The 128,546-nt window shown below is 37.4% G+C and overlaps 2 protein-coding genes across 2 annotated transcripts in view; both read right to left on the minus strand.

Annotated features, from left to right (window-relative positions):
- Positions 1-155, minus strand: part of ARID2 (AT-rich interaction domain 2) — a 99,420-nt gene extending 99,265 nt beyond the window's left edge. Inside the window, exon 1 of the mRNA XM_063309383.1 lies at positions 1-155. This exon is cut by the window's left edge and continues 445 nt beyond it. The gene's annotated coding sequence lies outside the window, so the exon portion shown is untranslated.
- A 66,583-nt stretch (positions 156-66,738) lies between these two features.
- On the minus strand, positions 66,739-121,276 carry ANO6 (anoctamin 6). Its single transcript, XM_063309384.1, has 20 exons — positions 120,976-121,276; positions 104,840-104,919; positions 101,444-101,569; positions 97,556-97,621; positions 94,082-94,360; positions 91,982-92,095; positions 90,077-90,192; positions 87,961-88,095; positions 86,493-86,598; positions 84,899-84,959; positions 84,089-84,234; positions 82,528-82,605; positions 80,308-80,533; positions 79,585-79,754; positions 76,502-76,599; positions 75,764-75,894; positions 74,267-74,472; positions 69,053-69,255; positions 68,592-68,697; positions 66,739-67,317 (listed from the first exon to the last, which is right to left on the minus strand). Exons 1-20 carry the CDS (start codon positions 121,070-121,072, stop codon positions 67,111-67,113), a joined length of 2,751 nt encoding a protein of 916 aa, XP_063165454.1. The 5' UTR covers positions 121,073-121,276; the 3' UTR covers positions 66,739-67,110.
- Positions 121,277-128,546: the final 7,270 nt, after the last annotated feature.

Genomic DNA, 128,546 nt, shown 5'->3' on the forward strand with positions numbered 1-128,546 from the left:
TCAACATGGTGCTGCTGGATCACACAATGAATTGGGTTAGTGTTGTGGTGTGGTGGGGGTGGGGGTTGGGGAGGCTGGAGTGAGGTACTGACAGTGTATGTGTATTACAGACGCGAATCCATGAAATCTCCCCTCTCCCTCGCTCTCTCACATACACTCGCGCGCGCGCACACATATATACACACTGTACAGCGGCGGCGGCAGCAAGATTCACTTCTCTCTTCAGACAAAAAGATCTGAGGCAGCCGTGCTGCTGCCTGGGCGAGAGCGCAACACAGCGAACCCCAGCGGTCAGACGCGGCACTGCAAAAGGCAGCTCTGAAATGGCAAAAGCCAGGCCTGCCAACAAGCAGTTCCTGGCGGGGAACAATAGGCTTCTCTCGCGGCTAAGGGCTCATCTGCAATGTGCCGCAAAACTTCACACAAAGCCGGGCGGAAAGAGAAAAGGCAGGAGAGGGAGGAAGGGCTACTACCGGTTGTTCCAGGGTTAGGGGCAGAGGAAATGTTCCATTCTTCCCAAACTTTAAACGGAGTACTTTTCAGGTTTACTGAGAGAGAGAAAAGAATAGGAGGAGATGAGGAGGGCTGGGTGTTTTTGTACAAATATATCTGCCGTATTTGCTTAAATAAAAAAGGCCACCTCTAATAGATTTTTAAGGTGAATTTTTAGTGAAGTTATTTATAATGCATATGCTTATCTATTTTCACACACCATCTGAAGTAATTGTAGGAGTGTTCTGACTCCTAAAATTTAGGATGATTCAAAAGGGGATATTAAAAAGTTTAATAAAATATGTGATTTCTTGAGACTCACTAAAATACATTATTAAAAAGAATTACAAATTATTATGTATTTAGAGATTGCCTATATATTAACTCAAGCACATGTGGCAAATAGAGCATAGGGATGAAGCCTACCAATTTAAATCTCATCCCGGTAGTGAATATAAATTCATCTTAAGAAAATCTCTGTTCTGCAGCTCTGCCTATCTGCAGTGAGAGGTGGGAGAGATAATCATGCTACTTTACCAAACAGAGATGTTACAAGGCTCAAATAAAAAGATGAAACACTGAATGTTTGAAATACTGTAGAACACTATAGAATGCAACCTTGATACTATCCCCTAGACAGTGATAAAGTATTTGTTGAGGTAATTCATGCTATAAATGGTACTTAATTATATTGTATATATATGTATATGTGTGGGGAGTGTCCAGTACTTATGCAGATATTGGTAAAAATTATAGTCAAAGCTCAAGGCTTCTTAATCCAAAACATGTTGTGCATCTTGAATGTTGCATACCTAAGCACGTTCTGTATAAGCAGAAGAGAGATTTAGGGGCCATAAAAGATAAGTGCCAGAGGAATTATGGCAGGGAGGGAGTTCAATGCATGTGCTGTATTCTCTTTAGATGTTGCTAAACCACATCTCCTAGCATCCCTTGCTATTGGCCATGTTGGCTTGGTCTCAGCAACTTTTAAAGGGCTTTAGGTTCCCACCTTTGACTTACAGCATCTATACTATACTGTGTGATTATGTGGGAGGGGATTTGTTTTTCAGAATGAATGATAAGTGACTGGTTTACATGACCTTCCTGTTCTTCTTTCCTTTCCAAAATTTTAATCTTATACATAATTGCCTAGGATTAAGTTTCAATAACTTCACTGACTTCAGTGTGACAATACATAGGATTGGTATAATTGATGATTTGAAGAATATGGATAAGAAGAAAGGGGGAAAATGTAATTGCAATAGTGGCTCAAATTAGAATTCTTAACCTGTATGTATGGAATTGAAGGACGTTGTTTGTTCTCTTAGAGCAGTAGACATACATTAAGAGACCTTAGTCATAGAATAAATGTGATTTTCAGATAAACAGTTTGCTAGCTTGAGAATTCAAATTACAGTAATGCATACTTTAAAATTATGACTCTTCCTATTTAAAGTAGGATATAGGCCCATAAAATGATCACATTCTACAAGGCTGCTTGCAAAAATTTTGTTATTTACATTTTAATTTATTTATGGTAATATGGATGAGGATGTATTCAGATTAAACAAAACTAGATGGATATTTGAAACTGGGAACACTTTTTTCTCTCGGGTAGACTGAAAACTCAGCCCTCCATCAGCATGCTATTAATTTGACACCTTGTTAACTGCAATTTGGTTTAAAAACTTACTATAGTTTGTGGCCTCCAGAGAGCTTTGGCAAACCAATATTCCCTCTAAACTTTAGATTACATTACTTCAGGAAATTAAAGTTAGAAATTATGATTTTCAGTTGGACTGCAGTTTCATATTGAAAACGAGAACTAGAGATGTAATAAGATGCTTGGTAAGACCCGCCTTCGACGTGATGTTCATTATTGTAGCGAAATCCCCGTTTGGGATCACATACCAGTTTTTTTTAAAAATGCTTTAAACTCTTGTATAATTTCTACGTGAAACGTTGCAGAAATTTCGCCCACAGAACCTCTGCTTCCAGCGACAGTATCCAGGCGGAGGGATCTCCGCTTTTTAACTTAATACCTGTAGAAATACTCAACATCACCCTCGTACTGTAGGTGCCCGGTGCCCGATAAAAACGCAAGCTTGATCGTTCCGGGAGAGTCGTCAACAGTCCTCGAATGACTCAAAAACTAGGGGTCTCCCTCCCACCAGTACTTGGCAGAGGTGAGTGAGTCAGTTTCAGCTTATGTGTACTCTAGCGGCGGGAGCAACCAAGGCAAGGATAGGCAAATTGCGTAGCACGAGTAGAAGGGTTTCCATGGCTGAGCGCGGCAATTGCGCAAGTCCCTTACGTAAGTGTCAGCTGGGGATTCCCTGGAGGGGGTCATTTTATTCAACCATTCCAAGGACCCCAGCAGCCGTTCCAGCGCACCTGCCTCACCGCTGCCCGCGTCCTCGGGCCGAGGAAGCTGCAGCGGCGGACCCCATGCCAAGGACCGCTTGAGGCGGCTCTTCACAAAATGGCGGCGCCCACGGGAAGAGAGCCCCATTTTGTGCCCGTAGTGCTGTCAGCGGAGACGGGCTCTGCTTAAGGGGGCAGGGGAGCAGAAGGCGGTGGCCAGTTCATGGAGGGAGGGATGAGAGACGCTTCGCAGCGCTCTCGCCCGGCCCTCCAACGAGGCTTTACGTAAAAGCCCGAGAGCCGAGGCAGGCGGAGCTAGCAAGCAAGAGCCACCCGGAGGATTGCGAGCAATCAGTTGTGCTCCCGCCAGTCTTCGATAGGACTTATTCTCGCTTGGGAGTCGTCTGGGTTGGCGGCTCCTTTGCGCTTTTGTTTTCTTTTCTCCCTTTGGATGCGTGCCTGTTTTCTTTGCCGTGCGGATTTTTCTTAACCCGGCAGAAACTCGCCAGCCTCGCGATCGGTGGCTTCCTCCCCTTCCGCCGCGACGTAGGTCTTTACCCGGTTGGGGGAATTGGATGCCGGTCACAACAGTGGGATGAAATAAGCGCCTATCTTGTGCTATTTTCTGGCTTGTTTTCTTCCACGCCTCGGGTTATTTCAGCTTCTTTTTAACTAGCTCAGCCTGTGTAACTTTTTCTCCTAGTTCTCTTCCTTTCCGAAGCTGCGTCTTTCTTTTCGGAAGGATGGATGAGTGGCTTTAGATTGTATCGTTAATCATGATGTCACGCTTGGGAACGAATCTCTGTTTTTTTGGGGTTTACTGCTCCTTTCTGAATATGTCGCTTTGTTAGACTGATGCTCTCCAAGTTGCACTGCTGGCAGGCTTGTAAGATGTAACTGCGCCTGTGTAAGATTCTCATTTCTCTTTGTCAGTAGCATTTTTAAAGGTTTGTTTTTTTAAAAAAAAAAAGCAGCGTAATACCCAGGAGAGCTTTGCTTATTGTAATGTTAATCATAAGTATCTCCCCAGCTTAAGGAAATAATTTTGTTAAGGGTAAAAAAAATGGGAAGCTGCTATATTGTTGTGCAGCAGATGCTGTCAGAATGGTATGAAATCCATTTAATATCTTTATTCCATAAAGGTATTAAAATGAAAGGTTATGAGGTGCATTGGATTGTATGAAGGGATGTAAATTTTACTTGATTTGGTATAAGTATGAAAAATAAAAGCTGATTTGGAATATTGCCTAAGTGGTATATTGTTAATTTCCTACCAGTGTTATCATTATTATTTACAGTAGTGTATGGATCATAGGTACTCTGATTTTTGCCCCAGTCTTGTTTGTTATGTTTATTACTGTATAAAGGGTAATGTAAAACAAACCCATTGAGGCTGCTTTCCTAGCACAAAACAATACCCACTTTTCATTGTTTTACAAATACATCTGTTACTTTCTGCTCGCTATCTATTTATTTATCTCTTTTAGGTGGCTCTTGGTTTTGTTCTGAGGAATGGGCTGTTCAGAGCCTGCTTTCTGGTGTTTGGTTACTGCTTTTAAATATGTTTGCTTTATTAATAAAGAACATATGAAGTTTGCTCCTGTGTGGCTCAAACCTATGCATGTTAATCCTGCTGGCTTCAGTAGGGTTTACTCCTAGGTAAATATGCAGAAGAGCTATTTGTTTTTAACAATATCCATTTTATCCTAGAGTTGCTATATGATATATGCATATTAAATACATCTGGTAGTTCTTATTTATTTTATTATTTATTTTATTTATTTTCTATCCTGCCTTTATTATTTTAATAAATAACTCAAGGCAGCAAACATACTTAATACTCCTTCCTCCTCATATTTTTGTTCTTGTAGGTGTTTTACTCAATTAGATAGTAAAATGCCATTGATAAGGTATGCTTTGCTGGTATAAAGATATTTTATTTCATGTAACCCTGTTAAAAACTTGAAAATTCTATTTTTGGAGAATTTGGCTGCGAGTCAGTTTTCTGTACGCTTAATTAAGGAATAAATTGGATTGAGCTCAATAAGTATATGTGAAGCTCATTCCTGTGTATAAAATTTAAGTCTGATTAAATAAGTTGGATAGTACTCCTTGCTAGGTAAGCATAGGATTGATCCACCTAGAAGTAATCTACTTCTTGAATCTGATTGATTTTTTTTAAGGATTATGGTGAAAGCTTCTGGTCCTCATGGCTACATATAAGTTTAAATAGATAAAACCTGTGAATTGGGCTACCTTAACCCCCCCCCCCAAAGAATAATCCTTTGATTCATTATTGTAACATGTAGACCGTAAATATGGCTAATTTGTGGAAAAGTTTATTTTGATTGCTAAAGGCCAGGATATGTTTTTTATTTACCAAATTCCCTCGGTGGGCTTTATTTACTCTTATAATCTTGTTTAAACTGCAGACAAGATTATTGTTGATATAAGAGTAAATAAAGGAATCTTAAGCTGTTGGTTGGGAACTCCTGGGAACTGTGATAGATTTGTTCACAGGGTATCAGGATGAGATACCTTCTGAAAGAATTAAGGTATATGATAGTTTCTTCAAGGCCTTGTCTTCCAACAGACAAGAACTTGGAATAATCACTAAAGATTAAAGGTTGTGATGACATTTTTTCATATATGCCTCTTTGGCGTTATTGACCATTAACAAGGTAGTTTGTTAATAAAAGTTAGGATGTCTCCAAATTAAAAAAAAATTGACTCTTGAAAAATCAGGTAGCTTTAAATTCTTGGGTCCAAAGTCTAACAAAAGAATTAACTTGCTTTGTGAAACAACCTTAAACTAAATATGATGTTAGTTTCATTGAGGCCATTAATGAGAAGTTCTGTTAGTTTATTTGTTACAAAGCAGTAACAGAAGTCTAGGTCGACTACTACTATTACTTTTGTTAATGATGGGAGATTGTATAACAGAAATAAGCTTGGTTTTGAAAAGAAACATATACATTTTTATTAATTGAGACATTCATTTAACTTGATATGACTGCTATATTTTCTTGGCAAAAACACCCTGTTTAGGCTAATGGAAAAATGGGCAGGATAGGCAGAATTATAAGTACAATTGCCTTTTACTCATCACACCCTAGACCTGTCTAGTCATTGCATCTCAATACTGAGAACAACTGACCTGATCATTTTCAATTTCTTATTGTGTAATTATTAAAGGAAAAGACAGGAGGAAAAGATGACAACTTTCCATTTGCTTTCTTGCGTCCTGCAACATGATGGAAAATGTTTTGGCATCTCCTTTACACAGGCTAGCTTTCATCAACATGTCACAGAAATCCATATTGTGGATAAGAACGTCTATATCTACAGTCTATGTTAATTTTCCTATTGGTTAAAGTTCGCTACCAATAAATATGGTTATTGTCTGTTGAGTTTAATGTGAATATCAGTGGCTTGTTCTGTATTGGTTAAACTAATGTCAAGAAGTTAAGAATCTGTTTGTTATGTCATTTTCTCTGAACAAAAAATTATCTTATTTTCTCCAGTGCTTTTGCTTGTATAAATCCATATATTCCTATGTCCTACCTAAATTACTTAATGCCGTTACCTATAAAGCATTTACTAGATTCAGTCTTAAATGTGTTTAGGAAAAAGATCTATTGAACTTGGCAGGACTTTCAAGATCATATAGCATTTATAACACTTTTGGAGCTTTGTGCATGTGCACACATATGCTTTCAAGCCAGTGTTGACTCCTGGCAACTGCCTGAACCTACATTTTTCTTGGCAAGATTTTGGAAGTATTTCACCATTGCCTTTTTCCTAGGGCTGAGGGAGAGTGACTGGCCCAAGATCACCCAGCTGGCTTTGTGCTTAAGGCAGGACTAGAACTCATGGTCTCCCAGTTTCTAGCCTGGTGCTTTAACCACTACACCAAACTGGCAGTTTTGGAGCTTTTGAATGTTGTTATTACATATTTGAATCAATACAAATAAATTATTATGAAGAAAAATGGTAGATGGAAGTTTTTCTTAAATCTAGATATAATCATAGCTGTAAAAGTTAATTGTAAAAGTTAAAATTTGTATTGGTTACAAGTTGGGCATATTATTTAATTTATTGTAAACCGCTCAGAGTCCCTCTTCGGGGGGAAATGGGCAGTATAAATGTTTGAACTGGGATTATTATGTACAGTGAGTTTAAAAAAATGTTTAAAAACTGGCTAGTGTAGAGATCCCTATATTTTTGTACTTAAGCTTACACACTGTTGGAGATGCTTGTTGCTAAATGTTCTCTCTTGGTAAATAGAGAAAGCCTTCCAAAATGTTTAAAATTAAAATGGTACAAACAATACTTAAATTACCGTAGTTTATTCATTAGATATACTATTTTAGTGTGTGTGTGTATGTACACACATACATATTTTTAAATGGAAAATTTGTATTGGTTACAGGTTGGGCATATTTCTTATTTAATTCATTCATTACAATTACCTTGATTTAAATCAATCCACCCTGATTAAGTGCAGAAAATTGAATACATGACTCCCTTACCAGGATGTTGAAGAGAAAAAAAGAACAAAAGTTTTAACTATTATATAATTGCCATTACAGGGGGCAAAGTGGCAGTTTGTCCAGGATAGATACTCAAGTCATGATCCTCCTTCTGATTCATTCTGGTGGAATAGATAGAAAAGCCAGTAAGCTGGTGTGGTACATCTTACAGTGTTTTGAGTAATTACCTCATATGCTGTAGTTACCAAGTCCAAGGCACTCTCAGAATTTTCCTCCAATCCCACAGTTCCAAAGCAACTATCTTCCTTCTCTCAGCCTTCCTTATGGTCCAGCTCTAGCGGTCATATGCTACTGCTGGGAATACCATTGCTTTAACTATGCGGACCTTTGTTGCCAGTGTGATGTCTCTGCTCTTGACTATTTTACTGAGATTTGTCATTGCTCTTCTCCCAAGGATTAAACGTCTTCTGATTTCCTGACTGCAGTCAGCATCTGCAGTAATCTTTGCACCTAGAAATACAAAGTCTTTCACTGCCTCTACGTTTTCTCCCTCTATTTGCCATTTATTAATCAAGCTGGTTGCCATAATCTTTGTTTTTTTGAGGTTTAGCTGCAGGCCAGCTTTTGCACTTTCTTCTTTCACCATCATAAGGCTCCTCAGTTCCTCTTCGCTTTCAGCCATCAAAGTGGTATCATCTGCATATCTGAGATCGTTAATGTTTCTTCCAGCGATTTTAACTCCAGCCTTGGATTCCTCAAGCCCAGCACATTGCATGATGTGTTCTGCGTACAAGTTGAATAGGTAGGTTGAGAGTATACAGCCCTGCCGTACTCCTTTCCCAATCTTAAACCAGTCCGTTCCGTGGTCTGTTCCTACTGTTGCTACTTGGTTGTTATACAGATTCCTCAGGAGGCATACAAGATGGCTTGGTATCCCCATATCACTAAGAACTTGCCACAATTTGTTATGGTCCACACAGTCAAAGGCTTTAGAATAGTCAATAAAACAGAAATAGATGTTTTTCTGAAACTCCCTGGCTTTTTCCATTATCCAGCGGATATTGGCAATTTGGTCCCCAGTTCCTCTGCCTTTTCTAAAGCCAGCTTGTACATCTGGCAATTCTCGCTCCATGAATTGCTGAAGTCTACCTTGCAGGATCTTGAGCATTACCTTACTGGCATGTGAAATGAGTGCCACTGTTCGATAGTTTGAACATTAGTGTTTCCCTTTTTTGGTATGGGGATATAAGTTGATTTCCAATCTGATGGCCATTCCTGTGTTTTCCAAATTTGCTGGCATATAGCATGCATTACCTTGACAGCATCATCTTGCAAGATTTTGAACAGTTCAGCTGGGATACTGTCGTCTCCTGCTGCCTTGTTATTAGCAATACTTCTTAAGGCTCATTCAACTTCACTCTTCAGGATGTCTGGCTCTAGCTCACTGACCACACAATCAAAGCTATCCCTGATATTGTTATCCTTCCTATACAGGTCTTCCGTATATTCTTGCCACCTTTTCTTGATATCTTCTTCTTCTGTTAGACCCTTACCATCTTTGTTTTCGATCATATCCATTTTTGCCTGGAATTTACCTCCAATGTTTCTAATTTTCTGGAAGAGGTCTCCTGTCCTTCCTATTCTATTGTCTTCTTCCACTTCTGTGCATTGCTTGTTTAAAAATCCTTATCTCTTCTGGCTAACCTCTGGAATTTTGCATTTAATTGGGCATATCTCCCCCTATCACTGCTGCCTTTTGCTTTCCTTCCTTCCTTGGGCTACTTCTAGTGTCTCAGCAGACAGCCATTTTGCCTTCTTGGTTTTCTCTTTCTTTGGGATGTATTTTGTTGCCGCCTCCTGAACAATGCTGCCAACTTCTGTCCATAGTTCTTCCGGGACCCTATCTACTAAGTCCAGTCCCTTAAATCTATTCTTCACCTCCACTGCATATTCCTTAGGAATATTAGTGAGCTCATATCTAGCTGATCTGTGGGTCTTCCCTAATCTCTTTAGTCTGATCCTAAATTGTGCAATAAGAAGTTCGTGATCTGAACTACAGTCAGTTCCGGATCTTGTTTTTACCGACTGTATAGATGTTCGCCACCTTTGGCTGCAAAGGATGTAGTCAATCTGATTTCGGTGTTGTCCATCTGGTGAAGTCCATGTATAAAGGTGTCTCTTAGGTTGTTGGAAGAGAGTGTGTGTTATGCAGAGTGAGTTGTCTTGGCAAAATTCTATCAGCCTATGTCCTGCTTTGTTTTGTTCTCCCAGGCCATGCTTACCTGTAATTCCAGGTGTCATCTGACTGACCACCTTAGCATTCCAGTCTCCTGTGATGAAAATAACGTCTCTTTTAGGTGTGTTGTCCAGTAGGTGCTGGATATCCTCATAGAACTGATCTACTTCAGCTTCTTCAGCAACTGTGATTGGGGCATATATTTGGGTCACTCGATGTTAGATGGCTTGCCCTGAATTCGAATTGAGATCATTCTATCGTTTTTTGGATTGTATCCAAGCATTGCTTCAGCCACTTCATTATTAATTATGAAGGCTACTCCATTTCGTCTGTGGTCCTCTTGTCCACAGTAGTAGATCTGGTGGTCATCTGATGTGAAGTGGCCCATTCCAGTCCGTTTCAGTTCACTGATGCCCAAAATGTCTATCTTGACATCTCACCAATAACCACATCCAATTTGCCCTGGCTCATAGATCTTACATTCCAGGTTCGAATGGTGTGTTGATCCTTAGAACATCGGATTCACCGTTCACCACCAGCACCGTCGGCCGCTAGCCATCCTTTTGTTCCTCCCCAGTAGTATTTTGACCATCTTCCGACCTGGGAGTCTCATCTTCCAATGGTATACTGACATATGTCTGGTTATACTGATCCATTTAGTTTTCATGGCAAGAATACTGGGGTGGGTTGCCATTACCTTCCCCAGGGACCATATTTAGTCTGACCTCTCTGTCATGACCTTCCCGTCTTGGGTGGCCCTTCAAGGTTTAGCTCATGACATCACTGAGGTGCTCAAGCTCCAGCACCACGACAAGGTAACGATCCTTTGCTGAAGAAAAAGCAGGATACTTTCTGTGTTTTTCAATAAGTAGGAGGAGGCTGAAGTAATGTATACAGTACTAACAGTTGCTTCTTCAGAAGTGGTATGACACAAAAACAAGAGTTTCAGCTTGCCCAATGGTCTGGTGTGTTATGTGTCCTGGGAGTATTTCTGGAATAGTAAAATCTACTCATTGGTACTGTGAAGTTATTTAGTGAATATTAAAGGTAAATTGTACCCATAATCTTGCTATAGTTTGTGAGTCGTCTTTTGAAGTCTCCAATTGAAGGGGAAAAAAGCATATAATTTGAGAAATATCAGAACTTTAATTCCCAGAATACATTTTAAATGTGCTATGGCATATACAATGGGAACAGTGAATGTTAACTTCCTTCAGAAGAATTGTAAAGAGTTAAAAGACAGGAATTCAATAGCTGTGATCGCAGTAGGAGGAACAGTTCTAATCAACTTGACTATTTTTAAAAAGCTAAAACTATTTTTTTTTTACATTTGTGAGGTTTGAGTATTTTTGAATGCTAATAGATTAAAACTTACCAAATTGAAAAAACTTCCTTCAGTGAGACCTGTACTTTATAGTACAATAACAGTAGAGGAGCAAAGCCTTTCAAAAATAAATGGATAACAAAGCAGTCTACAGCTTTTGTAAAGGAGTAAGGTAATTAAATGTTTGTTTTTGATACAGTGAGGAAGGTAATACTCACACTGTTCTAGGTTTACTCGTTGACTTCCCCTTCAATAATTTACTGAGTCTGGCTTTTTGTTTTGTTTTTTTCACCACTGAAGAGATTCTTCCTTCTTACCATCCTACCCATTCATTTTATGCTACTGCTGGCAGTATTTCCCTTCTTAACAGTCCCAACTGTCGTGGAACAGTTTTATTCCACAATTCCATTCTCCCTCCCAACACGGCACCTTCAGACAAGCTTCTTGTTATTTTCATAGTAATTAAGCTTAATTCTTTTTCATACACAGTTTTGTAGAAATCGACCAGAGCAACAACTGCTGCCTGCTGCCTTTTTATCTTTCCAGCTGGTAAAAATAGTTGATTTATTACTATAGTGGAGAGATTTTATTTTAATTACAACAAAGCAGGGCAGTATATCATGCCTGAGGAAGTACTGTGGTAAACTAGGTATGTAACTGCTCTTGTGTGTTTTCCATTATGTACGGTATTGGGTTACGTGAAAAATGAATTGGTGTACCTTGTCCTTCTGGAGCAAGCATTATTTGAAAGGTTGTCTTTTTAGAATGTAAAGAGACATCCTTTCAGCTCATAGTTGGCCCTGAAAAATCTGTTGACTAAATTTCATTTAATGGAAAATTGGGGTTACGTACCCTGTTTCTATGACATGTTGCAACGTTATTGTAATATCAGTTGCTCTTCAAGAAGCAGAAATAACAAAACTTTCCTTTACCTGTCAGAAATTTTTCAGTTTTGTCATAAAGGCTTGTGATTCCCTGTTGATACATTGTTTTGGCTTCTATCTGTGAGATACTTGAATGGAAAGTACCGAAGAGACTTGTGTCTTCTAACACTGTAAATGTTCAGTGGATTCTAACGTCTATATATCAAACTAGACAACCCATGACCCATTGGGTCATCGATTCAGTGATATTTCCTTACCAGATTCCTCAATGACTTCAACAATGGCACAGCTTCTAATGTACTGGAAAAGTTCATAAAAATTCAGGGAGACATTCAGAGATGTATCGCCTTGAAAGTAGCCCATGTTGAACTGTATAGCACAAACATCAGGAGTTGACTACAGGAAATGTTTTATGACATTTTGTATTATGTCATAAAATGTTTTATGATAATTTTTATGTCATAAAATGTTTTATAAAATTTGCCAAATTTCTATTCTATGTGAGTCATGGGTCCTGGATTTTGGACTCATTCTGTAAGCCTGCCTATCTCTCTCTCTCTCTCTATTTAATTTATATCACCGCCCATCTCCCCCAAGGAACCTATTTGAGGTACCTTGGTTGAAAAAGGTTGCCCTAATGACGCACCATTTTCCCCTATGACGCACCGTTTCACCCAGTTAAAGGTTACAGACATGAGAGTTTTAGTATATAGATTCATAGTTTAAAGGTAATTGTGGATTGCTATGTTTTTAGTGTACACATCTTTAGCATTGAGACATTATGTTGAATAACAGAAATGAGCATTGTGTAACAGTGAGCAGCAAAAAGAATTTGAAAATGTAATTTATCATTGTGTTTTACTCTTAAAAGAAACAGCTATTACTAAATTCTAGTAAGTGATACTGAAAGGGCAGCTATAGCTGCCATGGCTACATTTTGTAAGAAACAAGGGAATAAAATTCTTGCTTCTATCCAGCTGGTTACTTTGAAAGAAATTAAAGCACACTAAATACCAAGAGAGAAAACATTTTTGTAGTGTTATTGTTGTTTCAGATAATTGAGTTGCAGCCTGTGAGGCAGTTTAGAATAGATCTCTAGTCAGACTGAAAGCAGTTCTAAATAATAGGACATGAGCTGGCCGAAATATATAGGTTCTTTATTAGCAATCAAGCTTCAGATTATGTGGCTTTATGATATACTTTCTACTTAAACTATAACAGAAATCTAGTACTTCATCTTCCTAGCCCTAATTAGGTTTAGCAGTTTAGTCAACAAATTATTCATAGCCTCTTCTCTCCCTGCTAGTAATATTTTTTCCCCATTTTGTACATTTGAGCAGAATAGTGTAGACTTTTTCAGCACAGTGGTATTTCAGGTGAAAGCAGCTCAAAGATTGCATGAAAACTATACACTTGAAGTAAAATATGAATGTACACAATATAGTCTGGAATCATTAGTCTTGAAGTACAAGAATTTGTACTTTCATCACTGAGTTAAGTAGTAGATTAAATTTAGTTAATAAAATAGAATGGCCAGACTTTGGTAAGATTAAAAGTAGCCCTTCCATTATTTTTAGAGTGAGCTACATCTAATGATAGTATTAGAGTTACATTTAATAGTGATACTTATTTTTTACTAATGGCTTATACCTATTAAATATTCACAGCATATTTAATATACAGTACATTGCTTTTAAGTGGTAAGCCTTATTCAGCTGAACTGAAATTCCCTGGAAAGTGTTTATAGGGTTGTAGCTTTAAGAAAATGAAATAAAAATGACCAGGAATATAATTTCAGCATTCTTTATGGGCATTTGTTTGTCTTGGCCTAAATGTGCTATAAGCATTTTATTCGACTTGTATCTATATGATAGCCAAGACATATATGGCCATGTGATGGCATAGTGATAATCTGTGGCTTAACTAAACTGAACACATTTTCATTTTGAAAGCAATAACAGTTTATATGGATTCTTCTTTTAGGAGAGGCTAGAGAAGTTCTGTGTACAAAGATTGTATGTGTACATGTAGTGATAAGGACAAAAGATTAGTTCTCACTATTTAAGCAATGAATTGATGAAACTGGAGATGAAGTGAACTTGTTCATTCCATATAAACAGTTTTCTGATAAAAATTATACTTTAAATACTTATTTGTGATGTAGCCTTAGATTAGGGTATTCAGTAACCCATCTTCAGCTGTTAAGGAGTTTGTGGATTCATTACCTTGAAAGCAGCAATGTACCTAATGTGAGCAAGCATTTGATTTAAATGTTGGCGAAGAACAAGTTTATATCTGCCTTGTATCAATCCTGTAAATGAAACTAGTCATATTAAATGTAGAAACTGAAGATGTGTCTACAATAAACATGTCAGTACCATGGATGCAACATCAGTTTTTAACACTGAGGTTCTAAGTGTTTAGAATTCTGTCCATAACAAACAGCCAGGGCAATGGAAATTAGGATTGTTGTAATCTTGCTGTCTTGTAATTATTTTGGTTTTGCTTACTTGATGAACTCAAGTAAGTTGGAGAGCAAATTAAGAGACCGCTGTTGGTGAGAGCAAAGAATGAAATCTTTACAATTCCGTAGAATGACTCTGGAATAAATTATAGGGGGATTTTTTTTCGAAGATGTTTTTCCCCAGCATAATACTAATGAAGATACTGCATATAAGGCTATTTCTTCAAGGAGAAAAGAAAGGCCTCTGGTTACAAAAGTAATGTTTGATTTTGGGAGGAGAACTGTTACTTGGAGAGTTATCTTCTCTTGAGTCCTTCTTACTCACATTCTTTTTCTTGTTACTGCTAGCATTTAACGTAGCAGTTTCTCGTTTTAAAGGAAAAGCAGTTAGAAATTACACTTGGTGTTCACCATCCTGCAAAAAGGGCGAAATATTCTGCTTGCGGATCAATTGCTTAGCAGTCCCAGCTTTCCTTAAGAAAAAGGGATGGAGGTGGAAGAGGACATACAGTTGGTCTAATGCAAGAGGACAAGGTCAGCAGTATCTATACTTGACTGTGAGAATAGGCAAGGGCATTGGGTGATTTAATGTGAGACAAATGAATTAAAAGCCCTAGTCAGTTTTTCAGTGTTGTAAATTTTTATACTGTATAACTACATTCAAAGGTAAACTTTTTGAGGGTGAAAAAAAGATTTTTTTCATTGCCTTACTGAATGTATAATGCTATGCTGTGTTAAGTGTATGTCACTGTATTACATTTTTAGTAAATTTTGGAATAATTGTGTGAAAAAGGAGATGTGTTCAAGGCCAAAGCAACTTTCTATGCCTTTGCTGAAGATAATGATGACTCTTGTTGTTAATTAAATGTATATGCCACCTGACTCCCAACAACTCTGAACAGTTACAGATTAAAAAAAGTTAAAAAAAAATACAACAATAGACAAAAGGGAAGAGTGAAGGTGGGAAGAGTGACCAAAAAAAACAAAACAGGTAGAGACAAAATAAATAAACCCGCAGACTCCAAAGAGGGGCTTGACTCACCCTCGCCAAAGGCCTGGGTAAAGAGCCAGGTCTTCAAGGCTCTGCAAAACATCAGCAGGGTGGGGGCCATCTGGATCTTGTGGGAACCTCATTTCATAGGATATATTCATAGGCATTATAACAGGGAAGGTGCATTTCCAGGGTCCCGATAGATGGCATTGTTTAATCAAAGGAACCTGGAGTGCACCAATCCTGCCAGATTGAAACAGTCGGGCAGATACTAAGGGAGGCAGACAGTCCCTCAAGTAGGCAGACCCTATGCTATGTAGAGAAAGAGAAAATAAAGCATAAATTTAGAGTTAATGACTGCATTTTACCATAGCAATCTAAATGCACATATTGGAATGTCTTAGTTTTGTTTCCTAGAAAACTCTTTGAGACAAGAAATTACCCTAATAAGTTTTTTATTGAACTTATATGGGTGCTGTCTCACATAATGGTCCTAGATGGCTCATAACAACCAATAAAAATAATAAAAGCAAAACTACCTTTCCTACCAGGTATCAAACAAATCAGCCTCTTGACTTAGGTTCCACCCTAGTCCAATGCTTGCAGGAGAAGACTGGTCTTCATGGCCTTCTGGAAGGCTAAAAGGATAGGGAGCCCTCGAATCTCAGCTGGAAGGCTACTCCAAAGGGCTGGGGTGGCTACAGAGAAAGTGAGCCTCCAAGGTCCCGTCAGATTACAGCATTTAAGGGAGGGGACCTGGAGTGGACCCTTCCTATCTGACCTAGCGGGACGGACAGAAATCCTCAGGGAGAGGAGATTCCACAACTAACCTGCCTCTGTGCGTGCAGAGCTTTAAAGGTGATAACCAGCACCTTGAATTGCACCAGGAAAGCAATTGGGAGCCAGTGCAACTTACTCAGTAATGATGGAACTTAGGTTAACTGTGTACTGCTTCATTCTGGACCAGTCGCAGCTTCCAGATGGTCTTCCAGGGGCAGGCCCATGTAGAGCGCATTGTAGTAATCCCGTTTACAGTATAATGTCATTGTGGTAGCTGATAGCTTCATACTTAGTATCAAATGTATACTGAAAAGGCTAATATCCACATCTCAGTCTAACTGGAAGTTCATGAGGATACTATGTATACCAGTCTGACTCTTAATGAGCTAAAAATGTAATAAAATTGTAATCACAAAAGATAATTTGAAAAATCTATAAAATATGTTGAAATTTACCAGGAGTATATATTTAGTATTCCTCTTAATATTATTACATTTTATTTGAAAGAAGCAAAGCAGAATTCACATTCACTAGCCATTGAATTATTTAATTATCAAATGTTTAAATACATATTTCAGTATTTATAATATAAACATATCCATGATACAGTTTGGAAGATAAATGTGATATCCTTACAATCTTGTAATGACACTCTTAAAGCAATTTTGTTTCTGTAACATGTTTAGCTAAACAATTGATTTTGGATGTGTGTGTATGTATCATGGCTACTTTTACATCATATTTGTGTGGAAGGTTTTTTTTTTAATTTCTAAATTTCTACAATCATTAATAAAGTCTTCTGCTGCAGAATAATAGAAGTGGAATAAACTGGGTTCATAAAGGAATCTGTAACAAGTAGAACTAAACTTACCTATATTTTAGTAACACTAATACTGTGCAGTACATATTATTTGGAATCATCGTAGAGGAATAACCTGATTGCATTTTTAAAAATAGCACTACGCATTTCTGCTTTCATTTGTAATACCAAGCAATGGTCTAACTTTTCTGGTAATTGGTTGAACGTGAACTGCAAGTATCATTGTAACATACAAGGCACGTTCAGACGTAACCTTATTTGTAGTCTTCAATACATAAAGAAGTTCTCAAAAAGTTTTCTAGACCTATAGAAAATGTGCCCTAAATGAAATAGGTAACATTTTAAAAATATGCACTGAATGTTGAATACATAAAAAATTCTCAAAGGCATAACTAGCACAACATCCTATATTCATGATTGCTGTTAATCTAAATAAGCATTTTGCTTTTTGCTGTATTTATAGTGGCGTAGTCATAACTTGACTTTCAAGACTGTTAACTGTATACATAACTGGTTTGTAAAATACAAACTAGTTTCATTTATAATCCAAATGGATTTTTTAAAATCTGTACTGCAGTAAAGCATAAACAATTATTTGCAGCTATGGTTTCGAGGTACTTCTTGGCTTAGAGGTTTTAAAATGTATTTAGATATGGTGGTTCATAACATTTACATCTAAATCTAAGGTACATTCTGCCCACAGCCACAAAGCTTTGGGTTCAGTCCCAACGACAGTCCTAGTTACAATCAAATAATATTTTAATGTGATGGATATTTAATGTATTTAATTATTAAAGCCATTTAGGAAGAATGGTATAGAAATGAAATAATTTTGATTATGTTAAAATACTATTAAATTTATCATCTGTCCTGCTATGCCATTGCTGTGTGCTGCCTACTTGTTGTTCTTTTTTTGTGCAGCCCCAATATTCCACTAAAAAGTCAATTATAAACCACAGTATACCTCCTTGGTCTGTATGCACCATGGTAGGCTGATTTGCATTTTTCTGTCTCATTTTTAAACATGGAAACACAGGCCTGCATCTAGTATGTGCTGGCTGTTTTGTGCATGCCTATATTGTATGCTACATTAAGTGTATGCTTGAGAATTGGAGCATATATCTTCATTACAGAAGCAGCAGTACTGACCTAAACCTCTGTCATATATCTCTATTTGGTTAGAACACAGTTTTATATTATAACCATTGCAATTATTGATCACTAAATGTCTCTTCTCCACAATCTGTATGTATCTTAAATTATCCTGTAAATTTACCAAATCAGGATCATATATCTTTTCATTCTGTAAAAAAATTAACTCTTTCAACCTTAGTCCTTTTAACATGACATATATTTCTAATGCAAATGTTTAGACTAAAAAGAAATGAGCTTGGAGTGTAGCTAAAAATATAACTTTGGTTGGAAAGAAATTACTACACTGTACTTAGAATCTGGACTGATGAAATGTATTTACTTTCAGCATTTGAATTAGTCCTTATTAATGAAATAGACTGATTGGTATGATTCTGTGTTGGCAAGGTTTAATTTGGTTTCTAAATTCAGTTGCTAATACACTTTTTGGGAGGTCTTGCAGTGTTGGGGCTTAGCCCATTGGTTGAAAGGCTGGAGGTCTTTACCTCTCTCTTAGCAGCCATCTGGCTCTATACATCCCATTCTGTCTCCTACTTTTGTCTAATGACTTGGTAGTTCTCATTGCCTACCTTCCAGGGGGTGCCTTACCTGGCATCTTCCCCACTAACCTACCTAAGTGAGCAAAACAGATAGGGTTCCCATGACCTGTGTCTTACTGGTGGTGGTGGGGGGATATTTCAATACTGCAGCCTCCCAGACTTGTACCACTAAGGCATGTGGCTAGGAAAAAGCCGCCTCCTTTGTAGGGAGATAAATCAATCTCACAAGAGATCAATGTAATCAAACTTTATTTTAAAAAAGGAAAGAATGTGAAAATTCCTTTTTGGCTTCAAGTAGCCACATTCAGTGGAAAAGAGCATAAAGAGTTCTAATCTCAGAAAGCAACTTAAAAGGATCTTCCATAGAAAAATATACAGGAAAATATGTGACTCAAGAAACCATAAGATATGCTGCTTTCCTCCTATTTTAATGCAAAGAGCTTCCAAATTATGAAAAAAACACACAGTGACTGAACTTGTAGATGTAGATACCAGAGCAATAAAGCTTAAATAGCAACACAGATTTAAATAAAAAGTAATATCACACAATATTTCTAGCTAAACTTGTTATTTTTTTCTTAGAGATAAATAGATAATTGCAGCAAGTATTTCCTGTTTGTTTCCCAGGATTCTCCAGATTTTTGTAGATCACAGTAGTAAATCAGGGGTTTAGGAGAGCTGAGTTACTTTTCTTTTTTATCTAGATCTGATACCTAACTCCTGCCTCTTAAATCTCCTCTAGAGAGGGACATCTATCTATGTCTGTCTATAGACTATCTACGTGGTCACTAGGAGTCAAAAATGACTTGATGGCCCATGGCCAATCAGAGAGGGAAGGGGGAAGCAGTATTTTTTGCTACATGCTCAAGATTGCTCTTAAGAGAAGTCTGTGGCCTTCCTAGCATACAACTGACAGTTTGGAGTACAATGAAAGCAGATCAGCTTCACAACAGGCTGATTAGGGATTTCTTGTGGCTTGGGTTTTGGGTTTTTTGGGGGGAGGGGTTTATATGTTTTTCTTTTTTTTGTATGTTATGGCACTAAAAACAATACAAATAAACAGACAGGAAAATTGTGCATGGAAGCAGGAAGAATTAGGTTCAGTCCCTTATAGTATATAAATAGCAAGGTACAGGGCTTCTGTTTCCGAGAATTTAAAAAAAAACTTTTAAATAAATTCAAACCCAAATTTGAAGTATATTAGAATGGCACCATACAACATTTATTTTTGAGAGTGGTTAGTCCATTTTTGAAGGCTTTAAATTACTCAAAATTGCAGTAGATGACACTCTTGTAGCCAAATTACACATTACATTAATGACTGAACAGCGTTGTTCCAGAAGCTGTGGAGGGGCTAATCTTGTTTGCAGTGCTATGTCCTCTATGGAATTAGTTAATCCTGAAGCTCCTGTTTGCTGTAGCAGCTTCTGGAGAAAATTTCTGTTGCAATGGTAGTGGTGGTTCCAACCTTTGCCAGAGTCCCAATACCGCTAAACTCTGCACAGCTGTTAACTAAATATAAATATGTAAGATAATTGTATTTAACGTGATTTATTTATTTATTTGTTTGTTTTTTACTTGGGTGCTGCCCAGCTCCCATCACCTCTGGGCAGTTCACAGCATAAAAACAGAACAACAAATATGCAATCAGGTTAAACCATCAATAAACAGATGGTAGATCCAGTCAACACAACATATCACATACCTGACAAGTGGCTGCAACCTCCCCAGCCCAAAGCCTGGGAAAAGATAAGACATTTCAATACGACATTTGGCCTTGCGCATTGCTAGAAAGTAAAACAAGAAAAAGAACCATCAAAGATCATCTAAAATTTGTGGTTATTCACTTTAATCAATACAAGGTCATAACATTTTAATATGCATTTTAGTATATTAAAGTTCCCAAAGAGTTAGAAGTACTCTGAAAGTAGAAAGGAAAATGTTCTTTCCCCTACAGACTGTAGGGTAATAATCAGAAGTAATCCCACTAAGCTCAAGGGACTTGTTTACTAGTAAAAAGATAAAGGACTGCAGGCTCAGTTAACTTCATTTTGCAATCCAGTACCCATTAATTGATGCAGCCTTTTGAATGCACTGGAACTTTTGAGTAGATATGTATAAAATTGCAATGTAACTAATTTTAAACAATATCCTGTACAATTGCTCTTCCCCCTTCCTGTAACTTTTTACTGAAAAGGAAGACAAGAATCTAAACCAGACAACTTGTACCAAAATGAAGGTAAGAATCAAGAGTTACATTCTTCTTACTACTGCATATCAAATGGTGAGGTGTTTTGTAAGTCCCAATGTTCCTGTAGTATAGGAAGGTATCTTATGTGCAGAGCCTGGAAAGACAATATCCTTATTCCCTCTTAAAAATGAGGAAAATTAATGCCTTTTAAAAAAAAAAAATCTTAAGAGAGAAAGAATATACTAAATACTGTTTTTATAACTCCAAACTAAAATGTGTTTTAAACAAATTATTGATAATATACTACAGTTCTACTTTTAGGAGCCCTTCTTCTCTCAGAAAATATAATTCTTGAATTGGTCTTTTAGTTAAACAGAGAATTATGAAGCTTCCAAGTCTTTGAGTCTTAATATATTTAATGTAGATTCAAGTTTCAGTGACATAACAGAGGCTTCCTTCTATCAATAGCAGTTTTTAGAAATCCCGTGGCTTTTCTCAGATTTACATATTTTTCCATCAAAATGTAATTGTGCTGACCTAAGTAGAACTTAGAACATTCAGAAAAATGTGCTTTCTGTAAGTACAACTTTTTTTCTGAGCTTCTAATCCTTCTTTGGAGAAAATAAAACAACCAATCAAACATATCAGAATATTACATATCATGACCAGATAGAATCTTCAGTATATTTAACTTGGAAATAAACCTCATGGAATAAAATGAAACTATCATCCAGATAAGAAACTTATTTTTCTATGAGTCTTTTTTTATCATTTTGCTGATAGACTTTGTGAGCAGTTAATGTACTCCTGTCTACTGGCAATGCATAAAGTTCATTCCTTATTTAGATCTGTTTGAAGCATAGTTATCTTTTCCTTGAATTTAGGTAGTGAATAGAAGTAGAACTGAATCTTATGATTGTGTTAACATAAAATGTATATTCATAAATCGAGGACTGAAAACACTTAGTTCACAGTTAAACTAATATTCTGGAAAGTTTGTAATTGTGGCAAATATAAAACTATATGGGATTGCATTAGAGGTCCATTTCAAAACATACTTAGATGGCAGAAACGAAATAGATTATATATATCATAAATTCATTTGGCAGCAGTCCCAGACAATGCAGGTGTTTTCCTCTCACATCAAGCTTAAGCCTTAAGCTGAAGCTGTCTGATGCAGCTGTCTTTGTCTTCCAGTTTTAACTTTGTTTTACTGTAAGAGTGCACCTGTATGTGCGACTAAATTATTCTGTAATGCAAATGTAAAAGCTATACTGGCAAGCATGTACCTTTAATTCCTCTTCTGCATTTGGTTCTTCATTAGGAACACCACCAAATGACAAAAAGAATATGAAAGGAAACATTTATGCACCATATACACATGCAGAATATTACATATCTGTGATTGAATGCAAAGATTTTCTCTTTTTTCAAAATAATGTTGTAAAAATGTTTTTAAATAGCTAGAAAAAGCAAGAGTAAGTGCATGTATATATGAGTATTATCATGAGGTAGCATAACAAGAGAAAAGCAATGATTGCTTGGTACAGTCACCTGATGAGTAGTGTATAAAGCAGCTGTTTATGATTTTACTCTCTGAAGATTTACAGTATCTATACATAAAGTATAGTAAAAAAGCTGCATGTAAAACTGTTTTCCACATGAGTGGAAAGAATTCTTGCATTCCTTAGACTTAACTGCTTTCCTATTTTACAGAATTCAGTATTTCCAAGATCAGGTGAAGAAGGAGGCTACAAGCTAGAATCTGCAAAATGTGTAAAATTCTATGTTGGGATTTGCAATCACCTGCTCATGGCTCCATCATATGACCCCCCCACCCCACAGTTGCCACACCTAATGTAACCTGAGTTCTTTTGTTTGATGTGAAGCTAAAGCAATCATAAAATGTATGGAGGTCCTGCACGTCAGACTTCTCTATCCAAAGAATGAGAATGTAGGAACTTTGAAAAGACTAATAGGGGATAGAGAATTAGAAGATTAAGTAAGGCTGTCATGCAAACCACCCACTGACTAGATTAACATTGAATGAGCAGTAGTGGTGAATGAAACCATTAATAAAACTGATGATGACTTCATGCTATATGCAGCATTACATTTGTACATTAAATATTCCTTTGACAATATGTTGCCTGACTGTGTAAATGTATCTTCTCTTCTTCTATTGCAGAGACCACCAATTTCATGGACATAGTCAAAGGCATGGGACAAAGCATATTAGGAGAAATCATTTTCTAGCTTGCATATGTTAGATAACTAGAAAGAAAACTTATTGGGCACTACTGTTAATTGTCAGGGCTGTATTGTCATTCTGCACACCAACAGCATTACTGTATATTATTTTTTTTCCTTTTATTGTAATGTTGTAAATCATGTTACATTGTATTATTTTAATGCAGATTTCAATGCAATAATGTTTATATAATATTAAAATTATTAACATTCTATTATTTAAAAAGCTTAAAGTATAGGAATATTAAAAATGTCTTAATATGTTTTTTTGCTGTTTAATCGTGTCCGATCCTCTGTGACTGCCTGGACTAGTCCCTGTAGTTTTCTTGGCAAGATTTCAGAAGTGGTTTGCCATTGCCTTGTTCCTAGGGCTGAGAGAAAGTGACTTGCCCAAAGACACCCAGCCGGCTTTCATGCCTAAGGCAGGACTAGAACGCACAGTCTCCTGGTTTCTAGCCCGTTGCCTTAACTGCTAGACCAAACTGGCTCTCAATCAATATGTAGTTCTGATTAAAATACACTTGGTGATATTCTTTGGCTCACACTATTCTTTAAATTCTCTTGTTTTAGGACACCAATATATGTGAATTCAGTTGGGATTAAGTTTATCAATGTTAAAAGGACTATTCTTATGTATCCTATTGTTGATCATTATACTTACTCTGTAATAATCCTCAAATTTAGACCAACTTGATCCCTTCCCCAGACAAGGGATTTGAAACTATGTAGCAGTATATAATTGAAGATATCAAATAACCTTATATTGAACTCTGCTTTTAGAAAGTGATCTGCAGATGAGAAGGATATACTTGCTGCTGAGGTATCTTGTACAAGATTAAGAAGAAAATGAAAATAAAATGACATACCTATGGGCTTGTTTTTACAATACAGTATCAATATAACTTTAAAAACCCTCAGGACTGATGCAGAGACCCAATGGTAGGCAGACTGTGTTTGATTTAGTAGTATCAGAAACAAAATGCCACTTTCCTTGGAGTACATGGCTTTTAAACCATCCTGGAAGTTTGCTGCGAGAAGAAAGTAATAGACAGTATATAAACTATTCTGGTAAAATAGTCTTGGGCTCAACTCTCTCCTCATGGGATGCTCTTCCCCAGCTCTAATGGCATAAAAACCTGGGGTGAAAATAGTATATTAACAGCCAGAAGAGATCTATTTCTTGCTGGTAATATTCCATGCTGCAGAACACAAACAGAAATAATTTACTACTAATATATACCACTATATAGCAAGAGAATTAACCTTAAATTGTAGGCTTTCATGACGATAGTAATAAAATCAGTACTGATACCTGAAAAGTATTAAGAATAGATAATGCTACTGAATAACAGTGAGACTGCAACTGCCATAATCCCCCTCAAAATCCTGGTCAACATGCATTTTTAATGTATACGTTCATAAAATGAGGAAATATCGATGTGTCAGATCAAAATCATGTACTTCAATTGATATGGAAGAAATGGTGAGGAAGTACAAATATAGCCATAGAGTTGTGTAGAAGAAGTCATTCTATACTAAGCATTGATATTGCCTATTTAAACCCACGTTGAGATGCTTTGCTTTAGTATCATTTATGTTGTTGGCCAGACCATCCTCCAGTACAACTTGGTAATACAAGCGAAAGAGAAATCTATTAAAATCATCTGTTATCTAGGAAAGTTTTTGCTGAATGAAAGAAAAGAGGTAAGTCTATAGGAAGTTTAAGAAATGTAATGCAGTGTTCTTCCTTTTTGCAGCATTACATTTGTACATTAAATATTCCTTTGACAATAGTGTCTCTGTACTTCCTATGCATTACCACTGAACCTTACTGCTGACTAATGCTTAATAAAAAAAACCCCAAGAGTATAATATTTATTTTAAATAACTGCTTATGGGAAAAATATGAACTAGGAAAAAAAACCTCTGGAAAATAATGTTTGAAATATTCTGATGGATTTCAAATACAACTATTTCTTCCCATATAATTGTTTCAGAAATTCTTATATAAAATACTAGCAACAACTCGTACATAAGGGAATTAGTTTATTTAGAACTAGCCACTAACAGTGGATCTCTTATTAATGATAGATGTGGAATACAGAAAAATATGTATCATAATGTTTTACTGACTTGATCTCATTATTCTATCATGCTACTTAGACATAATAAATTGTAATTTTAGGATTATATGAAAGGATAATTTAATTGGAGATGTACAAGAGATATTCAGTATGAAGTACAATCAATATATTCCTCTGAGAATAATTTTATATTTTTAGTGTGGAATGAAATTTTGGTTTACAGTGGTGTTACTTTGCCTTTAAACTAGTATGAGCTGTTGATGTCTTAATATCAGAGGAATTTAGAATGAGGTTGGCAATTCTTAGGGCAGGCATAATCTTTCATACAATATAATTCTCCAAAATACAAATATAATGCAGGTTACTATCATAATATTGTCTGATGTAAATCTTTAGTAAGTTAGCAAGGACCTTAATCTAAAGGGGATGAAGTTAATTCCTTCAGTGGGTTCAGTTTTTCACCTTCAAAACCTGTACTAGTCACCTCCTTGTTCATCGTTTTTTTCTTTTGATAATATGGAAATGATCAGTCTAAAAAACTTAGACATGTCCCCTTTTTTTTTGTAAGCCCCCTGAACAGACCTACATAAGATTGTTCTGGTAGGGCAAATATCTGTGAGCAGTGGAATTTTTCTTCAGCAAACTTCCTTAGGTCTGTTACCTAAAATCACTAATTCATGGAAGTCACCAGTATTTTATCAATACAGACATTGTTTGAATGTTTATTTTGCTTTTTTAATGATCTCATTAATGTGAAATCTCAAAAATATTTATGGTATGGGGAGGAAGGTAAGCAATCAGAAAAATACTGCTATTCTGAGGAAGGAATATGCATTATTAAATGGCACATAACTTTCTAGGGACAATTTTTTTTTCTTTCCACGGGGTAGTTTCTGACCATACTCAATTAAAGGGTGATAATCTCAAGAGAGAACAAGATAATTGAATTGATAAATTAGACCAACTCTTTATTTCAGCCTATAGCTACCTACAATTGTTTCATGCCCAAATTGTCTTGTATACAAAGTATTTGCAAAGTGGTTTTGTTGTTCTGTTATATGGATAGGGGGCGTTATTGATGTTTTTATATGGAGCTCTGCATTTATTTGGGAGTACTTTGTAGAAGACTGCAAAGATGAATAGTGGCTGATGCCAGCACTGAAGGTGGGTGAGGCTGCTTCTGCCTTTTTTTAAAATCTCCTTTCCCATGGAGCAGGACAAGACAGATTGCTTTTGCCACGCATCTGAAACTACTGTTTTCAGAAGAATTTAAAAGTTAGGCCAAGGACTGCAAGGGGCTTTTAAAAACAGGCCACAGGTTGCCTCCCCTGCTCCACAGGGAGGAATATCCTTGGGGGATCTTGATTCTCAGAAACTGGATCAGTAGTTCTCTTGTCCTTCTGATTTGACCTTAGTATTCATCCTAGCTGCTATTTACAGAGGAGGAAAAAAAAACTGTAACAGATATATAGTTAGATGCTCAATGGGTTCCTTTTCTGTTTTGCTTTAAGTGTAATAATCTCTTACAAAGCACACCTTAGCTTTTTTAAAATTAAAAACCAGGTTAAAATGTCTTATTTCAAGTTACTACTGTAGGCTAGTCACTTTGCCAGCAACTTTCTGACTTCATTTTATGGTGGCAAGATAGTGCTGGTACCAAGTATCAGTGCCCACCCTGTCAACTGAAAAGATTACTCAGGGCAAACTTGAGAGTGCAATCAGTAAGAGTTTGCAGCCAAACCCTCCTAACATATGTTTGAGATGTGTGTACAGACATACTTGTCATTCATATTTTACAGCAACCGAAAGGATAGAGATGTTACATTACATTAATGAAAGCATGGTGGAATCTAAACTTATTTAACTAAACTAAAAAACATCTTGCTCTTTGTTTTCATATAAGCCTGAAAACAGTTTTGGCTTGGAAGTACCTGGTTGGGTTACTTTAATATACTGCATATTAGAGACAGGTTTGGAAGATTCAGTACATGCAGAATATATCCTAGGGCAATTTCAAGCGCTACAATTCCTTACAATAACATTTTGTGATTCTGGCTGTCCATTTGCTCCTGTGCCCACTACAAAGTCCTATGTTCTACTTTCCAAGTCCTATGTAAAAAAAAATACCTTCTGCTACAGAAATATGCAGTGCTTGTCGATAAAGATTTTCTGCCAAAGCTTTTCTCTGAATGCCCTTTTCAGGGTTGATATTTCTCTCTTGCACAGGGGCTGTTTCTTTGGCAGATATGGAGTGTTGCACTTGGTGCCAATTTTATATTTACTATGGTTATTTTATATGCATTTTAAAAAATAGTCTAGGCTACTTAAGTATGATTTATCTATACTATTTTTATCTGCTATTTCTAGCTCTGTTCCATGTTGGTATTACAATTGCACTGTGAACTGTCCTGGAATTAATTTTTAATGAGGATATTCTTTGAATATTTTAAATAATTCAACACTGTACTTTTACTATACAAATAACCAAGCTGAATGTCTTGAAGCAAAAATAGCCCCAATTGTCATACTGATAAGATAATGATACTGAACAATGTTCAAAATCCAGATTAGGAGAACTGTTAGTCTCAAAGCGAGAAATTTGCATAGTTGACATAGTTAATGCCAAGCACTGGAAAGGGGTGCTAGGTCTTTCACTTACAAAGGCTTCATGAGGAGAGAAAATATGCTTAAAACAAATAGATCTCTCATGGTTGTAAAGCAGCACAAGAAAGAATGATGCCAAGGACCTAAATGGTAGGAAGCAGTTACAAATATTTGTACTATATCCCATTAGTGTGGTACCAAGGTAATTTGGATTCCCCCCGCCCCACCTTGGGAGGTTAAGAGGCCAGTGCTTTAGCTACCCACCACAACAATTAAAATATTTAACTACTCAAAGTAGGGCAATTTTCCCCTTTTCAGAAGCTGGTTAAGGAGCAAAATGGGTGCCTCTGCAAAGGCTTTTCCACTTAATGTTTTTTTTAAAAAATGGGAAAAAGAAATGGCTGTTCCCATTCTGGTAATACGCCCCTAGACAGAGCACAAAAGCAAAGTGCAGCTCCAGATCCTAAAAAGACTGTTGATTCTTGGTGAATTTCTTATACTAAAACAATGCGTAAGTATTCTAGTGAGTAATGGATAGGCAACAAGGAACACCCAAGTCATCACACATTTAACATCTGGACTAGAAAACAGTCACAGAGTTCCAGATATTGGCTACCAATAGCTTAAACTAGAATTGTCCTTTAGATTTGGTTAGAAGAAAACTATATGTAGTGGTGACTGTTCTAACAAAAGATAGTTGGAAGAGGCAAAGTGTGTTATGAGTTTTTCACTCCCTAAAGCTGTGTTTCTCAACCTTGGCAACTATAAAAAGTGTGGGCTTCAACTCCCAGAATTCCCAAGCCAGCGTAGCATGTGGGATTTCCCTTAATTAATTTTCATAAGAGGGAGAACATGCTTTTTAAATTCAAGCAGTAGTCAAGGCATATGAAAAATAATAAATACAATTCTTGTTTTGGAAATTCCATGAGTTCCCAGGTCCCTAGCTGGGCTGCCTTCCCATAATGAAATGGGAAATGTGTGTGGGAGTTTCTGTAAAGTGTGAGCAAAAGCAATGAGCACTGAGTAAAAGCAAGAAGCACAACAGCCGGATTGTCTGCGTTCCTCTGTAAGACAGGGTGGATGTTTAATTCTAGTTATAAAATTAGCCCTGTCACAATGTACATTTGACATCTCCTGGCCTTTGGTTTTAAGTGTACTGTGCTTTGTTTTCTTTCAAAGTTAATTTATTGTCTGTGGCCAACTGTCTGTAGTTACGAAATTCTTTGTCTCTGCCCTTAGCAGAGAGAAAGGAGAAGGAAGGCAACTCTATCCATCAGCTCTATAGAACAGTGTTTCTCAACCTTGGTAATTTTATGCTGGCTGGGAATTCTGGGAGTTGAAGTCCACACATCTTAAAGTTGCCAAGGTTGAGAAACACTGCTATAGAATGACCAGCCTTACCAGGCTGTCCCTCTCTCTGGATTGAACACAACTGGTCATTACTGAATGACAAGTATTTAACTTTAGTAACTGGTACCTGAATTGGTTTTCGTTTTGTTTTACCTTGCCTCCCATCTTTTTTCATCTCATATCTTTTAGATGGTAAGCCACTTCAATTACTTCTTTTCTGAAGAAGATAAAAATGCTATAGATAGATACATAAATCTCATGTTTGTATAGTATTCCATCCCAGATACAAACTAATTAAGTGACTCACAGGTTGGATGATGCCTGTTGGCACAGACATCTCAAGAAGGGAGGTAGGTGTTGAGCTCTGCTGTTCAGCTGTCTGTCTGCTGTAGGCAGCTCCCTCTGCTGTTGTGAAAATGTCATCACTGAGAAGGAATGTGCAACATGAATACCTGGAAGTATATAGCAAGCAGTGTGCCAGTCAGCAGTTTCCCTCCCTCCCTCCCTCTCTCTCTTTTTTAACCTGGCCAGAAGACACAGAAAGAAACAGGTTTTGTCTTGACTACATATGCTATAATTGCTACTGCCAAAATTGTTGCTTGGTAAATTACTGGTGTGTGTTCATAGAGCTTCTGTTATACAGCACACTAAAGACATTACCTATATTATACACTTCCACTATTACATTCTGGAGCAATCCTTTGGGGAGTGGAGGGGCAAGTATGCATAGTAAATGGAAGTAAGTGTACTTAACCAAAATAGGAGCTAGAACATTTATGAATAGTCATAATAAACAGGTATTGGAAAATAATGGTTATGAAGCTGCTCCCAGCATACAATCTTGTTTATCTAAAGTAGGCATTACACAGAAGGCAAGGAAATCAAAGGCAGAGATGAGCCTGCTAGATGGAGGGGGGGAGAAAAACACTGAAGCAAATACTGAATTGTAAAATGTATACTGAGGCTGCCCTGAAATCCAGAACATGATAAACGCTCAGTCGTCTGAAAGCAGTTGTTGATGCTTGCCAGATAAACTTACTGAGTGTGTGTTTCCTTGCCTTCTCCCCCTACTTCTACAAGACCAAACCTAGGAGATCCCATAATGGTGAGGAAACAACTATATAAAGCCAATTATGTTTGGTTTTGGCTGAAGTTTAGTATTTTCCGGCAGCATGAACATTTTAACATTTTAAAGTAGCATCATCTTCACCGCAAAAGTCTCTTGTCTGTACAGTATTCTCCATTTTCTTCTGAGACAGGAACCAAATTAGTCACTTGAGTGGAAAGGCTTTCCTATCTTTGGCTGCACTCTCCCTGCATTCTGGTGCTATCTATAAACTTCATTTTATTTTGTTTCTACTGGTGTTTGAAATACTTGCCTGGTACTTGGTGGTGTTTTAGGATCTTGGTTAAAAAAAATGCTTACTCTTTTAGTAACAATGTTCAATGATTTTCTTACACATCACACATAAGAATAATAAAAAATACAAGACTAGTAAATACAATTGAAATAATTCAGAACGGATTCTGAACTAAAAACTGGGAGACCATTTTAGGCATGAAAAGCTGGTTGGGTGACTTTGGACCATTTTTTCAGCCCAACCCACATTACAGGGTTATTGTTATGGGGAAAATAGGTGGGAGCATTATGTACACCACCTTGAGTTGCACAGTAAAGACAAGATGTAAATCTCATAAAGAATAATACAAAATAACCTAATGTTATGAGGAAAGTTAAAATAAGAGTAAAAATGGGAGGGGCCCCTACTTTCCTACAACAAAAAAATGGTAATTACATTTTTATACAAAATATGACAACCCTTTTTTTTTTTAACAAATTAAACCTCAACCAATTGGAATCACATTATCCCATTTTTTTCTTTCCACTGATAGAAAGTTAGTTCAAAAGCTGAGATTCGGTAAATTTCATTAAGCCAATATTTAGAATCCAGTATATTCTCATCCCTCCAAGCTAAAAAGATCAACTTTTTTTCAAAAGTTGAACCATGACATATCCAAAGCTCTTCATAACTGGACAAATTCCATTTTGGGGGATCTAACAAGAGCATCCTTAACCCTTATCTTTCAAGAGTCAGGTCTACCTTATTTACAAAAAGGGAATAGTGGGCATAACTGAAGAATAATGGGCTAATGTACCTTCAAATGTATTACATCTCCAACACAAAAAGGATGATAGACATCTGTTGGAGAGCCAAATGAAAAGATGTGGACTTGTCCTATCACAATTCTATTGATGCCCTAAAATACACAAACCTAACATACTACTACAACTGTATCACTATCAGGAATCCCAATATACAATTTAGCCAAAGGACTCACCCCAAAACTTGGACACCTCATAAATAAGAGTGAATATCCATCAGTGCACCTCTGTCAGGTTTTTGATACAAGGCACTTCAATCGAAGAAGATTAAATCATAGCTTCATCTGATGTTACAGCACTCTTCACATCCATAAATCCAGAAGTAGCAGAATACATTGCAGCATAAGTACACAACATGCCAAGCCTAACACAACATACAAAATTGAAATACCTTTGCCTCACCACTTTCAGTTCAATAGACAAATATATAGACAAATCAGAGGATCACCCATCTCGGGATTCATAGCTGATACTGTGATACAATGCTTAGAAGAAATAGATTCCTGCACAAACAACTCAAATATGGATCTATTGTGTAGACAACACTTCCATCATAATAAAAAAGGAACCGTTTATTTATTTATTTAAATGTATTGGCCGCCCAACTCCAGTGGACTCTAGGTGGAGCACAAAACTTAAAAGACATAAAAACAGCTAAAGATATTATACGTGAGACAACAACACCTTTAAAGCAATAAAATTTACAAGAGAAGAAGGAAATAACAAATTAGTCTTTCTGGGCATCCTTATCAACAGAAGAAAAAATGGCAGACTGAGAAACTACTCATGCTGATCAAGTGCTTCACTACCAAAGCAACAACCCTACTGCCTCCAAAGGACCTGTGTAAGAATATTATTCAGATGAGCAAAACCACACTGTAGTAAACCAGAATCCAAAAAGAGAAAATAAGCATCTTCTCATATAACAGATAAGGGGGCATGGTGGCTCAGCAGTTAAGACACCAGGCTTGTCAACTGGAAGGTCGCAAGTTCGGCAGTTCAAGACCTGAGCACCACGTGATGGAGTGAGCTCCTGCACCCGCCCCAGCTCTTGCCAACCTAGCAATTCGAAAGCATGCAAATGCGAGTAGGTAAATAGGTACCACTTTGGCGGGAAGGTAACAGTGATCTGTGACTGTCATGCTGGCCACATGACTGCGGAAGCGTTTTTGGACAACCCTGGCTCTTTGGCCATGAAACAGAGATGAGTGCTGTTCCCTAGTATTGGACAGGATTAAACGGGAACCTTACCTTACCTCACCATGTAACAGTACAATCTCATTAAAACGTGCATGGCTGCATGAGCTATCACAATGTAACTATCACAACAAATGAAATGGATAACACTCCCACACATCAAAAACATCTCTCAGACAACTGGCAAACAACTATAACCTCTTCCCTGTGGTATCTTTGTAGCATACAAACCGACAAAGTCCCTCCAAAACATCTTCAGTGAATTCAAAGGCCCAGGAACCAAAGAAGCAAAAACAAGTCATCTTCAACATAAAATGTAACAGCTACTATATAGGACAGACAGGTAGAAGACTAATAGGATGTATCCATAAACATCAGAAGTCAGAAGACATGATGAAAATTCCCCAGTTTCTCAACACATAGACAACGGGGAAACTGTTGACATTTTAGATCAAGTCAAATCCAAAAATGCTAGGGAATTCCTGGAAGCTTGGCATTCTGACATCAACAGACACATAGAGGTAAACTCCATCTACAGTATACATCATTTAAAAAACATAAGCAAAAGTCTGGGAAGCAAACAAACAGCCCAGAGTACATCCTCTGTAGTAACCAAAACCCAGATAATCAGGAAACAGCACCAGACAAGCAAATAAGGAAGAATGCCCTAATCAAGGAACCATCAAAGATATAACCACACCCCAACCAAGACTGGAAGGGCAAGCTGCTGTATATAAACAGCCAACAAACTCCACTCTCCCATGCATTAATGATGTTACCTAGCCTGGTAATGAAATATGTGTAGGAAAATAACCAAGCTCAGAGAACACCAAGAACCCAACAGTTCAACCCTGAGCTACATACATTCTCTCCTATTGCATTCAGTTTTGCTACCCTGAGTCTCTTTTTATTGGATAAAAAAACAAAACAAAACCAAAGTCTTTACATGGAAAACCAGTAAAAACCCTATAGTTAATGCCTCAGATGTCATTTGGAGGACATGCTTTGTTTCAGGGTCTTTTTTTTTTGAACAACAAGAAAGCTAAATTGGGTGTATACCCTGTGGCTCCCTGACTGTTCGAGAAGTTGCTGCTCAATTATGATTTTTAATGTAACAAAATAGGGTTATTATTAAAATACATAGTAATTAATTGTATTTAATTTAAATTAATATATTGCATTTAGATGTAGGAGTAATAGTTCCTGACATATTTTTCAAAGGCCAAGTTTAGTCTGCAGTTGAAAAACCTTTATACAATCCTGTAGGTAAAAAGGTTAGGTAGGTGAAATTTGGAGGCACTGTGTGTTGCTGTGCAAGTGACTTTTTTTTTTAATGTGATGCAGCTACTTCAGTCTAAATTCTGCATTTAAAGATGCATTTGCATTATAATTGACCACACAATAACATAAACATTAATGAGACTTAAGGCAAGTTTGTCTTGACTCAAAGGATCTCTTGAGAAATAACTATGATTTATTACTGTAACTTTGACTAGAAAAGGTTTCAAGGAATGCCTGAAATCCACTCATCTAACTTCTCCAGGTACCTCTCTAGCTAGGCTGCCTGTTGCCTTTCCATTATGTCTTCAACTTGAAAACAAGTTGGTTACCGATGATTTGATGACTACAATAAATCCAAAGTCTTGGGGGTATCTTTTAATTTTGAGCTGAAAAGAATATCTAATATACCAGAAGCATCAATCCACATTCATGAAGGCTTTTCATGTCAAGATGAAGGGCAGTTATTAAAGATAAAGCATTGAGGACATGCCATTTCTATCAGCCAGCACATTTTTCACACTGAATCTTGCAAGAGAACAGCAACAGAGGGAAACCAGCATCAGCTAAGAGAAACAGGCTTCTCTGAGCAGTCTCCAAGGCAAATGGGCCATTTGGTCTCCTGGGATGTTGTGGTTTATTAATGCTATTTTTATAATGTTATTTAAGTGATGCATACAGCAGGAAAATGATTCCAAAAGGTAAGGAAAGATGAACTGTCACTGACATAGAATTATGGTGAGCATATATCCCATCTACTTATGCAGGAGTTTCCCCCTGTGTATATCTCCTTTTTTCTCTTCTAATTGTTCTACAGTATTTAGTTAATCTAAACTAGGTTTGTTCAAATAAAAAAGATAACTTTCCAAAATGAATCTGTATTAAGTATTTTCTTAATAAAAGGAAAGTATTTTTGTATTAGGTTCTTGTACTAGTTTTACCTGTTTAAATAATTCTTAATAAAATTATTAAGAAAAATAAAATTATTGGAAAAATAAAAGGAAAGTTCTTTTTACTTACACGTGATTTCCTACAAGTGATATTCAAAGGGACTTCTTTTCTAGAATCCTTGTTTATCACAGAATATGCGTGAAGCACTACCTCCTCCTTTTCTTTTTAATATAATAAGTGATAATTGTCCCCCTTGGGCTCACCTTGCCTGCTGTTGCCTAAAACATACAAGTTGTTATCTAAATGAATTGGTTAGAAATGAGGACACATGTTACTTTGAAACCAGAGAGACAGAATAAACATAGCTTGATTTAGAAGTCCCAAACATCTGCAAGATAAAGAACAGATAAAATACACCAGTTTTCTGTGGTTCTCCTTTACACTCTTTTTTTTTTTTAATTTGCTCCCTGGTAAGTGCATGGACTTGTTTTCTTGGCAAGATGTTCAGAAATGGTTTGTGCTTGCCTTCTTCCAAGGGCCAAGAGGGAGTGACTGACCCAAAGTCACGAGCTGGCTTCATGCCTAAGGCAGGACTAGAACTCACAGTCTTCTAGCCTGGTGCCTTAACCACTACACCATAGTGCTCCTTCTTTCATATTTAGATCTTTTCTGCAAGATCTAAATATGACATATGTAGCACTTTTTCCTCCAATTTTTATCCTGACAAGAGCAATCCTGTCAGGGCGGGCTGGGATGAAAGAGAGTGGCAGGCTCAGAGTTACCCAGGCATCTTCTAATGCTGGGGATGTACTTAAACATGAGTCTAACAGTACCATTTTATACTTATTTAACACAAAAGTAAGCCCATTGGGTTAAATTTACCTGGGTTTATTCCAAAGAATCTTTCCAGCTCTTTTCTTCACCTTTTTTACATTCAACTTTCTTTTAAAGTGTGGCATAGAAAACTGTTCAGGTGCAAAACAAGCTTGTTTGAATCCTTTCTACCTAAATCTGAAACTTCATTTTTTCTCCCTGATTATGTCCAAGGTTTTGTACTTTCCAGGAAAGTATCCATAATTGGGTTGCTTAGTTTTGGCTTAGCATGTTGTGTGAACTCAGCCATTATGGCTGTTCAACCAGGATTTATTGGTTGTAAACTGCCCAGAGTCCCTCCTTGGGAGGGAGATGGGCAGTGGTAAAGTTTGATTGATAGATAGATAGATAGATAGATAGATAGATAGATAGATAGATAGATAGATAGATAGATAGATAAATAAATAAATAAAAATTTATGGCTTAAGATAGGCAGGCATAGTTGGTTGTGTCTTATTCAGTGTGTCCACATAAGCAAACCATGAATTGCATGATGTATGAACCCAGCAATTGTGTTTGGGGCAGAAGATATAATCCAAACCCACCCAAAGTATGGAATTAAAAAGTATAAAAAGAATTTTCATGTACATGTGTAATTGCTTTACATTTATATGGACTCTGAAAAAAGGCTCTCTGCAAGGCCTCATTTATTTTAGCACATAGTAACTTCTGCCCCAACAATGAGCAATATTCACAGTGAACTCTGTTTTGGACTTTTTTGGGCTAGGTATATGAATTAACGTATATACAAGCTCTGGAAGATCCCAATTCTGTTAATTACAAAGAATTTCCAAATGCTTCTTTATAAATAGGCCAGACAAGTTTAGGTAATTAACAATCTTCAGGCATTGCAAGAAGTATCTTACTACGGATTCACATTTGTTCATTGCTGCCTGAGTTCACAGAACATACTAGGCTAAAAATAACTGGCTTGCCTGCCAATTTAGTGTGTTGTGCAAACCCAGCTGTTGTGATTAGTTTATGATTCAATGGGTTGTATAGACATGAATAGTGGTTATTTCAGTGGATCATGGTTCAGTTGACCATGAATTATTGTGCTGCAGTACCCAGATGACCACTAGATGGGAGCTAAGAGTTAGAGTATTCTAAATCTCTAAGCTGTGGCTTGGATTTTTGTAGGCCATATCTGGTGGAACTTTTAAGTATGTAGACCCAATCATTTTGATTTGAGTTATAGTCAATGCAGAACAAACAGGACTTTCATAACTGTGATTAGATAATGAAATGTGCATAGGGTAGTGATTTACCTTCATTGGTTTAAAGGGAATTTCTCATTAAAGTCTTCCAGATGTGCAAGACTGCATGACTGAGCAGCTACCCTTGTGTTCACAAGATTTGTTAAGTTCTGTATTTGGAGTTTTCAATAGGAAACTTCAATACAATTTCCTTTATTTTTTACCAAGAACTGGACTGAAGAGAGAAATCCTTGGTGGAAGTGCTAAAACCTCTCCAATTTGATAAGACTAGAGTCAGGAGGTTCAGGTGACTTTCAGCCACCTATGATAATTATCTTATATAGTACTGCATCCTTGAAAGATGACTTCTTCTTATGGTTCACTCATAACACCATCTAAAAACATTTTGAATTTCTTTTCTAACTCTTTCTTTTTAGATGCTGCAAAGGCCTGATCTACCTAAAGACTTCCCCCACCCAGTGGTTTCCCACTGAAGCTGCAATTTTTCATTTTAAAAGTTCTTCCTCTTCTTCATGAGGATGTTGGCTGATACTGTAATGGTTTGATGGGTATTATTACAGCATTTTAAATAATGGTTGCAATTTAAGAATAATGTAGTTGTTTTCAAACACATAATAATTTGACATTGCTCTGCTCTGCTTTAAGGCTCTCTGAGCTTTGATGGGCTGGAGATAAATTAGTAAAGAAAAAAAAGCATAGCGCATATACTCAACAAAATCCCATATAGATTGAAGAGCATTAAATAAATAATAGTGTCCACAAGTGCTATCCAAGATTGAGTTGGTTTTAGAATAAAGAAATGAAGCCAGACATAGATGGTTGTAATTATTTTTCACAACCCTTTTGATGTTTCCTGTTTTTTCTAATACTGTTTGCAAATTTGTGGTCACTATGAGTTCCCCCCAAATGAGAGGCAGCTAAGTAGGTAATTGAGGAAGATGCAGTCCTCCTTTTAATTACACTACACCCATGAGTGTCCATCCTGTCTTTTAATTGAAGGAGCTGGCAGCTTCTTAAGGCAATGACTGTATCAAACTTCCTGCAAGTCTGACTGGGCACACCTTCAATAGAACATTATATAATATTTGAGCTGTAGGGCGTGACATTGCTAAATAACAGCACATTGTGCAAAAGATTATTGAACTTTTCCAGTGATGTTGTTCTCATATTCTTCTTAACCCTGGTGTCATGTTCACTGTTTCAATGTGCACTGTACATCGTAACATTTCACATGCCATGGCACTGATGCGCATTTCTGTTTGGGAGGGAGCTGCTGTGAAACCTTGTACCAAGCTCTGTATCTATGTTCATTACAATGGAATGTGTTTGGGTTATGTGCTCTGTTCAAGGACTTTTCCCGCAGACCATCAGAAGCTGTTAGGAGCACCTGGGATTGTGAACTTGGGAACATTCTATGGGGGGAGGGATCTCATTTGCGAGGGTTTTTAGTTTGCGTTTGGCGCGCTTTTATCATTCTCAGCTTTCTTTGTGATCCTGCATGCTATTCTTTAATAAACCAGATATCTTTGAATTCCTGCTCATGAGTCTGAGAGTGTTTTAGAATAGGCAATCATTACATAAAGCTGAGAATCACCAAAGTTGTACCGTTAGCTCCTACCAAGATTAGTTTCTTGTGAGGGAAAATAGTTAATGATGGCCAAGTCCAAGCTCACAACCAGGGGACTTGAGTTGGCTAGCTTGATGCCCAAGTCGACGGTCAAGAGCGGAGAACTGAGCCTCACCCCAGAACCTTCAGATTTCTGGCAGGATTCGAGTTCCAGCCCTGAGGTGGAGGAATCTGACGATGGAGGAGAACCAGAGCACCCAGTGAATCGCCCGCAGAGTTGATCACCTGGGATGAAATGGGAGAGCCCCAGCCAGGGACGTCCCAGGCGTCCTGGAAGTATCGGTTCCCACTGACCCCAGACGTAGAATCTACCATGGTATCAACAGAGAGACAGCCTAACACGCGAGGGAGGGAGGAATCTCAAACCCCTGAAAGGCTAAGAGTGGTGGAGGCCAAAATAGAATCGATGGAGTACATGTTAAGAAACCTGTCTCTATCATTGGGGGGGCAGGGGAGGCGCGAAGGAGATCCCAGCTTCACACAACCATCCCCCATCCTCCCACCTGGGCCGCTGATGGAGCGGGGCTGGAGACGGCTCCGGGATGAATCTCCACCCCGCAGAGCTCGACCACCAGTGTCCCCACCCCAAAGAGGGAGAACTACTGTAACCTGGGGCTCAACCACTCAAGCAGCCGCCGATTCCGCTCCAACAGGAGTGGGGGTGAGAGACTTTTCTGTCAAGTTTGATGGGGATCCAACCAAGCTATCTTTCTTTCTAACCAATGCTAAAAGTTACATGAGGCAGTTTGGAGCATACTTCCCTTCCAAAGAGGCTAAGATAACTGCCATTGCCACCAAGTTGAAGGGCCGAGTGGCTGACTGGTATGTTCAATTAAGTGAGGCTGACTCCCCTGAACTTGAGTATTTCGAGGATTTCATGTGGGCGTTAAAGCTGCATTTTGAGGATCCTCTGGCCAAGGCAAGAGCTAAGAAGGTGCTGAAGGATCTTACCCAGGGCCAGCTGTCTGTAGCTGATTACGCCCTGGAGTTTAAGGCTTTAGCTGGGAAAATCCCCGACTGGTCTCAGTCAACCTTAATAGAACAGTTTAAAGAGGGATTCAACCGGGACGTCCTACGGTGGGCGTTGTGTAGAGATGACCCAGAGTCATTGTATGAATGGATCTGTCTGGCCGGCAAGGCTTAGCACGCCCAGCATACCTTCATGCAAACCAGATGACCTGAAAAACCACCAGCCACCAGCGACTCTGTACGGACTATCGAGTTAAATTCCATCTCAATTTGCAACAAGTACCCTCTTCCGCTCACGAAGGACATGTTAGCTCACTTGTCTAAGGGCAAGATTTTCTCCAAGCTCGATCTTCGTGAAGCCTATTTCTGCATCCGCATACGAGCTGGAGATGAGTGGAAAACCACTTTTAATTGCCCACTGGGTTCATTTCAGTACAAAGTCCTCCCTTTCGGGTTGGCAGGGGTGCCCGGAGTCTTCATGCAATTGATTAATGAAGTATTACATGATCATTTGTTTAAAGGGGTCCTGGTTTATTTAGATGATGTTCTCATTTACACTGAAACCGAGGAGGAACATGAACGCCTCCTCAAACAGGTGTTAAGCAAGCTTAGAGATGCCAAACTCTATGCCAAACTTTCCAAATGTGAGTTTCACAAAACCCAACTTGACTATCTGGGCTATCAGGTGTCTGACAAGGGCATTGAAATGGACCCTGCAAAAATTCAGGTGATTTTAAGTTGGGAATGTCCTTGCACCTGGAGGCAATTGCAAAGTTTCCTCGGGTTCAGTAATTACTATCGCCAATTTATCCAGGGATTCTCTGAGATTGCTTTGCCTCTCACTGATTTACTCCATACCAAGGGCTTGGGGGAGACACGCAAAGTAAAAAACCCTGGGGCAGTGCTGAATTGGATGCCTGAATGCCAGGCAGCATTTGAGAAGTTGAAAACCCTCTTCACTGCTGAGCCTATTCTACAGCACCCTGATCCTGAACGCCCCTTTGTGGTCCAAGTTGATGCTTCTGACTCCTCAGTTGGGGCTATATTGTTACAGAGATATTCTGAAAATCACTTAAAACCCTGCGCTTATCTGTCCAGAAAATTTTCTGAAACCGAATGCCAGTGGCATGTTTGGGAAAAGGAGGCTTTTGCTGTAAAAGCCGCTTTGGAGGCCTGGCGTCACCTCCTGGAAGGCACTAAATGCCCTTTTGAGGTTTGGACCAATCACAGGAATTTGGAAGCCCTTCGCACCCCCCGGCGTCTCAGTCCTAAACAAATTCGCTGGGCTCAATTTTTCAGTCGCTTTAACTTCCAGTTAAAATTTATTCCGGGAAAGAAAATCTTTCTGGCTGATGCGTTGTCACGTTTACCTCAGGACCTTGACCACGTGGCAGATATGGTTGGGACTGTTCTCACTGAACCAAAACTGGGCTTAGTTGCTGTCACTCAGAGCCAGACCCGTGCGCAGGCAACCCTGCCCCCAGCCCAGTCTGGGAAGCGGAAAGTGCAAGTTCCTTGTCAGTTACAGAAAGACTTTCTCCAGGCGCTGAAATCTGACACTTGGTTGCTAGCTAATAAAGACACTGTTTCTTTTGAAAACGGTCTGGCATGGGTGCAACACCGCCTTTATGTACCCGAAGCTTTAAGACCTGACATTTTACAGCGTTCCCATGATGATAAACTTGCTGGGCATTTTGGTTTTGTTAAAACATTGCATTTGGTTTGTCATCAATTCTGGTGGCCTACCTTGAGTCATGCTGGCCACATGACCCGGAAGTGTCCTATGGACAACGCCGGCTCCAAGGCTTTGAAACGGAGATGAGCACCGCCCCCTAGAGTCGGACACGACTGGACTTTACGTCAAGGGAAACCTTTACCTTTACCTTTACCTACCTTGAGACACGATGTAAAAGACTATGTGGCTTCCTGTCCTGTTTGTGCAATGTCAAAATGTAAGGGGGGGAAACCACAGGGGCTTCTGCAGCCTGTGGCCAGCCCGTCCCATCCCTGGGACGAGATTTCTATGGATTTTATTGTGGATCTTCCTCCCAGTCAGAAGAAAACTGTCATTTGGGTTGTAAAAGACTTTTTTTTCCAAACAGGCCCATTTCATTCCATGTGCATCCATCCCGTCTGCCCCGCAATTGGTGCGCCTATTTCTCATCCACATCTACCATCTCCATGGTAGCCCCTCCCATTTGGTCAGCGACCGCAGGACACAGTTTACTTCCCAGTTTTGGAAATCATTTTTAAAATTGATTGGCACCAAACAGGCGCTGTCCACCTCGTCCCATCCTGAGACTGACGGATCTACTGAGATTTTAAACTCCACCCTTGAACAATTTCTTAGAGTATACATTAACTACCATCAGGACAATTGGGTGGAGTTACTGCCTTTTGCTGAAGTGACTTACAACAATGCTGTCTATCAAAGTACCGGGCAAACCCCTTTTCGTGTGGTTTCTGGTCACGACTTTGTTCCCATCCCTGAACTGCCACAACCCCCTTCCCAAACATGTTCTGCCTCTGACTGGGCTGTTAAGCTGGCTGATTCCTGGCCAGTGATTCAACGGGCTTTGGCTGATGCCCAGGTTGCTTACAAGTTTCAAGCCAATAAGCATCGTTCCTTGCAACACGACTTCAAGATTGGGGATCAGGTGTATCTATCTACCAAATTTATCAAGTCACCACAACCCTCTAAAAAGCTTGCTCCCAAGTTCATTGGTCCTTTCCCTATTGTTGGTCTTATCAATCCAGTTACTGTTAAATTGGACCTGCCTCACAATTTGAAATGCTTGCACCCTGTTTTCCATTGCAGCTTGCTCAAGCCTGTCCACCACTCTTCCCACTGGCATCCCCAACCTCCTCCTCCTGCTCTGATCATGATTGATGGCCAACAGCACTTTGAGGTCAAGGAGGTAATTGATTCTCGCAAGCTTCGTGGCACCCTCCAGTATCTGGTCCGATGGAAACATTTTCCTCATCCTGAATGGGTGTCTGCTCGCCACGTTAATGCTCCTGATTTAATTCGCTGTTTCCACTTGGCTTATCCTTTGAAGCCTGCTGCTTAGTATTTTCTTTCTTTTGGGGGGCAGTATGTCATGTTCACTGTTTCAATGTGCACTGTACATTGTAACATTTCACATGCCATGGCGCTGATGCGCATTTCTGTTTGGGAGGGAGCTGCTGTGAAACCTTGTACCAAGCTCTGTATCTATGTTCATTACAATGGAATGTGTTTGGGTTATGTGCTCTGTTCAAGGACTTTTCCCACAGACCATCAGAAGCCATTAGGAGCACCTGGGATTGTGAACTTGGGAAGATTCTACGGGGGGAGGGATCTCATTTGCACCAAGGGTTTTTAGTTTGAGTTTGGCATGCTTTTATCATTCTCAGTTTTCTTTGTGATCCTGCATGCTATTCTTTAATAAACTAGATATCTTAGAATTCCTGCTCATGAGTCTGAAAGTGTTTTAGAATAGGCAATCATTACACCTGGCAGTTAGCAGAACGGCCACTGGAAGCCTTCATCCCACTTTCAAGGAAGAAGTATAATGTCAAAGGAAACATTAGCTTGGTTGGCCAGACAAGAAGCAACTGCATAGGTTATTTGGAGCAGGGCTTGACTTTTTTTTTTCTTCCCTTTCCTCCTCATTTTTATTGCAAAAAAAGAAAATATGTGTTAGGATCATGGTGGACCAATATTTCTTTAACTAAGAGCTATTTTTTTCAGAGTCATTTTTATTCAGCTTTTGAATTCTAAAATGAACATCTTACATCACTTCCAAACATTGTTCATTTTTTCCACAGAGACCTTATGGCTGCATGTAATCCCACAAGAAATGAGAATTATAGTTGGCTGTAAGGAAAAAAAAAACCTTACAGCTTGATTGATTCTTTTGTCTTTTATCAACAATTCTTTAAATGTAATTCTTGGTGATAGTGTTCCACATTACCCTACACACACACACACACACACACACACACACCTTAACTCCCTGAAAGTTAACAAATGTTATATGTATAACAAACCACCTTAACTCCCTGGAACTCCCTGAAAACCAGTTTCCTGAGGAGACTGACTGTTGTTTGTCCGGTCAGTTAAAATACTCCAAAGCCCTGGTCTCACCACTTACAGATGACTGGGTGGTAGAACTGCCCCTCTTCCCAGGTTTTAAGAAAAGAAATGGAGGAAAGGGATTTGAGAGTTGTAGATGGAAAGTTGGGTCCAAAGGGAACTCAGAGTTCAAGACTGGGAATACCTTCCCTCTGTCAGAGTGACAGGGTTAAGAATATTTTTGATGCTGTGGTAGGCTGGTATTGTTAGGATACAGATACTGTCATGAGTACTGATGGTGAGCAGGAGGGGGCCCCTATCCAGGGGGGAAAACGCATGCGTAGTACTGAGGAGTTAAGCAGCCATTCTAAGAGACACAGATCAGACCCGCCTTGACTTTTGGGGTTTATCTGTCTGGGTTTTTCCCACGCTTCTTCAGTTTGTTAGGATTTTCTGTCTAATGTAGCAGTAATAAACACTAGAGACCTATTCCTTGTCTCAGCGTGGTTCCTGTTAGGACAGATACTTTGCAGAAGTAAGTGAATCTTTTAAAAATTGTAGAGTTTTTAAAAATAAAATATTATTAAGATAATCTTGGGGAAACTATTCAGAAGCCTTTACAAAAACAAAATGTTCAGAAGCATGCTTTGAGCCTGGGCTGAAAGGAAAGTATTAAACTGGCTCCTCCCTGGTGACTCCCTGGCTATAAGAGGAAGGAAAAACACAGGGTGGTAAGATTCTGTTACTACAGTGTTTCTCAGAAAGTATAATTCCAGTCTTCTTGTGGAATCTGTTTCCTCATCCCGGCAACCTCAAAAGGCTGACATTGCTACCGTGTTAACCAGGTATCTGGGCTATCCTGATCTTCCTCAGGTTCCACCAGTTATGTTACCTTGCAGATGTAAAGAATTTCTAAACCAGATAATGGGTTCAGTTGTTGCAGCAGAACAAAATGATAATAAAGGGAAAAGGTCCCCACAACAAGGAGGATAGGTAGTAAGTGGCAGCACAGCTGGTATCTGAACATTTCCACTAGAAGTTAGTGATCAGGAAGAATGGAATTGCTCAATGGAAAGACAGAAGAATATCAATGATTTGTGAGGTAAACATCAGAAAGTATGTACAGGTAGTCCTCGCTTAACGTCCATTCATTCAGTGTCTGTTTGAAGTTATGATGGCACTGAACGAATGGTACTTACTCCCGGGCCTCAAAGTTATGGCCACTGCAGCACCCCCATGATCAAAATTTGGGTGCTTGGCTGCCTGCCTGCATTTATGACTGCAGAGTGTGCTTCAACTCTCCCTACCTGCCTATCTCCCCGCATCTCTGCTCTTTTGGCCACCCTGTACTCTGCTGCTCCCTGCTACCCCCCACTGACCTTCACCATCTTCTTCCTCCCACAAGATGAGGTGTGCCCAGCCTGGCCCTTCGTGAGGCAGCTGCTGGCTGTGTGAGGCCTTCCCAAGGCCATGTGCGGCCAGCAGCTGCCTTGCAAAGGGCCAGGCCGGGTGCACCTCGTCAGCAGCAGGAGGAAGATGTGAAAGTCAGCTGAGGGCAGCGGGGAGGGGGCAGCAGAGGTGGCAGAGTGCAGGTCAGCAGAGGTGGTAGGGGTGGTAGAGTGTAGGGTGGCCAAAAGGGCGGAAATGAGTCCTGGCCTAACAACAGTATGATCCTGGCCTAACAACTGCAATCAGGACTACTGAAACTACCATTGCTAAGCGGTATGGTCACATGATGTTTTGCCTTGCAACTAGTCCCAGTTAGGGTTGTTAAGTGAGAACTACCTGTAACTAGCAATTAAAAGTGGAAAAGAGATGGACACAGAGCAGGTTCTTGACATAAAAGCTAATAAATAAGCAGTGTTGCCAATGTATATTGCAGCTTTAGTAAAGGAATGTGAAGAGAGAGGTTTCTTTCATGAAGGTGTGTGTATTGTGGAGGAAAACTTATCTTACTATGGAACCCACCTTCCTAGTGACCCTTGGTAGAATGATAAACACACTGACTCACTTTTATAACTAATGCATTATATAAAAAGATTTATATGGGAGAAACATTTTCTGCCATACATCTGTTCAGACCTCGCAGCACTGGGTTAATTACCAGATGCTTTGTGGGGTCCTGGGTTTTGTCACAGATAACTGCATCCACACATGCGCCACACATAAAAAATAAGCATAGGTTTGATCACACCATCATGGCAGTCACCATGACATTTAGCCATACCCTGTGGACACCCTTGAGTGCATATGAAGATTTTACCATGTGGTCCTTTGTCTTTTAAAGTGATGATCCATAGCTCAGCTGGCAAGGCCCACATTTATGGACTTTTCATTAACTGTAGTGGGAATTATTCAGCAAACCTGTTAAGTTATTTAACGCCTTACATTTCACGGACTATCAAAATATCTTTTGTTTTCCTTTAGGTGAACATTTTCTAAGATGATTTTACTTTTGCTGTCATCAGCAAATTATCCATGCCCTCTCTCAGCCACCCACCGCGTTTTAATATATTCTGGGTTTATTTTAATATTTCTACATCTCACTTATATCGAACTGTGCAATTCAACCCCGTATATGTCTTCCCATAAGTAAGTCCATTGAATTAGCTTCTCAAGCATAAGTAAGTGTGCTAGCATAGATTGCAGCCATAATCAGTGGACTGTTTTTTCCGCACACGTTAAATTATGTTATGTTACCTGCCACCATATAATCTTTACTTACTTGGCTTTAGCAGTATAATTTATCTAGGTGATAAGTGGTAATAAATTTTCCAGTTCCTCACACAACCTGAGTTCACATAATGTTCTTAATTTAGATGCTGAATTAATCCATTTTCTGGATTTTCGCAATACATTGAACCGTAACCTAACCAAACATACTAAGCCTGAAAAACTAATAAAGACTAAAGATAATCAAAAACTAATAAAGACTAAAGATAATCAAGCTTGGAATGATGTGCTGCAAATGGAATCCCAGGTTTGTCACTAACCAGTTTGTGTGTGTTGTGGGGCCATCTTAAAAGACAGTAGACTTTCTTTCAACAGAACAGCATGCCAAATGGTTCAGTGTCAAGTACATTATATGTAATTCAAAGAACAAGTAGCTGTTTACTGACTGCCTGTTTGCCCCTAAACTCATAGCCTTGCAACTGTGCTGCCAAAATTCAGTGGCAGATTGCTGAATATTAGAGGTAAAAATTCCCACTGATTTCTTATGGGAACATAAGCAAACAAAGTACACTAAGATTCTGAATAACTTAGCACATATTAAATGGCTCAGAACTCCCCCACCTTCTTTGAAAATAGTTTAAACAATTTGTCAAGATGCTTTCCCCTTTCTCTGGCCATCAAAAGTAATAGAAAACACACACAGAGAGAAAGGTTGCTTGCTTCAGATGTAACAGTAACTGGTTAGCTTACAGGAGATGGCACATAGAAGCCAGGATTTAGGAAACTGAGAATGCAATTAATTAGGTTCCAGTTAGATTCATCAGACAGCAGGCTTAATGTAGTACAACAGAAAACGTGTTTTCTGTGATCTCACCTTCACATCTCTGCTCAGCTTTGTAAGGGCTTCTTTGCATTCTTCTCTATTAAGGATTCTATCTATTTAGGATTATCAGGTCCCACTTCCCACCAGTCTTTGAACAGTGAGACCAAGTTATCATCTGGTTGTCTGAATGCAGAATGGCTATGACTCTTGGTTATTAAATTGTCTTGTCTCAATACTTGTTCAACAGCAGCCTTTGCTGCATATATAAAATTGAATTGTGACTTACAACTGGTGACTTATGACTGGTCCTCGCACTTATGACCATCACAGCATCCCCGTGGTCACATGATCATGATTCGAGCACTTGGCAACTGTTGCACATTTATGATGGTTGCAGCATCCTGTGATCACGTGATCGTCATTTGTGATCTTCCTAGACAGCTTCTGACAAGCAAAGTCAATGGGGAAGCCATCAGGGAAGGTCACAAGTTGCGGTCACATGATCTCTTGTTTAATGACCATGGTGATTCACTTATTGAGATCACTTAAATTACCACTTACTGAAATTGTAACAAACATGGTTGACTTCCTTGTACCAATATATATATATATATATATAACCTTAGCACACAGTCAGTCTGCTTGACAAACTTATATCCACATCCATATCATTTTTATCTATATCTTCTGAATATCATCTATCTATAATCTCTGTTCTTCTATGAAGGTGTTGAGAAACATTTCACATGTTAATGCTGCCTTGCCCAGATACAATCATAAAAATACTGTAAAATCAGATTTAAGCTGATCCTTTCAGATTGGGGCAACTGTTCTGAATCAGCATGGGAAGCATTTGCACCTAATCATTTCATTGCAATGTTCTTAAAGTCAGTGTCTCCTGAAAAATAAAAAAGGTAAAGACTCCTTCCAACTGAGTTTCTTGAAAAAGTCTGTGAATACCACTTCTTTCAATCTTTTATTCTGCAAGCTAATCTTGCCCAGCTTCTATAACTATTCTTCATACCCCTTGCCTTCCAGATGCCTTATCTATGTGTTCTACATATCTATTCCAGTTTCCCCATGTTCCTTTTACAGTGTGGTGTCCAGGAGTGGAACAACTACAATCTAACCAGTGCAGAGTACAGTGGGATTATTACAGTGTTAATGAAGCCTAAAATTATAGGCTGCTGCATTACACAGTTTGCTCACATTCAACTAGTGCTCCATTAGGACCCTTATATCCTTTTTACATGAGCTGCCCCCAAATCAGTTGTCTCCACTCCTGTATCTATGCATTTGATGCAGGAGTTTTACCTGTCATCATGGGACATTATCTTGTTGGACATGATCCAATGTTTAAACCTGTTAATTCTGAATCATGATTTTAAACTATCAGCCAATACCCCTAGTTTTTATTATTTGCAAATTCAATAAGCACCCTTTTCATCCCATCTTCAAGGTCATTTATGGGAATGCTGAATAGCACAGGATTAAAGATAAAGCCCAACGTTCAGTGATATCACTCAGTTCTAGCCTTTGGGTTGATGCTGAACCATTTATGAGCACATTTTGGTTGTGGTTGTGGCAAAGCAACTATATTGCAGCACTCCCAACCCATATTTAACATCTTCTCAAGGGTATAATGAGAGACTTTGTCAAATACTTAATATAAACGTAAGGGATAAAGGAGAAGAATAGAAGGCGAAACATACAATAAGCAGGATAGGTTCCTGCAGTCCTGAGAATATGAGCAAGTGGCTGTTTCTAAAATGTATCTTTATTGGCTGAAACTTAAACAAGATAAACCTAACAAGGTAAGTCAGAGAAGCAAGCTAAATGTGAATGATATGGCAAAGACATCCAAGGCCTGGTTTCCAGAATGTAGCATGATTAAAAGAACTGCTTTTACTACGAAGAGAGTATGCATGAACAGAACGTTTAGGTGACTATTCTTATGTCATTGTATCCTCAAGAATAGTCTGTCTTCTCTTTTGGATGGGCTTCTCAAGTTACAACTTTGAACAAAAATATCATTATTTCATTACAGTGGTTTAATGTGGTTAAACATACAGACAGGTATTCTTACTGTTCTAGATTTAAGGTGTGTGCATGTAATGCTAAATAAATCAAAGTTATGCTAGTGGCATTGCCTTTCTTTTTTTGCTTAGGTTGATAGATTCAAAATGCAAATTTCTCTTGGCAGTACAGCTGTACTACTTACACCATCATCATCAGCGTCATCATCAACTACCATCTGAGAGTTTTTTGAACTCTGTGTGCTGTACAGTGCTGGCATTCACAATGGTGGGAATTTCTACGCACTGGTAAAAATTGGAAGGTGTCTCAGCTGCTGGTCTATCACTTTGCTGTTGTTGTAAACGTAAAATATGGACTGTGTAGCATAGAAGTGAATTGTATTGTGAAGTTTTCATATTTTTTGAATGTTTATTCAGGGTTCTTTGGGACCTGAAAATTATTTTAAGAGTTCCTTCAGAGTAAAAAGGTCGAGAAAGGCTGAAAAATCTTTCCCCTAACATTTTCTCACTTCCGTTTCATTCAAAATCATTTGATATCTTTTATTTTTAATTCCATCCACTCTTTTGAAGGCACTTTGTTTAGCCCTCTTTACCCACTGTCAACATTTTTACTTCCATCGATTGCTCTTGCCTTTTAAAATGTTAACTGTTTTTTGCTCACCTTGGCTATATTTTTTGCAGCTCGCTTTTCTGGACTATTTATTTATTTAGCAAATTATCTGGCCACCGATCTGACATAATGTGACTCTGGGTGGTGTACGAACTTGGCAACAATTAAAACAACATAACCAATCTTAAAACACTGAACATGAATCAAAATAAAAATATGAAATAACCAAGATTGTGGAATCACACTGTATTATTCTCTCATTCACATTTTTTGGAGAAGTCATTCTCTTCTATGCATTTTTTCTAATCTACAGCTTCTTTCTCTGCGTTTCACCAACCTTCCTTTTTATACTTCCCATTCAATAGACTTCTATAGCACTTTACAGTTTTTTTCACCCTGTTCCAAGTGGCTTCCACACCATCTTCCCTTACACTCACTTTCCATTCATTCTGTTGGGAGACAAATCTGTCTTCAAATACTTCTTTATACTTGGGGTGTACTTTTTCCTCCTGCAGTTGTTGTACTTATACTCTCATTTATTTAACTTCTTTCCTTTTCTTCCATGTCCATTTCGCCCCATGACACTACCAAAAAGCAGTTTGTTCCACATTCAGAAATTATAATCATCCGGGTGTCCTTCATTAATTCTCTAAGTCTTTTTTCATACATATTTTTGTAAGCTGCCGAGAGTCACCATGAGTGAGTTGGGTAGCCATATAAATCTTTTTAATAAAATAAAATATTTTAATAAATATTCAAATCCATCACACTTTTAAAGTTCCCTTGCCATGTGAATACATTAAAAAGCTTATGGTGAAATGACGTATATGAAATAAACAGAACTTTTTTTTCAAGAAGATATAGACCAATCACTACTGACAATTGTTGGATTTCAGAAAGGTCCAATCCTTTTTTTGGAATCTGTTTGCTTCACTGTCACTTTCTAACTTGTAAAAAAAAGGAACTTTCTAACTTATAAAAAAAAGTAGCATCCATTCATGTCACCTAGCAAAATTACTTTCCATTCAGGTTGTTGCTGAATTTCCCCCCCTCAAAACTGAACCTTGTTCTTTCATTCTCAACATACAGTGAGCATAGCATGCCACTGTCATCCACTTATGAATTCTTACTTTCATATGGACCTTCAGCAAGCTAATTGACACAAATGTATGCTTTCAGAGAAATTTTAGTTCTTTCATTCATAATTAAACCTACATTTTCCCTCCCATGCATATATTCATCAGTTCCACACCACAAGAACAAGTCATTTCATTCAGATCTTTCTCTTAGATTCACAGATATACAACATACCTATTATTCTTTTCATTTCTTTGTTAATGCATGTCTTTACTGTTCACTTTTCTTACATTTCAGATCACAGTTTTCTATATGCTATGACTGTCATACTCCTGAAGCACCTATTTTGTTTTCAACTCTCTTTCTTTTCACTTTCATTCATTTCTGAGGCATCCTTGGGATTCTGGAAAATATTATCTTCTTAATAGCTAATGGAATTTTATGTTGAAATATCCTGTGCTCTGAAATGTGAACATATGTTTCCTCTTTGAAACCACCTCTAGCTATGAGCAGTTACAGAAAGCCCAGCTTTAAAAACAAACAGCATTCTGCCTTGATATATTTTGATACCGTTTTTGATTAGCTGAAGTATTCATTTTTCGTCTCCCACACTCTCAGAGAAGTGATAAAATATCATTAGCTTACTAAGAAAGATTGGAAATAAACTGTGTTACATGGAGACACCTCCCAAGACTTCTGTTCAAGCACTGGCATTTGTTAAAACATAGAAGGCACTCCATTCTTAGCACGCTTGCTACATTTTCAGTATAACCCACTTTCTTGCCCTCAGCAAATCAAACAAGACTGGCTGAACAATAATATAAATGTATCTTCTTTTGCTTTTGCATCTTTTGTTGTCATACAAAACATGAAACTGTAATCTAAAGCAGCCCCTGTATTCTACTCGTGCAGCAGAATGAAATGAAAGGAACCTAAGGCAGAACGAAGTGAAGCATTCAGACTGGGGCAGAAACCATATTTTTGAATGTACCCCTTTGGGGGAACTTTCTAACTTATAAAAAAAAAGTAGCACAGAAGGGAGAAGACAGAAACAGAATCTCTGTTCCTGATCTGCCAGTCTGGTCTTTTCCCCCTCAAGAATAATCTCTCTCCCTGCATCTAAAATGGTAGGCTGTGTTAGCATGACATGCTTATCCATGCTTAACCCAATTTTCTGGATGAATCATAAAATAAGCATTTGGATTGGCTTTGTGTAACATGCTGGGTTAAAATGTGGTTGGGTAATTTGTAGTTCAGTGTGTCATGCAGAGTCAGCAGTGTGAGATGCAGAATTGACACCTAACCAGCATCAGTGCTGGGTACCTGGAATGTGCTGTTCATGTATTCCACAGGGTTCCAAGTAACAGCATATCAGAGGTATTGTGGGAAATTAAAATGGCACCTGTTCTCCACTAACCCCATACTGGATACTAGACTGTTCTATCAATTCATTGAACTGCATACGCAAAGCAGGCCCTATCATCAAATTTTCCTCTACAGAAATATTTGCACCTCACTTTTTTCTCCTAATTTCCTTTTTTTCTGCTTGTATTTGTACTTTGCTAAATGAAAGAGGTCCTCCCTCTACAGGACACTTTGTGAAACAGCAAGTGAAGCTGCAGCTTTTTTGTTTGTTCGTTTATTTTTACAAAAAGGGAATTATTTTTCCTCTAATGTAAGTTTTGCATTCTTTAATTAGCTTAATTTATTTCATTATTTCAATAATATTCCTCAACTGGTATATAATTAATGCAATATTAACAGTTAGGATTGCAATATTTCACCATTAATGACTAACAATACCCATTTCAACACAACACAACATCTTTTTTGGACTCTCCATGCATTATTTTGTATTTTGATTAATGTAATATAAACCACACTTAGTTTATTAACTATGCTAATTTTTTCAATGAAAATTTGTTCTCCTGTGATTTTCATTTTTTTAAGTTGTAATATTACTTATAACATCTTGAAAGCGTGTGTAGTTAGAGTATTGGACAGGGAATAGGGAAGGCAGATTCAAGTCTCCACTCATCCATAGGGCGCTCTGGATGATTTTGGGTCAGTTTAGTTTCTTTAATGCAACCTAGATCACAGGCCTGTTATTTTGAGGATAACATTAGGAAGAACCTTTATATACCTTGTAGGGAAAAGAGACATATTTGGCCTTTCATAGCCAAAAATCAGGAGTCTGGAAGCACCATGTTACCTAACAAATTTTATTAAAAGGCATAAGCCTTCAGGAGCTACAGCTGATCCTTGTATACCATGTTAAGAAAGAGTGGGTTAGAAATATATATTTACATTACATTATATTACATTTCTGTCCTTTTTTAATAAGAATTTTATTAAGTTTGAAAACAAAGATAAAAACTACAAAAAAGAAAAATACTACAAAAAGAAAAAAAAGGTGTGAAACACAAGAAAGAAGAATTTTAAAAATTACATAAAGAAGTGACTTCCAACTTTCAACCATAAGAATATACAGCAATTTCCATAATCCCTTACTCTATATCAAACCAAGATCACATTATTTCTATAAATCCTTCCATTAGCACATATACAAATCACTAATGCAGTTGCTCCTTCCCCTTAGGAAAAAAAAAAGAAATATATAAATCTCTAAATCAACTTCCTTCCCCCCAAAAACAACATTCGTTTAATTGTTTCCTTCTTACCACTATTCTATATACTTCTGTCCACTATAATAAAAATCAAATTATAAAAACATATAAATTGTCTACGTTAGTAATTAATAATACTACAACAGTCTTAACCCTATTAAACCTAAAAACCAAACAATTATTATTATTATACCCTTATCAATTTTACAAATCAAACAAACCTTAAAAACATATAAATTGTCTACTTTTATAATCAATGATACTACAACAATTTTAAACCTATTAAGCCTAAAACTAAACATTTTCACCACCTTGAGTTATTTATAAAAATAATAAAGGCGGGATAAAAATAAAATAAAATAAATAAATAAGTAAATTATGCCTTATAGATACTTTGTAAATCTTAAAAATAAATCTTAAAAATAAATCTTAAAAATCAAGTAGACCTTAAAAAGAATCCAAAAAAATCTTAATCCAAATCATTAAAGAGAAATAAAATGATAAAAACCTCAGTATCAATCCAATTAAACATTCTTAAATTTCCTTTTTTTACCCCACTTTGAAATATACCAAGGCATTTACAATAAAATAAAATAAATAAATAATAAACAAATATCTCCATTTTACCCAGAAGGCATTTTTCATTTTCATACAAAAATCATGCAGCCCAACTGCCCCCCTTAAAAACTCAGAGTTCTCAGCAGAAACCCCCCCACAGAACACAACCTCTTCTTTCCACAGAACACAGAACACATTCCCTAAAAAAAACAACTTCATTTACAATCTGAAACCCAGACTGTCCCTTTAACCCCTTCACCACCAGAATGTAATCTTCATCTGGCCTTTCAATAAACACTTCAGTCTCACTGTCAGTAGAAACATCTCTATCTACAGTATGTTGGAATCTTGAACTTCTTCCATAACATCTTCAGCCAGTTGACACATTTTAAAGCAAATATTTTCTGCAATGTCCCGAATATCTTGCAGAATGGCTTGACAGGAATCTGACAGTCTGTTTGTAGGTCTGCTTAAGCTCACAACGGAACTTTGAAAATCTCCTTGAAATCCTCCATGTTTCAGGCAGTAGATTATGGTACCCCTTAGATACTTTACTAACATCAATAGGAGTTAATGAGTTAATAAGAAGTTTCTGAATGAAACTGAAATAAGGGAAAGTGTGCTAACAAGCAGCTCTCAGAGAAAGTGAACAGAAGACTGGAGATTCAAAACAGCAGATTCAACATGTAGGGAAATATTAACTCATTTAAATTCAGTACAAAGATAATAGCAGGGAGGCAATTATTTATTCTCAGTCCTCCTTATTCTTTAAATGGGAAAACAAGCCAAAGCTCAAAAAGATTTTAAAAAATTTAATCCAGAAATAATGATAAGCACCAAGAGAGTCTGCTTCTTCTTGCTGTAGAAAGCTTCTCTTGGGGTACATAAACTTAAAAAATATATAAATTGGGTGGTTTAGAAATGGGGTGGCTCAACCTAATGTCCCTTTAAGGCTACAGCGTGGCATGGAAATGGTGACACCCCCATCTCCCATTGCCTCTTACCAGATCATTGCAAACACTGTTTGCGATTCTCTGGCTGCAAGGCGGTGTTCTGGAGAGAAGATTGGGTGATTCTGAGCTTCTTCTTCATTCATGAAAAAGCTCTGAGCTTCAGGAAAAAGCCTGCCCAAGACAGAAAAAAAGCCTCCGCTGTCAGTTCTGTCCGTGGAGCTCACTGACAGCTGTTCAGTCGGCCATGTTCCCACTGGAAGTCTCATGTTACATTTCTGTCCTAGCTTGTTTCCTTCTGTGTTAGTTTTAAAAAATGTGGTTCCCTGCTGTCTCAGTTTGAAATCATACAATCAGTTCTCTGACCTGAGGGTTCTGCTGTCTCATTTTGATGCTTGTGTAGACCAAGGGTAATGTGTGAAAAGGATGGAAATTCACTCTTTCAGTGAGATTAGGGAAAAGTTATAAAAAATACCATTATCCACTCATGCCATAAGTACTTGGCACAAGTACAGTTTTGCCATACAATTTACCAACTTAGAAGCTGCTCAGGAAGAGGTGAAATAAAGGTAACTAGGATTAATCCACACTACCTGACTGGCCTGTCATCTGAGAGGCCAGCAGCCATTTTTGGAGGGCCAGAACAAACATCATTCTGTACTCACCCTCCTCCCATTGGAAATGCAAGTTTGGAGCTCATTTTCCTGCTGCAGTTTTAAAGTCCTTTCCCCCTCTTGTGTTGCATTGGGTTGCTCTGTTGATTAAGTGGCTTATAAAGCAAATCAACAAATCAGCAAGCAAATCCATACATGAGTCTGCCAAAACTGGAAGGCACAAAGTTGGAAAAGCTTGCTGTAATGACTTGTTCATTCTCTGAAGCCAGTGAGGCAGTCAGATTGCTTGTATCCTAACATAGTTCTCAGCTCAGGCTGCCTTTTCTGTGTTTTGTCATGTTATCAAAGGCGTGTTAACAGTGAAATATATGATTCGAGTTGAATGTGCAGTCTACTGGAGATTAAGCTTCCCTTTCCCCTCAGCTGTGGTACCAAACACAAGTAAAATTTCAACCATTTTTATACCAAACAAATTTTTCTATTTAAAAAATTAATATGGCTCAGTGGAGAATGCTGCTCTTACTGACTTCTATCCTTCCGTTTTGGCAGACATAGGCATCTGTGGAGTAGGAATGACAAAACATGCACTGTGCAGTTGCAGCACAAATTCTGCCCCTTATGTCCTAGTGTATGACAGTCCAATACATGTTTTGCCATTTTGTCATTGGGGTATTTAGGGATAGATACCTACGCTTAAAATCCAGCATTCTGGTACTTACGTGCTCCAAGCAGAGCTTACAATTGCTCTGAATGCTAGTTCTGGGTTGGGTTTGGGGAGTTCTGTAATTTGCAGTTTGGTAGATTGCTGTTTTAGCTTTGAGAAGGCTTTTATCTTGAAAACCGGTGGGGTGGGGGGAAGCTTTCAAACATTTACACTGGAAATAAGATTAATTTAACATGATGAGTGGCCTTAATTTTGTGTACCATGAGTCCCCTGAATAAGATTGAACTGGCTAGATGTGCCATATTGAGAATATGGAATAGATACAAATCCAGGTTGTGCCTGACAACACCTTTATGTCTCTCAACACAAGAAGCATTTTATAGATGAGAAATAATAAGCAAACACAAATGGTTAACATACCATGAGATACTAGAATTCTGTCAAGGGAAATACAGAATAAAGTCAAGAGAACAACTGATGGTAGAGGGACATAGTTGCCTATGGCTTTCCTATTTACAGTGATCAGAAAGATTCAAAGTAGACAAAAGTATTTATGGTATTGAATATTCTAAGACTGGCTTTGAAACATAATTGTGTACAAATGATGATCATGTGATTGCTAAAATGTATAAACTTTTACTGAAATTTGAAACTTTCTTAATTTTAGTTTGTATTAATTCTTACTCTTGTTTTTAAAACTTTTAATAACGTGATATTCAAAAAAAGATGGAACTGGGTTGGGCCAAGTACAGAGGATGTGCGTTGGATCTACTTGGATCCTATATGATAGGGTTGCACATGGTTCAACTATTATTTAGGGGAGGTGTCTCAGACCTTGCAGGTGTCCAGCACAGACTCCTTATTGTTAATGCAACACTTGAAAGTCAAGATGCTTTAATGAATAGCAAGAAGGTGCTGTCCTTACGCTGACACAACGTCCAAGCTACTTCTACCAAATACTTTCCAACATTTTTCTTCTATATCTGCTGTTCTTTGGTGGTCAGGCCAGTGCATTTGCTTTAGATACTCCTATTGCCTTAAGTCACTATCTTTAGAACTATTTCCATTTCTCTGTAAATATATCTGCAATTTATTAAGCCAGTTTGTTATATGAGACTGATTCTCTCTATCAGAGAGAGAGAGAGAGAAATGCTATCTGACGTGTCCTTTGTCTTCTTGGAATGGCTCCTTGTGCTTTCTACTGATCTTTGACTACGCAATCCATATGCACGTACATCTGCTTCAACAGAGAGACAGTTCTCTTTGTGGCTCTTTTGGTATGGATGCAAGGATTCTAAACCAGCCTGCAATCAAAGACCCTGCCTATCCTGAAAAACAAGGCTTGTTGAACAAGGCTCATGGCATTTACTGTAGGACTGCACTTTTGATTACTAAATAAGATTATTGGTGAATTGCATTCTTATGCACACACATCTGAGTATAATTCATATTGAATAAAAAGGACTCGTGTATCAATGAGGTAAAAACAAATCACTTATAATTAGCATTATTAATCAGTTGGAACCACGCATATAGTTGTTTTATAGCAAAACCAGTTAAATGTTTTCCTTCAAAAATGTGAGGGTGAAATTTGCATAAAGGAAGTAATTTCCATTTTAACAATCTTGCAGGGTGTATTTACTGAGGAATAATGACTTGCTCTTGCGTCAGCTTTAAGGATGGTGTGAAGCCATGTCTTCTACTCCATGGTGATTGTGCAAAATCCTTACCCAGATGATTGAATTAACCCATTTTCTAGTTTTGCACAATGCAATTAAAAACTAACCAAATTAAAAACTAACCAAACACACAATACGTTAAGCCATACAAGACAAATGAAAATTAAAACTAGTATGTGAATTCAGCTATTACGTTTGTAACTGAACTGATTAAGGGTGTTGTGGAAATTTGGCCAGGTCTGTGATTTTACACAGCTGACTTTAGCTTGATGCTAAGGCTACAATGAGATCTATATGAGTGATCCATTTTCTTACAGTGAGTGACACACAGCACATATATTCTTCTTACATATTTCAGAAATACAGATGCATTTCCTCTAACCCTGCAACTTCTTCTCATGCTTATGTTTTAAAGATGAACTTATATTACCGCCCCTCTCCCCATTGGAGGAGAAGGGCGGTAACATGAATCTAATACATAAATAATAATAATAAAATAACTTGTTCTTACCACAGAATACCTAATCTTCCAAGTTCAGAAGAGCAGAATTACTACATTCCAGACTGCCAAAGGTTACAATAAACTCTGGTGGTTGCTGTTTGGAAAATAGAATACATGCCACTTATATACTAGTGTTGTCATTTATTGGAGATTTGTCCATTCCCTTTCCCATGGGAATTGTTCAAGATCACTTGTACAATAGATCTTGTAGAAAAGTTAATTCCCAATGGAGGAAGCAATGTAAGTTATATCCTTAATCAGAAAGTTGTGCCCAGATCAAGAATCCTAGGTAATCATAAAATATGTAAGAAATGCTAGTCCCCTAAGTAAAATCTTAATTATGGCAAGTGTTTCTGCATTAGTAGGATGTGAAGTGTGGAACATCAAAATGTCAGCTAAACTTGGAATATATACTGGATATAAACTGGAACCATTTTATATAATGGTTCTTTAACATTCAAAAGTTGCATCTGTCATTAAAAGCAGTGAAAATGCATTTTAGGAACATGCACATTTAGCAAATATCAGTGAAAATAGCAGATAACAGTACACACTGTAAGGAAAGCCCAAGGGTGTTTTAGAACTTACTCTCCTCCACCATTACATAAACATGCTTATTTTGAGAACAGACATCCAGTGCAGAAATGATGCTTAAATAGCTTAGGTCCATGGCATCTCTGAGACTATTTGCTTCCATATGATTATGCCTGTCTGTTAAGAATTTTGGAATTCTTCTTTTATTTGAGATCAGATTGCTGAGACAATGGACTGAGGTATTTCTACGGTTCACTTCTCTGGAAGGTGTACTCAGCCTTTTTCCTGTCTTCCTTCTAGAAATTAATAAAACTAATCCTTTTACATGGATCCAGCTGAAAATGGTTCTAATCTCCCCTCTTTTATAGACATGTGTGTATATACAAATACATATAAATTATAGGAAAATTTAAATTCTTTCATTTTGCAGGTTATTGTAACACATTGTTTATTGCTCTGAGGCCCCAGAATTGAAGAGTACTACAAAAATAAATAACAGCAATACACAATAACCTTTACCTGAACAGAGACTTAAAGATTTATTAATGCAGTAGTGATGTTCAGGAAATCCTGAGATCTTCTGTGGCTATCAGTGGACCAAATTGTTAAGGCAACCAGTTATTAGTCCACAAAAAAGGAGGAAAATGGTTCTAATAAACTCTGTAGGGCAGCTGCATTTGAGATGGTTTCTGAAGACCTGCATAAAACAAACCTTTCAGCAGACACAAAGCTAACCAAGTCCTCAGTCTGGCATATCAGTAGTTCTGAAAAGGCAGCCTGTTAATCCTCTGTGCAGTGTCCCCTTTCAAGCCCTTAGGTTATGAAGGGATGTGCCAAGTAAAAGGCAATAAATGATGGCAAATAACTCCTGTGTGACTCTTATTTTCAGATCCATTAAGGATCCAGGGGAGACTAACCTCTGTTAAGGACATTGTGATACTAATACATCTGATTATGATCATGCTGACTTGGCTAGAAGATCCATAATCCCCCTTATTCCTCTCTGTTCAGTTTGAGGGAATGCCCAGGGCTTTCTGTTAATATCCTTCACATCTGGAGAGCAATTCACTACAGAATTATCTTTTTCTGCCATGAACAGTGTGCACACATTGGATTTCAAAAAATTATTCCTTACCCAGAAAAACTAAAGTTTCTTTATTGACAATGGTGAAATAGACATAAAGATAACTACGTTAGTTATAAGAAAAAGCCCCAAATTCTGAACAGGGCAATATGTTTCTTAGGTATCATTATTACTTGGATATGGATCCTGGAATGTATCTATATGACCAGCACTTTTAAATTTTGTGTGATTCTTCTTTTTCACACAGGATAGGATTTTATGCACCTGAGCCGGGACTTTATCCCCCACGATTCTGTCCATCTTTTAAAATATAAAATGGTCTTATTTCTCTTATCTGCTTTCTGTATCCAAAGAACATACATGGAATACTTAAAGATAAAAATAAATTTAAGTTCAGTAGGTGTAAAGTGGTGTGGAGAAAATAAATGCTAAAATCCCACTTTTATAATATTACAATCTGAGATCAGTCAATGAAACTTAATGCTGAGAAATGTAGTTGCAGAAAAGGAAGCACTTCTTCATAGAGCCTGGAATCATTTCAGTTTCATAGAACTTAGATGTCTTTGACAGTATACTGGACAAATTCATGAAAGATTAAGCTGTCAGTGGCTTCCAGAAGCATGGCTATAGCAATGATGGAGTTGGGTGACCTATAAATTAAATGAATGTGCCTCTTGTTGGCGGATATAAATGTAAGTTGCTAGTGAATTCTTCTCCTGCTTATAGGTTTCCTACTGGTATCTGATATGTTACTGTGGAAATGTTGGATTAGATGGTTTTTGATGTGATCCACCATAGCTACTATTCAGCACTATTATTCAGCTGGGTGACCTTGGGCCAGTCACTCTCTCTTAGCCCAACTCACCTCACAGGGGTGTTGTTGTGGGGAAAAGAGGAGGAGGAAGGAATATTAGGTATGTTCACCACCTTGAGTTATTTATAAAAACAATAAATAAATAAATATTAAATAAATAAATAAATATCATTACAAGTGTATTTTTGCAGGGGCTGGAGAAACTGCCACAAGAAACCCATTTCTCAGAGACCACCTGGACAAGTCCTTGCAGTTTTCCTGGCAGGATGTCGGAAGTGGTTTGCCATTGCCTCCTTCCTAGAGCTGAGAGAAAGTGACTGGCCCAAGAGCATTCAGCTGGCTTTGTGCCTAAGGCATGACTAGAATTCACGGTCTCCCAGTTTCTAGCCTTATGCCTTAACCACTGCACTAAACTGGCTCTCTAGTGAAATCTAACACATGAAAAAACTCTAAAGATAGGGCATTTTAAAAAACTAACATTCCGAATTATTGTTTTTCAAAAGAAGGTGTACATTGCTTTATGTGCTATTTTTCTAATAAAATAACCAGTTACCAATCTATAACTCTTCCATGTACCATCATAGTAAAAGCTTCTATTCTTATCTTTCAGCTTTTCCAGTATTAAAAATTAAAATAATAAAAAAATGCTTATGTAATGAATCAATACCCATACAGGATTACTGTAATTGTGGTGATGGGGCCAGCTTCTAAAGCAAGCCCTTCACCAAATTCTCTAACAACAGACCAAAGGAAGACAGAGGGAGGAAAAATGCACCCATCGGAGAAAAGGATGCATGATGAAAATGACTATGACTGAAGTATTTCCAAACAAGCACTGCTCTTAAAAAAATGATACTAATTTATATGAAATCATTCTAGCAAAACAATGTGTTAATTCTGAATTCTGCCAGATATTTTATAGCATATCTGGGTAATGGGATAGGACCATTACTCAGGTACACTCATGACTGCATAAAAACTAACAGAACTGCATTGGGAGAGGCATGGCTGTTTATTTTCTGGTTCTGCTGTTTCAAAAGAGAAGCACAACTTAAAAAAAAAAACAAGTAAAGAACAGGGTATTAACTTTTTTTTTTAAAGTCCTTAAATAGAATATCTGGTAATATGCCACAAAACTACATTGTACCCCAATATTTCCTTCCTATTATTCAATTCTAATCATCTAGTTGACTTTTATCCTTACAGGATTTCCTGCACAGAAGAAATGCAGAACCTTTTTTCCCAGTAAGTTTCCAGAACTCTTTTCGCTGATTCTTTTTCTCATCACTGATTCTGTTTGATAAGAATCATGTTTCAAAGTTCTTATAATGAAATTAACACCTCCCTCCAAAATTGGTCTAAGTCACAAAATAGTATTTGTTTCTAATCTTAACATTGGCTTTGATCCAATGTTTGAAGATCTTATATAAGGTTTTCTACACCTGTGAGTTTCCCTTGGCTAAGTTTCCCTTTTTATTCCAAAACAGGCAATGCTGTTATTAGGCCAGCTAAAAATAATGTGAGTTTCCAAGCACTGTCCAATAGTTGAAGATTGGAAACTTGTACAAGTAGTCCTTGCTTAACAATCACAACTAGGACCAGCAACTCTGTCGCTAAGCAATGCAGTCATTAAGTGAGATATCACATGACTGCGATCAACTTATGACCTCACTTCTGCTGTGGTCATTAAGTGAGTCACGGTGGGTTGTTAAGTGAGACATCACGTGACCATGATTTGCAATTTTATTGCCAGCTTGTCCATTGATTCTGTTTGTCAGAAGCTGGCTGTGAAGGTTGCAAATGTGTCTGCAGGATGCTGCAATGGTTGTAAGTGCAAAAACCAGTTGTAAAGTTACTTTTTCAGCCCCTTCGTAACTTTGAACATTCACTAAACAGGACAGTTGTTAAGCGAGGACTACTTATATGTGATTCTGAGATCTTTCATTGATGTTTAAGATTCTTCTTTCTTAGTCAACAATATTTTAACCCCTAATAGGACTGAAAACAGAATATTAGGCTTGACAGTCCTAGATGATCATTATCGAACAGCAGTTGACAAAGCAAGGCACCACACTAGCTCAGTGCAGGAACCCAAATTAATGGATCCCTGACAGTTGTCCATCCTCTTCTTGTATTTCTCCAGTGAAGCATGGGAGCTCCCTACCTCACCCTCCCTTGATAGTTAGCTCCAGTGAAGGGGAAGCATGCCATCTCCAGAGTTCAGTGGATTTGGGTGGCCAATAAATTTAAAATCATCATCATCATCATCATCATCATCATCACCACCATCTCCCTCGGGAATGGGTTGTACTATCAAAATACTGTTACAGTTAGGAATGTTTCCCAACACTGGAACAGATTCTCTTTCCTGTACTTAAGACTATTAGTCTATGTGCTGCACATTGTGATGACAGAAAAAAAGACTTGACTGTCTTCTGTGGGTCACCTTTTCAGGTCTTTGAAAACTCCAGCAGCTCCCTTCAGTCTTGTATTCCCAAGATTAAATATATCCGGTTCCCTCAGTCTCTCCTCGTAAGTGTTGGTTATCTGTCTCTGAACATTGGTGTTGCCATTTTTTGCATTTCTTCCAGTTTCTCTGAATCTTTCTAATGTTTGGTACTCAGAACTGAGTGAAGTACTTGAAATGTATCTAATTTAGAGGTATTAACTTCTATGATTTTGAAACCATTTATATTAATGCAGTCTAAATTGTAGTTGATTGCAAGCTGAATAAAAGCAATGGGCTGCTAGACTTTATAGCAGCCATATTACACTATTGCTTCATATTCAGCTTGTGATCAATTATAATTCAAAAATCCTTTTTGAATAAACTTTTATTGTCATTCCACTATACACCAAGGTGCACATTAAAATGAAATTTCATTGCAATTGGCTCACAAAAAATAATTACTATAATATATAATACATATTCTTTACCATTCCACTCCCCTAATCATTATCTCTAATAAATATCACGGTCCTACGTACAACATATACTACCATGAAGTAAAAGGGGATTATTAAGAGTTGAGAAGTCTAATAGCTCAGGGGACAAAACAATTACCTAATCTAGCTGTTCTGCATTGAATACATATAGCAGTACCAAGCCAAGTATTCCCTTCCTTAAAGCTGTGCATTTATTTTTCAATATTGAAGAACTTTGCCTTTATCTCTAATTTCATTGTGTTGTTTTCAGCCCATTTCTAACCCTATCAAGATCATTTTGAATTTCATTTCTACTTTATGGAATCTAATTACTTCCACTTAGTTTTCAGCCATCAGCAAATCTGATAAGTTTTTAGTCCATGCCTTCATCCAAGTCATTATTGAATATGCTGAATATTGATGAGCACTCACTGTGTATAGTTTTTGAGGCAATTGTGAAACCATCTAAAAGGCATGTCAACCAGCACCTCAGAATTTAACCACTATTGAATTATAAGGACTTAAACATTTTCAGTTCTAACTTTGAGATAATTTGTGGAAATTATTAGAATGGATGCAATCTAGCTGAAATTGAGCATGTTCCCACAAACAAACCAACAAACCAGATTGACTGGGGTATATGCAAGTCTTATGTATTTGTTGTTTGAAACTAGACAGAGTTTTGAGTCTTTTAAAATGTATCTCTGACAAAAGCCATATACAAATACCATGGATACAAAATATATTAACATTTGATTAAAAAGGCCCCAAACTCAATAAATTACATTACAAAATCAGCTTTATTATTCTGATAATAAATAAAAAATACATTTCACACCAGATCATAGTAAAAAACACTTTTTAAAGTATAAAACTTAAGATTTTATTGAGCAAATACTACTTAAGTCATAGAAATACTCTAAAATATTGATTCACAGCTTGATTCTCTAATTGCTGGCCGGCACAAGTTACAGTGAAATGCTTTGGACTTGTGCTAGTAAACCTCATAAACATGTGTAGTTGGGTATTACAGTTACATTCAAGTTTAATATATTGTATATCTAATGACAAATTAATACTCAGGACAGTCCAATTTTTTCCCCTAAAATTCATTTTCAAGGGTCTATTTGATTCTTTTTTTATTAACAGTATTTTTATTTGGATATGGAAACTGGCAATGTACAATGCTGTTATTAGTGGCTCTGTTTATCTTATTTTTAAATTATATAACTGTGATCAAATTAAGATAACTTACTAATCTGCAAAAGTATACCTACCTAAGGTATTTTTAAGACTTACACAAGCAGACAAAAATTAGGCTTCTTTGCTCTAGACTTGACAGTATTATTAATACGTAGGTAGTACTTCATTTCTATATATTGCATTATGTTCCAGTAGTGAAGGAAAAAAGATCAAGATATACAGATTTATCCTCTCATCATATAATTAGACTTACAGAATACACATAGTAATCATCAATATATTTATTCATTCCATTTTTTAAAATGACACCATAAGAAAGTGATTGTCAAAACTCAAGAACAATTATATTTTTTGTAATTGTCATTAAACCAATATTATAAAAAAGCAGAATGAAGGCACAAGTTCTTTCTGTACTGTGATGAGAAGTGGTTATTGTTTTTTTTAAACAATGAAATACATCCACAGTAATCAAAGAAACCCCCCTAACAATAATATTAAATGTATACCAACAGACGGATACAGACTAATTCCCTTTTTGGATGTTGTCTAGCAGCTTACTGTGTTTTAGCAAAATTTTCATGCTGCTAATGTCCATGCCACAGTGACATAGCATATGGAATACACAATGGCCATTGTTTATATTCTTCATTATCAATGTGTATTCTTTTAACCATTCTAAATTAAATAAAGTCTTCCCTTTTGGCTTTTGGGATAAGCTAGCTAATGTTTGTCTTTTCTACCAAAAGTTGCTTTGATTTCTGGACAAAATATTCAGTTGCATCACTTTATATTCAGTATAACCTAAATAAGCACACTTTTCTCTGGCACAGACTTTTTTCTTTGTTTTTTCTCTCTCACACATATACACCTCTCCCACTGCCCTAACATTCACATCTGTGCCTGTCCGTGCATTTAGGATTTTTGACTTTTTTTTAATTAGGGACTCCCAGACCAAGACTACAAAACAGTTAGGGGTTTCTCTATTTCTTCAGCTCCTTCCAGTATTCATATAGATTTTTGCATCCCAGATGTAGTAGACCTAAAATTGCATTCTGTGAGATGGCAGGAGAAATGTCAGAACCAGAGCAGACAAAACAGGTGACAAAAGGTGAGTTTGCCAGAGAGTGGCTGTGGATAAAGGCCACATTTTAAAATCTGGACAATCTGGCACAATTCCAAATGGCTGGTCACCCTTACTTCCTGTCTTCTATGTTCCTAACTAGCGATAAAACTCACTGCATAGTAGAATGTCAAGGATATTCTGACCTGTTAATCATGGGGATCTGAGCATTTGCTCATACCATGTCATAATGTTCCAATGTTGTCGCTTTCGATCTTTTCAAAATTTTACTGCACTCACACCTATTTGTGTTCTTACAATTTTACCTAACCAAGCTTCATTTACTTTAATCACAAAAAGACACTATCACATGAAAATAAAAAAAAATCAACATCTGAAAATGGCATATATAACCAATTAAGCATATCCATGATCTTATGAAGTTGTTACATGTCAAAGATAAGCTTGGGAAGTGTGCAGCTACACCCTAATTTAGAGCTGCAGGTGTTTCCTTCCACACAATGTTTTGGAACCCATTGCTTTGGTATCTAGCGCAGGAATACAGTAAACATAATCAAATACTGTTAGGTTGAATATAAATTCATAGCACTTATATGAAGTTTTCTACACTCTAGAATAGTAATTGAGCCAAAACGTACTTTAGCTCATCTTTACAAGATTCTATTGTAAGCATCTGGAAGATATACATCTCTTTCTAGTAAGTCACTTGCCAGTTTATATTAATGCATCTTTATCCATTGTGCTCTATTTCACACTGCTCCATGAGATTTTTGCATGATTTCATCTGACAGCATATATCCCACTATAGTAGAACATTGACTTGAAATTCAATTTGACTTGAAATTTTCCCTACTTTCCAACAGTCACAGTGAAACACAAAATAACATTTTATATGAAGATGGAAACTATCACATATAATTGATTTTTCCAACTAGAGAAGATATTCATGAACTAAGAAGATGCTTGGTTCAGTGGATTTATTTATTTATTTATCAAACTTTATCGCCGCCCATCTCCCTCCCAAGGAGGGAGATTAATAATATATATCAAGGCAATCAAGAGGAATTCCATGGAGTCTAAAGGGTCAACTGGGATGTATGCATCTATGGAAGTGACTAAAGTCTTATTAAGCTGCTGATTTTGGATGCCCATTTGCTGAATGCTGGTTCATGTAACTTTCCAAGCCAGAAAACAACTCAGGAGAATGTGTGAGTGAGAAAATACATATGAAAATTATCTTTTCTGTTAAACTTGTTTATGAATATTTACTTCTCTTACACTGTTGACCTGTTAAGTCTTTAATCCAATTTTTGTTGGTTTCTTGAAATATTCACTCATTGTTAGATGTTGTCAACTAACCAGCGTTTATTCATATTTAGGTCGAAAACTGCTATCTGCTCCTTTTAATAATTTGTCAGCAATGTTCCCCATATTTTTCTTTACAATTTTTAGAGGATTTTCATGAAGAAGCATTTGCGTTAGGTATTTCTCCCGTTTAATTCTGCTCTTAGTTTTCTCTGACACATCCGGAATGGTGTATGAAATGACAAACTTCACAAAGTATATGATATGCTGGCAATAAAATCAATATAAAGACAATCAGTTTCTTTCAATGAACAAATATTATTAGAGATAAAAACATAGCAACATTGTTATGTGCCCCCATTTGTAATTCTCTGATTATTCTGAAAGATGCATAATGCTCTGTTTCTTATTATTCATTGTGATAGAAAGATCTGATCTCCAGACAAAAGAGAAATGTGTCCCACAGAGCAATTTTGTCAGCTCAACTGAAAAGGGAAATGTAAAATGGCAAAAAGAAGATGGTAAAAGAAGAGTGTATCTAGTTGGCACTTTCTTTTTCATTAATTTTGTGCTTGATTGCTAGTAAACTGCTGGCATTGTGGCCATTATTATGTATACATTGTGTGGAAGCATAGCATTCTATTTCCACCTCCTTAATATTTATATTTGCTTTCTCCTATCTCAATCATCACAAAAGCAATGAAAATTCAGCATCTATAACTGCATTCTATTTGGAAATTGAGTTTATCCTCCTAAAGAAGAATACGGAAGAACTGTTGCCATTTTGTTAGATTAATATGATGCAGGAAAAGATTTTTTTAAAAATACAAATTCCATCTTCACTGAACATTTCTTCACAAAGTGCATATATCTTTAAGAAGACTTATGATAAAAGTAAATTGTTTTAGAGTCTTTTCATTTAAATAAAAAAATCTGTTTGCAAATTTTAGTATCCATTTCTAACTAAAGAATGAGCATAAAATTGATTGATAGAATCAGAAATGAATTATGGAGTGAGATGGTTAAAAAAACAACAGTAGGATTGGACGAAGAGAGTTAGTGATATCAGAGATAATATCTTAGAGTATAGAATTGAATTTAGTACTGGTCAAATGACTAGTGGATATTTCCATATATATATTCATGTTTATTGTTTTATCTATTTTTACTCTGTTAGGAGTTGTTCTGAAAGTTGACATGTTTAACTCTACTTGCGAGCTTTGATAGTTATATTCTGTATATAAAACATAATCTGTACATCAATAAGTATGGGCAACAAACTATTTGGAGAGACCCTAATAGCAAGATCTTGTAGGATCCCCTTAAGTAAATCACACACTTTTATCAACAATTTTCACTGATTGCATCTGATAATCTCTGATGGCTGGCTGGAGGAATAGGCTGTGATAGGTTCATGCAAGGATATAGGAAATGAAACTGGACAGCTGTGGAGTAAAAAATATATATAGCATATACTCACAGGGCTTTTAATACCAAATGTTGAAGAAACCTCTTACAGGCTTAGAAATAAACGTACTGACCTCCATCACAATGATGAATGATAACTTGGCTGCAATAACATGCCAGTAATAGATATTATGTTCATATTGATGTTTATGTCCAGGAGGATATCGGAAATCTCGGTATCTAACACGGTTAAAGAAAGTAATTCAAACAATTATTTCAAGAGTTTGTGCAATAATGTACATAGGCCAGAAGGGGGAGCAAAAGGAATCTGTTTCTCTGATTTAACCTAACATGCTATATAAGTAAATGAAATTGGAATAAAATATAACTATGACCTATACAACCAAATTAGAGTTGCTGAACTATAGCATGGAGCTTTAAATTATTATGCAAGATAATAAAGAAATTGTGTAGAATTAAAAGACTTTGATTTTCATTTTAGCGATTTTATTTTCCATTACTTTACACAATTTAATATTCAAAGGCATACAGATTTTCTTCCTATCTAGTTACTTTAAACAGGATATAGACTTACCTGCATATTGTTAGGTTGGCAAATATGGGAAGAACACGTGGCTTGCTTTCATTTCGGAAATCTGATACAGCAAAAATAGAAAGTGTGTTGTTTATGTATCCCTTCATGGTATAACTATTGTGATCTCCATAGGGTGGGACTGAAAATGACCAGAAGTAAACCAGGCGTGGAATCATATCTGATGTAAAAGCAATTATCATTGCCTACATGGAAAACAGGAACAGAACACAATGATTGTCTGAATCTTCGGTAAACATACAGTATATACACAGAGAAACATTATAAAGAACTATCTGTGTTATTGGAGGGTACAATACAAATACAGAGAGTCCGATTTATCATTTCTGTCCTCACAGTAGTACACATTGCTTTCAGGAAAAGCTGTTATAAAATATCCCTTCCTTCTCTTCAATTGCACCTCCTTCTTTGTTTTATCACTTTAAATTATTAAATGTATTCTGTGAACCAACAGCATTTTTTAAGTATTATTTCTGAATTCTTTCAGTAAAGCCTGCACTAACTGAAGAACTTTAGCTATAGGTTTATTTAATCATTTATCTCCATTTTACCCTAATCTTCCCCACAGATGTCAGAATATGTGAGGTCCAAGCATTATCTTAGCCTGGTACAATTTGTTTCGAAGATGGTTCCTTCAGAAGTTAACCATTTTAAATTAAATGTCAGCTTATAACAGGTATTAGGGTTCCTATCATTTATGTTAGTTTATATAATTTATATAGAGTGATACAGCATACTAAATTTGAGCTAAATAATATTGCAGAAATCTGAATTTGCTCTAATGTGTTTATGCCAAACATTTTGAAAGATGGTGGTTGGAACTTTGGCAAATCATTTGAAGAAGAAAAAGTTTAAAAAACTATTACCTGTCTTAAAAATGTAGAACTTAGTTATGTAGTTCCTCTGATGACATAAACTTTCAATGTCTTAATGTCTATTCAAATCTATATAGGCAACCTGAGAATGTATCTCAGATAGAAGCTTTTGTGTCAAACTGATCTACCACAATTTGATTCTTTGTAACAAGAATTAGTAGCCCCTCTGACTACTGATAAAATTTAAAAAATATGATCTTAACTTTATTATTTAGTTAATTAATTTTAAGATTTATATGGCTGCCCAACTCAGACAGTGTGACTCTGGGCAGCATACAACATAAACACACAATAAACCAAGAAGAAACAAACGAACATAACAACAGACAGACAATATATAAATACAAAACCTAAAATCTAAAATGGTGACCAAGCACACAACAAAACAACCACAGGGGGGACTTCTACTCATCTGGCCTCCAATGGCTGGGGGAACAGCCAGGTCTTAACCACTTTGCTAAAGGTAAGAAGACTTAGGGCCTGTTGTATATCTGGGGGAGATCTTTCCAGAGAGCAAGGACATCCTCAGAAAAGGCACATTTCCTAGGGCCCATAAGATGACAAGATCTAAAAGAAGGAAACTGGAGCATGCCCTCTCTGTGGGAGTGTGCAGGGTGGGCAGATGTTCTTGGGAGAAGGCAGTCCCTAAGTAACTTTGAGTAATAGTAAAGCACTAGGACCTGATGGATTTCCTGTATACAGGTTTAAATCACTTTCTGATACACTTGTTCTTAACATTTATGATCTATATAAAATATTTTGGAAGAGGGTATTTTATCATTCTCATTTAAAGAAACCTATGTTACAGTTATACCAAAACAAGGCACAGATCATATTTTATGTTCCTATTATTGCCCTATCTCTCTGATTAACATTTTTAGGAAAACAGCAGGATGTTTATTTAACTGATCCAAGTCGGGAATGATGGCCATAGATAAAAAGTCCTTCATTGATTTATTAAGCAATTATCAATTTTATATCTGTAATGGATACACTAACTATCTTGGTGTTCTTATCTTGTGTGAGATTTCAGATAATCATTTTAAATATGAATAAATTATATAAAGAGATATCCCTGGATTTCAGTAGACGTAGTTCTAAAATCTTGGTATATTATACATTTTGTGTGGAATACCTATAGGTATAGGGACGCGGTGGCGCTGCGGGTTAAACCGCTGAGCTGTCGATCGGAAGGTCGGCGGTTCGAAACCGCGCGGCGGGGTGAGCTCCCGTTGCTAGTCCCAGCTCCTGCCCACCTAGCAGTTCGAAAACATGCAAATGTGAGTAGATCAATAGGTACCGCTTCGGCGGGAAGGTAACGGCGTTCCGAGTCGTCATGCTGGCCACATGACCCGGAAGTGTCTATGACAACGCCGGCTCCAAGGCTTAGAAACGGAGATGAGCACCGCCCCCTAGAGTCGGATACGACTGGACTTTACGTCAAGGGAAACCTTTACCTTTACCTACCTATAGGTATATCTGCAAAATGTTTTAAAAATATAATACAGTGTTTATTAATTTTCTGAGAGGATCTTCAGTTCACTATTAAAGTGGTGAGATTTGGTTTTTCAACTCTTGAATTACATCATTTTGCATATCTAATAGCTAGTGCCAAATTGATAGATGATTTTGCTTAGTGGAAATAATTTTTCTAGATATTCATACACTAAACCTTCAGTGAGTTGGACTGTTGGGTTCAAAATATAATAGATTGTTTATTTTTGTATTCAATTCACAAACCAAAAATTAAATTAAAAAAATAAAGGAATTCAGGTATCATACTGTGAGATTTGAGTAGGTAAAATCAATCAATCAATCAATCATCAGCATTTACCTTTAAAAGAATCAAACCCTCAAACCAAAATGAATCTACACCAAGTTGCACTCCTGAAGAACTGGATATTCATAACCTGGTCTAAACCTGGTCCCCAAATTAACTTATCATCAGTATGAATGGAACTTCCAGAGGAAGGCATTGCATAACTGGGAGATCATGGAACAACTTGGAATGTTCAGCCACATGACCCACATAATACATAATTCCAAAAGATGGGAAACCAAGAATTGTTCTCAACAGACATGGGAAATCAACAGACCATTATGGGGAATCATGACAGTGGTGTGAAAGCTGAAGCTGACCAAAATCATTCTGGCCCACTGGAAGTCACTTCATACGCTAATTACAGATGATTTGAGAATCACCAATCCACAGAGTCTTTTTCCTACTTACAGCTCACCGGTCCTTACTAAGTTAATTAGTAGCCATTATAGTCCACTGAGGTATACAGACAATGCCCAGTCTCTGCAAAGCCACATCTGATTCCAATGACAGTGACAGGAAGAAATAATTCTGGGAATCTCCAGCCATGTACCCAAATCCAATTCCTTCATGTTCATTATATAAATGTAAAACAACACCAAAGACAGCATGGATCTCTAAGGTACGCTATATCTTAAAATAGATGGAGCCAGACAGAGGACACCATTATCTACAATACTGAGCACTTAGCTCCCAGTCTCTAAGTGAATTCAATATGACAATGTAATCATTAATTTAATAGTATCTGTCTGGCTGATTCAATCTGGCAGGGTCGGCGTGCTCCAGGTTCCTTCAATCAAGCAATGCCATCTGTTGGTTCCCCGGAAGTGTACACAATGCCTGCCCTATGAAATGAGGTCTGAAAAGCTCATACCCTGCTGGTGTTTCAAAGGGACCTGAAGAACTGGCTCTTCATCTAGGCTTTTGGTGAGGATGACTGAAGCCTCCTTTTAACCTAGGTTTTATTTTATTTCCACCAGGTTTGTTATTCTGCCATATCTACTGTACCCTTCTCTTGTTTCTTGTTTTTATTGTCTTGTTTTTCATGTTTTAAATCATTTGTAAACCACCCAGAGTTGCTGGGAGTTGGGTGGTATCATCATCATCATCATCATCATCATCATCATCATCATCAACATAATCTGCCAATCCATACAGGAAGATCTGCTTGGAGCAGTTATTTAGCAGGACAAGTAAGCCTCCAAATTCCTGGCCTGAAACCAGAGTGGAATTAATCCTGATAATTTGTTTCCTCCCAGCCAATACCCTTCCAAGCACCTTGCACTCAAGTGGCATATCTCATATATCTCTGTGCCCAAGAAATTATTTAGGAGAGGTACTAGTATGCCTCTTTCAAGGCAGCCAGATGGTCTCCTAACATAATAGGCATCAAGTCACTTCTCTCTGTTAGCAACAATCTTCCCTGTGATTCTCTATACACAGTATTTCATGCTCTGGTAACTTCCTATCTAGATAAATTGAATATGCTGCATATGGAGCTGCATTTGAGCATGACAAAGGCTACAGACAACTGTCAGGAATAGTTATTAAACCACCATTTCCAAAAATTCATGCAGTGAAGAGAACTGAACAAGAGTTTAACAGAGGAGATTGATGGCCCTTAATAACGGGATTATTTTTCATTCTGTTGCACCAATAATAATAGAATAGTTTGAAGGTATTTTGAAGTTTTGATTTTAAATGTTTGGCTAAATAAGTACCCTTAGATTCTAGTGCGGAGTTAGTGATTATGCTGCCTATTGAAGTCTGTTTGTAGCATGGTCAGCTTTTAGATTTGTGGTGAATCAGATACTACAAAGGCACCCTAAGTCTCTCATGCTTCCTAATCAAAAGGAAAACACTCTGTAGTATGTCCTTAAACTACTCATTGCTCAGGAAGTGGGAAGATCTTGTTCTTATTGTTCCTCAGTATACTCGACCATCTAGGGAGAAGGGGGTCTGATAAATCTGAAAAGTATGTCATTTACAGTAAGTAACATCATTTGTGTAACAGTGTCATTACATGAACAATGTAAATTGATGCAAATAATGTTACGTAATTTAACATCCAGTAGTGATCCAGACTACCTGTCCAGTATTTTGGGGAGGATGACTGAAAATTTTGTTCATTGCATCTGATGTCTTTTGAATGAGGATCCATTAACTGAGGTTTTCCTGTATTATTTATTTGTTAGATTTAAATCCCACCTTTTCTCTAGAATTTCAGAGTTGCTTACATGGGTCTCCTTCATTTTATTCCCACAAAAAACAACTCTGTGAAGTAGATTGGGAGGGAAGGAGAGAGAGTTTGGCCCAAGCTATCCCATGAGTTTCAATGGCTGAGAGTGGACCTGAATCTGGGTCTGTCCAGTCCAACTAACTCTTTAACCATTGCAATGCTGGTTTTCACAACTATAACATCTAGCAATTGCATTATCAAAAAGTACAAATTCTTGTAATGTTTATATTAGCAGGTAATCATTGTTGAAAGAGTGTACTTACATTGGTTACTACAGCCAGAATGGCTATTCCTTGCATGATAGGTTGCCACGCCCCTATATGTTGGGCTTTCTGAGAAACTGTGCGTCTAAACTGTGTGGTAATTTTCCAAGCATCCACATGAATTTCCAATAAATTGTTAATAAGGGCCAGAAGGGGTGCCAATGGGAATGATGCCACAAATAATGTTACAAATCCAAACTGTATAACTGGAAATAATACATATATTATTATATTGTTGGTGAAACAGTAGCATTTTATATATTTTCAAATATTGTATCAGGCAAAACTGCACCTACTCAAGTTTACCCAAAGCCATGAGTTCCTAATAAAAGTGAACCAATACAATACAAAAATCTGGTATGTTTATTTAGATACATTTATTAACATTTTGTAACTATTAAGAATCAAAAGAACAATTAAAATATTCTTATTGCTAATTTTAAATTTTTTTAAAAGCCTTTGAATTAAGCTCAACTTTTAATGACTGTGTACATGAGGTTTTATGGGTAGCATTAGTGATAGATTTGCCATGGCTTCCTTCTGGAATGTTCTGACATCTTTCCAGTCTAGCCCACAGCCCTGAAAGTCCTAGATAATCTTTACTGACCAGGACTGACCTTGGTTAGCCTCTGATATCCGCCAAAGTCATCTAGATGCTGCCAGCCACTGAGTTATATTATTAATCAGGATTTTTTTAAAAAAAATAACAACTAAAGTAGTTTATTGCTATCTCTCTCTCTCTTGCTATAAGAGACCAAAACGTACTGGAGATGTTCACAACATGGTGTATAACTTTCCAAGCTTATTCAATAATTTTCCAATATCTTATTCAGTATTTCAGTGAAAGAATATGTACAATATTCATGTGGTGATTCTCTGTACTGTTTAGCAAGAGGAGGGCTGACTAAAGATAATGGGAGAACTTAAACATTGTACATTGGTATCTCCTTACAGAAGTGAGTATGCTATTAAGCCAATATGGACTTCTGCCCCCACCAAAATTAGGTCAGGCTTTTAAACAGAAAATTTATTTATTCCACACTTTTTTAAAAAAATCCTTTTTTTAAAGAAAAAAGTAGTGATACCCAGGGTGGATATTATCTTCATTTTTACAGTAGGTTAAAGCACTTTGCACAGCTGAAAATAAGAAGAATTGGTGTACTAAAGCTGAATGAGAAAGTTTGGGCATCTGTGAAGCATGAATGGGTTTCGTATTCAAGATACATACAGAAGCCTGTTAAGACTGAAGTCTGTGACCCAACCAAAGTTTCAGCATGAATTTACACATTCATTTTACATACAATTTAAGCATAGTTCTTTGCATAGGACTGTGTGTGTGTTTGTGTGAGTGTGCGCATGTGTATATGCAGTGTGAGAAACACAAATATTTTCTTTCTCTTTTCATCTCTCTCTCTCACTGTTAACTGTTTAACAGAGTCTGGAAGAAAACTGATCCAATGTATAACATGATAACAGGAAATAAAATGGCTGGCTTACCCATTTCAAGATATTCATAAAACAATCCAAGTTTGCCAACGGGCTGCAAATGGTAATCCTGCTCCCAGCGAGGAACAATAGTTTCTGATCGTCTAGCTGAGCAACATCTTCCAATCAGATTCTTAAGCCACCTATAAATTTGGAGAATCAGCAAGATATATTCTATCTGCTAGAGTAGAGATGTAAAAATTGAACTCTATCAGCATCTCTTTGTAGCTCCCAGAGCTCCTCAAAAGGGTAGAGCTAAACATCTTAATTTTTTGAAAATAACAAAAATAACAGACAATCCACTCATGATTTCTATTGTTCAAAATTATCCCAAATTATCTAGGGCTATCAACTCTGGGCTGCAAAAAACCAGATGACCACAAAATGGTAACAATGTCTTATGGCTTTCTGTATCTCTTAGTTGCAATCTAGTGTTACCTAGATGTTTTGTAGGCCAATGTGGTAGCCCTAATTTACTTCATATTGGGTTATAGTTTACTTTACTTCAGGATAAGTACAAGATATAGAACAACTACTACTAATTAAAAAAAACCCTTTAATTCTCTTTATCTCTTTCTTTGCTGAGTATTTCTTAGGAAATTGTTACTGTTTTTCTGAGCATCTGACAATTAAATCTATGTTACTGATAAAGCTCTATGTTTCTTAATTAGAGACTGCTTTTTGGTCAGACACATGCAAACCAGTTCTTCAGGTTTTTTTCAACTCCTGCCATCAACACTATTTACTTACGGAAAAAGCACTTCTTGAATGTTATTCCAGATGGCTTTGCCTCCCATTATTATTGCCAGCTGTGTTGTCAGCTCAAGAAGACATCCACCTGGATCACACTAAGTTTGAAAGAATGGGGGGGAAAATAAAGCATGCGGTTACAACTTGCTCCCTGCAAAAAATGAAGTTCATAATGGTTTCTTAAACTAAATTATACTAGACCTTATGAAAATGTTTGTATGCAGAAATATACTTTACTGGAATTACACAGTATTTTTATTTAGTGTTATCCAACTGTTTAGGCAGTAACTTTCCGTTCAACCTATCATGTTAAACCGAGCCCTAAAGAATCCTGGAAATCTACTTTTTCATGAAATGTAATTCTCAGTAATGAGATTAGCTAGCCTGAAACTACATATCCCAAGTCAGAATACAAAAATAATCATTTTAGATCAGATTAAAAGATCTCTAATACACTGTCTTGCTTCTCACAAGCCCCAGAAAGCCTTAAAACAGGTATAGTTGTGTTGTTACTTCCCAAAATGGACAATTCAGTAATATATTGCCAGTTTGTTCTATCTAGATCTATCTGTGTAATGGCTGATATTTTTATTTAATCCTTTTAAAAAAGATATCATAACAAAGTTCATCACTTTGCTTCCAAAATTAATTCATTTTCACGGAACACGAATGGATTAATTTTGCAAGCAATGTGATGAGGTCAAGTTCTTTGTCCTCAGTGTCCTGCCCAATAAAGACCTGGATTTTTATTCAGGCATTGGAGCAGAGCAATGTGCCTGTGGCTGGTTGTTGGGGCATCCCAGGAGGATGACTGAGGGATAAGGTTTTTTAGTTTTAGTTTTATGGTTTATGATTTTATTGATGTGAATTGCCCAGAGTTGTACTCTAAGATGGTACTTAAAGTTGTACTTTAAGCCATACGGATGTTTAAATAAATATAATAAACAAATGTGATATTCAACAATTTTGAGTCCTCATATTATGAGAAAAACATTCTTTCATACTTCCATTTTAACATACCCCATGCATAACTCTATAAACCTCTACCACAGTGTTTCTCAACCTTGGCAACTGTAAGATGTGTGGATTTCAACTCCCAGAACTCGCCAGCCAGATTAGCATTCTGGGAGTTGAAGTACACGAGTCTTAAAGTTGCCAAGATTGAGAAACACTGCTCTACCATATATACTGTACATTAAGTACCTTTAAAACAAAGAAACAAAGAAACAAACAAACTTAATATGTATAGCATTTTCTTGTAGAGATTTTTCAGTCCCCAATTTCTCTTCAATGGTTCCAGCTTTGGGAAAACCAGAACAATCCATAATACCCAGCTCATATGGTGAGCCAAGCTGAGCAATGGCAGAAAGACACAAGCACATTGTGCAAACTTTCTAATGCACACAAATGGCCTTCTTAAATAACCTAGAGGAGATTTGATTTAACCTAAGCAGAACTCCTCCTACTCCACTTATTCCTCCAGTGTTGCATGGAGAGGTTATCGGGGAGTTAGTTAACACCCTTCAGCCCCAAGACTGAGACAATGCCCTCAGGATCAGAAGGAACCGGTAGCACTTTTTCTCACTAACAAATTTTATTAAATGGCATAAGCTTTTTGAGTTGTAGCTGTGGCTTCAGCTTCCCATGCCATGCTGGGGTGTGCATGTGGAAAAGGGTAAAAGAGAAGGGGTAGAAAGATCCCACCCTATCTTTGGATAAGAAAAAATAAATAAAAGCAAAAAAGCCAGGAGGAAAATGTCAACTCCAACCGGCTGTTTTGCTGCTGTTGTTGCATGAACCCAGTCAGAAATTAACTGCTACACAGATTGTATAAGGATATTATCATACTAACAGTTTTATTTTCAATATTAAATATAGTCGTATGACTTTTTGCACTGAAGGTGCTCTTAATACAGAATTTTTTCAATGTCACAAGTGATTGTGGGGATCTTTTTGGGAGAAAGGAAACAGCAACAGCCATGTGACAGAAGCTATGGCGTGGGAAGAGATTTTAGCATGTAATTATATCCAGCACACTAAGTGGCTGGATTGAGGGTGAAACTGGATGTTGCATATGAATGTTGCAAACATTTAAAATAACATAGTAACAGCAGCAGCAGAGGAATAATTAATTCTTTTCTTCTGGTGGTTTTTCTGCTCCAAATTGGTCCCTGACATAGTTTTCACTTTTGGGATTATAAATTCACACTTTTGGAAGAAATGTAGCCAAAAGGAAAATGATAATTCCTCAACACACACATCCCAAAAAAGGAAGAACATATGGAAACAAAAGTATGAATTCAGACAAAACCCTTTCATGCAATGCCCAACTCTCCACCTTATCCACTTACAGTTGCCAAGTCCACCTGAACCTGAGCCCAGAGATTTCTCCCTCCCCAATCAATGTATGCATAGGATGCCATAATCCAAAAAGGTGAAAAGGAAAAAAACCCAATTAAGTTAATTAATAATTACCAACTGAAATTAATTACCTATAAAACAAGATACCTATCTGCATATACCAATTATTTTCTCTCACATGCACATACACATCACTTTCACGTACTGAAAACACACTACTTCCAAGATAAATATTTCTCTTCCTCTTTCCAGCTAAGCAGAAAAGAGAAGAGAATATCAGGATAAAAATAAGGTGAGAGCAAGGAGTAGTGGATAGGAAAGGAAAGAGGGATAAACTGTTACAAAACAGTTAAATCCACCAGGCAATCAGCTGCTTCCAAGTGATGGTTAATCATAGGGTTAATTTTTAATGGCTTTTCAGTAGAATATCTGTGGTCATTTGCACTTCCTGTCCATTAGTTTGTTTTCAGTAAGTTCTTCTATTTTTATGAGGGAATGTAAGATCATCCCCTCAATTCATAGATACTTATTTGGGGTGGGGAAAACCCTAGCGTTCATATCTATAAGCAATTCTAAAACTGTTAAATTTCTCATTTTGCCTGTGCACAAACTCTTTTTAGCTTAATAATGCTATTGGGACATTTCATCTGCAAATAATATCATACCCTGCCTGTTTTCTAGTTATGCAAAAACCAAAAACACATGGAATCATTCATTCATACCTCTTCATTTCTGTATTTTCCCAGCCAATAAACTGGGTCACCAGGGAAACGTACAAATTTACCCTTAAAGAATGCAATGTAGAAACATGAAGAATAATAGTTGACAAATTGGAATAAAAACATCTTCATAGTTAGGCTATTTTCATAATCAGTCTGTGTCCTTGGTAATTCTGCAGTTTATAAGCAAAGGAGAGAGAAATTGTTAATCCAAGAACAATTTTGTCGCAAATATATGTGTGTTATAGTCCTAAATACTATTTAAGTTCAGATTATTTGAGCTATTCCAATATGTAACTGTTACTGTGTTCACTTCTTTGATCATGTGTTACAACTAATGTTGTATATGTGTATTCTTGCTAGCTACTCAAGTCTTTCTTAGGGGAAAAAGTGAATGTCCTTTTTTTGTTTTTGTTTCTTGAGAAACTGGGTGTTTCAAAACATATTGTGCCAAGGGTGGAAATAGGCATTCTATTTAAAGCTGTGCACCCTTCAAAAATGATTCCAAATAAGAGTTTTAGACCTGGCACAAGGGTGAACACAGCACCACTCTGCTATTCACTAAAACAACCCAACTTTTTTCAGGTTTCTTCGTGTGCCTGAAAAAAACATGCTGCTGCTTAAGGAATTCACTTTTTAAAGTTAAAGCTATTTTTGACAGGTTATGGGTATTACTCTTAATACATTTTACTCTGGATGTTGTGTAGAATTATGTGATAACCTTACCAAAATCAGTAATCATGATTGCTACTTTCTCATAGATAATGTTCAGAATCATGATGATGATGAAGCTGATGACTGAAGCAGACACTGATGTTGCTGCTTGTGGAGTCAGGTACTTTTGTATTGTTTCTGTTCCATTGATGTGCCTTGGCAGCGTTGCAGAAAACACCAGGAAAACAGAAAGTCTGTAAACAATTATGCCAACAACAGATGCAATAATGAGCAGAATCTAAAAGGAAAAAGCAACAGGTAATTTCTTAACTCAGACATGTTTTCCTAAGCAAAACAACTCCCTTCATAAGCATATCCAGTTTTATTACAATAAAAGTCTTCCAATTAAATTGAATTCTAGGACAAATTATATTTCTGTCTAGAATTCACCTCCTAAACTGCAAGAGAAACCCATTTTAGCACCTTGAACTGATTGTCTTTAACACAGTGGGAACTACATTATAGAAGCACAAAATTCTTGGCAACCCATTGGAAACCATGAGTCACTGGGTGTAGATGGCACCATGTCATTCACCACAGATACAATAGTTATCCAAATCTATTCAGTGACAGCCAAAAGTTACTTTGGGAAATGACAACCTTAAACATAATCATATTTACATTGTACATACTCTATTCTCTGCATTCCAATATTTGTCTTCTTGTTATCCTGTTACCCTTTTAACTCATTTTTTTTCTTCAAACTCATTTTCAACTGATTTTTTTCTTTTTCATACATTTGAAGCTGTTTCCTTGGGCGTTCCACAATATTTTCCATGCTTGGCTTATATTCTCTTAATTGACTCCTAGTGACTGCCTGGACAAGTCCTTACAGTTTTGTTGGCAAAATGTCAGAAGTGGTTTGCCATTGCCTCCTTCCTAGAGCTGAGAGAAAATGACTGGCCCAAGGTCACCTGGCTGGCCTCATGCCTAAGTCAGAACTAGAACTCAGGGTCTCCCAGTTTCTAGCCTGATGCCTTAACCACTACACCAAACTGGCTCTCAACATGATATTGAACCACACAAATAGAGCAAGAAATATATGAGAGAGGGAAATAGCAAATGGAAAGTGATTTATCTTTAAAATATCTCACTTTGCTTTCACGGCATGCAACAAGGAGCTTAATAAAAATTAAGAAAAGTGTTTAAGAAAAACTAAACTAAAATTTAAAACAGACTTGTAAGTACAAAAAGAATTTTCCAGAGAACAAATTGGGAGAGCAAATAGCAATTTTGTGAAAGCGAATGTTCATTTAATAACATCTGTTCATTCACACACACACAAATCAGCAAATGCAAAGATTGCTGTACTGTGTTTCTAAAGAATCACCTACAAGACACAGTTGGATTTAGCATTCCTTTTTGTGATATGTGGTGAAAACTGAGTATTTTCCACCAAAGGCAGAGAATTATATCTAATTCCAGATCCCTGGAACATGACTTGTACTATAGAAATAGCAAAAGATGTGCTTTGTTGTGCATATATTTTATGTTTTAACTGCATAAAACTTTTAAAGCGTACTTTTATAATACAACATGTATAATGGCCCATGTAATGCAAGAAATTAACTGAAAAGTCTGATGTACAATCTTTATCAAGAGGTGGAAAGGGGGGTCTGAAGTTGAGGAATCAAACTGAAGAAAGAAGGCAAAAATCCAGAAACGTAGTCATTACGGGTGAGCTAGCAGTGAAAAAAAATAGGGCTGGACTGCAGAAAGAAACAAGAATAAGATTTTTAAAAAGAAAAAGAAAACAAGTAGAGTTTAAAGAAGAAAGGCACCAGACTGCTCTAAGGAAGAAAAAAAAAAGACAAACTGCAGATGTTTTATATAAGCCCCTCTCTTTTTACAGTTCTTGCTTATAATACATTTGGAAGGCTCTTGATTCTGAATTGATTCATAGACTCATGGCAAGAATACATGTATTAGTATTTGATTATCTGATCTTAGGGGGCGATCTAAATCTTCTGATGGGTGTAAAAATGGATAGGAAACCCACCCTGTTCATGAAAAGTTTGAAAATATTAGAGCAAAAGCATCCTCTCTTATGTTGGCCTTGTACAGGAGGGCTATATTCCAAAGAACAACATCCTATGCAAACCTACCAGAAGAACGAATTATAATACTGCAGTAATTTTCATTTAAATAGGGACCACATCATTTTGCTCTTTCAAGGAGCTGTCATAGCAGAAGCTAATACTTTCTTAATAGTAATGGACCAAATAATTTTACCCAGAATAAGACAGCACTTGTACAGAAGGTCATCCTTACACACTTTCCACAGGCTGTGTATGGAACATGCTCTTCTTGCTGTGAAGGAAGTTAATTAAGAAAGGATTATTAGGACATATATATGTATCCGTGTAATTGACCTTAGTTTCTAATTTATTTCTAAACTAGAAACTTAAACTCTCTAGTTGATTCGTCTTGCAGATGCCAAGTTTGGGGTTGGTGCATGAGAGAACTTTATCTAAATGAGACAGCAGCAACCAGAGATCTCCGCAGTCTCTCTGTCATGTGGTTTGCTTAGCAAGGGTATTGCTTAGCAACCATTTTGCTGGAAGCTATTGAGGTTGCTAAATGAGGACTACCTGTGCATGCAGTGTATGCAAAAGACTCCAAGTTTGAAACTTTCCTGGTATAGCCAGAAAAGCCCATTGCCAACCTGAAATATCACCACCCCTACAGTGTATTCTGTGGTCAAAGCAGGATACCATATCCATAGTACCAGTGGCATCACTAGGCTCTGCCACCAAGGGCAGAACTAGATCCTATGATCCAGAAGAACCCCAAACTTGGCATCTGCAAGGAGTCCAATGTTATGCAAAGTTGCAGTTGTCATGTGCCACTTTAACTCATAAAAATAAATAAATGAAAATGCAAGTGGCACAGAGTTTACTTGAGAAGCAAGAGGCCTACACTCCCTGCTCCACTGCCTATTGCCCATGCAATTTTAAAGGCAAAATCTGATTTTTTTAGCTGCATGCTCATTTAGGGTAAGTTAATCTAAAGGTCACATGCCTTTGACATGTTTACAACACAGGTCAACTGGCAAGGAGAAGCTGCTGCTCTCACCACCACCATTACTTCCACTAGGTAAAAAGGGAAAAAATTCCAAAGTGTACTAGGTTAGGCTGTGGTAGAAGAAGTCAAGAGAAGGGGTTTTCTGAGAAGCTGCCTTTTGCTCAGCATTCCTGAAACTTGATGATCCCTTTGTGCAGCATGTTTGCATGTAACACTACTGTCATGACCTCGTTGCAAGGCACAAAAGAGCCTCACAACGTAGATCATGATCATTAAGGAATAGAGGAAGAAGATAATTAAACCAGGGATTAAAACAAGCACCCAAAGCACCCACACCCATGGACCCATAGACAGCTGAAAAGAAGGACATCGGACGAGCAGAGATAAGCCACACCTGGTACCCTGGAGGACACTCCCGATTCGAGGGGACAAAGGAAGACACCGGGAAAACACCCATGCAGCCATCAAGGATCCCATCAAGAGGGATTGGGACAATGAAGGGTGGAGGAGCCCGGGGCCCTACGAGAGGGTATAAAAGGGGCACCTCCACACCACAACCCCCGTTCCCGTTTTTCGTTCTGTCAGCCATCATTCCAATAAACCAGAAATCCTTAATACCCATTGAGTCTGTGTCTTATTGCGAAGCGAGACTGACCCTGACAACTACATACACAGCCCCAGTAATTGACAAAAAAATGAGTGAATTCATCCAAACAGTAATACTTTGAGTGATTTAAATTAAAATGTTTAAAACTGTAAATACAATTACCTGCGTAATTTCATTCACTACTACATGATGGCATTTTGCCTCATACTCTGGACGTATTAGTTCTTCTTGCTCTAAAAACTCAACCGTGTCCCATTCATATTCTAATTCAGCCTGCCGTCGTTTCCAAAACTCCAGAAACAAGGTAACTAATTGAAGAATAAGTCAAGAAAGAATTCAGTACATATGGGTCAAATTGTTGGCACCTGCCACAGTTCCTTGCCATTTTATGTACCCCCCCCTTTTTTTGAAAGAACTTTTTTTTAAAAAAGATGTTCACTTACATCCTCTCTAGCATGTGAACCCAATTTCCTGTTACTTATTTTTTGAAGAGAGAAAGAGATGAACTAGCAATTTGATTGCAACAAAGCTTTTTCTATCAAGGATCTATTGCATCTGGACTAAGCCTATTCCGGAAGAGCACCAAGGGACAGTTCTAGGGCATGACCCCTCTTTTTCATAAGAACAGTTGCAAATACGGGAGAAGGACTGTTACAGGATTCAGATCTGTTTTCTTCCCTCTCTCTTCCAGGATGCCACTCAGGGCTAACTAGGGACAGAAGCTTTTATGCTGATTAATTCTTGTGTACACAGCTGTGCAGTAGAAAGAGATGGAACATGTCCCCACTTTTCCTTTTTATCTGCCTCAGTCTTGTTTGGTGACATTTGTCTATTGTTATACAAATTCATATACTATGCCAATTCTGCAATAATGGTTGGTGTGTCTTATAAACATATATGACACCATGTCCCCAGTTTGACTGAATTAGTTACCTCACTATGCAAAACAAACAAATAAAGAAGTTAGCTTACCCCAGATTCCCATAAACATTGCAAACACTAATGTTCCAAAGCTATCAAATATACAGAGTTTCTGGAAAACATGAAGGGAAGCTGGCTTAACATATAATGCAGTGTTATCTTTACTTTCAGAAAAATATCACTAGCTCTTCTGTTGCCCTTGTAGATTTTGTCACTGTACAAAAACAGGTTGTCATATGCATATATTTTTATTATATTATGCACCTAAGCATCTGCATTCAGTATTTCTGCACTATATACACAGTGATAAACAGATAGTATTCATTCTTCATTATGGAAATGGCTGAATCTCCTCCTGGTGCCCCAGCTGATAGCTGAAGGCCCTGTCCATCTGCTCGCCTGGGGAAAATATGTATGTCAAGCAGCCAAAACGGGTGTGCTGCTTGCTGCTCTATGTAAAATTCTATCAAAAGATAATGTGACTTTGTAAAAAAAATGCCACAGATCAACTTTTCTAACTGTTGCAGTCTTATCATATAAACAGAAGAGCTTCTAGCAGAAAACAAGCTCTATGATAAGCTTATCAAATGGAAACATAGCCTTTGTGGACCTCACTATTTTAATCATGCCAATTTCTGGTGTATTTTCTTTCATATGCATCAAAGTATTCTAATATGAATCTTTAAAGGAAGAAAAGGTTAATATATGTTTCCTGATGTATGTAGTGCAAAACAGACCTTTGTGCCAAGGTCAGCTGTACTGTGAGGAAGAATGTACACTTTTCAAATTCACCCAACCCGCCTTAGATACCAGTAGGCATTCAACCCTGGAACCACTGGTTGATTTGAGACCAATCACTCTCTCACTTCAAGTAACTTTGCAGGATTGTCGTGAGGATAAAATGGGGAGATCCTCATCTCGGTTTCTTGGAGGTAAGGTGAAATATAAATATAAATAAACAAAATAACCCTTTTGCAACTCAAATCTTAAAAACAAGATTTATATATTTGGGCAAATAAGTATATAAACAAAAAGAAATGTGCTAGAGAAAAATGATTTGCAAAAATGCATATGTTACGAAGATGCACTAAAATGCTTATATTCACAGAAAATGCATATAAAATATTAAAATTTTATACAATTTTGTACACTTTTTAAGAATTGAAATTTATGTTCAAGGCAGTGAAAACAAATTTAGGATTGGAAAAATGGGAAATGGAATAAAATTAACTTGACCTATCCCTTAATCCTTAGTCATGCTCATCATACTACTGCTTTCTCTTTGCACACAGTTGTGTAGAGTAAGGATGTAGAGTGTTTGCTTTATTAAGGCAATTTCACTAAGCCCAATCTGTTCAGCTGTACACTGTATACAGTAGCTTACTTCCCCTGTACTTTTACAGAACTGCAGAATCTCTCAGCAGCTTATGATTCTTTCCTTGGACTGTTAACTGTTTTAAGAACATACCCGTACGTACTAAGGATTGTATTCATCACTTATACTTTCCTTTTTATGTTTATTACTGATCTTAATTATGTGATATGTTTCTTTCTTGTCCATGTATTTTCAGCTTATTTCAAAGTAACATTTCATGTCACACTAACAAATATGGGTTTTTTTCTGCTGAAGGAAAAATCTTGTTACCTTGGAAGATTCACAAGTGATGTTGAGATTCCAGTATGTGCATTCTTGATCACACTGTGGACACATAATAATCTTACCTCCTATGTTTGGGTCACATACTTCTTGACTGAAAGAATGAATAAATCCATCTTATATAACTCAATGAATGGGCTGCTAAATTCATAGTTTTCATTAATCACTACTGCCCTGATCCTCTTCCATTTAATAGGTAGTGTAGTACTACCAAAGTGGTTTCACTGGCCCTGTTTAGATATGCAAAGCAGGAGCAAAAATTTCTGACTAGTGGGTAGCATAGATGATGGAGTCTTTCCCCATCAAATAATTCTCTTTTCTGTGATTCATATCTTCAAGGAGTCTCCTCCAGTTCAGTTCAAATGCATGTTTGGGCTCTGATTTGTGGACTGGAGAAACATATTGTATATAGCTGTTAGGCAGCTGTCCCAGGACCTCTTGCCAAAAATAATTCCATTTATTTAAAAGTCCCCATTACTTTATTTTGTTTTATTTGTAATCACATGGTTTATTCATTCACAACAGCATGCTGTGATGATTTTAATTAGGAGTTGGTATTTTTATTTATGCTTGTGGCAAACCCAAGAAAGAATGCTTAAAATCTCAAAATAACTTTGCTCAATATGGCACAAAAGATTCAGAGTGCAGACATTGCAGAAGTTTAGTAAATTTGTCACGGATGGTATAATTTTTTTCCAGCACATATATTATCATTCACTGAAAATTCATCATTCTCAGCATATTTTAATATTTTTTCACTGAACAGAATTGGTAGTAAAAAGATATCTTTAAGCTTTTAAGAGAACACACCAAAGCTGGAATAATAAATTGGCTCAGATTAAGCTAGCATAAATAATGAGAGATGTAATCTTATGCATGCCTGCTCAGGTAAGAGCACAGTCTAGTTGTCCAGTTCAACTGGCTAAAAGTGGTTAGAATAGGATTAACAAACTTCAACTCCCAGAATTCCCTAGCCAGCCATTCTGGGAGTTGGTCCATGCATCTTAAAGTTGCAAAGGTTGAGAAACACTGGTCTATAGTGATGTTCTCTGGTATGTTGGCCAAAATTCTACAAGTCTCTTCCCAGTCTCTACTGAAGGTAACTTCGCAAATGGGGAATTCCAGTGGCAGAGGAAAGGCAGTATCTGTATTCTCTTGAAATCCTCCTGATTAAGCCCTAACTTAAAATATCTCATTTCCATTCCTATTGAAATCAATTCAAAGCAAAGATCTGCCAGAGAAGGAGAGAGATCATGCTCCTGCTGCTTCCCTATTGCTTTGCCCATAATATTCAGCATTACTCTACTATTCTCTGAGAAGTAAGTACAGAATTTGCAGCCTATGTTAATTAACAAACAGAAATCATTATATGAGAAGGGTCAACTCTAATGAATTACCTAGGATCTTTATGCTTGATTATAAATAACATGAGACGCATGAGTCATTATAAGGTTACCTCCAAGTGCAGTTGTCCTTTGCAAAATATCCATACAAAAAACATCCAAGACCAACTATTGCTGCCAGGAGTAACATCTGGGTATAGAATCCCAGCCAGGCAAAATAGATCCCAATTTTCTCACCATAATATTTCCTGTGGACACAACAACATCCCTTGAAAATATAGATGTGCATTTCCTTTATTAAGAAAAAAGTTTCTCATATCTTCAAGAGGGAAAGCATGAGTTATCACATACTGCCAGAATTATAGTGCACGTCCATGCTATCTGATTTCTGTGTTTAAGAATGACTCCAGTATCTTTCAAAGGTAATTACGGTATTTTTTTTAAATAGCAAATCCTTACTTGTTCTAAGACACTAGATAGGATATTTTTAAAAAGAGTAGATGACTCTGTGTGGAAAGCAAGGATGATTTCCAGAATGTTATGGAGAGGTATAATGAATGGTGCTGGTGAAAACTAAATTTATATTTCCTTTACTTTTCACTTACCTTGTGCCTTAACTTTTTTTTGCTTACTGCTTCTTATTTTTTTTCTGTGCTGTGCATAACATAGCTCACTCCAAAAGGGAATAGCATAATGGATTGTATGCATGTATGCATTCTCATTACACAGATATTAAAGTAATGGAAACTTGCTCAAAAGGAACAGTATCCTAGATGACCAGCTGTTTTCTGTCTTGCAACTCTTCTGAATCTATTTATGCTCACTCAAAATTGATCCTGGGGGTGTTGACTATTGTCTTATTTATGGCAGGAGACAAATTTGTCTTTCTTCCTCTCTGCCATGGGGGAAAGAAAAAAATCCTGATACAGAAGCTAAGGGGAAAGGAAGGCAAATCAATGTCTTTGCCAGATGCCTTGCTCGAAGTTGAATTCATAAACAACATGAATCAGATGTGTCCCTTTGTCATCTGTTCACCTCCAACAAACTTCCAGAGGTCTTCTTAAGTACAAAGTGTTTGGCTTCAGACACTACTTTAACTTAGCTGGAAGTCTGTGTGTCTTTCATCTCTCTCCATTCAGTCTCTTGGAAAAGCACTTCCCCATTCAGTAAGCCATGATATAGTAAGTCCCACATTTATTTTATCACTAGGAGGATCCTTTCACATAAAATTGTGAACGCATTTCAGTCTGGAAGTGCTGTAAGAGTCTCATAATAGCAGTTCCAATTGAGAATAATCAGGTATCTACTACTGTGAACTTTATTTCTCCAAGAACTCTTCAATAATCCAACATTCTTCATTTCAAATTATATTCTGTAGTTTATATTCTGTAGTTACAGGTAGTCCTTGCTTAACAACTACCCTGTTTAGTGACCATTCAAAGTTACGACAGTGCTGAAAAAGTAACTTTACGACCAGTCCTCGGACTTAAAACCATTGCAGCATCCCTGCAGTCATGTGATCAAGATTCAGGCGCTTTGCAAACTGTGGGTATTTATGACCATCACAGCATCCCGTGGTCACTCCATCTGCATGCTTCACAGCCAGCTTCCGACAAGCAGAGTCAATGGAGAAGCCAGCAGTAAAATTGCAAGTTGCGGTCACATGATGTCTTGCTTAACAACTGCGGGTGAGTCACTTAACAACCTCAATGGAAATGAGGTCATAAGTCTGCAGCAGTCATGTGGTGTCTCACTTAATGACCATGTCACTTAGTGAGGGAGTTGCTGGTACCAATTGTGATAGTTATGCGAAGACTACCTGTATTTTATCACCATTGAACTTTTTAAAAAGGTATTATTTTAAGAATAGTTCTATCCATAGTGTATTCTTAAAAGTAAAAAATACAAATATAAATTAATGCAAAATATACTTAGACCCTTAGAGATCTAGATGGCTTGCATCCTGATGACATTCAGGAAACTATTAAAAAGCTGGGAATTCTCCAAGGTTTTGGGGCAAGGTGAAGCTTAAGCTGGGTTTTTTGGTTTATATGTTTTAATTGTAAGCTGCCCAGACTCATCAGGAGTTGGGTGGTCTATATATTGAATAAATAAATTGTATAAATAAATACATCTTTATTTCTCACATTTGTTTTCCTGATAAATGACTATTATTCATAGAAAAAGAAAATACTCATATGGAGTGACATAACAGTCCTTAATACCTACCTGACAAGATCTAAGGGTTGCAGTTTGAAAATATTTCGAGGATGGGCCCATTCTCTGTATAGCAGGTACCGTTCATTTGGGCACTTAGGATCCTGTGATTGGTAATTGAATCTTGACTGTAAATGGAATATTTTCTCATTAAATGATGATTTAAGGCCACAACATCCTGTTTATTTCAATCAGCTCATATTCAGTCCTAGGTCCAAACATGAATAATTACTCTTGAGGTTTCTGAAGTTACTGCCACCTAAATGCCAGGATCAATCTATGTTATCATTACTATAGAGGAAACTAGAATCTCCTGTATTTGATTTATTTTTAAAACGCTGCTCAAGAGGCAACAGTTGTCATAATTGGTTTATTTGTACTGGTAGCAGTTTGACTGGACATTGGAACTGTCCACACGAAACAGTTTAAGGATCAGTAGTGGCACTTTTTTGGATATCGAAGTGGAGAAATTTTTGTCTGACAGTTGTTTGTACCTTCTTTGAATGACAAAAATGTTGTCTTTTTCTGAATAATGTGCAATGTTTCTCATGCTAAGGATCACTCTTAGTGGAATAGCAGAAGCTGAACTCCAAAACATTTCTGGAGTCAAGATAAATAAGTGCATGGAACCAGTAAACTCAATTTAATTAAATTTTAAAGCTTGAAATCTGGTACAGGAGAGCAAGTAATCTGATTTCAAGATCATTTACATATTAACCTAAAATCAAGATACTGTATGTTCATGAAAAACCTCTCTTATATATCTGTCACCATGACTGTATAACTTTCTCTTAGGCTATCTATAGGTAATAATAGTATGACATTCTTCCAGCAGCTGCATAAAATGTCGATGTATTCACAACAGAGTCCTAGAGTCACTTACTGGAAATACAATTAAACTAGCAATGCAAAGTAGTTGTCAAAATCTATTCCCTAATGAATCCTTCATGTCCCAAACAACTCTGGAGTCTTTATATGACGACCTCAGTCATTGTTCATATCATTGTAAGTTCTTTTTAAAGTATCTTCTTCTCCTGGGAACAATTTTTGTCACATTCTTCTTTGTCCACCGTTAATAAGGACCAAATTTTATTTGTAGTTTGTATTTTATTACAGATTTAAAAAAACTATTATCAGGATTACCAATGATTATACCAATGAAGATGTGCTTCTGTAAATCTATGGGCAATTGTTACTTGCCACATGTAAGTGACAAATTACGGTTAAGAATTAAATGAAAGATCAGTGCATAAAACTGAGAAATAAATGTAAAATATAGTTCAAGAATTCAATTTCCAAACCAGATGAATTTTATAAAATGTAGAAAATAAAGACTGGATTTCTATATTCAACAATAGGTATATTATATTATTCTAGAAGATGAAAAGTACAGTACTGTTATTTCTGAATAATGTTTAGAAGTTTCCTGATTAATTGTCAAATGAATAATAATGCTGTTGGCACAATCACAACTTTTCCCTTCTATACATGCTTCCACATCATTGATTTATGCCTCGGTAGGGTACAGCAATTCATAGAAGGGATGTGGGATTCCTCACACAAGCTTCCTTCACAGAATTCCTAGCCCTGTCCATTTAAGGCACACTGTAATAAGTGGGAAAAAACCGCTATTATTTAATATTATCTTTATATTTCAGCATTGTCCGACAAGCCACATTTTTAATTTTAAAACTATTAGTCAAAACATCCCATATTATGAAATCCTAATTAAACATAGCTTTTGTAAATTAAAGTATATAGAAAATATATACATTCCTTTGTTGCTGTCCATTGTGAAGGTTTTCAGTTTGTAGCTTGCAAAACAGAGCACAATTTAGTACATCTTAAAAAAAAATCACAAGATTAACATTTTATATCACGATAGGAAAAAGGCAATTCTTTATCAATGAGACTCACATCATGGAGTGGAAAAGCTGCCTTGTAGATTCCAGAGTCCAGAAGCTTATTGATACCAAACTTTTTCACATTATCTTTTATAGCATATTGTCCTCGACAAAGAATAAAGTGAACCTGAAAAACCCCCAAATGTGTTCATTAGCAGGGAGTGAACTCAACAAGTGTAGAAATATTTGCTGAAAGCATAGGACCAGACAATACTTATGAGTACATGTAGCTACTAGGCAAAATGTCTTCCTGTTGAAACTTTGTCTTTGTATTTGCCAGTGTTCCTTTTAAATACTTTTCCCCAGTTGCAACTAATTATGGCATAAACAAGCTCTGGCTTTTTTTTTTTTTTACTTTTGTCTGCTGTGTCTCCATAATGTTGCCTTCATCTTCTCTCCAGCCCATGAATGAGACAGGCTTAACTCATCCTTAGGTGTTAAATTAGTATTTTTCCATTTATTCTGACACTGTCCAAAGACAGCCTCGAATGGTGTAGAAACTATTAGGTTTTGTCACCCATTAAGGTAAAGGTAAAGGTTTCCCTTGACGTTAAGTCCAGTCGTGTCCGACTCTAGAGGGCGGTGCTCATCTCCGTTTCAAAGCCGAAGAGCCGGCATTTGTCTGTAGACACTTCTGTGGTCATGTGGCCAGCATGACTACACGGAACGCCATTACCTGCCCGCCGAAGCAATACCTATTAATCTACTCACATTTGCATGTTTTCGAACTGCTAGGTTGGCAGGAGCTGGGACTAGCAACGGGAGCTCACCCCATCAAGCAGATTCGAACCACTGACCTTCCGATCGGCAAGCCCAGCAGCTCAGCGGTTTAACCCGCAGCGCCACCACGTCCCAGATTTTGTCACCTGGGTGAAAATCAGGTGACAGCAGTGGCTTGTAACAGTGGCAAAATAGCAATCACTACTCTGCTAACTCTGTGATGGTAAATAGCACTTCACCTCAATAGTAAGGAAAAGCCTTTAGTCAGGGGTTAGTAGCTCAATACATTTTTTTCTTTATTTGTACCTTGACCATCCACAGTCCATGTCAACAAATGTTTAACCTCAAAAAATACATTTTTATAGCAGAGGGTCCTGAGTATTTTGATTTCATGTGGGCTGCAACTTCTATAATGACTCTGTGATCTCTGGCATGTCTTGCAGACCAAAAGAGTTTGTGAATGTAGGGTTTTCTGGTTTTTAAGAGTACTTTCATGCAAACAGCTTGGAGAATAAACTCTTCTGCATAATAAAATCTGTGGAAAAGTCATGGTCAACATATTATAATTTGCTTGTGTTCATATGTGGCAAAAATCAAAACAAATTACAGCTGGTCCTAAACATATGATCACAATTGGGACCAGAACTTCCATTGCTAAACCAGGCAGTTGTTAAGTGAGTCATGCCTGATTTCATGTCTTTTGCCACATTTGTTAAGCAAGTCACCACAATCGTTAAGTGAATCATGTGGTCATTAAGCAAATCCGGCTTCCTCCATTAACTTTGCTTGTCGGAAGCTGTCTGGAAAGATCACAAACGACGATCGCGTGACCCTAGGATGCTTCAACCATCATAAATACACGCTGGTTGACAAGCGCCTGAATTCTGATCACATTATCGCAGGGACGCTGTGACAGTTGTAAGTGTGAGGACTGGTTGTAAGTCACTTTTTTCAGCGCTGTCATAACTTCGAACAGCCTCTAAATGCATGGTCGTAAGTTGAGGACTACCTGTATGGAAATCAAAACTAGTAGTTTTGACAGCATCATATAGAAAGCAGCCTTGTGTGAATGCTCTTGGTACATCTAGCTCAGTATTATCTATATTTGCTGACATCAGTTTGTCCATGAGTTTCAGACATCAGTCTTGCTAAGCTCCATCTGGAAATGTTATGGACTGAGAACCTCTTTGATTCAAGTCACACTTTCTACTAGTGATTTGTGGTCCTTCTCCAATAATTTTCCCAATATTTGATATTTCCTTAACATTTTATTGTATGCTGCAATGCATTTTTTACATATTGTCTCACTCTTTTGATGTTCAGAACAACAAAGTAAACGTTAGTCTAACTTTGCACTTAAAAATACATCCTTTAATAAATGTCTACAACTTACTATTCGGCTCCTAGTTGCTGAATTGAAGAACGAGTCCTTGTCCTGAATATAGAAGTCCGAAATACGTTCATTTTCAAATGGAGCAGTAAAAAACTCCTGTTCTGGTTTGATGATATTTTCATCCACATTAAAGAATCTACTAATCCATGTAAATGCTGAGTCATGACTTTTCAGATCATTGGGTTGCAGAGGCAATTTGATGTGCATAATTTCAGCATATCTACACAGCACTTCCCAAGGTGCATGCACCTTTACAAAGGTCAACTTTTCATCCATGACCTGCCGTAAAAGGATATCAATCAATGATAACATATTGATTTAAAAAACACCACATCTCAAGAATAATCTTAACATCTCTTTGGAACCTGGTCAAATGATCTGGTCAAATGATACTTAAGACATTTAGCTGAGTACTGCTATTTCATAAGCCACACTGATAGAAATTGGAGCACTACTAAAGAAGTGACACTTAATTGTTGAGAAAAGAAGTGTCAGAGACTAATCCTGACTTGAAATCACCTCTTCTATTTCACTCCCCATGACTAAAACATAAAAGCCTTTTTCTCAGACCTTAATTGAAATTCTATCACTTATTGATGGATATGAAGTTCAAGTTGTGGAAATTCAGTTTAAAAACATGTCACCTGCAAAATAAGAGCAGTGGTCTATCTGGTTCAACATAGCCTTCTCATAATAGCCAACCAGATGCCTGTGGGAAGTCTTTAAGCAGGACATGAATTCAATGGTAATTTTCTAATCTGGCTTCCCAATAACTCATGGTCAGAAGTTTTCAATCCTCCTCTCTCATAACCTTAGAGTCACCCAATGATATTAAACTGTACTCTATTTTACTATTTCCTTTCTACTTTTGAAGTCAAATATAGTATTTGACTTAAATTTGACTTAAATTTGGTAACATTACGATCATTGTTCCCAATCAGCTGACTACACACACACACACATACACACACACACACTAGATACTGCATATGTGTACGATTTCATATGTTAAAGGGATAACACCTTTAATCAAAACATGTACAAAACACATTACATGCCAAGTTGTATAAATAGCACCATATTACTAGTTGTGACTGTAAATTTATTCTGTGAGCAGGATTGCTAGTCTGAAAATGTTTCAATTGATGAACATTTCCAGTTGATGAAACCAGCATAAAACTGATTCATAATCATAAATATTACCAACTTGAGTATAAGCCTTGGCTTGCTCTTAATTTTACCACTTGCATGTGATAATCTGAGCTTCAAATAATATATGAATCTGGTCTTAATAGTCTACAATATATTTGGAAAGAAGAAGAAATGCTGTAAATTGTGAATCTGAAAAGGGGCATTTTATTTAACTTACTTCATTTGAGCCATACGTATGGGCGGGTGTCTAAAAGTACAATGCCTGCCATTTATGTACAGTTTTAATCAGAGTTTATAGAAACTGAATCTGTTCCTTTCTTGTACTTATACAGTCACTAGGGCTGTATATGCTTTAAAAAATGTTACAGAAGATGATCTTTGGACCTTGTACAAGCATGGCATCTCTCTGCATTAAAGCAGACCCTTCTCAGAAGCCTGAAAAACCAAAGGCTGTTTGAATGAATAGCAGAGAACTATTGTGTTTGCTTGAGGTTCAAAGTTCTTTGGAATCATATCTGAAGAGTACACAACCCCTTAGTAGTCTAGCTAGTTCAGAAAGGGAATAAACTTTTAACACAAAAACAATGTAAAGGACAGATGAATTGTCATAGGTTTGACAGCACAAGCAAATGGGGTGACAGGTCCTGTGAACTGGGTAGTTTGTTGGCAGTGTAGTTACAGGAGGTAGCATAATTCCCTCTCCAACCTACCTCTAATGCATCTAGGACAGTGTTTCTCAACCTTGGCCACTTGAAGATGTGTGGACTTCAACTCCCAGAATTGAGACTGAAGTCCACACATCTTCAAGTGGCCAAGGTTGAGAAACACTGGCCAAGGTTGAGAAACACTGGCCTAGGGTGATCTGTGTCTTGGGATGTCCTGCCTCATACTGCCTTCGTCCAGGAAGCCTCCCCTGCCAATCTCAGCCCAGTCACTCTCTATCACTCTTCATTCAAACTTTATTCAAATCCCGGAGCCCCCAATCAAGAGGCCAAGTTCTAGTGAAAGAAAATTGATTGCATTCTGGTGAACCTTTCTTTTCCCCTTAATCTCTCTCAGAACTCCATCAAGTTCTCCCAGAACCTGCGGGTTCCACTGAACACACTTTGAAAACCCTGCCCTTCAGTCAGTCTTTCTTGCTAGGCTTCTTTGATGGGCCTTATCTGCCACACAGTCATTTCCGTAGCCTCATCCCCTCCACTACTTACAGCCTCAGGGACCTTTTGCTAGGTCTACTCACTGGACTGCTTCTCGTTTCCCAGGTCAAATCTGTCAATGAGGCCTGCTACTGCTGGACTGTCCCTGTTTGTGGTTCATTCAACTCCGCTTATGGCTGACACTGCTTCACCTGTACCTATCCAAGCTGTTGTAGCTTCAGGGAAGCTTAACTGACTGGGGTTTCCCTCTAAATTTTTGCTTTTTAACTTCTAGCTCTTTAGCTTAAAGTAAGCAGCATTTCTTTCACTTTCTTGCTTCAGCCATCTTTAAAAAAAGCTCCTACATCTCTCTCTCAGAGAGAGTGGGGGGGCAAGTGCTAGGCTATAAATTCCTGCTTTTATCTGCACACACTCCATTAGCAAAAGCAGGAATGGTCATTTAAAAGCAACAGGAAAAAGAGAGGCTATAGGGCAGTGTTTCCAACCTTGGCAGCTTGAAGATGTGTGGACTTCAACTCCCAGAATTCCCCAGCCAGCCTTCTATTCTGGGAGTTGAAGTCCACACATCTCCAAGTTGCCAAGGTTGGGAAACACAGCTATAAGGTGTTTCTTTCTCTGCCAAGCTGGTCCCTCTCCTTCCACATGACCACATAAAGATCCAAGAAATCGTTAGGGTACAATACTTCCAATAAATAACTTCCAATAGGGAAATGAACCCAGATATATAGTATGTTAAGCATTCACAAAGAGCTCTTGTAGAAGCTGGAGTTTTCCTTTTATTTCAGTGAGAGGTGTGACAATATTCAAATATTAGACAAAAGTTTTTATTACACTGTATAAATCCAAGTGTTCTGACTTTACTAATCATATACACCAAACCCTGGGGGGGAAAGGCATTTCAAAGTAGTAGTTTTTTTCCCTATCACTTACTTACTTATTTACTTATTTATTTAATCAATCACATTTTCTTATCCCCCCAAATTATAAAAAAGAAATTCATAGATCATATGAATATACAAAATATATAAATACGAAATAAATATTTATATATATAAATCTATATAAATACATAGATCATAACCACTTCCATACAAATGTTATTTATTTCTTTTTTGATGCAAAAATAAAAAATATATTTTTTAAAAGGACAATGGAGTACACTCACCGACTTTGTTGCTTCAAGCTGCAAACCGCGGCTTATCAGGTTTGACTCATAGACTTGTCTCTTCCTCTGTTAAAGTTGGTTAAAAATTGTGAAACTTCTTTATGATTCATGCTTTTCAAAATAAATGTACTAAAGCTGAAAACATTTTTTTACAAAAATAATACAACATTGTTTCAACTAATTTTATTTATCACTGAAACACAATTTAGAATTTAGCTTTCAGCAATTTACACAGATATAGGCAGTCATGCCCTGTCCCCCATCTTACCTCCCAGCATTCATATTAAGCATAATTAATTTGACTGTTTTTAGAATTTTATTCCTTCTATTTAAAGAAAACCTGTTCAAACTATTTTTCTGTTTGTCCAGTAAATTAAATAAAATTTGAATTACTAGATTTATTTAGTAAAATTAGCCAATAAAAATTGATTTAATTACAAAATTAGATTTTTCTATTAAACTAGAACTTTTGCTACAGCCATTGTACATGATTTGGAATTAGATCATAATCATGATTTGGCACTATAAAAGCACTTCCTTTTTTTTCTTCATGTACATCGTTCTTTCATTAGCTATTATGGAGTTTGTAGCAAATCACAGTTTGCAGTTGTGTTAAAGACAGTCATCATTTGTTTTAATTACCTTCCAAACCAGGATTCCAATAAAGTTGGTTTGAAATTTTGACTTGTAGGACAAGAAGGAACCATCTTTCTCATTTCAAGGGTATAGTAGCAAAAGAAGGAAGAGCACCAGCAGAAGTGGAGGAGGAAGAAGCAGAAGCTCAATTAAGCTGAGCGTGTAAAGAGAGAAGAATGGAATGAAGAAGAACCACAAGGCCTTAGTATGATATATCAATCCAACCTTTTGTTTTTCTCCCCATGCTGATGGTGAGGGCTGCAATACATCTTAAAACCACTTAAAACCACTCTTACTTCCCTATTTGTATTTCCATTTGGTCACACATTAGAATTGGCTTTGATAATCTTAAAAGGGATTTGATATTAAGGAAAAAATAAGCATAGTTCAGGGATTTAAACTGCAGTTTCTGTCCCCAGGGTAAAAATGGTTGAAAATGTTTTTAATCCATTCACCTTACAAAGAGGTTTTGATTGGCCATCGCTATTTCCATACTATTAACAATATTCCATACTGCTCAGGAACAGAATGTCAAAGGAAGCATAAAGGGCTAACACAGGAATGAACCACCCACTGCCACTTATATTCATCTCAAAAAATGTAGGTGCCACTCTTGATGCCCCACCTGATTCTAGAGGCTGATGGTTTCTGCAGCTGCTGCACTAAACTTTTGGCGGTGTGTATGATCTAATCTTTGCTATGGTTGGGTACACTTATGAAGACAGTTACGAAAAGCACAACTGTTGGTTTCTGTCCAGCACCTACTTTTCTTAAATATTTCAACAGCTTTTCTGTTCTTCATATTCCATGTCAATTTAGAGACTGAATAACCACAGCAATCTCCTCCCAGGCATATTATATCATAGTGTGGCAACCACGGCTATTCTCTTAAACTTGCATCAAGATTTAAAGGATAGAAGAGCCATCACAGGTGCAAATGTCAGTCTCTCTATAGTAGAATTCAGTGGTGGGATTAGACTGATGCTGATTCTTCAGTAGTTGCTTCACTTCCTTCAGACGTTCTTCCTGCACCTGCCATCACTGAAAATATGCACACTCCCTTCTCCTCCTCCTTCCAGCAATCACATTTTGCTGGTTTGGATATAAAAGTATAGTCTGGATTGTACTAAAGAGGTCTGAAGCCAAATTACTTATTTGTTGATTCAAAAATCCAGTTAATACACCAACATGATTCTGTGTAGATAGTTCCTATGCTAAAAGAATTGTAATTTTGCAAAATAATATTAGTAGTGAAAAAAATACTACCATGTTTATTTTCATTGTGCTTTTTGTTTGCCAGTAATAGATGTGGCCTGATTTAAGAGGTTACTGTGAATTTGCTTAGTGGAAGGATTACTCCACCCAAATTCATGCTCACATCCATGTGACAATGACTATGTTTCTTTTTGATTGTACTTATTTTAAAATATGAAATTAGAGAATGCAACTCATTAGGAATAAAACAGATGCAACATTTTTAATTTAAGATGCCTTGATACGGCTTAAAACTGCTCAATTTAAAGCATAAAACTTGACTATTTGTAATTTAGATTGGTCCACCTTTTGCAGGCTTTCCAAAACGCTGCTAAGACTATACTATTTCAGACAGCCTTTGATGGATGACTGTCACTTATTTATGATTATTTGGAGGACTGCTATTTGAGGTAATTAAGATATATTTTGATGTGATCTATTAACATGAATTATTGTATCATGGATGTTATATTGTTTATTGATCCTAGGAATGTTCATTATTACTCTACCATAGATGTTTTAGTTGTATCTTTACTGTGGACATTTTAGTTGTTAATACTGTGGATGTTTTAACTGTTATTGATTGGGACTTTTACATGATTACTTGGCTTATTGTAATTTTGGATCTTATGTAATCTGCCCTGACTCTGTATGATTCAGTAGTATATAAAGCCAATAAATGAATAAATACATATATAAATATAGCATTTTAGCCACAAACAAGTCAGATTACTAAAATAAAAAGTCTGCATGTATAAAATTACCTAAATTTCACAATGAGGTAATGCAATGTTTAGATGGTTCCTTTCTTTGAAAAAATAAAAAATCAAGGGACTATACAATAGTTTTGTATAGCTATTAAAAGTGGTGGAACTTCCCAAAAGTTGAAAAAGAACTGCCTTTCCAATCATCAAAAAACAACCATTGATTAGAGTCTAATCAGATTCCAAGATACATAAAACATATAATGATTTTAGACACCATGAAACTACTACTGTAGATCAGCTCCTTCCGTAATTATTCCTCCTGTGCTTTAACAGCATTGTGGCAGAGAAAAATAGATTAGAGAAAGTTAATTGTAGACCTGGTCTGAACCTTGCTCTAGTGAATACTTGCCTCACAAGTGTTTTGCAGCCTCTCTTAGGCTACAACCGTCTAGTCCCAAATAAAAATTAACACCAAATGTTAGTTTTTAGTACTTATAATCCATACTGACTACAAGATACTAAATATAAAATAAAATGCTGATCAGTATAAATGCTGATGCAGCTGACTCCTATAGGACAGTGATATTTAAGCCTTTTATTTCCTTATTTTAGCTGTAATAATGACTAACTCATGTTCAGAAAGAATCACATAGAATTTTCATTATTCTGAAACTGAATGGAAAGACACATGGTTGAATTGTCCTTGTCATGCCAAGGGCTTGCTTCCCATGGAAAGGTAGAAATATGATTCCCTTGGGGCAAAGTTTAAGTTGTTGTTTGAGTAACTTTTACATATTACTGTAATTGTATGTGTCTATTTTGCTTCACTGGATTGTTTCTGTTTCTATTCTTTATTGCCCATTGTTGTTGTTTTTTGTTTTAAATATACATATTTATTGTTTGTAAAAAAAAAAGTTGAAATTAAGAGAAATACCATTGCCCTGCCTATTTGTATTCAGGGTTGTTTGATTTTGTTCTCTTTTTTTAATCTGATAGACATTTGAACATGCATTCTGACATGGTATAGTCCCAAGAAAGCTATATCAAGTGATGCATGGAAAATAATACAGGGAAAACTGAACTGTTGTAGATCAAATCTTCCCCTTGTCTGAAGTTATATAATTGTTATTAAATCTTATTTATCTTGGTGAGTTGGGACAGATAAAAAAGGAACCCTTTTAGAAATTATCAGAATCTAAGGGGAACCTATCTAAATTAATGGGTTAAAGGAAAGTGTTGTAAATATTAAAGACTTTATCAACAGTAGGATAAAATAGAAAGCAATTCATACCTTTCGTTTTTTATGAAAAGACTTATGACTGTCCTTTTTACTTTCATCTTCATATACTAAGACAAAGTCAACTTTTCTTTGGCCATCATTAAAGTACAGAGAGTCAGGATTCAGGTTAAACTCTGCCTGGAAAGAACATATACACTGAATATTACACAGATTACTCCATCCATCTTTATCTTCTCTATATAAATACTAATACACCAGATGGAAATTTGAGAAATAAAACATATGTGGTTGATTAACTGAGGAGAGCAAAAAGGAGGTTAGCAGAGTCCTACAGAGAGATGTCTGAAAAACATACAACCCCAAATAGTCCATACCAAGGGTGTAAATATTTGAGCCGAATATATGTATGTGGAATCAGTTGCCACTGTGGAATAAATAGTACAAAACAAAATACCTGAATTTTTCCATCTATGATAGTTCACTCACTCAAATACATGTATCATACGGATTTGTAAAAATTTCCAAGCATGAAAAAAAGTTATCAATAACTTTTTTGAGTATTCTGAACTGAGGACAGATCCATGTTCTGAGACTTCTACTTTAACATAGAACAAAATTCTGGTTTCATCCTAGATTCAGACAAAACACAGTTGTTTGTGTGGCACTATTTCATATGCCTACAACAGTCTCAAATCCTATGACTGACTTACACTTCAGCAAGTTGAGGTTGATTTGTTGTTTTTAAAAAATGTCCTAGTAAATTAGACCTGTTCCATTCCTACTCTTATTGTCTAAGACTAGGTGAGAAAGGAATGGGGTGGTGATGGAGGGGCAGAAATTATTTCAGCACTTCTTCAGAGCTGTACTTGCTGCTAGGCCTTAGTTACTTGCCTAGATCAAACAAGTTATTGTATTTGCATTCAAAGTCCATTTGGGATGGCTGAATTCCAATACAAGAATAGGCAAAGACAGCTTTCAGTTGTAGTTTACTGTTACTGTATTAAAGTTAAACTTTATATATTGCATGTTCTGGGTTTAAGATGGGGATGTGCTGTGCACAATGAGCATTGCTGGTGGTTAAGTTTTTCAGTTCTTAGATGCAAATTGTAAATACTACGTTGGTGTTGCTGAAGTTTTATGTGCATGTGCATATTCTTGCTGATACTGAATTTTCAAGATGCATGCATTGTATTACTTTAATTTGTTAAGTGTTGTTCTGCTACATTTCTGCATTAGAATGACAGGGGAACTTCAAGCCAACACAGTGTGTTTCTCATTGTCATTGCTCATGGGCTGTGTTGAAATGAATCATGCTATATTTTGCTGTTTGCTAGGCTCATTGGAAGGCTGGTACAAAAAACATGTTTAAGTGTTTTTCTATTATTTCCTATGAGGATTTTTTAAATGTGTTAAAACTTTTTTTAAAAAACACCCTTGGCTAATTTTTCTATAGGCTGATTGGTAAGGAACTGGCAGTATGAGACCAGCCCACCTATTTTTTACCATTAGGGTAAAAAACAAGAGGAGCCTTGTTTAAAAGTCCCATTGTTCCCCCTGTAACAATTCAATGTTATTGATTTGAGTTTTCTTCCATATGAAACACAGAAATTCAAGGCGTTCTGCATTTTGTTCTACCAAAACAGCTAACCAAGGACATTCTGACAGAATATTTCAAGTAAGCTGTTTTGTTCTGAAATGAAAAAATACTATTTCTATTTCATGCAAAATCCTGGCCTGTCTGCATATGAGTCATGATGATTGAGAGTATTGTTGCAAGGTGGCTGAGAGAGCTGATTATCTATGGTCATTTTACTGCCATCTTTTGTACATCCAGATCTGTTAAAGAACCCATTAACTGGATCATATTCTGGCTTGTATGAGCAGCCAGACAGAGAACATGAAACTGAATTATTCCAGTTTAATACAACATTCTACCAATAGGATCACTTTTCCCAACCACACAGTATAAGGGTAAGATTTTAAAGTTTATAAAAACTTTGCATAAAACCATGCATATGAGCAATACAAAAAATATAAAACTAGTCCTAGAACCATTTGTATAATGGTTTCTGGCTGAAATAAAACCTTCAGTGTTCCTGCATGCATTGAGAATACATGAACACGTATTGTTTTAATACAGTTTAAACTGAATTGTAGACTCCAGTGCTTCAAAATATGGTGATAGCCACCTATCTAAATGTCTTTATTTCAATTTATATAGCTGCCCATCTCAAATACAGTATATGACTCTGGGTGGCTCATTGCAATTAAAAACCATATAAAAAATGAAAACAATACAAAAAAGGTCTAAAAACAGTCTTAAAAAATCATACAAACAACCATACAACACAGACCATACCCAAGGTATACCAAAACCCATCAACAATAATCAACACAGCCACTGTACAGTCTCTACCACACACCCTGGTCCCAATGCCCAACAGCAAAACCAAGTCTATAAGGCCTTGCAGAAAACCATTAGGGTTGGGGCCGATCCAATCTCTGGAGAGATGATGTTCCAAAGGGCAGGGGCTATGACAGGAAACACTCTCTTCCTAGGGCAAGGGGCAATCTTTTTTGGGCAAAAAACTTTTTGGGTCGTATTATGGAGCTGTTACTATTTTCTAATAGGCTAGCATGTTGACAAGATCAGTCAATCGTGGCAATAAGGTTTTATGTATGATCTAAAATTTTATACAAAAAAGTTTAATCAATGTTATGATCTAAATAATGTGTTTTTCTTTAAACAGCTCTTGTTAATTGTTTTAAAGACAGTAAGAACCACATTGCCTATATCTTCTCTCCATAAACTGGTGCTGTCCAGAAGATTAGACTACAACTTAATCCCTGAGCCAAAATGGAATTGTAGTCCAGTATCTTTGGAGAACAACAAGAGGAATGCCTTCATAAGTCATGATGCAAAAATAACAAGGTTTTGTCATGAGTAAGGATGGCGAGCAGGGGGCTCCCATCCAGACTGTCAAGCGCATGCGTAGCACTGATGAATTTTTCAGCCATTCAAAGAGACACAGATCGGGACCGCCTTAACCCTTGGGGGTTATATGTCTGGGTTTTCCCCACGCTTCTTCAGTTTGTTAGGATTCCTGTTAAGTACTAGCAATAAATATTAGAGACCAGTTCCTTGTCTCAGTGTGTTTCCTGGTTGTTAGGACAGGTTTTCTGTGTACAGATACAAATCTGAAATATAAAGTTACTGCTATCTCATATTGCCCCAATAGTACATTATTCAGAAATGTTAATGCTAAAGGCCACATTAAAAAAAAACTTTTTAGTTTTTAATTCTACCACCCAAATCTAAAATATCGTATGAGAACTGCTATTCAAATTTCTCCCCTTATCATATGTCATCAATTAGTTTGCATCTCTTTATATGAATAATATAAAAAACATTTTTATGAGAATAATGTTGGGTGAAATAGTACCTACCCATTCAGGCATATGAAGGGCTTGCTGGCCAGGTACTGCTCCATAGTTGGGAATAATAGTTTGTTCCAGTTCTTCTAAGACTAAAAGAAAGGAATCCAATGAAAATATGTTTGATTATAGCATTCAGCTAAACGAAGTCTCTATTTGGGAGAGAATCAAATTTCATGTGTTGCCCATTTATATCTAACATGGAGAATTAAGACTATCACATAGGCAATTATTAGCAAATCATTTTATAATCCCACTTTTATAATCTCCTAAAGTTGGGGTTGCTAAATCTTTTGTTACAAATCTTTTAGTCAGAATAAGTACAATGGGTACTCCCTAAATTTTTCACTGCACCTTCTGTTAGGACAGAAGAAAGAGGTGACTATTTTTGCTAACAATCTTCTGTAGCAACATAAGAAACCTATCTGTCTCATTTAGTTATTTTATGTGTTCTCTTTTTTAATTCCACCATTCCTCCAAGAGAATTCTTCTTTTTCTCCATTTCAACTTTGTAAAGGATTATATGAAAAGCCATTGACTAGTTCAAGGCCACTCCATGCATTTTATGGCTTAATGGGAATTGCAGCTTGATCTAAAGTACTTATGCTTAGGTAATCTTTCTGCAAGAGTAGTGTAAATTCTTACAATGTGATATGCCCTACAAACTTCTCAATAGATCTCACATTGACACTGCTGACACTGCAGATTTTAATGATTGGGCAATAAATCAAACAGGAAGAAAGGAAAGCATACGGTTCTTAAAGTTCTGTAATTGTTCAGTACAACTTTTTTTGGTATTCTATAAATTAAAAGATTCAAAAATTATCTGTACAATTTAAGACTGAGAACTGTTCCACACATAAACTGTAAAATTTCTACATTTATAGTGGGAGATCTGTGTATCCAATTCCTCTTCCTAAGGGACCATCTATAGTATATTGTTGAGTTACTAAATTGTTACACAACTGAGTATCTATTTTCTCAGCCCTGGATGCCACAATAATCTATAGAGGGAAATAGAGTGGATCAACAGGGCTGACTCAAACAACCTCCAAATTGTCAGCATACTATTTCATATTGCCTAAAGCCATATATCTTACTAAATATGTACAGAGGAGAAATGAAGTAGGAATAACTATGAACATGGAAGAATGGAAAGTGTTATTTAAAATCCAAAGAGCATTGCATTTATAACAGTAATAAAAGGGATGAAATGTTAATAAAGTAGAGCAAAATATATAGCAAATGACAATACTTCAAGGAGCTCCACCTGTACATTCTTACACAAAGAGTTTCCCAAACCATTTTAAAGGCTCGATTCCTAGTTGGTCAGCATAACTTTCGTTGAATAAGACTAATTGTGGGTAACTTATGTATGTGCAAACATTTACATTAAGTGAAAGGCAGGTCAGTTTAAATGTTACAAATAAACCCCTTTAAAATAAGGATTTTTTAAATAACATTAGTTGAAAAGATAAATTTGTCACAACCTCTAGCTATAATCGTAAGTCCATCAAAATATTATAGTTGTCAAAAAGAAGACAGCAGCAAGAGTATAAACCCATTTTGTGAAGCAATTCTTATGTTTATATTGTTAAGATTTCTAACTCAAGCCCTGAAGCTTATAAACTTTGGTGAAAAGTTCCTGCTCCCTCCCCCCGAAGTAGAAAACTCTCTTCCAGAAACGCAGTGATAGTAAAATATTTACTCTAGGGAAACAATCTTGCCCACAATTTTCCATCAGTGTTAAACTCCAGTAATAGATAAATCATAACCTAACAATTGGCCTAATTCAATTATCATACTTGGTAGATACTCAAAGTGACAGTGTGGCTTGGCACCCATGCAGGGTTTGTTTATTTATTTATTTAACATATTTCTATGGCTGCCATCTGCCAAAGGCACTCTGCATGGTGAATAAATAAAAACAAAACAAAATCACAATCACAATCACAATCCATAGCATAAAAAGCAGCAAATTGAGACCCTAAAAATCTCATTAACAACAGATATACCCACTGCACCTATATCAGAGCTCCATTAGTACCCTGGGCCCAGTGTCTGGGGAAATATCAGATCTTCATGGCCTTCTTGAAGGCCAGCAGGGTCGGGGTCATCTCTATCTCAGGGGAGAGGCTCATATAGGAAATTATTATGAGGACGGTATAAATTGTTGTGTAGTCCTTTGTGCGTATCAGATTGTAGTGAGCATTTTAGTTATTTCAAATTGCCTTATGTATTGCCACTCCCATACCTGAAAATAATGTGTATGCTATTATGCTCCACCCTTGAAATTCAACAAAGGCTTTTAAAACAAGGTCAGAAAGCTTGAAGACTTTTAATTAGGGTTCTCTGACATTAGTACTGAGACAATTGTTAATAGAACTTCTTTCTTTCTGGTTAACACTGAGCTTTTTATTTCATGAGCCAGTCTTGTGTAAAGGTTAAGGCATCAGACTAGAAACCGGGAGACTGTGAGTTCCAGTCGTCCCTTAAGCTTGAAGCCAGCTGGGTGACCTTGGGCCAGTCACTCTCTCTCAACCCTAGGAAGGAAGCAATGGCAAACGAGTTCTGAAAAACCTGGCCAATAAAAATGCAGGGACTAATCCAGGCAGTGCCCAGGAGTCAAAACTGACTTAGGCACACATACACTATTTGCATAAATTGAGAAGTATCTGGATAATGTGTAGGTCATTTTCTTAGCTGCAGAAAAAACAAACACAATTACCAACGGGCATCTGTTTCATTTTTTTCCAGTTGCTTTTAATTCAGAAACAGTGTAATACAAACTGAGAAGAGAACTTGGCAGGGAGAAGCCAGATAACCCCAGCTTTCTCCAAGATGTCTTCCTCTGTTCTGTCCCATAATAAATATGGATCATTAAGCATATTAAAATGCATAAGTAAGTAACTGACAATCTCTCCTTTTATTTCTGTCTCTAAACTTTCCACTAAAAATGTAACTGTTCTGCATCAGCATAGCAGGTTTTTTGGACTGTTTCATAAAGTTGACACTTAGCTACCACAGTCTCATTATCACATTATTATTCTGTAAAATCAGTTCTCCCATAATCAAGTCTATGTACCAAAACTTCAATATATAATATTGTAGCCTCATGCTGTTTAGTCCATACGTATGTTACCTGCATTTCTTTTAGCTTTTTTTCTTACCTGGCATCTGCTCCATTTAGATCCAGAAAGAACCAGTGTTCGTAGTCCAGGTAGACGGTGAAGGGTTTTGTTTTTGCTAAGGAGTCAGGAACTGTCACAAGCACTGACAGCAATTTTCTATCCTTAAACAAGAACCCTGAATATAAACAAAACACTCCTTCTAGATGGATTTGGAGCTAATCTGTGTAAATCTACTTCAGTCTCAAAGTTTGTAAATGGAAGCAAATATGCCACTTATCCTCCAAAGGGTGGATATATGAAAATGGGAAAAAGAAATGTAAATGAGGGAGTCACTCTGCATTGAGCAGTTTAAATAGTCATTCTCTCTTTTTGAACAAAGTGCAAAAACATCTTGAAGAACTTGACTGACCAGATTAAGCCAGACTGATGACTGCTTCTCAAGAAACTTGAAAAGAGGACAGGGTGTGCCAAATCTTTCATTTTCCATCGGAATTATGATGTCAAGGCTGTATGCGTAAAGTAAACTTTAAGTGAAACTCTCTATTCTAATGAAAGCAACTTACAACACTTGAGGCACACTAAAACTAGTAATAGCTATAGAATAAAACCAGAGCAAAGCCAACAGAATTAAAGAAACAAACTAAAACTAACAGATTATAAAAAGCTTAAAAGCCTGAATACAGAGCTAGCACCATGGTGCCAAAGCCCTTCTCTTTAGTCATGATCCCTTTCACCTCACCTCAGTGAGCCATACAGGAGAGGGCCACTAAATAAGACCTTCATCTGGACAAAACTATGAAGGAGACAGTCCTTTGAACAATCTGGTCACAAGCCATGTTGGGCTTCAAAGATTAACACTTTATTGGGTCAAACTGTAGCCTGGAAACCAAAGCCAAACATTACTGCCTGTTTTTGAAAAGTACCTTATCAGACATTTGAGGCTATAGCCCATGTGCTGCACCATTTAAACAACAACTTCCCCACTCCTGAAGAGTGAACTGGTGAATCAAACACTGCCCAGCCTGGGTGTGGTCATGGGCCCCCATTATCTTTATTGGATCCATACCATAAAGACAGCATCCAATTCATCTGTCTTGCTAAGACTAAAGCATGCTTTAAAAATGGTGCAGTATATGACTACAACCTCAACGTGTTATGCTTATTTTGTAAAGTGTTTTAATAATGACTTTAATATGCTGCTTGAAGCAGCAGTTTTCCAGATAAATCAACAATATAAAATAACAGCAGAAGAAACTGTTTTGGGGATAACAGCAGAACAACACAGTGGCAGCATGAGCAATGATAGTGATAGTGCAGAGAAGAGGTGACATCAAGGAAACAAGGGAGGGAGGGAAAAGAAGCAGATGGGGGTAGCTCTAACACTTCTTGTTATGTGCCTGGCTTGTGACGTATCCTAAGCCAGAGAAGGAATAAGACAAGGTGCTTTGTACTTCAGATACAACCCAGTTGTGGTATGAAATCAGGTCCCAGTGCCCCTGACTCAGCTATCCATGACCCTGACCCAGAATTTTAGTCACTCATCCATGGAAATATTGAAGTTTCTGAGTAAAAAGAGAAGGCAGCAAAATGGAGGTATGCACTGTTATCTGGGAAAGCATCAGAAAGAAGCTGGTCTATTCAAAAGCAGGATGGTGACTCATGTTGTCTGAGTCTTGGAATTAGGACTGACTGGTACCAGCTCCACTGAAATAGAGGCTAGGAATTTCCTGTATTTACTGATCCACTTCAGTGCAATTAGAGCCTGTAAGATTCCTTATGACGGCCAACCTTGCATGTTCTGTGCTTTATCCGGCCATGAACCCCCTGATTAGAAATTCTGACCCTGGCTTGTTACTGACTTGGTACATTTGCTCCGCAGACTAAACCTTGACTCCTAGTAAGAATTTTGGCATATGAACTCAGATAGTTTCAGACTACAGTATGACTTATATGTCATTAATTCCCTTGAGCTACTGCCTTGCTTTATTTTGGTGGCCTATGACATTTCTGTGGCCTATTAGGGTTACTAGTAACCTACAATGTTTTGGCTTGGCAACTAATTAGAGTACAAAAAGAACTGCCATGCCAACATTCATGGATGGTGTTCCTAAAAAACACAAGGCATAGCTAACAGATAAGAAACTGACCATCTAGGTTGTAGAGAGAGGCATCTGGTCCTTTTTGAATTTATATGAGGATTCTTGGCAGGTTGCAATAATTTGAGGAATATTTTTAATGCATAGCATCTGACTCAGTGAAGACAGCCATTATGAATGGAAGACTTAATTGTATGTCTCATGTTCTGATTTCTAAAGTTAGTTTTATACATAACTGGTTCACAATAAAATGTGTAGATAAAGGTCTAATAAAGGTGGGTACGTATGTCTTATCTCTGTGGGTATGTTTCTGCTTGCTCCCTATTACTGTAGTATGTCTGTCTGTAAAAGAGAGCCAGTTTGGTCTGGTGGGTAAGGCACCAGGCTAGAAACCGGGAGACTGAGTTCTAGTCCCACCTGAGGCATGAAGTCAGTTGGGTGACTTTGGGCCAGTCACTCTCTCTCGGCCCTAGGAAGCAGGCAATGGCAAACCACTTCCAAAAAACCTTGCCAAGAAAACTGCAGAGACTGGTCAAGGCAGCCACCAGAAATTAATGTTGACTTGAAGGCATTAAGAATAAGAATAAGAATAATGTATGTCTTTACATTGGAAAGAATAGATCAGGTTGGATATGTTCTGCTTTGGATCATGCAACAGGCGGGAGGAGGCAGGAGGGCTAGAAAGGAGCAGTCACCAACTTAATGAGCTGCTTCCCACCTGCCTTTCCCACATGGGACAAGTGCAGGTTCTCAGACTGGTAAGACACCTAGTAGCCATTTCTAAAACAACTAACATGTACAGCCTGTTCCCCTTCCCAAGAGAAATCAGCTTCCCTTGGAGAGAAAAAAAATGGAACGTTCTTGTCCTAGATTACACATACATATTTGAAAGTAGAGTACCTACTAATTTTCTTATATTGTTACTTTAACCCTTTTCTTAATAAACTTTGCTGATTAGAAATTAATCACTTCCAGCCCAGACTGCTATCAGGAGCCAGACATCAGGATACATTTAGGATTTTTTTTCTTTTCGGTCCCAGCCTGATCCAGCCAATTTTAAACTCAACCTTGTGATTAAATTAACAATTAATTGGATATTAGGGCTAATTCATACAGAGCTGAATACCAAGAAATGCCTTTTTTTCCCCCACTCTGCCTGATTCACACTTTCCTAGCTGGGTATAGTATAATTAATGGGTAAAAATGTGCACAGTTGCCTCTGAAAAAGAGGAAAATACTTTATATGAAAAGCAGCAGTAAAAGGAATTAAACAGTGCAGTTCAAGAGGATTTACTTTTGTTTTTTTGGGCTCATACTTTCATTTTTTGTGCCAGCGGTACTTCAGTTAGTATTTTAGCATGAGCCTAATAGTGGAGGAAGTTCTACATTAACCCTTCAACCCTGCTCATGTGTATATGCTCAGTTTAATGCATTCCTTTAACTACAATTAAACTGCCCTCTTACCCATCTGCAATTATTCTCCAGCAGGCTTTTATTTTGTATTTTCTGTTCAAGATAAGGATGACAGAAAAGCTCCTTAATTAATATAGAGCTGATTACTAAACATAGAGGCAGAACTGAAGGAAAACAGTGACAACAATGAGACAAACAAGCATTCTGGGGAAGTCAAGCCCTGCACATATCCATAAAACAGAGATGGAAAACATCTCTGTATGAAAATAAAATTTTAAAAAATGCTAACTTAGTTACCAGCCTAGAAACAATATTAAGTCTTCATGCCCATATCAAAAACTAAAGCAGAAATAAATTCCCTGACGATGAGAAATAAAATTTAATTATCATTGTTTAGCTACATACTACTTACCATTTTATTAATGGATGAAAATATTATATTCTCTCTCTCTATTTCCTCTGAAACAACTATACTGGAATAAAAGGGACTACTCTGGAGTAAGAATATCATTTCTATTTTATGGAGTATATTTAGAATGAAGCTGGCAATATTTTTTTTTAATCTACTTGGCCATATGTATAAAGAGTTCATCAGATTTATTTCTAGTGGGCTTAATAGGACTCCAGGGTAAATATCTAGACCCTGAACTAAATTGCTTCATCTTTCTACATGGGGTATCTGAAATTGTCTGCCACAGCATCCTGGGGATAAGATTTGGTATTGTGTCAAAAGTACCATTTACAGCAAAAATTTCAATCACAAAATTGATTTATATACATTATACCATTCCAACATATTTTTAAAGATCAATAATATCCTTAATAAGACAAAAACTACTTCATCTACCAATAGCTGGTACTACATGTCTCAACAGCAGCCTGTAAATTGTTCTATTTAAGTCAGCAGTACAGATGTCAAGATATGCAGTATTTGTACTTTAACTGCATTTGAAACCAAGAGATTCTGAGCATGGAATGGGTGCCAATGGTCTTTGTTCAGCAAAAAAGTGGACTGAAATGTAAGGCAATTTTATCTGGCAGGATGGTGGGTAAAGATGTTTCCATGTGAATTGATTTTGGACGGGAACTTTAGATGCTAATGACAGAAAGAGTAGCAAGGCTGCTTGCCAAAAATGGGCAACCTGCACCCCCAGCACCACATAAAGACCCCAAATCTTCTTCTTGTGGCCTTCTACTGTTTAAAAGCTAATCACTAACTGGTCCTCCTGCTTCTAAAACATTGGATAAAAAAACTTATGAGAGGGCTAGTTCTGAAGCTTTTTTTTTGTCAAATGTTGGATCAACAGCTATTGGAGCAGCACTTTGTGACATCTGTTGGAACTGTTTGCTTTAAAATGTTTAATGATCTTCAGAAGCAATGCCACTACCTTCCTATTCCAGAAGTGATGTAATTGTTGCGGAGAAGAAAAATCCCTTCCAATCATGATGCCAAGGGCTGTCTTTCTGTCTTCAAAACCCCCTTTCTGCCTCCCCTTTCCTCTCTGAACTCATGCGGGATCAGACAGGGAGCATCAGGTTTTCTCTACTCAGGATTCTCTTTTTGAGCAGCAAAGAAAGGGAAAAAATTCTCTGGTCAGTTGCCAGTTTGGGAAAATCTCTCAGGAATGTTCCCCCCAGCATTCAGAAATTACTCCAGCAGTCAAAAAAGAGCCTTTATAAGCATGGAGCTCCTTATATCCAGGCAATAAGTAACTGAAGGATAAGCCTTCACGTTTTCCCAATTAAGTGCTTAGAGAAGGACATTTTTTGAGTGACGTGGTAGGTGATCATTCATTTTGGGGGCGGGGGTGTGGAGTCTTTGGAAGAATGGGAAGAGCCTCTGTGATGGACAACCTCAGAGGCTGCATCTTGCCTGAGGGTCATACGTATATAATATAGACATAGTAAGCCTCTTATCCTCAGGCTAGATATGGCCCACAGACACGACATAATGACAGAGAGGTATGGAGAGTTTCAGTAATTGGTACTGGTGTAAACTAGATTTAGCTAGATCTCCTTTTAACTTTTGCCTTTAATTCCTTTTGCTTACTACTTGCTGCTTCTCTGCCCTTTGTGTAACATTAGTTACTCCAAAAATAGCCTGATGGGTATACATGCATGCATGTATTATGCATGTACTATTGCATACTGTAGAATACGGTATTGTTGACAATATTTTTAAAAGTATTCTTATTATTGTAACCTATCATATGGGCAAAATCAGAGGGTGTATTCAATGAAAACACCATCAAATGTTAGGCTGGAAGGAGAAAAGGGATATTATTCTAAGAATCTTAATAATAGTCTGAAATAGATTCCTTAGACATTATAGTCAGGAAAAGTGTGATTTTTTTAATGACTTTTGGAAATGGAGGATATGAAGGAAGAACTGGTCAAAGCCAATTAAGATAATTTGAATCATTTGTTCAGTTTATTTGTTCCTGCCCTGCAACTGCTGTAATAATGAATCCCTCCAAAGTCCTTAATGCGTTTATCTTCAAAATACTCCTATGCATTTGGATGGAAGAAAACAGCATTTGTGTTCTTTCAATAAAGCATTAAGCTGAAAGTAAAATACAGAAAGTAGAGGTTTCTGTAGCAAAAAAGGTTTCTTTAGCAAAATGGGAATTGCCCTCAGGATAACTGGTTAGCGGCTAAAATTATCCATCCATCCATCCATCCATGACAGCTAACGTGGGTATTAATTAAAATAGAACACTTGGAAATATGTAAAGGTGGGTGTAGAATAGCACCTCACAATATGGTGTCCTCAGAATGAATCATGACCTCAACTCTCAGAACTGGATATTGAGACTGGGAATTCTTGGAATTCCATTTCTAAAACATTTGGAGTGTATCGTGGAACACAAAGCAATCCTGCAAATATACCAGGATTAGTATTATTTTGCCTATTGCCCTCTGTCCATTGTAAACATTCTTAAGCTCTGCAAGATATAAATGAACTGTATCTGCAAAAATTATGCATTGTGCAACAACAACAAAATTGATATAGCTCTTTGCTATGAGAGTTATTGACATGGAGTAGGCCTACACTTATAGAAATAGTTCCCGGGGAGACAAGAGAAAAATGAATTGACCCTGAAATTGTTAAAAAGTAGTGTGAACTCTCCAAAGCATAGCATGACATTTCCTTGTTTTGAAAACTTCATATCCCACCCTGTGTCTCTTGGGAAGACAAGAATTTAAATCGTATCCTTGCTGGCAGCTCAAGTTACTACTGCCGATTTGACTCATTCTGTACTTGTCTCCTTGCCAGTTACAACGTGGGTATTAGCAGAAAGATTAGGCATTTTAAACAGGATAAAAACAAATGAAGAAGTACAACAGATTGCTGTTTAGATTATATACATTACATTAAATAAAACTATGGAGAAATGACAGGGCAGAACCATTTTAAGTTGGCATTATTTGGAAAAGAATAAATATTCACAATCAAGAAAATATGTCTTAAACTGACTTAACCAAAAGATGAAGTTTTGCTGTATTCCAATGTTGAAACCATCATGCTTTAGCCACATTCTTTACAAACCTTCAGAGATTCAACTCATCTCATGCCAGCGGATCTTCATCCAAGAGACCAAATTCCTCATATTTATACTATCCCTTTAGCCTGTTGTTCAGTTGTATTCTAGTTTTTTCTTTCCAGTTGTCCTCTATGGCCCAGAAAGCTGGGTAACTCCAATCCTAGAGCTTTGAAAATGAGCTAACAATTATTTTCCATTGCAGTATCTTCCTTCCTTCCTTCCTTCCTTCCTTCCTTCCTTCCTTCCTTCCCTCCCTTCCTCCCTCCTTTTTAGTTAACAAAACAAACACACTACAAGCACCCCAGTTCATGGATACAAGGTAATTTCCATCCATTTTCTCTTTTATTTCTTGTAGGTCCTATGTTATTACCTCTAGAGGAATGTCCTTTATGCTCTGCTTGTGTTCATAAGTTAGTGAAATCTGAAGTGTCCACTTGAAGAGAACATTTGTCAGGAGCTTCCCTCTTGATCTCCTCTACTTAACTGTTCTCCAATTCCTTTTAACTCACTCTTTGCAATATGATGTTAGACTAGCCTAATGTAGTTCTTAATGCTCTTCAGAACAGAATTTTGAATGATGCAGAAATGCTAATTTAAGAGATATAGCTTGATTTTCAGTGTGAAAAACCATGGCAGAATGGATTATAACTTAAAAATACAACATACAGTCCAAACATACAAATATTAAAAAATATTGTATGATCAGATACTAATGCATTCTTCATTAAATGAAGAACGTTATTTAAGACACATACAATTAAATTTCTAGGCCTTGGAGAAAGGGAAAAAGGAGAAATGGCCATACATTTCTTAATTCTGTTCAAATACTTGCAAATTCACTATTGCAAACATCTGATTTTGTCCCATCAGAGCTAATAGCATTTTCTAAGAATCAATTTTAGCTGAGAAAATTGTACTTTGGAAAAAAGGGCAACACATACCCCAGCACTCAAGTCCCAATCCAGATTAACCCATCTTCTATAGCTGTAACAAACTTTTCCAGTGTAGCACCTTCCAGATGTTTTAGGCCAAACCTCACCATTTCCAGCAATTATGGCCTTTGGCTGTTGCTGTTAAGATTAATTGATGCTGTGAATTATGACAGTTGAAGGCAAACACATCTAGGGAGCATCAGTTTGAGGACAGCTAATCTGTGAAGTGTGCATTTTTACTGTAATCCACAGACCAGGCTGTCTGAGAATTATGAGAGTTGGTCTAACACATCTGGAAAGCACCTGGTTGGGGAAGACTTTGCAGATTATTTTTAACAATAACTCAAGTAATTATGTTTATACTAAAGAGTGGCTTAGACATTTCAGAGCTCTGCAAGAAAACTCTTAACAGTACCCCTTTTCGTGATAAATGATGTCAAGGATAAGACAGCTTGATTTGATTATAAAACCACAAGTGATACAATGCATGAAGGAAGTGGTTTCAAGTGTAGTTCCTTTCAGTTAGTCTGTTTTTATTTTCCCATTAGTTTCTCTCTCCCTCTCTCTTTCTCTGTTTTATTTTCTAAAGGATGATATCTCTGGGTTCTGAAGGGTCATATACAAAAGCTGATGAAGGAAGCTCCCACCTTAATCAGATGGATTAAGATAAGTGATTAGAATAAGCAAAACTGTACTGAATTTGCAAATGTGATCAGTACAGAAAGTCCAAACAAGGCAATGGCTATGAAAGAAAACTTACCATATACGTGCTTAAAGTGTTTTTAAAAGCAGGTTTATTTATTTATTATTCAAATTTTATTACTGCCCATCTCCCCCAAAAGACGGACTCTGGGTGGCTTACAATAAAATCGATGCTACAACAAGAAATGTTAAAATCCCATAAAAATAAAGCACATTACAAATATGAAATGCAATAAATAAATATGGAATCCAAGTGACTGTAAAATTCCAATCTGGTGGGAGGGACTCTAAGGTGCGAGCCACCCCTAAGAATGGTTACCCACCTTCCTGCCCCAAGTGAGACGGCAGAACCAAGTCATCAGGGCCTTCCGGAAGGTCAGGAGTGAAGGGGCCTGCCTCACCTCCAGGTTGCTTTGTGTCCATGCTTAGCACTAGCATCTCAGCAACTCTTAGCTCAAAACATGGCAAGCTCAAACAACCAAGCTCAGAGAGCACTAACTCCACATGGCATGCTATCTCATGCTGCTCAGGTGAATCCACCATTTAAAACCATGTTATTTCCAAAGGACTGTTTTAAATAGTTGGAATATAAAACTTCCTGAACATCAAATGAGAGTTCAATACAGAAATGTCTTACCTTCCCCCAAGTACAGATATTTGTTATAGGCACACTGTAAAACACAAGCCACAGGCCACCTTCCAGAGTGTTTCTGGAATTTTGGCAGCACCAAAGAACCTCACACAGTCACTCCCATTCCATCCCATCCCATCCTGTCCCCTCCCTTATTACATCTGACACAAATAAAAACTGTGCATCCGTATTGTAAATGGCAACAAACTTGTTTGTTTAATGCTATCTTGCTACACTGTTCACTAAAGATTAGAAATGATTTGTCTATATATTTTATGAATCTGTACAGTTTCTAATCCCTAGGATACTGTACTTGTGTGCAACACTTGTACTACACATATTACTGTCTGTCGTCTTTGCTTTATTTTATTTCTGTTAACAACTTAGGCAGCAGAAGAAATAGGTTACAAGGAGGATTCACATCATATATATAATAGACTTACTTCTAGTTTATAACTAAATATCAGTTTCAACTTACAAAGTAACAATATAAATATAAATAGAACTTTCACTGCAATTTTCTTTCGTAAAAATGCAGTCATAGTGAGGACTAGAATGCCATGATTCATTATTAAATTATTAGATGCTAGTTCTAAAACCTGTAATACCACTCTTGCATATGTCTTAATATTTCAGATGTTCAGCTCTCAGTTTCCATTATCAGGGATATCAGATTGGTTATATGCAAGTTATCTCAGAAATAACATTTTAATATGTGCTGGATAATGTGTTGTGTGTGTTATGACAGTGTTAGGTGATTTTTAATTTAGATAATTTTATCTGTTATGAATTTGATATAAATTTAGGAGACAGAATTTTAATTAATTGGCCTTACTCTTAATTTGAATTCTATGTTATTAGAGTCAGACCAAGACACTTCTGTATGTTTTATCTGAGACAGACTACTTCTTTTCCCTTAGAGACACAGAATATGGTTTCTTTGTCATGTTTTTCCTCCTTTTAAAATATACTGTGAAAATTCAGAAAACAAGTTCAGGTTCTCTGCTTAGAACAGACCAGATTTTCAGTTCCCAAACTTTTGGTTTGTTGGAGAGAAACAATGTTTTAGTCATGTCTAATTTTTCTTGATTGGGCCTGTAACATCCTATCCTACAGCCCAATTTAACAAACAGCACTCAAACCCTGTAACCTCAGGATAGAGGTTCTGGTCACAGGCCAGGTCTACCACCACCCCTTCCTTGGGCCTGGTGAAGGACCCCAAACCCATGAGGGCAGACTTCTGACAGGAATTGTCAGAGTTGCCCAATTAGGTTTCAGTAATACACTCCAGCCCATCCAGTCAACCTCTACTAGATCATGGGTGAGCATGGTCTAATAATACATGGACATGGCATTCACCATCAGCAAGTTGATGGTAATATAACCAATGATTGTGTTACCAGGATCCAAAATTGGGACTACCAGACTGGAAGTGGAGATTGCCAGGAGGTTGCCAATCTCCCTTCAACTGGAACAGCCCATATCTCTTCTGACCATGTGAACTGGAATCATATGACTCTCCCTAACATTACATATTTCCTCAACCATATGCCACCAACCAAATATATTTCCTCTCTCACTAATTACAGTCACCTACCTCTTGAGGCCAGCAATCTGGCATTGCTACTCCCATTGGCTCCGCACCCAACCAACTACTTCTGCTGATACAGAAAAATCCTCAAAACTCCCAAAGAGTTTCTACATCTCAGAGCATCCTCACACCAGTATAGGAAGACAATGCCCCCCTCCCACAAACATTCTCATTTCAGGTGGAGTCATCTACTCACTCACCACCTCACATCCAAGTGAGCCTCCCAGCCTCAAATACAGAGCAGCTACTTCTTGAGTGACAAACCTTCCCTTGGAATGCAATTCAGTCCTCAATATCAGGGACACTAATGCCAACTTAGAGACATTGCAGGAGGAGAGCTGTGTTAGTTTATGGTAGCCCAAAATCAGGATGAGTCTAGTCATACCTTCTTACACTAATAATTTAATTTAATTTATTTCAGCAAATTACAATTTGTTACTCTGTAGAAAGCCAGTTTGCAGTGGTTAAAGTGCTGGCCTAGAAACTGGGAGTCTGTGAGTTCTAGTCCTGCCTGAGGCATGAAAACCAGCTGGGTGACTTTGGGCCAGTCACTCTCTCTCAGCCCAGCCAACCCTCACAGGGTTGTCAATCTGGGGAAAATAAGAGGCAGGAGTATTAAGTATGTTTGTCACCTTGAGTTATACATAAAAAGGAGGGATAAAAGAAGAAAGTCTAGTTCACTGATGTTGCTATACCAGGTGATGCTAGGATTGAGGGAAAGCAATCTGAAAATATTACAAAATACTGGGAATTGCAGACTGATGTTGAATGCTTATGGAAAAAGAAATCCGCTGTTATAACAATTGTGATTGGAGCTCTTAGAGAAATACCTAAAGGATTCCCTCAATATTTGGAAATTTTGAATTTATCAGATCTGAACACCCTAATTTTACAAAATTATACCCTGCTTGGAACTGCCTATATCTTCAGACATTGGTTAGGACTTGAAGTATTAAGTTTTCACCAGTCTTTGAGAATCTAATTGTAGATTATCCAAATAATAATAATAATAATAATAATAATAATAATAATAATAATAATAATAATTGCTACCAGGCTCCTTCTAATGCCACCTTAGCAAGCATGGCCAGAGTGTGGCATTACCAGGCTTTCAAATGCCAGGCCTCTTGAGTTCTGCACCACAGCCAGACAGTGCACTTTCCTTTGCACTGACTCCCAGTTAGTAGAAAACAGCACCTCCCACCACAACTCTCTGCGTTGACCTGGTGGAGGGGCAATGTTGGTTCTTTGCTCCAGTCTCCACCCCACCTGGCCGGGGGAGATATGGACTATCAGTGCTGCCATGTTGCAAGCCTCTCTCTGCTTCAGCACTGCCTCTGTTAGGATGAATTAGCTTTCATGCAGAGAAAAGGACAGCATTGCTGAGTGTTCCTGACCCACTGACAGAAAGATTCCCTTCTAAAGTGCTCCTTAATCTCCAGCTCACCATTTATTCTTTGACTCATCTTTGTTTGGAAAAATGTGCACTATTCTTTAAACCCAAAGGTCAAGGGAGATCCCAAAACCATGCTATCTGCTTTCCAAAGCCCATGGAAACTGTTTGTTTTGCACATACTCTAGTCAGACATGGGGTGGGGGAGCCAGTGCTGAAAGCCCTCTAGGCAGGAGCTGGAATACTTTTTCCACAGTTCCACTGTCAGTCAGCAAATCACACAGAAGAGGTGGAAACGAGTCCAGAGGCTTTCAGAAGCAGAACTTTCTCCAGTGGATGTCCTGCCTGTGGAATGGTCCAAACACTTGGCTACCTCTCCCAAAGTGAAGAGAATTAGAAGGCGGAGATGGGGATGAGTGAAAATAACCAACAGTCTAGTGCAGTATTTCTCAACCTTGGCAGCTTGAAGATGTGTGGACCATGCTTGCTGGTGAATTCTGGGAGTTGAAGTCCACACATTTTCAAGCTGCCAAGATTGAGAAACACTGGTCAGGCGGAACCTTTTAAAAATATACAACTGTAATTTGTAGAGGGGAAATGCTTCTACATCCAGTCTGAATGGGAGGCATCTCTTCCATTCCTCTCTCGCTCAGATCTGCTCTGCATCCTAGTCCTTGTCCGCTTGGGCGCCTCCCTCCCAGTCTCCTTACTCACCAATGTCTCCATCCTCTTCCTCTTCCTCTTCCTCCTCCTCTTCTTCCTCCTCCTCCGCACCCAGCCTTAGAACCCTTTCCCGGTTCTCCACATTCATCTCGCCAGAACTCCTCGCTCCTTTTCTTTTCTTTTCCCCGGACGAGAGAAGCAAAGTTGCGGCCCGCCAGCTAGCGGAGCAGAATCGCCGAGGGTCGCGGCTAAGAAGCTTCTAGCAGCCGCCAAAGCCTAAGTTTCGCAGCTCTTGGCAGACCCGACGAGGCTGGGGCCGGGCCGGGCGGAGGGAGGCGCGGCGGCTTCGGCCGTGCCACGGAGCTTCGCGAAGGGCGCGCAAACCTCTCAGCCAGCAGCACCGCCGCCGCCTCGAAGAAATGAGAGCCAGAGGGGAGTTTCCTCTGGTTGCCATAGAGACCCTCTGTGGTTTAGCTGGAAGCAGTGATGTTTTGCACGCTGCGGCCAACAACTTTTCCTGAGATTCAGCCGCGGTGTCAGTCAAAACAAAGCCGCGACCGCCCTGCCTTCCTCTCAGAGGAGTCGGCTTTGAGCGTAACAACGTCCTTTGAGGTAGTAGGGGTTCATGTTTATTCTGCAGCATATCTCACCGATTAAGGAACGGGAACATGCTTTTACCTGACTCCACTTCATATGCCAAGAATTCCATTCAACTCTTAAACTGCTACAGCAAAGCCTTGATAGACATGTTGAGATAGATTTCTTGGCAACAATACAGAGCTGGCTTCTTGTTCACTTTGAGATGTTCTTCAACTTCTGAGTTGAGTCTACAGCCCAGGGATTTCCTGATGATCTCCCATACAAGCCATGCCTGATCCTTCTTAGCTCATCAAGATCCGCCAAGTTCCACTTCAGGGGTTTTCACCGGCTGGTTGGGTGTCTGAATTCACATGGAAACATCATGTTGTGCTCTTGATATAAAATAGGAGCTCTTCCTCAGAACTACCATTTTGGTGAAGATATACTACAAACTGCACAAACACACCGGTCCTAAAATAAGATACAAGTGGTTCAAAATACAGTGCTGCTGGTGAAGTAGGCCATATAGCCTGCTGTGCACTGCATGCTGCATGAAGTAAAATGCCCTGCAAGAGATAAATCTACTGCTCTAGCTAGCCTTTCTCCAACTTAATGCTTCCAACTTCCTAATTCTCACCTATTCTGAAGAAAAAGGGTGTCATAACCTACCACACTTCTCTTAAGTGTGTGAGCGCATGATGATAAATGATAGGTGCTGATTAAAGAAGCTTTGATGATAGAATGGCCTATTTGATAAAAGAAGATAGAATAGGATGGATAACTACCTATCAAGAATGCTGTAAAAGATTTCTTCAAGTGGGAGATTAGATCTTTGAAGGGTACAATTTTATTTATAAATAAAAATGTTAGAACTATGTTATGATTATTATATACCATTCTTTCACAGAGTTTGGTATTATGCCATATAATTATCTTCACAATTATTCTGTAATGTAAGCTATGAGAAAGAGGGAAGGTATAATCCAAAGTCATCCATGTTTCATGATTATGCATGGATCTGAAACTGCGTTTCAACTATACAAGATATAAAATAGATTGAAAGTCCAAACAGCGATATCGTAAATCAGCACTTTTTATCATAATTGAATAAACATGTGCAAAGAATGATCTTGTATAATTATGTGGTAATCAACATACTGCCTACACCCTGTGATTCATCATTCATCACTGATGAGCAAAAGCTGAAATCTCTTCTCCTTTCTTCACTCAAGCTATGAAATGGATATCCATATTACATAAGAACCATTACATTATAGGGATTTTATTGTTACATGGGGCTCAACAGAGAATGTCCCTAACTAATTTTCTCTTTAGGTCAGTATACGTGCCTTGCTTAGTTGAAAACCTGTAAAGGAAAGGAAATTATACATGATGCCTTAAGAAACACAAGCAATTCAAAGGAGCATGGCTCCGCAGTCATGATTCGCAATGCTTGGGGCATGTTTGTTTTTAGGAAGTTATGCACATATATCTGGCATATATCCTGCTAGAAACACCCAGCCATTGGAAAGCTTTCTCTCCTGCCCAATGTCATCCACTCCCCTCTGCAGTATTGGATGGTAAATATAAAAAAGTACCATTGGCCGAAAGGCTTTGCCCCTGTGATTCTGGAGAGGTGGAAACTGTAGAACATGTTCTTCTTTGTTGCCCCTTTTATGGAGACATTCAAACCAGATTCATCCTATCTCTGATTAGTAGACATCCTGGTCACTCAGACTCAGCCTATGCCCAGATGGTGCTCATAGATGAACTACCTTCTACTATAGTGCATGTGGGTAGGTTTTATGCAGCAGTGCAGAAGATCCACCAGACCTTGATGGGCCAATTTTTCACTAGCCAAATGCATCTTATGTAATTGTAATTTATTTAAATTTTAGATATTATCACTCCTTTGTAATTTTAGATGTTATTACATAATTTTAGTGTCTTTTTAATAATTTAAATATAGACAGCACCCTGGACCTCACTTATAGATGGCAGTTAGGTTGTTTTATAAATGTATTTTAACTTTGTCTTAAATTTTATTTTGTTTATTACCTATTAAGATAGATTTATACACACACACACACTGAGCACTCTGCTTGTACTGGTCTACAACTGTAATAAATTTAATTGAATTGAGTCTGGCATACAGTACATCTGCAGCAAATGCAAGCTTGCTGAAGTGCTTGAAGGGAAAATGAAAGGACCAGAGTATTAGTGACCACACTTCAGATCATAATAAAGGATAAGATTTATCGTAACAAGGAAGGGGAAGCATTACAAGAAGAGCTGTCAGAGGGAAGCAACTTTTTAAAAGAAAGAGAATCAAGGGAGCAAACCCATGAGAGACACCACCAGGAACAAGAGGCATCGAGAAGAAAATACTCAAGAAATAGCTTTCGAGAAGAAACATCTACTGTACTTGGGTACAGTAAATCAGCAGTAGTATTCTCAGTTCATGTCCTGTGCATTTCTGTATATTGTGACCATTTAATCAATGCTATGCAACTGTTCCAAAGAAGTTATTTAGATAACCAAATCAGAACCAAACAATATTCTGTCCAATAATTAGATATGTGTATCAATAAGATAATACAGATTTTTGGCTAGTATTCAGCTAAGTAGGGGGATTTTTTAAAAAATCATTAATTCCATCTTATTTATATAAAGCAAGGAACTCACTGCATTAAATACATAACCCAAAAAAATCCAGATCAAAATAACAATTATTTAACTATATTAGCTAATTTTCTTTGCCATGGATAAAACATATTTTAAATGTGCAGCTATAAAGAAAGCACATGACTGTGGTTACATTTCCTAGTTTCAGCATTCACTATATAGGATTTGTGTTTTAGTGGTGGCAAGAAGTGGAACATTGTCAGAAGTTAGAATTCTTATGTTTAAAAAAATGTGTGAAGTGGTCAGCATTCAATTTAGTGTAATTTTGAGTTGTATTCAATACTACTAAGTTGTTTTCATTTTCATGCATCTTCTAATATAAGAAAATGTCTCTCTTGCCCTCTACTGTGGTAAGTTGGTAACAACAGTCGACAAACAAAACTGAATCAAAAACTGAGTTCAGATTGGTAGGTAGAGGTTTACATTTGTTAGGCCTGTTGTGGAAAATGCTCCTACTGAATTATGAATGATGTAAGCATTCAGAAGAGCTGCTATGCAAAGTGTGTAAGTATGAGCGAAGTGCTCAACTTGAGACATAAAAGCAGCCACCTCCTTTGTAAGGCTTGAGTGACTGTTTTGAAGGATGTCCCCAATCAACTGCCCATGTGTGCACTTGCATAGTAGGTTTGCTTTACTGGTGTTCCAAGTGAAATGTTGGCTAAAATGAATATGCACAAGCACGCAACCAGGGGTCAAACTTCTGAAGCAGCCCGGTGAGCCTTGTGGAAGATACAGTTGCATAATGTTTTGAGGAGGGATGTTTCACTCATGTTAACACACTTCGGTAAGCATTCTTTTTGAAGCTTTGCATGCTATTGTCAGACTCCACAATCAAATGATTGCTGAATCATCTGATCATGTTTACCTGCCATGATGAGTCAATGCATGTCAAGAACCTGATGGGAGGGGCACTGCAGAGAGAGTGTGAATTCTTTGATGTTTGGGCTGAATGGTGGGAGTTAAGGTCATACTGCCAGAGACATCTGTGCCTGGTATGGCTGACCGTTAGTGCTTAGGTGGGAAATAGATAGGAGGGGGAGTAGGGTGCTGGAAAGTTTTAATTAGCTAGTTTAGGCAGGAATCTTTCAATCGCAGCTTTTCTCTTGTTCTGTACACCAATCTCAATAAATCTGAATTCTGCATATTTCAACTGTGCATGAGTCAGGTCATTACTGGGACTCACGGTGTCAGTTCTTACACTATTCCTGCTGTGAATAGCAGATTTGCTTTTGTTACCATAAAATTCTTTGTAGACATAATTCAACTTTAGTTTTAATGGAGAAAACCCATTTTCCTGGGACAGAAACAAAACTTGGAAGTGAAAAGGGATACTAATTTCCCATTTTGAGTCTTGTAATGGTGTGGAAAAGGCTAGCTATGGATCCAGGACACCTGCCACGCTCTACTCAGCCTTGGGATTTATCTTATTGGTATTCTTTATATCTCCCTACTCAATCATAGTTGAGGGAAACCAACACATATTAGGAAACATGTATAGCAAGAGGATTCAATCTTTCACTATACTCACTAGTGAAAGATTCACCACACATTTCCATACTTCTATTTTTGAATTAATACAGCCAAGTAAAATGCTTTTATCATGTTGTACAAGGACAAATTTGATTCTAAGTATGATTCAGCAAAGAACCACCATACATTTCTTAATGTATTACCTGTCACAGTGTTTGCCCTTATACTTTAAATGTTAAGTGCACCCTTATAAAATCATAGTGCACATGAATGCATGCATTTGGATTTAGGCATAATTAGCTGTACTTTATCTCTACTTATTAATTTGTACTGAAATTAAATTGATGAATATCTAATTTAATTACTTAATTTTTTTCCTGCTTTTGTTTTTGATCAACTCTAGGGAGCATATATTCCTGATGCTCCTACCTCCTATTTTCTCCAAAACAACAATCCTGCAAGGTGGGTTGGGCCGAGAGGGAGACACTGGCCCAAAGTCACCCAGCAGGCTTTCATGCCTAAGAACTCATGGTCTCCTGATGTCTAGCCCAGCACCTTAACACCGGCTGGTTCTTTTGTGTCCATGTTTCAGATTAATTTTAAAGACATCTAACTTAATCCAGCTTCAACTCATGGAGTAAGAAGTGACAGAAGAATGCAGGAGCACTGCGCACATGAAATGGAAGGCCGTGCCAGCTACTAAGTAGTATCGTACATATAATACTAATGTAGCACTGAGAAGATGTTTCTCTGCAGTGCAGCAGAGATTCTGAATTAAATAAAAATTTATACTTACCTGTAAACATATGTTCTAAAGTGCCTTTTGCTGGGAGAGTTTTGTAGCATATTTAGAAAAGTTGTATTTTGTTAAGATCACCGCTCATCTATTAACAGATAGATTTATCCAAAGTTTAAGCAGACCCTGCACCTGCAGGAAAATGCTAGGATGATGCTGAAGAAGACGACAGGACTGATTTCCGTAGAAAGTCTAAGGCTCTGTTCTACTTTTCTAGTCAACATTTCTTTTCCTATCATAGAAAAGCAAAAATGGATTTTAGTGTCACTTGTGGGAGCCTCTCATCCTCACTGTGTCCTGGGTAAGCTCTCTACAGTTTAGAAGCTATATTTTGGAAAGGTGGCATATAAACATTAGAAAAGTTTAAAACAAGTAAAGAAACCTGTCAGCATATAAAATTCGGATATCTTTAATTGTTGGTAGTTTGCTGCAGTCTGTCTTCCGTCCTTCCGTCCTTCCGTCCTTCCTTCCTTCCCCTGAGTGCAAATCTATTTTCCCTGCTTTGAATTTAACTCTGCTACAGTTTCTCCTTTTGGCCATCTGCCAGCAAATCACCTAGGTAACCCAAGGCCTAGTTGCCATGGGCACTTTGCTGAGCATATGTTTCCTTTCTGACATAGCATATAGTGCTTTGCCTTAAACTCAGCACAGTTATCCTAGTATCATTGAGTCCAAGGAACCTCACCCCTCCTCCTTATTCCATCCTTCCTTAGTCTGATACAGGTAATAGAGCTGGTATTGGTCAGGTTTATGGAAACAAGTTTAATGTTGTATCCCCTAGATGCACAGATTGGTTGTTTCAGAATTTTATTGAAGAAAGCTATAGAAACATAAGAGGAAGGTGGCTCTGGAGGAAGGTAGCATGCATTTTTAACCATTGTGTTTGGATTGCAGAAATGTCTTGCAATGAAAATTTCTTTCTTCTCTTAATGTTAATACAGTGTCATTCCTCTTGTTCCTTTTGTCCTTGGGAACTTCATCCAGTGTCATCTTTCCCCTAATCTAGTGTATCTGTTTTTTCAATAGCTGTAAATCATGATTTGACCACATGAGGGCACATCTATATTATCTTTAATCAAAAAAGTATTTTTCTAACCTTAAATGCTATGTTATGACTGCTGTTGTGTAAACACTCATTAATATCTGAACTTTGCTTTACGGAGTATCCCCGTGAGCTTCACAAAATATAGGTATTAGATTAATAGATACAAAAATCTGACCTGATACTTCTTGACATGATCTCTGTCACAATATTTGCAGGCATTGCTTTTAACGGTTCCAGTTTTTCAAATGATACAAGAGATCAAGTGAACAAAACCCATAAGTTGTTTGTTTGTTTTATAGGAAAAAGACTAAGGGAAGGAAATAAATGGGATGAGAAAGAACAATGAAGTATCTTTCCCTTGAATGATGTGCTTCATCTTAGTAGCATGCTTAGGATGATCTCTAGGGAGAAGAACAATGATCTTTATAGTGATCTTCATGGTGAAGAAAATAGTTTCTGAATAATGAAAGAAAAAAGGTAAATTGGCACTGAAATTAGGCAGTATAGCCTCTTAGGTATTAATGGGGCTTCTGGGTTTTAGATGGCAATGCCAAGCTTCCAGTAAGTAGAAGTATTAAACAATAATGGCTGGAAGAATATTCTCAATATACATATACACTTGGACCAAACAATATTTACGTTAGAGGTACAGGTAATCCCTGACTTATGACTATTCGTTTAGCAACCATTCAAAGTTACGACGGTGCTGAACAAATGGTGGTTACAACCAGTCCTTGGAGCTGTGGCTGTTCTAGCACCCCTGTAGTCATGTAATTGTGCTCTGGGGGCTGGGCAACAGGCTCATACTTACAACCAGTTGCAGCACCCCATGATCACATGATCACCATTTGCAACCTTCCCTGCCAGCTTCCCCAGAAAGTCAATGGGGAAGCAAGCAGGGAAGGTGGCATGTTGCTGGGGTGAGCCTCCCCCACCCATGCACCCTCTCCAGCCCCTCTGTGCTTGCAGTCCCAATTGCTATCATATGTTGAAGATTACTTGTAAGACAACTTGTCTTCCTAGCATATTAGATTGATTTATAATTTG

The sequence above is a fragment of the Candoia aspera genome, chromosome 7 (assembly GCF_035149785.1).
Source record: "Candoia aspera isolate rCanAsp1 chromosome 7, rCanAsp1.hap2, whole genome shotgun sequence".
Lineage (NCBI taxonomy): Eukaryota > Metazoa > Chordata > Lepidosauria > Squamata > Boidae > Candoia > Candoia aspera.

Coding starts and splice junctions, on each gene's coding strand:
- ANO6 (XM_063309384.1), bottom strand. CDS start 121,072: ATGAATGTGGAGAACCGGGAAAGGGTTCTAAGGCTGGGTGCGGAGGAG. Junction 82,606..84,088: donor TAGTGAATGAAATTACGCAG/GTAATTGTATTT, acceptor CTTCCTTCACAG/CAAGAAGAGCATGTTCCATA. Junction 79,755..80,307: donor AATCATGATTACTGATTTTG/GTAAGGTTATCA, acceptor TATAAACTGCAG/AATTACCAAGGACACAGACT.